The sequence below is a fragment of the Cibotium barometz genome, chromosome 47 (assembly GCF_041138505.1).
Source record: "Cibotium barometz isolate CiBa-2024 chromosome 47, ASM4113850v1, whole genome shotgun sequence".
NCBI classification, from domain to species: domain Eukaryota; kingdom Viridiplantae; phylum Streptophyta; class Polypodiopsida; order Cyatheales; family Cibotiaceae; genus Cibotium; species Cibotium barometz.
The window spans coordinates 10,192,060-10,336,238 of NC_141092.1; the positions used below are offsets into that span (position 1 = coordinate 10,192,060).

Sequence of the window (144,179 nt, forward strand, 5' to 3'; positions counted from 1 at the left end):
TGAAGCTCAAAGACTACGAAGGGAAGAAGCATAATACCCTCTTGAACCATCAACTAGTAAGCCTCCATGGGGATGGCTATGAAGCAAGCACACGTGAGCGAGCATATTTCTATTTTTAAATTATGGTCTCAGTATATGAGCATGATTGAGCGAGCAGATTTGAGTTTTATGATTACAATCTTTCACGAAGTGCCTAGAAAGAGGAGTAGAATGTGACATATGGATGCAATAGGGACACAGGCTCAATAGGCATAAGGAAAATAATAAACTACAATGTCAAATTACTTATATTACATAGGTGAAATTATAATATATACATGGATTGAATTCAACACGATAAAAACCTCACTATTAGTTGTGTGCACGCACTCTTGTAATGTTTCATATGAACCCACCACAAATAACCTTAGGTATAGAATAATAGTTATGCCGGGTAGCAACCATGCCCCTTCATATCTCAATTCCACTGATACATGCATGTAACCACCATCTTCATGTTATCAACATAGTGATAGATAAAAGAGATTTTCATGGCAATCTCTTGGCTCTCTTGTATTTTCATTAATTCTCTCTTAGGAATGCAAGGCTACTTCCCATAACACTTGGCAATCTCTGCTAATTTCTGCCTTGACCTGATGATGAAGATCAACGCAGACGTACACAACATGCGCGAGTTAGGGCTTTGATGAGGCAAACTATGTGTGGCAAGCAGCGTGTGTCACTACTCACCAACATTTAAATTAATTGTGAAATCCTTGAATTGATTCCACAAACCATGTATGAAGTGTGTGGAATAGCATATGATTAAATGAAGTTATAAAAAATAACAATATTGACAATATCTTCATAAAAAAACAAGTTTAAGATTGTAAATCTATACCAGCGCCGATGTATTTAAAGTCATTTTAATAATAACACTAGCATGTAGAGTAGCATACATAGGAAACACCCTTTTAATACTCTACATTAGTAAAATTGAGATAATGTCTATAATGTTTGAAGCTCGACCACTAAGAGTAAGCATAGAAAATGTCTAATAATCATACCAAACATATAATAAAACTCATGAAAGATTATTGACTCTCACTTACCTCATCTGTAATCTCAGAGTTTTCTCTGTAGAATTAATACAGACTTATGTCGTTGTGATAAAGATCCATCTCTTCATCTGGAGCTAATTTTTTTCCATGTCCAACCACAATGGGCAATGATCCTTCTTAATACTAGAAATAGCATGTACATAGACTTAACAAGCATAAGAATAAATAGTAGACTTTGGTATAATAAGAACTCGAAGGTCACACACTTACTCTTCCCAACTCCAAGTCTTTATACATATATGAGGGTGTGTCATTACAAGCCCATATGATTACAAGAGGAGGCACACTCTCAAGTGAACCCATGCTCACAAGCTTTAGAAGCCACCTGCTTATTACATAAGCTAATTTTGAAATGAGTCTATAATGATAAATTTAATAAGTCAAGAAGCAAATGGAAAGAAGGTAACCTATATATAACATGTTGTGTAGACTTGTGAAGACTGAGCTTATGCTTAATGTCATTGTTGAAACTTATGCCCTTTGTCATCCACTTTTTGTTCCATTTCATCCTTTAATAGAAAACAATTAGATAAGAATTAGAATGAAAGCAAATAGATGATAAATTTAATCTCTAATTAAACAATTAGATAAGAATTAGAATGAAAGCAAATAGATAATAAATTTAATCTCTAATTAAAAAATATAAGTTATTGGAGAAATCACCTTAAAAACAAGATATACAAATATTTGAATAAAAATATTTTACTAACCCTTTTTTCCACTTGCATCAACTATCTTGCTCAACTCTGATTCAATGCATTTCTTATCTTCTTCATCAAGCTTAGTAAAGTATAGTAAGGTCTGACTCCCCAAGTTTCCTAATCTAAAAACTCTTATCTCTCCAAATGTGTTGGGAACATACCCAAATTGATCTTATCACACATGATATGATTTCAAGCAATGATCCAAAACATATGTAGTTTAATTTGATAAGACAAATAGAAGTTCAAGCCAATGAGATAAATTTCTTACTTGCTCAATCAAGTGAGAGAAAACATAAGTTCTCTAACATCATTATTCTCAAATGAAACAAAATCCCAAAGCACGCTATATTGCATTGGCAAATCATTTGGGTATTCAACAACATCATATAAACATAATTCTAAATGATTGAAATAAAATATTCAATCCATCGACTTAAAATTTTAAAATATACTAACCTCTTTTGATACAATGCATGAATGAGTTGTGTCAATTATTTTTCATCAAGTATGTGGATCATTTTGCCCTAAGGTATGGGCCCCACTCTACATCATTATCCAAGATCTACTCAAACCTATCATTCATAGTCTTCCATATATCACTCCAAGGCTCCTTTTCTCATACGTAAGAGGTGACTCCTCCCCCTCCAAATCGAGGATGGAACCAATCAAGGCACCCTTACTTTCCAAGTAATCACCCATTTTCATAAAAGACATTGAGAGATATTTTTCTATAGATGGACTTAATTTTCTGATTGCTTTAGGTAGAATGAGCCTACATAGAGGTATTTTTGGTGGAGGTTACAAATTATGCACCCTAATTCTCTCAAGGAATCCTTGAGGTATACTAGTTTTTTAAAGCTTACCAAATATCTCATCTTCCTCCCCTTCTCTTTCTCCATAACATCCTCCCCTTCTCTTTCTCCATAACATCCTTCCCCTTTTTCCCTTTCAACAAGGAGCTTCACTTCAATGTCAATGTTTTCTTATTCAAGTCCAAATAACCAACTAGATAAGAACCTTTTGCACCAACACTGTGACTTGCACAATATTTTTGCGCTTACGGTTAGATCTAGGAGAAGCAACCTACATGTTGTCACATGAACCTACAAGTTCAGAGCAACAGACCGTGTAAAATATCTACTGCCCTTTGACCATGTTTAGCATTAAGCAGGTGAGCCTCTAGATTAATCACAATTAATATCTTCAATCTTAATTGGCTATGGTGATGTAGAGAAGGGTGGCTATGAACTCTACTATGCAAGCTCCTTAGAAGGACCAGAGTTCAAACTCATTAGAGTTTATGAAGGGGGCTGGGGTGGATCACTGTTAATCCTACCCCTCATCTCCTCTTTTAGCTGTGCCCTCTTCTCACTCCTTAATCCTCGATCAATGCATTCCAAGAAGGGAGCTCCTCAACTACATTCCAAGAAGGGAGCTCCTCAACTACATCATGTGCTTTTCCCACATATCCATCACTAAAGCGTCCGAGGTTACTAAAATCGGTATGGCAAGATGCACTTTTTTTATATTGCAAATGAGCTCATGTAGGGTTTTTGTTTTGTGTACCCACAGAGGCATTGTTATACACCCATGAAATTAATCACATGCATGTTACCTACTATGGAATTAATCACATGCATGCTACCTACTACATACCATGACTTTATAAGCCATGAAAACATACATGGTCTTTAAAAAGCGTTTGAGCACTTCTCAAGCAATGCCCTTTTCAATGTGTATTCTAGTGTCTCTAAAGAAGTCTTTGTTCTTATTACAACCATGAGTAAGCCCACAAATACAATGCCATGGCATCACCAAATGATTGAGTGCCGATTCACATGGAGTATGCCTTTGTTCTTATTATTACAAGCCTTGAGCAAGGCCACAGATACAATTCCATGGCTTATAAAGCCATGGCAGTCGATCCCGCTGTGAGCACGATTGAATGCCATGGCTTTATAAGACAAGGCAATCACCAGAGATGATTGACCGTTCACTTAGGGTATGCCTTTGTTCTTATTACAAGCCATGGCAATCACCAAATGATTTGAGTGCCTGTCAAATGATTGAGTGCCCATGCACTTGGAATATGCACCCCACCAGCCAACTATTGAAGGCGGCGAGATGATGGACTCCTAGCTCTTGTCCTTCAATGTGATGGCTACTCTGCACAGCAGGCACGTTTCATCAAAAGGCAATGAATAATTATCTTCACGACGCCAATGCTTGTGTGCTTGCGGAGTTTGACGAAGAGACGGTCAACCGCAACATTGAGCAGGCAGCAGCGTAGAGGAGAAAAAAAAGCAAAACGGAAGATTGATCATTCTTCAGAAACACAACTTTCATAAATCCCTCTCAATTTCTATTTGTTTAATCCTGCCATGTAGGCCTACAAGTGGATTTTATCATTTCCCCATTTGTGGACCTCATCTTAAGGCACTCTTCTCAAAGCACCCCACAAGAAGGTGTGTGTGAGTGTCGAGGACGAGACCTCGCGATCATACTCAAAGCACCCCACAAGAAGATATCTGTCAGTGTCTGTCTATGAGCGTCAAGGATGATACCCCATGATCATCCTCTATGTCAAGGTCTTATTCACATGAAGCCACCATCAGTGAAATCCCCATATTAGAGAGAAATATGGATAGTGGATAGTGATGAGAGGCCTCGTTTTGGGATGCAATGGCTATCTTTCATTGTCTACCTTATTGGGGAGATTTATTAATAAATAATCTACTAGATACCATTCATATATTTAAGAATGTTGAGTTACATTTATTGGTAATAATAAAGGAAAAATCATTGCTTGAGAAGACAAGTGGTAGGATAGATGCCTCATTTATGGCCTCTTAACAAATAGGAAACAATATATGTGGTGTTTCAACATACACCAGTGGTAGGATAGATGCCTCATTTATGGCCTCTCAACAAATAGGCAATAATATATGTGGTGCTTCCACATCACCATTGGTATTTGAGTACGGTTGAGATAGATTTTGTGAAGAAAGAGATAGCTTCATTTATGGCCTCAACAAATAGGCAACAATATATGCAAGGTTGAGGAAGATTTTGTGAAGAAAAAGAGCTTCATTTATGGCCTCAACAAAATAGGCAAAAATATATGTGGTGCTTCTAAATTTACCAAAGGTTGAGGAGCATTTTGAGAAGAAAGAGATAGCTTCATTGATGGCCTCAACAAATACTCAAAAATATATGTGGTGCTTCCAAATGCACCATTGGTATTGAGCAAGGTTAAGGAAGATTTTGTTAAGGAAGAGATAGCTTATGTACTCATATGCATTATAGCAATAAGGTGCTGCTTCCTAATGCACCATAGGCAATAAGGTGGTGCTTCCTTTCACACTCTAACTATTCATATGCATCGTTCAAATGAGGGTAAAGGACAATCGATCAATTGGGTTGAAGTTGCATCGTTCATGGTGTGGACATGTGCAACTTAAAAAGAATGACAAGTAATTAGGTACCACTGGTGATGTTATGGTAGATATGTCAATGGGAGGAGCCAAAGCTAAGAGGTTCTTGTCAAACTATGAGAACAAACAAGTTACAGTAGTATGGGAATGTGCGAAAGCTCTAATGATGCGAGCACATAACTAACCAAACTAGTGATCCAAGGATGACAAAGATTTGCATGAGAGTTTGGATAAAGCTTGATAATTTTATAAAACTCTTATGTAAGCAAATGACTGAAGGTGATTACGCAAGTCACTTTGAAATAGCAACAATCAAGATGCTTGTGAAAACAATTGTAGCTGCATGGGAGAAAAGGATATAACCTTCTACTTAGTAAGATATCTTGATTCATCTTTTTCGTACATTGACTAATTCATATGACATAAATTGATATTAATATGTTCTTTTTTTTATGTGAAGCATATTTTGTTTACACATGGCCCATACTTTGTGAAGAACCAAGCCTCTTGCTACATGGAGTAAAGACATGGAAAAATCGCACTATGCCGCTTGTATTAACTATTTTCATACAACTCGACACGGTGGTGGGGGGAAAAAAAACAAATACATTATAAGAGCTCTTCAACATATTCTACCGAAGGCAAATGTAATGATACAATATAATTCTTAAAAGCCAAGTTAGTTAAATGTAATTCTTAAAGGCTCAATAAAGCATATCTTTATGTAGGATGGAGATTGAGATGGAGAAAAAGTTGTGACATAAATCTTATAAAATTTTAAAGAAAGTTTTCGCTTTGCATTAAGATAAATACTATGTAATGTAATTTTTTTTCAATATAAGTAGGGAAAGTCTTCTTCTTTTCCTCTTCTTCCTCTGTTTCTCTTCCTGAGAGAGATTTCCCTCTTTTTTTGGGGTTTTCTTTGGGCAGTTGTTCACCCTTCTTCATGCTATATATCATTGAAAAGCTCTTAATGAAGAGAATCTTGATGTATAATCTCTTACAACTTATGATTTGTTTTGCAGTCATTTTATCGCATGCCCATTTTTTAAAGCTACTACTGCTTAAAACCACAAAAAGCATAGCACATTAACATGCTTCCACCCAATAGTCTTCTTTTAAATTCAAGAGCTTCTGGATATCTGTGTGAGGAGTACAAAATTTTTATTGTCCTTGAGTGGGAAGGATGGTAGGCATGGGAGAGTGATCTTCTTCTCTGAGACCTCTATAGAAACATCCTTTTCCTCTGGCATAATTAAGCTTGCCTTGAAATCAGCAACATCAAAATCCTTACTGAATATTTCTTCTTGATTTTCAATATCCCCTAAAAATGCTATACAGACTGCACACCAAAAGTGTCAAGACTAATCTTTCAAGCATCCTCAATGCATGCTTATGGGGGATGCACATAGAATAGCGAGGCTACATGATGATGAAGAAGCCTACATTTTCTATTATGTAACCTGCACTGGTCCATAGTGATTTTCACATGCTCAAGAAGTGCATCATACTTCTTGAGCATGGCCCATACTTAAAGATACATTATTTATTCAAGATTCTTAGAACATATTATTAAACTCTATGCCTTACATTTTGTAAATACTCCTTACGATGTATGCAATAGTACATAGTACTGGCATCAATAAAGGGCTCCATGAATGATGCAAGAAGAGAATCTATATACTCCTCATGACATATGTGATAGTACATGCTATTGGGCTACATGAATGATGAGATAAGAGAATCTATATACAAACTTTGACATTTTTTATTCATGGATTGTATATTGATTTCTTTAATGGAGATTAAATAAGCCTCCATCTAGAAAGTAGCTACTATTGATACCATTGAAGCTCGGTTCCCCTCTACTATTAATATTCTGAGCACACAAATACACTTATTATGCACTTGGTTGAAGCCTTGTGCCTTTTTAAAAAGAACTTCCTTGTTGGATATTTTAGAGTTAGTTCTGGAGTTTAGTCTAGTGTCTTTTGTGGTATGAACACCCCTTATGAGTACACTTGAGCTCGCTCTCTCTCTTCAAGTTGTGAAATCTCTCTCTCACACTTGAGCTCGCTCTCTCTCTCTCTCTCTCTCTCTCTCTCTCTCTCTCTCTCTCTCACAATATGAGTACCTTCAAGTTGTGAAATCTCTCTCTCACACTTGAGCTCTCTCTCTCTCTCTCTCTCTCTCTCTCTCTCTCTCTCTCTCTCTCTCTCTCTCTCTCTCTCTCTTACACACTCCACTATGATGATGATATTTCATCCTCCATAGCTTCATGTGTGATCATATGTATGCCAACATGGTATCAGAGCTTGGACTGCCGCTTTCATTATCATCCTATTTTTTCTACCTATGAAGCCTTGTGTTTTCATGCTACAACACCATCTCCATCACCATCTTCTTCTCATCAACTGTGTTTTCCTTCTGTGCGAGCTCTGCCCCACCTCTCAGCTCAGCCACCCCAGAGTTGGCTTTCGATGCTGCGCCTGCCAAGTTGCGAGACGACGCTAGTGTGGAGGGCTTCATTGCGGTAGACCAGCCCCCTTTGGCCACCACACTGGACGATGTTAATGCCCACAACTCCACTCATACCAGCTAAGCCACCCTCTGTCGCCCAAATTGTGCCATGCCTGGCCCCCCAATTGCGCCGCTGTCGCCCACTTGTTAGGCTACGTCTACCCTCATGCACCAACCTCATGCTATCCATGACTTGTATGGCCCTCTCGGTGTTTTGCTGGTGGGCTGAGCTAGTGCTTGCATTTTTTGGGGGTGCTCCTCCTTCCTTCCACATAGGTTGTCTTCTCTACAACATTTCCACATCATCAATAGCCTTGCATTATCAAGGAAGGTACATAACCCTTAAGCTTCTCATATTTTATTCCGTGATTTATCTTGCTTGTCATATTTTGTTACAGTCACAATGGACAAAGGATAAGATGTGCTATTTCTACAATATTGATGTTAGACATACATGGAAGATTCAAACAATGGTTTTGCATCCATCCCCTACTAGCCATGATGTATGTCCCATTGCAAAGGGAACATCGTTGAAAATTGGGGAAGCACAAAATCCTATTTGTGAAGGTTTTAATATTAGTATTCCAGTAGAGGATCTCCCAACATCCACAACTTCACATGGTGACAACGACCTTCTTGTTGGGACAAAAAGCCATAAGTTTCCTTACAAAAGAGGTATATCTAAAGCAGCATTTGAATAGATTCAACAAGCATTGGACATGAAAGCAGAGATTGTTGGTGGAGTTGTATACAAAGTTGGTGTCAAAGAATTTTTTTGTCTACAAACAAAGGATGCTGTAATGAGAAGGGGTTGCCACCATTTGAAGTGGTTATACAGAAGCATCCCTTATGTTCATGTGGTGCACTTATGGAAAGGGTAAACAACATGAAGACATATCTTGCAAGCATATATATTTTGTGTTTTTGATGGTGGCTGGGCAAGATGTGAATAACCATATGCACATCCATAAAGCAAAAATAGCTTAACATGTTTTGAAGGACTTGATCACCATAAAAGATACGATCTACCCTACTACTTCATATTAGGCCAGAGTTCCATTGCCTCTTTTGATGTTGTAGTACTTTTTGGTGACCAAGAATACATGGTATATCACTAGGAGTATAGGCATCTTCATATGGTACTTTTTGACATCATCATAAAATGTAATCTGTTTTAGATTTGCCTAACTAGCATTATAATGTTATTTTTTCTTGCCTCAATTTACCCTTAGTATATTTTAAGTGTTACATGATCTATGAAATTGATTTTATCAAAAAATATAGGTAATTGATTTTAAGTGTTACATGATCTATGAAATTGATTTTAAGTGTTACATGATCTATGAAATTGATTTTATAAAAAAATATAGGCAATTTAGTAAAAAAATATAGGCAATTTAGTAAATATGTGAATCTCATAAGTGCATCTTGCTCGCTCACACACTGGTAAGTTATTGATAACCCAATCTGCTCACTCTATAGACGAACTCGGCATGCATAATTTAGCTCTTTGCATGATCTTGTTCAATTCATTGGGGATGGTAGAGAAGGTTTATATGGATATTGCTCAAGATTGAATAATCAAACTACTATTTCCCATTATCAACACACACACACATGGCTGAAACTATGCTTGTTGTGTACGAGCAATCTGTTAAAGGGATAGAAGACATTGTGCTCTCACAAACTCAGTGTGTAAATGAGTTAAAAGACTACTTCAATCATCTCAGAAAGTGATAATAGAGCTTAGACAAACTAACAAAAAATGGAGGAACATGAACTCCAAAAAAAACCAAGTAAAAAGCACTCCTTTTGGGTTAAGAGCAAGATTTAGATAGCTTAAAAGTGTTACAAACCTAGCAACACATGGTGGTGATAAGAAGAAATGGATGAGGCTTGCTTGAAACTACATGAATAGTTCTTCATGTGTTCGGCTCACCCCGACCACATACCGAGCAATGGCATGACACCAACAAAATTTGGCTATTCCAGGGTTCATAGTTCAATACAAACACATTGATAGTTTAATGACTATAGAGAAGCCTAAAAAAAGAAGAAAAAGAAATCAACCTTCAAGAATGACACGTATAATAACAGACATTAGAAGGGTCCAATCAGCCATGGTGAAGTTCTATCAGTGCACAATAGAGGACTGTGAGGGTAAACTAATTTTTATTGTCAAGCTTGATAAGGAACAAATCCTTAAACATAAAAAAATGAAAATAATCGGTATAGGATTGATGAACAAAGCTTTAAATTATGCCCAAGGTAAGGGAGACCAACCATTACATAGTGCACAATCACACAGATGGAACTATGGTACCTAGGGGCAGCTGCTGCAATGCTAGATGAGAGTCATGATACTCTCAAATGGTTGTTATGGCACAGAGAAATTCCAAGAATCATTGATACTTAGAATAAAAGTGAGAAGCTTGTGGTGGATGGGGTAGGAAAATTTATAGTAGAGTGGCACATGAGTGCTGACTTGGAAGGATTGAAGTGCATGTATGGAGTGTGTGTTGGTCGTAGATCAATAAACCCATGTCTCTATTGCATTATGGTAGGTATGAACATTCTGGAATGGTAAAAACCTACAATGGATTGTATGAAGCCTCCATCCAGAGAGACAAGACAAAGGCAGTAACTAGTGATGAAGACCAAACCAAGGCTAAAGGGAAATCAAAGACTAGGAGCAAGGGAAAGTCAACAAAAAAAGCCAAAGTCAAGGGTGAACCATGTATTATGCCTAAGGATTCTATACTTCCTATAAAGCTAGAGAGAGTTCACATTTGTACTTTACATGTAGAAATTAGAATACTAGATAAGCTATTAAAGCTTCATCTTGACTACGCTTATTCTATTTTGCCATTAGTGCTATTAGATGCATGTTTAGAGCAATGTGAGATATTACTCTCTAACATGGGCTTTCATGGTGTGGACATGTGCAACTTAAAAAGAATGACAAGTAATTAGGTACCACTGGTGATGTTATGGTAGATATGTCAATGGGAGGAGCCAAAGCTAAGAGGTTCTTGTCAAAACTATGAGAACAAACAAGTTACAGTAGTATGGGAATGTGCGAAAGCTCTAATGATGCGAGCACATAACTAACCAAACTAGTGATCCAAGGATGACAAAGATTTGCATGAGAGTTTGGATAAAGCTTGATAATTTTATAACCAATGAATCTTGGGGAGGAGAAAGCTTATGAAGAAGCTAGTGCACATATGTCAGGATTTAGTGGACAATGAGGATGATACTAGTGATGATGAGAGTTATGTTGACCTTGATAGCCAAGATATTGGGATGGATAGGATGAGAATGATGTTGACCTTGATAGCCAGGATATTGGGATGGATATGGTGAGAGTTGAGGATCAAGAAGGCCAACAGTGCCAGAAAGAGTCCTCGGATGTCCCTAGCTCCACATCGGATATTTCCCATGGTTTGGTGGATGGTTAGGATGATAGATATGCCGATGTGTATAGTTTTGACTTAGATGTCAGTGATGATGTCATATCGCCTCATGATTTTGAGAGCATTGGTGATGTGGTAGAGGTTGGATGCCATGATGATATGGAGTACGATGTCCATGATGATGGTGTGATTTTTGGTTTTCTAGAGGTGAACAATTCTATGGTTCTAGATCAGCCATATGTTCTGGATAGACAGTGTTCTCCTGATGACACTGCGGATATGCAGATCTTTGATCCAGTTTCAGATCAGCCATATGTTCTGGATAGACAGTGTTCTCCTGATGACACTGCGGATATGCAGATCTTTGATCCAGTTTCTAATGGTGATATAGTCAAGGATACTAGTATATTGATGATGATCCAGAGGAGCTAGTTCTTTCTAGCCTTGATCCAAATATGATGAGTCTCTTTGCCTCTATTAATGGTGATCTAGCTCTTCATGTGGGTGTGGAAGCTCACATTGAGTCTACTACACATGATGTTTTTGATCCAAATTTGGAGATTCCATTGATTGAGCCTATTTTGGATTCTCTTGATATTACAATGGTTAGTCTCGATATCTATTTAGACGTTGTTCCAGATCCGGAGACGCCAGATGATCCAGACCCAGATCTTGATCTAGATCCAGATCTGGAGCTAGATGTTCTAGATGATTATACTTTCATGGTTTAGCATGATTTTATTCTTAATCGTATTCTGAATATTTCCAAAGTTGATGATCTTGATCTGGAGAGTCTGAATATTTCAATGATAAATCCAAATTTACCAATTTCACATGATGTGCTTATTTGTGATGATTCTTTTCATCATCATCATCATGATGCAGTAATTATGAAATTTTTGCTTTCTCTTGATCATCCTTGTGGTGAAATGATTCTTATTCTTGATGATCATGTGTATGATGTACGTGAGAAAGATGTCCCAAGATATGGTTGGTGATATCCAAATTGATGGATGTTCATGCTTATCCTTATGCTTAAGGTTTTTATATCTAGATTGATGGAAGTTCATGCTTATGCTTATGGATTATATATTATGATGGGATAGCATGCATTTTCCTATGCTATTGGCATGTGGGATATGATATACTTATGGTTCTATGTGTTCATTTTCTTTGATGAGGATGATCTCATGTTTTGAGCACATATGTTTCTTGAGGGTACTCCTTGTGCTATGCAGCACATAGAGAGGAAGAAGCAGATTTATGATATCACTTTGATTGGTGACACACATGTTCTTCATGAGGATATTTATGTAGATCATGGTCATGATGAACATAATGATTATTCTTTTGATGAAGATATCTTTTATGATGCTATGTCCGCATTTGAGTATTATGATGCTCTAGATTATGATCTAAATTTCATGTCCTATATGGCGAATCATGGTAGCACCATGATGATCCATGCTTTCTTGATGCATATGCTTAGATCCTATTTGGCATGGTTTTAGGGTGATGATCTTTCACCATGTGCTTCATCGACTTATTCTTTTGGTGGTATGCCTTTCTTGGCATGTGTCGTAGCTATACTAGAGGATCGACATTGTTATATGTACTAGTTACTCGAGGTTTTTCATCGACATATCTTTATGGTGATAGGCTATTTTTATGATGCAGGCCTTTGATCTAGATGTTGGGGCTTCATACAAACTTTTATGTGGCAATTTTACATGGTCCACTCCATGCTCTTGGAGTGTGGATATCATTATTGATGTATGGTTCTTCATATTCATATTGTATGATATAGCATGGTATTGCATATATCTCATGGGATTCCATTTCTGGCATACATCTATCATCTATATGGGTTTGATCTTTGTTGAGATGTCAAGCTCAACATGAGCTGACACTCACGAGGCGCGTGTGTGATCGGACATTTACATCATATCTTCGCCAGAGATTCTAGAGCTAGACTACACTGACTAGTCCACATCTACCCACTCCACTTTAGCGTGTTCATAGTATGGACCACTTGTATATACTTTAGTATGTGTGTTAGTCGCTTTATCTCTTTGTAGACCTCTTTTGTTGAAGAAGAAGAATATTTTTTCAGCCTTTCATCTTGTGTGTTCTCTTCTAGGGTTTGTGTGACTGTGTGTGTGCTTGCAAGAGCTCAAGCTACCTTCTCCCCTACATCTTTTCATGGTATCAGAGCATGGTTTATGCTAAGAAGATGAGCACCAAGTAAGAGAAGCACAGGAAGCAGTACGAGGGTAAGAGCTTCACCTACTCTTCCCCCTTTGTGTTGGCTACTACACCCTTATCGGGGGCTCTTCGGGAGGCACCGGCAAACGAATTCCGATTGAGGAGCTTTCTTCGTGGGAGCGAAGCTTAAGTGCAACTATGTTGTCCTTTAGATATATTTTTTCAGGCCAAAAATGTATTTTCGGTGCATCTAGACCTCTGTTTTTCAGTTCACGGGGCAGTGTGTGGATAAGTTTCGATTCTTAGCAAAATTTTATTTTTGGTACTACATGAGGGCGATTGGTTGTGCAAACACTATGTGTACTGCAAATAGGTCTTACAGGTGCTATTGGGTGTATGTATGCAAGTTGCGATCACTAGTTGTGACAGTTTGGGTGTAGCATAGTACCGCTACAAAGAATACATCAGTTTATGCAGGTCAAACAAGAGTGCTATTTTTCGTGTTGAGTTTGTATTGCAGACAAGATGTCAAATAATGGAATTAACCATATTGTTGCAAAGAAGCTTGACAAGAACAACTTCCATGCTTGGATGTTTAGATTGACAAATTTTCTGATGGTAAAAACTATTGGGACTACATTGAAGGTGAACATGAGGAGACACCAATGATACCAGAGATTAACCCAACTGCTGCAGATGTAAAAGAATACAAGGATTGGAATCAAGGAGCAAGGAAAGTCATGTATTAGCTTTCTACTATTAGCATTTAGGACACCATGATGGGGCATATACAGGATGCCAAGATACCCAAGGAGGCATGGGACACCTTGGTGAAGCTGTATAAAACTAACACCAAGGCACGAAAGATTTAGTTGAAGAATAAGCTTCATACTGTGGAGAAGAAAAACATGTATGTGAATGATTATGCCTTGAATATCGAGGGCATTGTAGAATCCCTTGCATCTATTGGTGTTTCTGTTGATGATGATGATAAGGTGGAAGTATGTCTACGTGGTCTTGGGCCACAATACAAGGCATTCAAGACATCTATTCAGACTCGAGAGAACATTCCCAACTTTATAGATTTGGTGTCAATGCTGATCATTGAAGAAAAAAGTTTGGGTGAAGACCAGTCTTCACAAAATAAAGGAAGTTCAGAGCAACATGCCTTCTACACAAGTGCAGGTAGAGGATGAGGTAGAGGCCGAGGCCATGGCCAAGGTGGTGACCGAACAGGTAATCCAAAATTATGGTTAGCAACAATAGTCCCATGAATCACAACAACAACACATAGGTGGAAGAAGCCAATTTAGAGGCAAGGGGAGTCAAAGAGGTCGTGGAAATTGGAAAAGGCAGCAAAATGATACACGAGGCTGTTTTTATTCTAGTAAATCTCGGCATGTGTAGGCAGATTGCTATAAAAAGCAAAATGACATGAGATTTGAAAAAGTGCAGCAAAATAATTATGCGTTCTCTAGCTAAAGTAATGAGGATAATGAAAGGTTGTTTGTTATGCGACATATGCTTAATGTTGTGTGTTGGCTTAGAGAGCCAGTTTATGCAGGTTCCGTGCAAACCACATCTTGACAGTGTGCAACGCACACTTTGGTATTTGAGGGCCATTGTTGATTATGCATTGTTTATGCAGCAGCTGTATCATTGGAGCTATATGGGTACACAGATGCAGATTGGGAAGGTAGCATCTCAGACACAGGAGATCTATGAGTGTATTTATGTTTTCATTGGGGAGTGCTGCTATGACATGGAGCAATAAGAAGCGGCCCACATTTTCCTTGTCAAGTACAGAGGCAGAGTACAGAGGAGCTATGGTGGTAGCAACATGTGAGGTAGTTTGGTTACGCAAGCTACCTGTTGATTTGGGATTGCATGTGGAAAGAAAGGTTGTCATATATTGTGACAATCTTAGGAGTATACAGTTGGCCAGGAACCCAGTTTTCCATGCACGGACGAAACACATTGAGGTACATTACCACTTCATCAGAGGGAGAGAGTCTTGGTAAGCGACAACGACTTGGCCTTAGCACACTCACGATCATGCACGGACGAAACACATTGAGGTACATTACCACTTCATCAGAGGGAGAGAGTCTTGGTAAGCGACAACGACTTGGCCTCAGCACACTCACGATCATGTCGCTGATCACAAAGGCCTTGGGAGATGAGAAGCTCCATAGATTTCAAGATATGATTGGAGTTTACAAGCTGGAGTTGAGCTTAAGGGGGGAGAGTGTTGAGATGTCAAGCTCAACATGATTTGACACTCACGAGGCTCCTGTGTGACCGTTTGACATTCACATCACTAGGGGGTTTGGAAGCTTGTACACTGGCATATCTTCGCTAGAGATTCAACAGCTGGACTACACCGACTAGTCCAGATCTACCCACTCCACTTTAGTGTTTTCACATTATGGACCACTTGTATATACTCTAGTATGTGTATTAGTCACTTTATCTCTTTTGTTAGACCTCTTTTGTTGAAGAAGAAGAAGAATAGTTTTTCAGCCTCTCACCTTGTGTGTTCTCTTCTAGGGTTTGTGTGAGTGTGTGTGTGCTTGCAAGAGCTCAAGCTCCCTTCTCCTCTGCATCTTTTCAATCTTCGGATTGGGAATCCAACCCACTGGGTGTGCCAGGTGTTAGTAGTCACATGCACATACATACACATTTATCTACACATAACAATAATGGACATTATGATATTAGTTTATGCACAATAAAGTGTGAACACTAAGGGTCTTTTAGTGACATTTATATGCACTTAGAAGGTATTAGAAGGGATGCACTTTTTCATTTCTCATATAGACACGTAAGAGTTTTCTTGTTCATTCTCTCACATGACGAGCAATGTAACTACTCTCTCATATTATCAAGAAATGAATGAAGAAATAAAGAAATACAATGGCAACATGAAACTTTAATGGTGGCAATCCGTGTGTGTTAATCTTCATTGGTAATTCACTGCCAAAAACCTAGGTATGGGGGGTGCTTTGTTTGTGGACTCCTGTTGCTCCTCATCTATCTACTATCAATGTTTACGTTGCGCCAAGGTAGGATTTATCTTGAAAGAAAGAAATCTTTATTTTAACAGAAGACTATGTGTACCATATAGCGTGGAACTTAGAAGACAGATTTTTGAGGAAGCCCATGATGGACCTATGGCAGCTCATCATCCAAGATCTCACAAAACCTACACCTTTATAAGAAAAAGTTTATTTTAGCTAGGTATGGAAATTTTTCTTTTGGACAAGTATGAAAAAGGATATCCTAAATTATGTTAAGAAGTTTTTAGTTTGTCAAAAAGTCAAAGAAAAGAGAATCAAGTTACTACGCTCGGAGCCCTTCAACCCATAGAAGTGCCCTAGTGTGCCATGCTAGTGAATTGGTATCGTGGGTGACCCCGCATTAAATACTAGTTACCTAGTGTTATTGGTATAGCTTGAGACCATGCTTGTTGTTGACGAGTGTATGTTGTTGAAGTGTAATAAGTACTGCCATGCTTGATGTTGACGAGTGTATGTTGTTGAAGTGTAACAAGTACTGCCATGCTTGATGTCTGTGTGTGGTTGAAGTGAAACAAGTGGACTACACTAGATAACTGCACACGGTCAAAGCGTAATAAGTGGTTTATGCAAATGACATACCATGCTAGATGATGTGTATAGTGATACACTCACATCGAAGTGTAACAAGTAATAAGACACACCATGCTAGATGATGTGTATAATGATACTCTCAGCAAAGTGTAACAAGTGGTGAGTGTATGTTGTGTTTGTTCCTATCAACGTTTTATATTGGGTTTAATTGTGGAGATAGCAATAAATTGAAACAAGTAATGTGTATACTTCATGAGATAGGTGATGAGTAGTGCGCGTGTTGCACATGGAGGATCTTGTCTATTCCATCTCGGATTATTATTTTACTCATATGAGTTATTTTGTTAGCCATGTGTCAAATTATTATACATATTATTTATACACGCTTGTGCGTGGCATTGTAATTTTACTAGCACACATGTTAGAAGAGTTTTGGTTATTTAACACTTAGTGTATAAACAAGCCCTAGTGCGTGAGTTGTTTTTATAAAACTTAAAAAGCAATTCTTATTTTTTGACGCACAACTATTATTAGCTCCTTGGGCTATATTTTGAATACAATTCTCAAAATACTTAGATCGTGAAAGTGAGAGCTGCACACATGAGGGGAGAGATTTCACCCAATAATGTAATGATCATGATGTCTACTCTAACTCATGTTTTATTTTATGCTTTAATCTTGTCAATTTGATTAATTCTTCAAGAAGTACATGAGGTCCCATGATAGTGGTATCAGAGCTATGGGTACTTGCATTTGAAGAATAGGGAAAAGCTCACAAAAATCTAGAGGATAAAGAATACAAAATATTAAGGACTCTTAGACAAAGGTTAGAAGGTTTATAGGAATTTTTTGAGCCACAGGATAAGGAATAACATCCAAGTCTTGTGAAGCCAAAAACCACCCTTCTTAATGAAAAATGGTTTCCTCATCTCTTAACCTCTTGTTGATCCATCTGTATGGATGAAATCGGCATACAAGGGAGGAATTGGCTCCTTTTTTAGATTGTGAAATCCTTGCTCATGAACAGACATCTATAATGGATGGTGGGAGTTTGCTCATAAATCAATTTAAGAGAAATTGCTTATTGGCTTTTTATAGTAGATAAATCATTGGATTAAAGCTTAATCAAGAGAAAATTAAAGGCTATCAAAGCTTTTATTTATTTTTTTCCTCCACCCAATCACAGACTGATGGCGGGCGGTGAATTCACAAAAAACTGGCAAGGCAGATTCTCCTTCGTCTCTCACAAATGCACAGCCCGACAGATGTGGAGAAGAGAATTTTTCATTTTTTAAAAGCTTAAATATTAAGCTTACACTATTATAAACTTATTACTTCTTTTAAAAAAAGCTTGTGCTATTAAGTTCTTCTTTATTTTTGTTGTGCGTTGTGGTCGATTTATATGGCCAAGTTAGAAAGCCTTCCAAAAAAAAAGCTTTAAGTCACATCAATTTTGAACCATCTAAAGTTTCCAAAAGTTCAAAAAAAAAATCCACATCTTCTACAAATTGCATAGAGGCAAATCCTGCGCATATTTCCGCAACTCAAAAATCATATAATCCAACCCCGAAAATTATTATCTTCACCTCGTCAGCAAATTATAGCAAGTGGACAAAACTTGACGATGGTTCTTCTACAAAATTTCACGACTCTTTTGAAGAATTCTTCAATGTGTTATTATTTGGATTACTTGGGTGCCAAGGAGTTACTTTGCTAGTTATCTTCTACGTCGGGCACATTTCTTGGACACTTAAACATCAACAAAATTATTTCTGCTACTTATCTTTCGACATACAAGATCTACTTCGAATATTTTGCCAACTTCTCAAATTCAAGCACATCAGTGACATTTTATTACTCCCGTGCATCAGATGAACTAAGTATTATCATTATTTCAGCAATTTTCATTCCTACATTTAAAATCCGCACCATTTATCTTTCCACATATCTCTTTCATCATGAACCCTCTATCCCCAATCATTCAAGAGAAAATTCAGTCACTTCAAAATCGAATTCTAGTTAAGAAGAAGTTGAGAATGAATATAGAGGATAAGTTATCTCGGAAGAAGAGGCATAGAGGTGCTAGTGATGCATCTTCAAACTCCAATGGTGACCAATCACCAGATTAAGAGAACACCATACAAACTACTCTTAGAGCTCAAGAATGTAAGAAGGAAAGGAAATTAGCCGCAAAGATTTTACCTTTCAAAATTTTGATGGCAAGAAAGATCCTCGCACAATACTTACTTGGCTTAGTCAACTTGATGATTATTTTTCGGGGGAGAAATTATCTGAAAATGATAAAATTAAGTGTGCTACCAATCATTTGGTGGACAATGCAGCATTATGGTGAAAAATAATTAGAACCAGCAAGCACAAACTAAAATCTTGGAAGAGATTTAGAAGCTCATCACTCATGAAGAAAGATTTCTTACCCTCATAATACAGTGTCTATATGCCATAATTAGAGAAGATACTAGAATTTGTATATTGTAATACATTGATCTATTTTGCTCGCAATAATCAAGCGCGCAACTGAGATCAATTACTTATCCAAGTAGGAAAGATGCTACATAATGTCCACTCTTTAGCTTAACGTGGACGCCTAGACGCTAGTATGCCATGCTAGTGAATTGGTACGTGGGAGGTGACATCGCATTAAATACTAGTTACCTAGTGTTATTGGTATATCTTGAGACCATGCTTAACGCGTGTATTTTATTAAAGTGTAACAAGTAGTGCCATGATCGAAGTCAAACAAGTTGAACTATGCTAGATAACTACACACAATCGAAGCGTAACAAGTGGTTTACACAAATGACGTACCATGCTAAATGATGCATATAAAGATATGCTCATTGAAGTGTAACAAATGGTAAGAGACACCATGCTAGATAATGTGTATAATGATACTCTCATCGAAGTGTAATAAGTGGTAAGTGTATGTTGTGTTTGTGCCTATCAACGTTTCATATTGGGATGAATTATAGAGATAGCAATTAATTGGAACAACTAATGTGTTTACGTTTGTGAGATAGGTGATGAGCAGTGCATGTGTTGCACATGGAGAATTTTGTCTATATCATCTCAGATTATTTTAACTCATATGAGTTATTTTGTTGACCATGTACCAAATGATTGCACATATTATTTATGCATGCTTGTGCGTGTCATTACTATATTCTAGCATATATATTAGATGAGTTTTGATTATTTTACATTTAGTGTCTAACACTTGAGTTATTTTTGTAAAAGTGAAAAAGCAAGCTCTATTTTGCACGCACAACTATTATTAACTCTTGAGTTATACTTTGAATACAACTCTCAAAATACTCATGTTGTGAAAGTGGGAGCTACACGCATGAGAGAAGGAGATTCTACCCAATAGTGTGTTGATGGTGATGTCTACTCTAACTCATGTTTTATTTTATTGTTTAATCTTGTCAATTTGATTCAAGTCTATGCTGTATTCCTTGATATATAAGTGAGTTTGATTAATTCTTCAAGAAGTACATGCGATCTTGTGATAAGTATGGGACTCCTGGAAATATGATGAAAACATTGTCTCTCCAATAAGCTAGAAAGGCTAGCCGCCTCACTAGCTAAGTAATGGTAGGTGTGGCCATGCAGAACTTGGGAGCCGTAAAAGTGATTCTAAGGTCTACACAAACTCCACTAAGGTGTTAAGATAAATCCTGAGCTGAGACTACATAAGATTTGTTGAAAACCATAACATTTATTTTGTCCTATTGGACCATAAGGTCTCTCTCAATGAAATTTGTACAATGCATCCAAGTGTTCCTACAAATTCTTGAATGACAATGAGATCAATCCAATGTCGTCAACATACAACAATATGGGAATTAGTGTTTGGACCAATGGTGAGCCTCCTCTTTTGAAATTGTGCACAAATATTGCAACTTCATTGATGTATAGACTGAACAGTGTAGATGAGAGTGGACAACCTTGCTTAATCACAATAGTGCTTCATGTATCTTGTAAGAGTCTACTAGATGCACGTGCTCAACCAAGTATTGCCTCATATATTGCAATCACACATCATATATTGCCTCATATATTGCAATCACACATCATCTCATGTGAGATTGAAGGAGAGTTGGGATATGCTAGTGGAGATAAAGATAAGTCCAAAGGGTACACGTGCACGACCAAGTACTGTCTGCAATCATACCTCATACCATCTCATGTAAGGATGAAGGAGAGTTGTGATATGCCAGTGGGGATAAGTTCGAAGGGTGCACGTGTTCAACAAAGTACTACCTTATATATGGCAATCACCGGAGAGTTGAGATATGATGGTGCACATAACGAGGGCTAAGATGTGACCGAAGAGGTAGTCCTCATGGATGTGGTCAAGATCATGATAGAGATGAATGCGCCTGAAGTGGTGGCAAAGGCTTTGGGTGTGTGGGCTAAGGTGGGGCAAGGGATCCTAAAGGAGAGGGGCATGTGCGATTAGCTAGTATGGGGGACAAGGGGATGGTGAAGACTAGGATATGTGGCATGAGAGTAAGAGATCCCATGAGGTAATCCACCATATTGGATCCTCCGCAATATAGGAAACACGTAAGGCCATCTCAGTGTGGCCATCTAAAAATCTCATTATATATAACTATCTCATGCATACCTTCCATCACCAAGAAGTTTATACAATATGTTGTTGCCTCTCCTATATCTTGGTTAGGGCCCTCTATAGCCCTATCTCGACTAGATCAATCTATCACATCATATGGCATCTCATTGAAGGTCATACATACCTTTTCCCTTGGTATCTCTACATTAAAGTCTCCCAATAAGAGGACTTCTTCTTGTTGGGATTACTCTACATATCTATAGATACTGGCGCATATGCGAACTGTCCTCTCTTTGTCACCCTATATCTTGGTTGGGACCCTCTATAGCCCTATCTCGATTAGATCAATCTCTCACATCATATGGCATCTCATTGAAGGTCATACATACCTTTTCCCTTGGTATCTCTACATTAAAGTCTCCCAATAAGAGGACTTCTTGTTGGGATTACTCTACATTAAAGTCTCCCAATAAGAGGACTTCTTGTTGGGATTACTCTACATATCTATACATAATGGCACATATGGGAACTCTCCTCTCTTTGTCACCCTCCCCTCTCTCTATCACCTTGCAAGAATGTCACATGCACCCTACACTGGAGTGGGAAATAACGAACTTGCAAATGTTGATTTCTCTCGTGGGAAATAACTTACTACAATAAGTGTCACTCTCAAGCCAAGTATGGCTACATAAAGCTAGCCTATTCATCCCATCTAACTACTATGAGCAATTATCTGAAATGAGATTGTAAGAAGCATGCTACTCCTTAACCACACAATCCACCCCCTCTGAAGGCTGATTCCCATATACATATCCCAGCACAATAGATTGCCCTCTCTCACAGCTTTAATCTTTAATGAGTCTCTATATAAAAGATAATATGTTTGTGTGTATACGTCTTAGTGAAGCCTCTTGCATTTGACCGAAGTGTTTGGTTGCAATTTCATACGACTTCAACCTGCTTCTCGTTTTCACATGCAAAACAAGTGGCAATACATCCCAAACAGGAAAGAAATGCCTTCTTAACCTTGCAGTGGGTGGCAAGGAACCTTTCTCACTGTCTGGTTTTCTAGCTGGGTAGACTTGCCTTTATTTGGCTTGTTTCCCTGCTGCTTACCTTGGTGGTTGTTTTGCCGGTCTTTCTGTTGATTGCCTTTTTTAGAAGCTTGGTTGCTTCTAGTTTTCTTCTTGTTGTTGTTTTGGTTTTTCTTTTGTTGATTATCTTTCCGTTTTTTTTTTGTCCCACCTGTGTCATTTGCTAGACTTTTCTTTAGCTTGTTGATCTGTGTTCCGAAGTGTTTGGTTGCAATTTCATACGACTTCAACCTGCTTCTCGTTTTCACATGCAAAACAAGTGGCAATACATCCCAAACAGGAAAGAAATGCCTTCTTAACCTTGCAGTGGGTGGCAAGGAACCTTTCTCACTGTCTGGTTTTCTAGCTGGGTAGACTTGCCTTTATTTGGCTTGTTTCCCTGCTGCTTACCTTGGTGGTTGTTTTGCCGGTCTTTCTGTTGATTGCCTTTTTTAGAAGCTTGGTTGCTTCTAGTTTTCTTCTTGTTGTTGTTTTGGTTTTTCTTTTGTTGATTATCTTTCCGTTTTTTTTTTGTCCCACCTGTGTCATTTGCTAGACTTTTCTTTAGCTTGTTGATCTGTGTTTGAACTTGCTTCTGAACTTGCTCTTTGACTAGCGTTCAGTAGGAAGAGATTCTGCATCTCCCATGGCTTGATCCTGTGCAACTTTCCTCTTGGTGAAAGCTGCTTGCTTGATCTTAGAGTTAAGGAGATGAGAGACCCTGAAATTATTTATGGCAGTTTTGAAATGTTCTGTGATAAAAGTTGGAGAAGGGCAAAAAAGTTATGATCAGATTATTGAAGCTTTTGAGAATGGTATTATTGGTGGTTATGGAAGAGTTTTTGTTGCCAACCCACTATATGATGCCCTTCCATGCTTGGTTCTAGTAGCTCATTGCACATGTAATCGTTTTGATGCATGTTTTGTTCGCAAGCATATGAAGGAACAAACTAAATCTGGTGACGAACTGTTTGTTGATACCTGAGATCATACTCAGGCAGTGTCTACAATTCTAGTTTACCATGCATCTTCTATCACAAAAACCTCATCAATGGACACCCTCTCTTGAAAACAAGCCTAAATCATCAATGCGACAACACCCACCCACCTCAAACACTAAACACACCCCCACACACACTCCCCCCCGTCCAGGCTTGATTCTTTTTATCATGCACTGATTCAAAACCGTCCAAAAAATACACGTTTAACTGTGAAAAACTTGCAGTTTCTCATCCCTTCCCGTCAAATTTGATGGACAAAGGTGCCCATCAAAAGGCAACCCTGACACACTCACCCCCGCCCCGCGAAAGTATCTCCTGCATCTACCACCATGGTAGCTTGGGGGGCATTGACAACTACACCTAGTATATCCCTCCCAAGTCCATCAGAAAAACCTTTGTTTGGAAAAGCAATCTTAATTCCAATTCATACATTTGCAATGCATTTTTTTTAAAAATTATGCTCTCGTCATTCCTGTACTTTAATTTTTCTAGTGACCTACATTCAAACATGCAATTGGTAACATTTCTATATATAAGTGAGGATATTAGTAGAGTAAAAGATCAAAACCCTGCAAATTGGTAGTGCAGTCCTAATGGTGATAGAAAGCAAAATTTTTGGTTAAGCTCTATGGACACAACAGTTTGATTATGCAAAGTGGAAGACCCTGCCAGGAGTAAAGTAGATTGCCATTCCAACTTTTCAAATAACTTGCCATAGAAAAGGCATGCAAATAAGAGAGGTTACTTGCTGTTCTGAAGTATGGAGCATTTAGCTGAGCATTCAAAGGGGTTTACCAACTAGTGAATTTCTTTGGAAATGATGATGATAGCCAAGTGCAGCATTGATGTTCCACAAGAGCTGCAGTTCCACACTCTGCAGAAGCTGTGTTTGATGGTTGTGCTTTTCAGAGAGCCACAAAACTACAACGCGGCCTTAAATGTAGGATACTCGAAAAAATCTTCCAAATAAGCTGACAACGAACTGGTGGTATAGGAAGAAGTAGAGCATTAAAAAGACGAGGGTGCTCTTCTTGCTTACATTCTTACCCATTTTGTGACTCCGAGGCAGTGTTTTGAAAATTTCCCCACAGTTGTTGACTATAATAGTCCACTAACAACCCGGGTGTGAAGGCATAATTTACATGGGACAGCAGTTAGGAGAGCCGTTATGTATTGTAAGAGAAACAGCAGTAAGATTTATGTGCTCTTCATTGCTGACAAAGCCTCTTTTGTTGCTGCTGAGATAACTGCATCAGATGCATTTGGTAGATAGTAGTATTTGCCTGTTTTAAAACAACATTAACCGACAAAAATCAAATCAATCAGCCAGCAGGCCATAAGCAAACCATCAACTCCATCAAACATAACATGAGCTACATTGCCTCTCACACACCAGCTCTTAAAGACATGGGGCAGGTGTATACAACAACACTTTGTCCACATTAGTGCACATATCTTCAAACATAAATCATGCTATTGGGTATTTCACTCATGAAAAGGTCTAGCACTACATAACACAACCACAGTAAATCATACAGGATCCAGAGGGGAATGAGAGAAGTTCCATCAACAGATAACGGGATCTACACACAGCTTCAAATGCTTATGACCGGGAGGGCAAAGGACAAGGTAATTTCGGAGATGTTTGGGGATAACAAAAAGACGTTGCTACATATGAAGAAAGAGTTGTATTGGGAAGAGCTAATAGGGGAGGCAGACTCTATTTTGGAGGGTTTATTGGTATATGATGATGTTATCTACATCCCACCATTTATGCAATGGGTGAAAGAGGAGCGATTGAAACACATACCATGGGTCTTCCATGAGGTGTGGGCAAAGATTGGAAAAGTGAAGGAAGGCCAAAAGCAACCTGAGGTGGAGAATGCCGCAAAGAGGGTTGAAAAAGTGATACCAAATATGTCCGCCATATAGGCCTCTCCAACCTCCTACATTGCCTCCATGGAACGTGTTATCCACACTATGTAGGTAGTAGACATGTGACTACATGAGCCCAAAACCTCAATCTGATTATCACATGCTCCTACCTTGAAATTCAATCCCTTTCATCTTTGTCATGGTCTTTACAGGATGCTATATGCATCTTTGAATTCTGCACGATGTTTTAAAATCTCTCTCTCTCTCTCTCTCTCTCTCTCTCTCTCTCTGTGCTGCCCCGCTGTGTGCTGTTAGGGCTGTTTCTACACTAATTTCTGAAGGTCCCGGTTCTCTTCCTCAGCCCATTTCTGGTGCACACATCCTGTTGCACATCCTGCTGCTAACCTCTCCCCTTGCTGCCTTTCAGCCGAGCTACACCTCTCCCCTTGCTGCCCAGTTTCTTTTCACCTCTTTTTTTTCTTTTTTCTTTTTTCCCGGGAAAAAGATCCTTCAATTAGTTAAAGAAAAAACAGCCGCAAAGGGCTAAGTACAACCACGACGGGCTTAATACAGCCTCACCTCATATAAGGGCGGGAGACAAATGATCAAAGGGAAAGAGATGCTTCTCCTCCGGCTAGCCGCTCTGTGAGGAGAAAAGACTATCTCATACAAGGGGGGGGGGGGGGGGGGGGGGGGGAGAACAACCATACAGGTGGTCTGTAATGCCAAACAGGGTCACCGCCTCTATCCGTGAGGAAAGGGACAGGCCTCCCAAGTCTCAAGAAGGCTTCCCGCCGCTTCCGCATGCGGTCAGAACCTCCTTGCAGCTTTCCCCACTGACCGCGGAGGGTGTGAATGATGTCGAGCCATATGCTCCTGATGGTCTCAGCCGGCGGAGTGTGGGTGCCATCGATGGCCTTGCTACATCTAGCACGCCAGATGTGCCAATGTGCCAGGCGGCTATGCTACTACAAATCTCCCATCGCTGGCATGAGCTTGGTCACCAGACACCTGCTGGTGGGGCTGTGACTGGTACTACTACAATACGATGGTGGGAGACCTGAAGGGCAAGTCCTCCCCCATCCTCCTCGTACCACCTGACCACTCTCGCCTAGGTGGCCCAAGCGACAGTACCCCAAGTGATGATCCGAGTAGATGCCCTGTCCATAGCGAAGATGCGGCGAATCTACTGCCAAATCTGCTAAGCCTTCGGACAATCCCAAAGGCAATGTCGTTGAGACTCCTAGGGGGTGGCCACACCTTGGGCAAGCTGCTAACCAACCTCCAATTGCCAGCCAAGTGCCAACCGCCAGACTCCTGTGTGTCGTCAGTCAAAGAAAGAGTGATCTTCCTCGGCCGAAAGCGGTCCCAAAGCCTCTTCCAAAAATCTGAAAGGAAGCGCTCAATCCCCCCTTTGCTATCTGGTTGAATGATCACTCTCCATGCCACCTTGGCCCTAGCTGGCCTCCCATCACTTCCGGCCCACAAGAAGTTCCGGATCAAACGCTGTACCTGGCCAATGCAAGCCCGAGAAAAGGCCCACCACGAGGTGATGTACCACATGGTGGCAAGCAGTACCTGGTTTGCCACCACCACTATGCCTGCTAGGGATAGCCTCACCGAGCTCCAGTATAAAAGCTTCTTCCAAATACTCAGAAGAAGCGGAGCAAGCTGCTGCTCGGGAGAGATATCAATGTCACCTTGGCAACCGAGGTATCGGACTGGAGTGCCCCTCGGGATCCACTGGAAAGCCTCAACTGGTCGCCAAGTCGGGGTGGGTGCTGAGCCTACCCAAAACCACATGACTTGTGTTAGTTGATCTGTGCTCCCAATGCACGACATAAAATCTCTATCACCTCCGCGAATCTCCGGAGATTCCCAACATCTCTAGCAAGGTAGGATGTTGTGTCATCTGCAAACTCTAAGTCTAGCAGCCCCTCCTGCATGCGGAGGAGAAGGCGTAATCCTTGAAGTCCGGTCTCCTGGGCGGAGAGAAAACTACTCATGGCCTCAACGACAAATAGAAAGAGATACGGTGCCAGAGGACAGCCTGTCGAACCGAGCGGGAAAGGGGAAATTTGTCGCATCGGGCTCCCTGAATGAGAACTTGGCTGTGAGATGCTGAATAAAGTCCTGAGACTCCACGAATCCACTCCATGGGGAATCCCATCCAGCTCATTGTGCCCTCCAGAAAGCTCCAATCCACCCTGCCATAAGCTTTCTCAAAGTCTAGGAGTAGCACAATGAGGTCCTGATGTCGAGTCCTAGCCGAAGCTGTCACCTCCCAGAAGGTAAAGATGTTGTCCAGAATGCTTCGATCCTGAACAAAACCAGTCTCAGTGTCGTGGATCAAGTCTGGGAGAGAAGGCTGAAGTCACCTGCTGATGGCCTTGGCCAAAATCTTATAGGCCATCCCTAGAAGGGTGATGGGTCTCCACTACCGGATCTCCAATCTATCACCACCCTCCTTGGGGATCAAATGTATCAAACCCTCTCTGAGCCTCTCTGGCATGGCACCTGTGAGCATAATCTCATTGAAGGCAACGCGAAGGCCACCTTCCATGAGGTCCCAATGTCGAAGAAAGAAAGAAACAAGAAGCCCATCTGCCCCCGGGCATTTGTCCCTGGGTAATGCCTTCACCACCTCCGCCAACTCCTTTGAAGTGAAAGGGGTCAATAAGAAAGATCGAAGGGAGGGGGGAACCACCTCACTCGTGTGCCTCCAGACTCTCTCGCGCGCATCCATCACCTAGGGGGATAATGGGGCACTAGTGAGAAGAGATCGGAAGAAATCCGTGGCGATGGCTCTCACATGCGGGGGATCAAAAACAATAGTTCCATCTTGGCCACGTAGCCTACGAATACCATCTCTCTTCCTGTGGGGGCCAACTATCTCAAAGAAGTCTCCAGTAGCTCTATATTACTGGCCTGAGTCCAAAATGAAGCCCTGGCATGGTATCTATACTCCACCCTCCTCTCCTCAATGGACTGAATCTCCGTGCGGGCGAAAGCGATTTGACTCTCAATACAAAGGCTATCTGGGGAACTCTCCTGGAGACGCTGTAAAGAGGCTAGGCCCCTCCTCAGACTCCTCTCCTGCTCCCGAAATCCCTCCAATCTACTTTGGGCTGCCTCCTGTAAGAAAATACTGATCTACCAAAGGCCATCATCCAAAGTGCACGCTGAAGAGCCTCAGGAAAAATCCAGCCCCGCCCATATTTGCCCAATCCGGCTACAAATCTCCGAGTCCTGAATGAGGTTGTTTGAAAACCTGGAGCTCGCATGTCTGTCGTGCCTCCATGGGTCCTCTAGGGACATAATAACTGGGGCATGATCTGAAAATGTAGTGCCTGCCAAAATACCAACCATGCCTCCACGGCTGCAAGCCCACTCGTCAACATAAAACCGATCCAACCGAGAGAGGTTGGGGCCAGTGCTCCGCCTATCCAATCGAGAGAAGCTAAGACTCCCAAGGCTATGCCCAAACTCTAGGAGATGCCAAGGGTCTTGTCCCCTAAGAATCAGTATCATCTCCTCCCATGCAGAGTACTGCGCGCTACTGAGACTGTGGTCGTGCCGCCTCCAAGTCTGTCCTCTACTGCCTCTATCATGTTGCCCATGCACCAAAAATCAGCCTAGGGCAGGGACTGTCGGACAGTGCTCCAAAAGATAGCTCTACCTGCAGACACATTCAGGGCGTAAATGTTGAGGAAACCAACGCTATCCTCTCCAATCAGAATGGTAACCCACTGAGCACGACCTCGAACTATGACTCCAGATCCTGTCACAGACGGCAGAAGCTGCTCACTAACAGAGAGACACACTCCTCCCTGCATCCCTGAAGGGCCGAATGATGGAGACCAAAAGGTATGACTCTTGCCTGGTAGAATCTTCCCGCAACAACGGGTACGCCCCTCAGTAAGATGGTGCTCCTCGAGGAAGAGAATGTCAATAGGTCCTCCCACCATAGCTCGTTGGAGCTCTCCTCTAAGGATGCCTCGTCCCTGAAAGCACTGAGGCCCCCCTAAGCCCTGAATGTTCCATGAGACAATCCTCGTATCAATCTCTGTGTGAGGTGGAACTACTGGAACTGCTCTCCACTCCAAGAGTCTTGGGCACGGGCTTAGATGGGGAATAGTCACAATCTGTTCGAGTGCGTAGTCGCACCAAGTGGACGTGGATCTTGCCCTCCATGTATTGTCACTCAGCCCGAGTGCGAGACTATGCACACTCCGTGCTCCATCGATCACAATGGAGATATCCGTATGAAGGGGGGAGAGGTACCGTATGAAGGGGGGAGAGGTACTGCGAGAGAGGTATGCATGAACACAAAAAGCAGCACCTCCAGGCTGGAGGTCACCATCTCCCCTCCCTGGTCTCTATGGGCTGATCCACCAAGCTCCATCTTGGCCAGAGGCCATAAAATGTCGCTGATGCGAAGATCTTGCAGATGATGCGATAGCTCAACCTGCCTAATCCTGAATGGTAGCGGCCACCGACTTTGGATCTCACTCTGTCTCGGGGGCTGCGCTCAAGGGGAAAAAGAAGATCATCACGCAATTCTTTGGCGTAGAGAGTCTCGAGTGGTGGAAGACTACACATACCCGAATAGGGGCTACGGTCTCCTCGAACCTGCCTGTCCCATTCGTCGGAAGACACTGGAAGAAACTATAATCCACAAGTTGCCCCAAGATCTTGGGGGCCCACCCGGAGACTCAAGTGGGAGAGCCATCACTTGGTCATCTCCACCGGCTCAGAGAAACGATGAATCAGGCGACGAACGGAACTCGCCGGTTGTCTCCTCTTTGGATCAAGGGCTGCAGAGGCGGCTAACGGGAATGCTATGGAAGGGGGGGGTAGGCACGGAGGAAGAGGAAGGGGCAAACGGAGCGACTGCGGGTATAGTCGGAGGCGAGGGCGGGGGAGGGGGGGGAGGAGGCAGGGGGGAATGGGAAGGCGGAGAGGCTGGAGAGGGATGCTTCTGAGAGGAAGGCTGATGGGGAAGGCTCGACCATGGTCAGAACATGGTGCTCCGCGGCTTGGAAACCTGCTCCTCCCTCGGCCCCGTGGTGAGGATCTAAGTTGAAAGTAGGAGGAGGAACCACTGGGGGGCAATCTCCTATTCTGACGCTGAGGGCAAGCTCTAGCTAGATGGCCCATCTGTCTGCAAATGAAGCATTGGCCTGGGAGGCCAGAATACTCCACGTGCTGTTGTATGGGATCCCCTCGGAGGCTAGGAAGAGAAATGCAATGCAATACAAACTCCGGTGAGGCCACACAGATACGGAGCAATGAGATCCTAGCTGCCCTCGCTAGAGCCAAGGCAGCGGTTGGGGGGGGGTGGTTGGGGGGGGAGGGGGGGATCGCTCTCCCGATGGCACCACCAATCACCGAAAGAGGAGGAAGGTACTCCTTCCTAAGGTCTGGGAAGCAAACTGTCACTAGGAAGCCTGAAACGCCAGCCAATGGGTCAGACGCAGGATCGAAGCCGTGCTGCCACTGGGCAAAGAAGGCCTGCACCGTTCGTAGTGCAAGGGGGCTCAGCTGCATGACTCGGCCTCATGCCGATGGCGAGTCGAACTCCACCTGGTAGTATCCGCGTCCCAGAGGGTGAATATCGGTGATCTTTACACGTTCGCTAATGAGGCTGGCTTGAAAAAGATCCCTAAGTTGTCCGCGCGCGGGGAGACTACCAACAATTTTGCAGACCAAGGTGGAGGCCTCAAGTGAGGCAACAGTCGTGGCAAGTACCTGAAGATCTGCTTTAGAGAAGGAAATGCAAGCAACGGCGGCTTCGGTCAGGGATGACGGAGCAGTTGCCATGGAGTCCTGCTGAGGGTGAAGACCAGAATGAAATCGAAGCTTGCCAAAAAAACTAAAACCCCCAAAAACCAGAAAGCAACAACTTGCATGGGAGGGGAGGGAGGAGAGGGGCGAGGAAACGAGAAGAAGAAGGAAAAAGGAGGGGGGAGGCTCAAAAAAAAGAAGAGAGAAAAAAATTACAAGAGAAAAGAAAAGAAAAGAAAGAAAAGGGGAAGGTGAGGCGGGCAAAAGGCGGACAGAGGGAGCGAACAGGGGGGGCAGCTAAAGGGGAGGGGTGGGCAGCAGATCGAAGAGAGGGCAGGAGGAGGCAAGCAGCGAAGCACAGAAAGGGGTGAAGCAGCGAAGCTAAGAAAGGGAGGGAGGCGGGCAGCGAAGCAAGGAAAAGGGGGGGAAGGAGAGGCTTACAGTGGGTGGGGGGGAAGAGGGCACAGGCGACGGGAGCGGAAGGGGGGGGATCTAACGGGAGCTTGCCGACTCGCCTCTTCTTTTCCTTTTCGTTTGTCGTCCATTACCTGCAACTCAATATGGCAACAACCCCACCAACAACCCTTTCCAACAAAAGGAATGGACACTTCCGGAAGGGGAAGGATGCAATACAATTAATGGAATCAAATGTAGAAGACAAACAGGAAAGCCCCACTCCATGGGCCTAAGTCTCCGTGATGAGTTCATCACTGCAAGGCTTTGAAAGGAGCTCGACTCTCTGAAGGATGAAGAGAAAAAGAAAGCTGAGGACTCCCCCACCCCACCCCCCCCCCCCGGGCTGGCGCTCCGTCGCCCTAATTGGCCACCACATCGGCCGGCGATAGTGGGGAGGGCTCCACCACCGCCCCACCCAGGAGCGACGCTCGCACAAGAGGAAGTGCCCCCTGGCGGCGCTCAGCCCCACTTGGGGCTTATGTGGCATTTGACGGAAATCTGTGTTTTTTGAGACCTCGCCTCCGTTGATGTGTCTGCTCTGGCTGGTTCTATCATCGTCCCAGTAATGGCCCCGCCATTTCCGTTCGACCCTGTCGTCGTTGCGGTTCCGGCTCGTCATCGCCCAGGCCTGCACACAGTCGCCGCTGCCGAGTCCAACCTCCGTCGCTTGGCCACCTTCAACGCCAGCTATAACTTTACATGTGAGCACTCCCCCTGTTCGCCTGCTCGCCGGTGTTGTCCGCCTACAGCTCCCACCTTCTGCACCTCCTGCTGCATCTTTGCACAGGCGCCCCCAGAGCAGCACGGTCAGATCCAGTTCCATCAAAGAAATTGCAATCTCTGCAAAATCAGTCCATACAAGTAATTGATTTCTTTTTTAGTTCAAATCAAGGGGCTTTTGTACATTTGAGTGCAGGCAACAGGGTAGGGCAACATTTGGCTATAAAATTCAAGGAAAATTTTGAAGATTTTTCAGAATTTGCACAATTGAATTTACAGGACACACGAAAAATTGGGGCTTTCGTGAAATCATTGCTTAATTGCAAAATTGAAGCCCATTGGTACACAGATTTTTGGGGCTTTTGTCAATTATGTGCAATTGATACATAAATTAGCCCATTGGTTCTCAGAAATTAGGGGATTTTCAGCATTGCAGCCTGAAATTTGGGGGCACATGACATTGTGGTTACCTGGCATTGCGTTTGGGATTTTGCCTGCAGGTGCTTTTTTATTGCATATTTGGTGCATCTCTCTTGCAAGAGATTTCAGCACATGGCTGAAAATACGACCAATGTATTCAAGGTTGTCCCAAGAGGACAAATTGGATGGCAGTAATTACTCCCTATGGAGTTTCATGGTCCGAAATCTACTTGTGGCCAAAGGAGTATGGGGTTATGTGTCAGGTGAAGATGTACACCCTGTTGACATAGGACCTAACACGCCTAGCTGTGGTGCTCAACAAGCAGTTGTACCAAATCCTCCCTCGCAGGAGCAGAAGAGATGGGATACTCAAGATGCCCAAGCGATGGCTTTGATTGCTTTGTTAGTAAAGCGATCAATCATACCGCATATTCGGTCTTGCAGGACCTCACGGCGAGCTTGGGATGTACTTGAAACCATGTATTAGGCAAAGAATGAGGCCAGGGTTGCATTTCTCAAGAAAGAGCTTGAGAACTTGGACATGAATGAAGGTGATAGTATGGTTGATCATCTTATGAAGATCCAGGATCTTCGGGAGCAGTTGCTCAACATTGATGAGATCATTTTTGGAAAGGAGTTGATTTCCAAAACACTATCATCTTTGCCAGAAACCTACTTGAATTTCCACACATCGCTCACTCTATCTATGCGTGGTAACCCTGAACCAATCTTGTTTGAAGAGTTAGTTGGTTTGTTGCTTCAGGAGGAGCAGAATCGGAAGAATAAATCTTCCGGCATGTGTGGTGAAGGGGCTTTTGCTGCCTAGGACAAGGACAAGGACAAGGGAAAAGCCAAACACAGTTTTCAGCCAAAGGCTGATTGGGGACAGCCTTCACAAAAGGCTATTAATTGATTATGATGAGACTTTCACACCTACTTCTCGTATGGCCACAGTTAGATATGTTGTTGCATTGGCTGCCCATCATGGATGGAAAGTGCATCAATTGGACATAAAATCAACTTTTCTCAATGGGGATTTGTAAGAAGAAGTGTATGTAAATCAGCCCATTGGTTTTGTGATGAATGGTCATGAAAACAAAGTTTGCAAGCTTCGAAAAACAATTTATGGTCTCAAACAAGCTCCTCAAGCTTGGTATGAGAAGATACATACTTTTTTGACCACGCAGGGATTTTGCAATAGTCCAACGGAGAGCACCCTCTATGTGAAGGAGGATCATGGCACTTTGATTATGCTCATTCTTTATGTGGATGACATGTTGCTAATTGGGAATGATATCGAGAAAATTTCAGCATTCAAAGCTGAATTGCAAACGTCATTTGAGATGACAGATTTGGGATTGTTGCATTATTATTTGGGCATCCAATTTGTGCAAACAGATGTGGGGATTTATATACACCAATCAAAGGACATTCAAAAGTTGTTGCAAAAGTTTGGGTTTCAAGATTGTAAGCCCATCTCTACTCCTATGGAGCCAAGGCTGAAATTGAGCATGTATGATGTTGGAGAGTCTTTTGATATGAGTGTTTACAGCCAAGCAGTGGGTTGCCTCATATATTTATGCAACACATGCCTAGATATTCAGTTTGGGGTTTCCCAATGTAGCAAATTTATGCATAGCCCAGGTACAAAGCATTGGCAAGCAGTGAAGCGGATCTTCCACTATTTTCAGGGCTCCCTAGATCTTGCGTTGGTGTATCCCAAAGGGGGCAGCTTGCAGTTACATGCTTACAATGATTCGGATTGGGCTGGTGACTATGATACACGGCAATCCACCAGTGGAAATTGTTTCTTTTTGGGGCATTCATGCATATCATGGCAGAGCAAAAAGCAACCCACTGTTGCCACATCTACTTGTGAGGCTGAGTACATGGCAACCTTTACAGCCATAGTAGATTGTGTATGGCTGAGGAGATTGATGTCTGATCTTCGTGAGTGTCAGCAGACACCCACCACCATACTCATTGACAGTCAGAGTGCTATAGCCCTGGCACGAAACCCAATGTTTCATACATGCACTAAGCACATAGAGATTCATTATCACTATGTCAAAGAGAGATTCATGCAAGGGAGATCACATTATCTTATTTCTCTACACAGGACAATGTTGCAGATCTATTCACGAAGGCGTTGCCTTGAGAGAAGTTTGAAGCTTTCCGCAAAGCTTTAAGCTTACTCTCCTACTACAGAGTGATCTGATCTTGTACAGGTTCACATTGCCACTACAAGGGGGTTTATTGGCATATATGCTATGAGTTACGTCACATATGCTATAACTAGTGCCACATGTGAACATGGGCTAACCAAGGGCACTTTTCTCCCTTTGGGTTTTTCCCCTTGGATATTAGGTGTGAAAGGACACCACACTTATTGTACTATGATATTGTGGAGTCAACTCCCTTGCTCCACACATTCTATGCATCCTCTTTGTGTGAGCATTAATCACCATCTCTCCTACTCTCTTTGTGTGAGCATCAATCACCATCTCTCCTACTCTCTTTATGCTTGCTGTTGTACTTTGTGTCTCTGTTTCTGTGCAAACCCTAACCCTAATAGTACAAACATCATCCGTATCATCATCTGTGCAGTCCATTCTAGGTCATTGTAAGTACATTCATATCGATGCATAGTAGATCAAGGGAGTCCTGACCTGATGATGGGTAAGCTGGCGACCTAAGCCCCCGTGAACAGTGGCCGTAACTATAACAGTCAAATGTGCATAGATGGCTTGATACAACCGGAGATTCATCTTTTTCCCCTTTCGGGAGAGTCTTTTTAGATGACTTGGATAAATTGATTTGCGGTGTATCAATAATCAGAAACAAATTACTAAACAGTACTGGTACTGAGATTAATAACACCACTCAAAATAACGAGAAGTATCCTCATCGATTTCTCAATGTTTTATTTCTTTACAAAATGATTGTTACCGAGGTTACTTGCCAAGAAGCTCTGATACATACGATTGATTATTGCATCGAGAAATTGAACGATATAGATCTTTTGATGCTTGATCCCTTATTGAGTTTACTCGATATTGACATTGATGAACAGATATCTTTTCTCAAAAGTATTCCCAAGAGAAAAAAGAGTTTATTCATCGAGTCCAGATTGATAATTGATAAGGTCAAATCTCTCTCGTCTATTGTGTCTGTCAAGCATCTTTGCATTAATATGTGATTAATTGTGTTAATCTCATCTGAAGTCTTCCGCTGTTAGTTAGCTTGTTACCCTAGTATTAGAGCAGAAAACTTCATAAAGGAGGATCACCCTGCACCCCCCCAATGGGTTGGGGCTTGTGGGCTAACATCACCGGTGTCACATCAACCCCTCTCCTGTGAAGGTAGCCGATGACCCAACCCATTGGCCTTGCGAGAGCTGCCCCTTGATCTACCTCTAGTGGGATCCAGGAGAGTGGCACTGGGGTTACCCGACCTCGTGTCCAGAGGCCTGAGACATCCTCTTCCTACAGTACTCAGTTTGCCTGGATCGGCCTTCTCTTCCCGACACTAGATGACACCCTGATGGCTACATCACACTCGTGGGCATGGTTTTCCTCCGTGCTCAAGGTTTGGCAAAAGGGTATGTCACAAGCACACCTTGATCTGGTGCCACATAGACATGCGACTTCACACCAAAAGAGTAAATTTTAGAAGACGGTACAGTTTGGGCAGTTTGACAACCCAATAGGCACCCCAATAGTGGCCAGGAGATGCACCAATGGTTGGGACATATTTAGGGCATATAAACATGTTTAATGACATATTTATAATATTTTGGAACATGAAAAGGGCTGGCCGACAAGCATATGACTTGTCATCAAATCCCTATAAATAGGGAGGTCAAGGGTCATAATTCAACATTCAGCAACTGGACAACAATCCTCAGTTTGGGATCAATAGAAGGCAGCAGTTTGCAGCACATGGAGCAGCCAGTTTAGTCATTAGCATGCGTAGAAGTAAATGCATAGTATTCAAGTGTCCAGATCTACTTCAGATCTGAACAATCATTGTATATTCATCATGTTTTGGTGATATATCACAGAAGTGGTAAAGGTAAAGAGTCCCTCTTCTACTTTGCTCTACATCTCTGTGTCACCATTGCACATGTGATTAGTGTCATCTCTATGTCGTCATTGTGCATGTGATTAGTGTTAATCCTTATAGCTTAGCCTTAATCATCATTGCACATGTGATTAGTGTTAATCCTTATAGCTTAGCCTTAATCACCATTGCACATGTGATTAGTGTCATCTCTATGTCGTCATTGTGCATGTGATTAGTGTTAATCCTTATAGCTTAGCCTTAATCATCATTAATCATGTTTCCTCATAGTTAGCATGTCACATTATGTTGGGGATAACCTTACCCATTGAGCATGGAAATGGGCCATTTATCGCGATGATAAAAGTTATCATAGACCACCGCTCTAATTAGGAGTGTGGGGTCTACGAGACCACATCAGAGTTGAAAGTAGGCACCTGGAATTGTAATGGGACTCTGTGCATTAACATACCTTGAGCAATCCTTGCTATCTCTTTGGCAAACCCAGTGGATACAAATTTGTTTTCTGTGTCAATGACTAGCAAAGACATGCCAGCTTTATAAATTTTTCCAGCTACATCAAGAATTTCTTCCTGCATCAATCCATTACAGCACATCAATATCAGCTGTTTAGCCTGATTTCAAGCAACCAAACCTTCAAAAACAAGTTACAAAAGAAAAATGCAATGAAAAGCTACCAGCCTCAGCCAAGATAAGGTACCATGGCAACTCTATTTACCCAAGTGATACAGACCTCACTGTGCCGAGGGCAAGGAGTAGGGCTGACCCAATTAGCCATGAGATCTACAACACAAGAAATTTTGAGGCCAGGCAGAATACCTCTAAGGCCTGAAATTGGTGGAAGAGATCCTCCATTCTTGTTAAACTAGGCCTATATCTGGATCTTCAAGCTCCTCATCATTATTGTTGATAAATCCAGAGGCGGAGTCTTGCAGCTCTGTGCCTTGTGCCACTAGAGTGCCTCCACCACAAGCAGCAAAGAAAAAGACCTAGCCAAGAGATCTGAAACCCCCCCTTTCCCTTTGCCCCGTCTCTTTCCACTTTCGTTATCAGAACCTGAAAGTGAGTCGAGTATAAAGCACCAACCCCTTCTATCCATACTTGGGCAAAGCCCATATGCCATCCACCCAAAGCTCCAATCAACACTGTAATATGCCATCTGAAAGCCCAGTATAAGGACCGCAAGTCCAAACCCATGATTCACACAGCAAAAGTACCCTTCATTCGATAGAGATTTATAGTCCTTGTCACAAAACAAGGACTCAGTGCCAGCACCATTGTCCACACTCCCCCACCCCAACAATTTTGAGGCAAGAATGAATTCATTTGACAGCCTCTGTTTCTCTTTTGCAAGCATGATCACATTGAAGGAAGAGCAGAGGAACTCCTCAAAAGAAGTGATCGAACATGCAATTGGCATTGTGCTGCTTTTTTTTGGGTCCTAAATCCCAATTTAATGGCATGTGAAAGATATAAACACGTACATAGATACAAAACCTTTTTCTGTTTAAGAGGTACCACATCTTACCTTCAGCTCAGCCTGAGAAGGTCTGGGTGCATCAGCAGCCAAAGCCTGTGGATCACCATTTGACCTTTTTATAGAAACATTGGCCCTTCCATCAGTGATAGCCACAATCATTATTCTACCTACATCACCACTTTTTTCTGCATTCAAACCAACTCTGACAGCCTGTATAAAAAAGTGGTGTGTTCTCTCTCTCTCTCTCTCTCTCTCTCTCTCTCTCTCTGAAAGAAGAGAAGTGGACAGTACATTGTGAAGGTAGAGTGCTCATTGATGTAAACCCAAACTAAAACCCAAGCCAAGACCCAAAAAAAAACACCCAAGCCAAGACCCAAAAAAAAAACTAGGACAAGATGATTTTTAGCGAAGGTGATTGTACTTGATGTTTGACATTGCAGATTTACTAGTTGATTAGTAGGATATTTTTTTTTCATGTATGTTTTCTTTTTTCAACCATGGATTTGGCTCAAGCCCAACATGGTATTTCACTTATGTATTGGGTCTCAGGTCATTTTGGCCTTCTCCAAGCGTTAATATTACTCTCACTCTTCTTCTTCTTTTTCGTAATAGAAGATATATTACCAAAAAAATTACTTTACAAATGGCCACATGGTCGCCATGTGATGTACTAGCTTTCCCTCACTAACATGCCTACGTTTTTAGGAATTAGCTACTCGCCATGCCTGCATTTTTAGGGTTTAGCTGCTCACCATGCCTACGTTTTTACAGTTTTGCTGCTCACAGAAGGAAGCAACCTCTCTTTGCTGCTGTTTTTAAGGTTTCGCTGCTGTTTTGGGGTTTCATTGCTGCGTTTTTAGGGTTTCTCTGCTCACCATGCCTACGTTTTTAGGGTTTCTTTGCTATTTTTAGGGTTTCCCTGCTCATACATGCCTGTGTTTTAGGGTTCTCTCTCTCTTTTTTTTTTTTTTTCGTGAAATGGTGTTTTATATTATATGTAAAATGTACATCAGCCACATGGCTCACACAGAACCTATGGCCCCAAACAAAACCCCCACAAAAGATCCTCTAAAGGATCATGACCATGCAAACCTGTACACTAATAAGAAAGCCTCCTAGCCAAATAAGCATCCCAGATAGAAGCATCAAAGATGAGCCAGCCGAGCCGCCGTAGACCATAAGGAAATAACATCTGCATCCAGTAGCTGAGCTGAGAGAAGAGAAGAAAACTGCCAAAGCAGCAAACCGTGGATACGTAGAATGTGCCCATGTATTCCAGACAAGGAATCAAAAATGAACCCATTCCGTGTAGTCCAAATATGCCAAAGTCCTGTCCATCTAAGGAAATGGAATATCACAAGGTGGCTGTCTGAAGTAATGACTTGAGGACAAATCCCAAATATCCACTGATGAGCCGAAACAGTAGACCTCTCTACTGCCTCCCAAACGCGAGAGACAAAAGACCAAATCTGACGGGCCACTGGACAACTCATGAACAGATGCATAACTGTTTCAGTGCATGTCGTGCAGAAGAAGCACAACAACAATTGCCTCTTGTGTTTGGTTCGAAGGGTGAGGTCATCTCGCCATGGGATGGTCATTACCCTTTGACACGTGCTCGGGAACTCCAAGGGCAATCTGAGATCACAAATACCATGTCTAAAAATGCAATGCTTCAAAAGGTTCGTGATTTGGCAGATTGTCCTGGGCCTAGTACACGGCCTTGTTGATTCCTTTTCTGGGAAGGCTTATGAAAATTGTACAATGGAATGTAAAGGGTATTTCTTTGCGCCAAAAGCAGTTCAGGCTTTGGCGTACAACTTTTTGTCATGGTTGGGATGTTTTGTGTGCAGTTGAACATAAGCAGCATAAGTTGGCTGGCAAAGCCTATGTATATAAGGGATTTCATGTTTTCTACAGCGGACATCCTGCTTCGCAGTCAGGTGTTATGTTTGCTGTTCGTTCGCAGTTTCAGCCTTCTCTTGTGATTCAAGATGTTCATGGAAGATTTCTAGTGATACAGATTGTTTGGGATGATACGCCTTTATGGTTGTTAGGGGTGTATGCTCCAAATAATGCTCGTGCACGCCGTTTGCTGTGGAATGACTTGTGTGCTCTTTCAATCTCTCATCCTGGCTTTGTGATGGGGGACTTTAATATGTGTGTCTCCAGGGAGCAAGCCACGTCGCCTCATTCTGTAATGGATGGCCCGGAGAGAAAGGCGTGGGAAGCTTTTGCAGCAAGGTCGCTAAAACAAGACATGTGGTCTTGGTTGCATTCAGATGAAAGGGGTTACACTTATGCCTCACAACAGTTTCGGGGCACTTATGCTAGATTGGATAGGATGTATATTTTACATCAAGATCTCTTTTTGCCAGAGGTTCTTACTATGATGGTTGATCAGCAACAGGTTTTGTCAGATCATTGGCCGCTTGTGTTTGAAATGGTCTATCATCCTGTGGATGTTGATGGAAGAAAACCAGAATTAGGGTTTACAGCTCACATTCATGGGAGACATACACAGAGAAGCAAGGGAGAGAGAGAGAGAGAGTTGTGGGGATAAGTCAACTCATGAAAAGCATGAGTGTGTGACTCCCCTATCACACATGTATATTGCACTAGTACACATAGTGTACTTAGTACATTAAAAGTACTAAGTGTACTATGTACTATAACTTATGGGCTTGTACACACTATAAGGGTGGGCATAACGCCTTTACCCCAACAACCTCCCACTTAAAGGCAAAGTGCCCTTAAGTAAAGGAAAAGAAAAAATCAGCATGTACATGATAATATACAAGGCCATATCAAGGCTGAAAATGGCCTCATCCAATGCCCATCAAGTGTCTGCAATGAGCAAACCGCTCCGGAGGCAAACTCTTCGTCAACAGATCAGCCGGGTTGTCATCCGTATGAATCTTAACAAGCTGAATTTGCTTGTTCTCTATCACCTCTCTGATGAAGTGATACTTCACATCCACATGCTTCGTCTTTGCATGAAAAACAGGGTTCTTTGCCAACTGAATGGCACTCTGACTGTCACAATGCAACAATGGAATATCCCCTGTATAGCCCAAATCAACCACTAACCGAGATAGCCATAATGCCTCCTTGCAAGCCTCTGTGGCTGCAATATACTCGGCCTCTGTAGTAGATAAGGCAGTGCACTTCTGCATCCTGGATATCCATGACACAGCACCTCCTGTGAATGTAAATACATAACCGGTAGTAGACGTCCGGTTATCTGGATGACCGGCATAATCCGAATCCGTGTAACCATGCACTAATGCATCCTGTTTGCCAAAGCAAATGCACAAATCCTGTGTGCCCTTCAGGTATCTCATGACACCTTTCACTGCTTCCCAATGCTTCTTGCCAGGGTTGGCCATGTATCTAGAAACCACTCCCACTGCAAATGCAATGTCCGGCCTAGTAGCAACCATGGCATACATGAGACTGCCACAAGCTGAAGCATACGGAATCTTGGCCATATCAGCCCTGTCTCTATCTGACTGTGGGCTGTCCATAGCACTGAGTTTCACATATGGAGGCAAAGGAGTACTAGCTTTCTTCCCCCCGTCCATATTGAACCTCTGCAAGACTTTGCCAATGTATTCCTTCTGAGACAAATACAACACATGCTGATTTCTGTCCCGAAGTATCCGCATACCCAAGATGTGATTTGCATCACCCAAATCCTTCATATCAAAGGTTTGATGCAGCCTCTGCTTCAAGGCATCCATCTCTTTACGAGATTTCCCGGCAATCAACATATCATCAACATATAAAATGAGAATCAAGAGACTGCCATCCAAAGCTTTCTTGGTGTACAAGCAGTGATCTATGTCACTTCTCCTGAATTTCTGTGATTTCATGAATGTATCAAATTTATGATACCATTCTCTTGGTGCCTGTTTGAGCCCATAAAGACTCTTTTTCAGCTTGCATACAAGCTTCTCCTTTCCACTTACTGCATAACCCTCTGGCTGCTGCATATATATCTCCTCATGGAGATCACCGTGAAGAAAAGCAGTCTTCACATCCATCTGAATCAAGTCCAGATCATCATGCGCAACCAAAGCCAACACAGCTCTAAGTGTGGTCATTTTGACCACTGGAGAGAAGATCTCATCAAAGTCCACACCATATTCCTGCTTAAAGCCCTTAGCCACTAACCTGGCTTTGTATCTTGGCTTCGCATCTGATGCAACTTTGAGCCTGTATACCCACTTGCATGGCAAAACCTTCTTGCCTGCAGGCAAAGGCACCAACTTCCATGTTCCATTTTTATGCAGAGAATCCATCTCTGACTTCATGGCACGTTCCCATAGAGCTTTGTCTGCCCTCTGTAAAGCCTCCTTGTAACATGAGGGCTCCCCACAGTCAGTGAGCATCAAGTAGTCAACCCCTGGAACAAACCTGTCAGGGGTTCTGGAGGGTCTAGTGGACCTCCGTACCCAATGACCATCATTTGCAGGTTGCTGTCCAGCCTGCATATCACCCATTGGTGGCTCCTGTTCCATGCCATAAGGCTGAAATATCATGCCCGGTATCTCCTCCAACTGTGGTATATCCATAGGGATATCTTCTGCCATCTCTGGCTGTCCATTTGGACCATTTTCAGCACCATTTAAGGGCTGGTTTTCCTGCTGTAATGGCTGATTTACAGCCCTTTGTTGTTGTCCATGATGTCCATCATCATCAAAGATGACTCTGCCAGGCTCCTGTTGCCTTGCAGGCTCCTTATACATGCATGTTTCATCAAAAATGACATCATTGCTGCGTATGATCTTTCTATTCATGGGATCCCAAAGTCTATACCCCATTTCACCTCTGTCACCATATCCTAGGAATATGCATTTGTGAGACTTAGGATCAAGTTTGGTGCGCATTTCCCTGCGTATGTGCACGTACGCAACGCAACCAAACACTCTCAAGTGCTTGTATGACGGAGGCTTCCCTGTCCATACTTCTTCTGGCACTTTCCCACCAAGCCTCGTGTTAGGTGACCTGTTTATAAGGTGAACGGCTGTCATAACAGCTTCAGCCCAAAAACCATGAGGTAATGCAGCATGTGACAACATAGAACGGACCTTCTCCTGTATGGTCCTGTTCATCCTCTCTGCTGTCCCGTTTTGTGGAGGATCATAAGGAGTAGAGAGCTCCCTCTTGATGCCTTTAGCATCACAAAAGTCCTGAAACTGTTTGGACGTATACTCTCCACCATTGTCGGAACGCAAAGCCTTCAGTGTTTTGCCAGTTTGATTCTCAACATGAGCAACAAACTTCTGAAACACTGAGAATGTATCACTCTTCAAACGAAGAGGATAGACCCACACCTTGCGTGTGGCATCATCAATAAAAGACACAAAGTACTTTGCCCCTCCCAAAGAAAGCTGAGGCATCTCACATACATCTGTATGCACAAGCTCTAACTGAGCATCTTTCTGTCCAAGAGCTTTCTTGTGGGGGCACTGTAGTTGCCTACCATATATACAATGCTCACAAAACTGAAAACTTGAAAACTTTAGAGAAGGCAAGTAACCCAAACGAGACAATTGCTCCATTCCCTTGACACTCATGTGTCCCAACCGGCTATGCCACATAGAAATTTCCGGCAGCTCGGTTGCATTTACATTAGCATGGTGACAAACACCTGCATGCATAAAGTAAAGAGTGTCCACCTTAGAGCCTCTGGCAACAACCAGTGAGCCCTTACTAATTTTCCACTTTCCACTACCAAATGTGGTAACATAATCAGCATCATCAAGCTGTCCAGTAGAAAGCAGATTCTTCTTGATCTCAGGCACATGCCTGACATCATGGAGCATAAGCTGTGAGCCATCTGAAAATACAAGCCTCACATCACCTCTGCCAAGTATCTTGCATGCATGGTTATCACCCAAATAAACAACTCCTTCATTGCCAGCAGTGTACCTGACAAACAAGTCTCTGCAACCTGTGACATGAAAGGAGGCACCTGAATCAATGATCCATGAGTGCATACCATGACCACCTGTAAGAAGTGAATGGGCATCAAGTGAAGACGTAAAGAGGACCTCATCCTCACTGCCACCTGCATGTGACACATTGATTTCTTCGATCTTGACTCCACTTTTGCCCTTTGGCTTTACATCTTTGGCTTCGTCTTTCTCTTTGTCTTTGCCTTTTCCCTTTTCTTTTTGATCATTTTTCCATTTGTAGCATTGTTTTTTGATGTGTCCCTTCTTGCCACAATAATGGCATTCCAAATCCTTTTTGGAGCGAGACTTGCTCCTTCCCCTTTCTTGGCTTTTCCCCCTTTGTTGGGATCTCCCACGTGCATTCATTGCATTGGACTTGCCAACAGAGTTGTTTTTTCTGTTCATCTCTTCTTGAAGAAGAGCACCCTCAACATCTGCATATGACAGCATAGCATTCGAATTGCTAGTGGCTGTCCTAAATGTGTCCCAACTCTCTGGCAAAGTGCATAACAAAAAGGTGGCTTTGAACTCATCGTCCATTGCCAACTTTTGATTGATGACCTGGCTGACAATACCATTAAACTCATTGAGATGGGCTGTCATAGACGCCCCTTCCTTCATCTGAAGACCTATGAGTTTCTTCAACCAATACACTTTGCTTGAGGCACTTTGTTGGGCATACAAGTCCTGCAATCTCTGCCACATTCCCCAAGCTGTCTTCTCTTCACGAATGCTGAAAAGTAATGAGTCTGACACAGACAACATGATAGTAGATCTTGCCAGCTCATCCATATCTTCCCACTCTTCAGCTGTAAGAGAAGCGGGCATCACACCCCTTTCTTTGATAGGCTTGTGCTGCTTTTTCTGGAGCAACACATTGTAGCACTGGGTTTGCCAAATATCATAATTATGCGAGCCTTCAAGCTTCTTGATGTGAAGCAATGAAGAGCTCTCACCTGTGGTTGCCATAGCAAAATGCAACCTTTAATGCCTGACTCCCTGCAAATGTGCAAACACTGCACCCAAGATGTGCAAACACTGCACCCAAAGCACACAAAGTGCTTACAAATGTTCTCCCAAGCTTTATCTCCCACTGCGGAAGCAAGAATGCAACTTTTCTCCCACTTTTTGTGATGAAAACACCAAAATCTGGTTGCTGCAGATTTTGGACAGCACCTTGAATGTGCTCTTTTGCCCTTCCAAAGTACTGTACAGCAGTACTAAGCGCTCACCAATGATGTACCAAACCTGTATCGGCAATTTCAGCAGCTGAAATTGAATCTTTTGGTCACTCAAAACAATGTACAGCCATACCAAAACATGCACAAAGCTGTGCCAAATCTGTACCAGCAGGTACAGTAGCAATAAATGCTCTCCTGGCTGTCCAAATGAGTAAAAATCAGACTTTTACAGTCCTGTACACTGCATAAAACAGTCCCGAACAGAAATTGGGCAAAAGCCCCTTGACTGCAAGCTGATTTTTTGAGGATTCAAGGCATAAATGTCTTGCCTGCTGCTTTGCCAAGCTCAACAAGTATACAAACTTGAAAAGCCCCTTGATTTGAGATCAATTTCTGATCATGCATGGTACATTGACGCACATGAAGGCATCCAGAGTGTTCACGATGCTTCCCCCTGGCCACATATACATCAAATACATGAAAGCCCCTTGATTTACAGGCACATTGAGTGCTTGTAAGGCATCAGCACATTAACCACAGCATCAAATGCGATTGCCTGCATGCAAATCAACCAAATCGGCACAAAAGCCCCTTGATTTGCACTGCAATTTGCTGCAATTTGCTGCGATTTTGCCCAAATGTGCGATTTTTTACATCATACAGCATGTATGAGTGCTTAATTGCACAATTACATCAAAAGCCCCAAATTTCGACATCCAATTTCCTGCAAATTGATCCTGATTTGACCAATTTCCTGCAAATTTATCCTGATTGTGACCAATGTCACCCAATTTTGCCAATTTTGCTCAAAAAATGAGCAATTGGGCACCTGTACCTGCTCAATTGATTAAATTGATAAGAAATTCGCAAAAAATTAGAGACAAATACCTCTGAAATTTCTGATTTTTTCTGATTTGCAGGTTGATTTTTGTTGATTGCAGATGCTGTTGCAGGAGATTTGATGCTGTTGCAGAAAAGGGAGGGAGGCTTCTTGATTATCCGTGGTGTGATCCATCCCGGAAAGCCCAACTCCAGGCCAGTCCACTATAAAAATGCGCCACCTTGATCCGTCGAGGCTCAACAGATTTTGAACAGCAGAACGCCACACCTCTCCTGCGAGTCTTGTCTTCTGCGTGTCTGTGCGGAAGCTAAACTAGAGACTCTGCAGCCATGCCGCCCAAGTTGGATCCCTCGCAGGTCGTGGAGGTGTTCGTGCGTGTTACAGGGGGCGAGGTGGGAGCGGCCTCTTCTCTGGCCCCATTTCGCCGTCGCTGACTCCCTTACGGCTTCGCCCGTTGCCTTCGCTTCACGCTTACGCAGCCTGTGTTCTTTAACGCTTTCGCTCCACGCTGTTTACTTAGCGCTGGCGCCTTCTACACGTTTGACGTCGACTTGCCTCTATTCGGCTGTACGCCTTGGCTTACGTATCTGACACGCCTCACACACCTTGTGCCACGAGCTCGCCCAGCCTGCGAATGCTGCCTTGTGCCACGAGCTCGCCCAGCATGTCTGCGACCTTCTAAGCCCCGATGGACTTGCTTTGCCTAGCGCTCGCTTCTCAAGCTGAAGGAAGGGCCAGCGCTTGATACCAGTTGATGGAGTAGGCGACCAGCAGACTGTGGACAGAAATCATCAAGGAGAAACAGAGGAAGGGAGGGATCACTAAGGGCTCTGATACCAGTTGTTGATGGAAGAAAACCAGAATTAGGGTTTACAGCTCACATTCATGGGAGACATACACAGAGAAGCAAGGGAGAGAGAGAGAGAGAGTTGTGGGGATAAGTCAACTCATGAAAAGCATGAGTGTGTGACTCCCCTATCACACATGTATATTGCACTAGTACACATAGTGCACTTAGTACATTAAAAGTACTAAGTGTACTATGTACTATAACTTATGGGCTTGTACACACTATAAGGGTGGGCATAACGCCTTTACCCCAACAGTGGATGCATATAAAGGCTTGTTGGGACGCTTGTCTTTGCGCTTAAATCACACTTTTTTGGAGCATGAAGTTTTTGATGTTTATATGCGTCAGTTGATACGACATTTCTCCACAAGAGTGTCCATGGCTGATTATCATGCTTGGCCAGTGTTCCTTAGCAACACTCGGAAATTAGCACGTCATTATGGTCTTGCTAATGCCTCTATACAAAAACAGCATGTGGCCCTCCTTGAGTCGCTTTTAAAGGGCTTGCAGGCGTTCATGTTTACTGACTCTATGGATGCTGAAGTTGCGGATGCCATAGAATGGCTGAAAAAGGAGCTATCTAGGGTGCAGGAAGCACAATATGTTCGCTTTAAACTACTTGCACGTCTTGATGCTTTGCGGGATGCTAACTGTCAATCTCATCGCTTCTATGATAAGTTGCATCAAAAACATATGCGTGAGAATATTGTTAGGCTGATGGATGCCAAAGGCAACCTTGTTACTCAACCTTCTGAGGTTATTCAGCATTGCATCAAGTTTTATGAAGATTTGCTTGCCCCTCGAGAGGATGTCTCACCGGCTGTCCTGGCTGCAAGGGAGTCATTGTTTGCTGAAGTACGATATCAAGTTGACCCTGATGTGGCGGTTCAGCTTGATGCTCCTGTTACTCAAGGGGAAGTGGAAGCTGTTCTCTCCAAACTTCCCATGGGAAAGAGCCCTGGTTGGGATGGTTTGACAAATGAGTTTTTCCGAAAATATGCTGATCAGCTTGCAGAGCCTTTGACGCTTATTTGTCAAAGGGTTTGGGATGAGGGATATATGCCTGCCGATTGGAAGTTGGGCATACTTCGTTTGTTGCCCAAAGTCCCTTCGCCTACTTCTTTGGCTCAATGGCGCCCGATCTCACTTATGGGTATTATGTATAAAATCTTTACAAAGATTTTTGCCAATCGCTTGCAGAAGGTGCTTCCTACTCTTGTTCATCCGTATCAATATGGATTTGTGCATGGCAAGAATATTTTGCATAATATTCTTAATGTTCAAATTGGAGTGGATTATGCCAAGGCAAAGAAGCAAGAGATTGTGATGGTGCAGCTGGATCTTGAAAAAGCTTTTGATCATGTCAGCTGGTCTTTCCTTTCTCAGTTAATGACAGCCATGGGCTTTGGTCCCAAAATGGCTAATTTGGTGCATTTACTTGGCTCTGGCTCTATCACGCGGATTATGCTCAATGGAGGACTTTCGGATGGTATTTCTCTCACCCGTTCTCTCCGGCAGGGCTGTCCTCTTAGCCCTCTTTTCTTTGCCATTGCCACTCATCCTATGTTATCTCGCCTAGATGCTATGGCATCGCATGGTGAAGTGGTTGGTTTGCATCTCCCTCATGGCAAGCAATTGGTTGCTCAAGCCCTTGCGGATGATACTTTTATGTTTCTCAGGGCCGAAAAAGCCAATATAGATCGAGCAATGGAAGCTTGGAATAATTTTGCATTGGCTTCTGGGCTGAAAATAAATTCATCAAAATCAGCCCTCATTGTATGCACGGAATTTGATCTTGAGGCATTAGGGTGGCAAGGCCGTGTGGTGCATACAGGAGACATTGTTCGTCATCTTGGATATCCGGTGGGTGTGGATGTGGACCCCCAAGCGCTTCTTGCTTGGATTTCTGCTCGGATCTCAGATAAATTTGTGTATTGGAAAGCTCAAGGGTGGCCTATGCATGTGAGAGTTAAGGTAGCTCAGGTTATTATGCTTAGCATGATTTCCTATTTTTTACCTTTGCTACCTTGGACGCACAAATCTCTCATCCGTTTGGTTGCTCCCATTCGGTTTATGCTGTGGAAGAGGCAAGGTAATATTATGGGTCAAACATGGATAGCTTGGAATCACATTACGACGCCCAAAAGAATGGGTGGGGCTGCTTTACTGGATGTCCGCTTGCATATGGTGGCGCGTAGGTGGGCGCTTTTTCAGGATATGTGTTTGCAAGAGCAGCCTTGGGTTTTCATGGCTCGTGACTTGATTGAGTTGGAGGGATTGTCACATGGGCGGACACGTGTGCAGGCTTCATGGTGGGACATTGTGAATGCGGCTCATCCTGTCCGTATTCGCTCATCACACATTTTATCGCATATTCTCCTTTCTTGGCATGAAGTTCTACTGTTGGCTCGGTGGGATCCTGGTCATGAAAGACTACTTTTGAACTCTTTGCAGTTCGAAACATTTGTGGAGTCGCGTGTCATTGTTTGGCCAGACAGAGATGCTTCACGCATACGACTCAACCGCATGGTCAGGCTAGGCTTGGTTAGAATCCGAGATGCTGTGATACCTGGTCGTGACAGGCCATATTCATTTCGTCGTATTCGGCAGCACTTTAGGGTTCCTCGGACATTTCAGCCACTATGGGCTGACATCATGCATGCAGTTGAGCCTTTTACTCCATTGCCTCGGCCATCTGCAGATCAGCCTTGGCTTGATTGGGCACTATGTAAATCTGGTGACTTGATATCACTCTCAGCTAACCAGGTCTATCATAAGCTTGTATCAGAGAAAGATTGGGTTTCAGCCAAGGCCAATAAGGTGTGGGGATGTCTCTCTCTCTCTCTCTCTCTCTCTCTCTCTCTCTCTCTCTCTCTCTCTCTCTCTTCGTAAAGGTAAGAATGTAATATTATGCACAGGTAATGCACACAAGCCTCATGGCCAATAGCTAGGCTAGAACACAAACAAACTCAGAAAAAGGGGGGAGGGGGGACAGAAATAGTGGACAGTCCAAACAACTGATACATTGTCCCGGGCAGTGACGATGGCGCCAGGAAAAACCCTCTATCAACTATGCACGCAATGGAACTGTGCGGATGATCCGAATCCAAGAAGCGGCCAACTCTTGGCCTATCACATGCGCGGAAGCCATGGCCGAAAGCTGCCACAACAACAAGCTCCGAATTCGATATGGCCCTGTATACCCGACTGGCCATCGAAGATGAATGCCATATGTGCCACAAGCCAATCTGGCTAAAGAAATGAAACAAATCCACAAGCGCAGCCTACACTATTGCACCCGGAAGATTGCCGAAAACCTAATCCCTAACCGAAACATGTGTGTGTGCAATGGACCACCAAGCTTGGGAAACAAAATCCCGAACACATTTAGCAACCAGGCAATGCAGAGGCATCAAAGAGAACACGGTTGGGTTCATAGGAAGATGCACAGAGCCAAGCAGGATTTGGGGGTGCTGGTAGTTCCACTCCCACGGCGACACGAACCCCTTTGCCCCCGCAACACCCAAAGCCTCTCTAAAGAGAGCCAGCATTCAAGCAAGCATGCAAAAGCAGGCAATTAAAGATGTAACTAGGGAACTCACTACGCTTTTCATCCAATGTGCTTTGTCTTTTCACATTGTGCGCACACCACGATGGAAAAAGGCCATGAGGGCAATCTGCCGCATTGGATGTGAGTGGGAGGGACCCTTGAGACCTTGCGCACTAAAGAGCTCAGAAGAGAGCAACAAGCAGTGGAGGTGGAGATGGAGCCATTAAAAGCCACTTGGAGCAAGTATGGTTGCACATTGTTATGTGATGGGAGGTCAGATATACGCAAGAGGAATGTGTACAATATTTTGGCGTCCTCTTGCAAGGGCACTATGTTTTTGCGTGCCATTGATGCATCTATGCCTGGGACAGTGGTGACAGGAGCATTTATATGGTCACACCTCTGCGAGGCTATCATGGAGATAGGCCCACAAAACATAGTGCAAGTGGTCACAGATAATGGTAGCAACCGTGTCTCTATGGGACGGATGCTACAGGTTGAGTTTCCGTAGATTGTATGGACTCCATATGCATCCCATAGCCTAGACTTGCTCATTGAAGATCTTGCCAAGATTAGGTGGATTGTTGACATCTTTGACACTGCGCGTAGCGTGGTGAAGTTTGTTACCAAGAGGCCCAAGGTCTTGGCAATGCGTGCCAATAGTGACCTTGAGCTTTTGAAGCATATGCAAACCAGGTTTGCATATATGTTCATTGTGGTTGAGAGGGTAGTGAGAGTCCGACAGGGACTCATGCGCACAGTGGTTAGTCGAGAGTGGATGATCTTGGAGAACCATGAGCACCCGAAGGTAGTTGCTTTTGCATGCAGAGTGATGCAAGAAGATTAGTGGAAGGAGGCAAGTTATTGAGAGCTCTTCAACCAATCTATAGTGTTCTTTGCATCACTGACATGGAGGGCAGCACTCTTGGACTCTTGTAGGAGTTCATGGACCGGATTGGAGAGGCTCTTAACCGATGCACTCTCTTGACAGATGAGAGGTACTGAACTTCCAACTAGTTGCCTTCTTGTTGTAACTTGTAAGTTGTTACATAATACATTGATCAATGATGATTGTACTTAGACTTTAGTACCCTGCACTTACAAAGTTTCTGTATTTAATTGGGAGAAACGCCTTGCCATTCGAGTTCTCTCACAGGATTGCAGTTCGGGTCCTGCTGAGAGGAGCTGGAGCACATGGACCCTCTTCCATACAAAGAAGAGGAACAGGTTGTCTACTGCTCAGTTGGAGCGGTTGGTGTATTGCCATTGCAATCTCTGCCTAATTGAGTAGTCGGGCAATCCGATAGAGCCTCGTTAAGTCAATGTCGATAAAATCGACATTGAGAAGATGAAAGATGTCCCAGAGATTCCTCACGAGGAGCGCGACATATATGCCATGTTGTATGAGGAGTTGATGGCACCTGCTCATGGCAGGAGGTGCCAGCTGAGACGAGTGCAGCAACTGAGCCAGCATCATCCTCTTCTGAGAGTGACATTGAGTCTACCGAGGAGATGAGGATATCGGAATGTTGAGGATTGAGTGCTTAGTTGGCAGTGCCCACAAGCTCCTCTAGTTTACTATTTGTCATCATTCATGCATGATTGCATCTTTCAAGCTTCAGCATGCTTTACTTTGTGTATTTCAGACTTCAGTTTACTTTTTTTTGTATCAGCTCAGGATTCAAACTTTTTGTGATCACTTTGAGTGCCATTATTGAGTAGTTGCCATTATTGATGATGAAATCCAGATCTTGATTCTTGATGTTGCCAATTTATTTATGCCAATTGGTCAGTGACTCAGTTGGGTGCCCACTGTAATTGGGTCACCCAGATTCTTTAGTTTTAGCTTGTAAACATGTTTTAATGTGTAAATGATGCATGTTTAATATTGTTTTGCAGTGAAGGCAACATATTTTTAACATATTATAAACCTGTATATAAATTTTGAGGCATGTACCCCCCCCCTTTTCGTATGAAACGTTTTTGAAACTTTTGGAAAATGAATGAAACATTTCTTAAACACGTTTCATGAAACGCCTGGCAACTATGACTACAAAACACATGAAAATCTTTGTACGCATAAGATTGGCCCACCAATCTATGCAGTTTATGCTCCACAGCTCCCAATTCTGTGAAAACACAGTGTGCCACAACATGAAATGCTTATGTTGGGAGCACACTCCCTTCACGTTCCATTGTACAATTTTCATGAAAGCGAGTCAGGCTTTGAGGGGTCCATCTCGAGTCCCCCTTTTGTCAAAACACTGCCACCCAAGGAGAGATCATTCCCCCTTTCGCATCAAAGGCCAACGACAAAGAGGATTGATTCTCTTTATTGACCCGGGAGTGGGTAACGAGGCAGCGAGAAAGCTGCCCCAGACCTTTGTGTATGCCCACTTGAAGGTATCACTCCATGGCCCTGCTGACCCTCTCTACCATAAGAACCTTAAGGCCTACGACTATAAATCTGCAACTCGGGTTATTTCCCTCCGATGACAACACCTGAGGTTCCATAACACCATTTTGATCCGAAGAAACTACCCTTCATCACCACCTTCTGAGGGGCCTGAGAAACCTGTGTATCCTGACCTTGCCCCTACGATGACAGCACCTGAGGTTCCATAACACCATTTTGATCCGAAGAAACTCGGGCGTGTTCCTTACCCTTCATCACCTCTTTTTGAGGGGCCTGAGAAACCTTTGTCTCCTGACCTTGTCCAGCCTCTGGGGGAACCTCTACAACCTTTGGGCACTCAGAAATAAAATGGCCCATTTGCCCGCAGTGAAAACTATGACCTGCAAATGACCACCCATTTAACTCATACATCACGGGCTCCATGCCCTCAACACGCACTTTCAAATGTACAGGCCTCTGTTACCCAGTGTCCCAAAGCATACATACTCGGTTACGATTACGAGACGTAACCCGAAGTTCCATCAACACCTCCCCTATGTTTCTCAGCAACCTCCAATACATCGAAGGAAAATCCATGACCTCCACCCAAATTGAACACATTTGCCGAAGAATCTCTGTAATCAGCCAATGGCCTCCAAGGGACCACATGAACCAACTGACCATCCAAAAACAACGGCAAACGTTACAACACCGCATCCCGGGCCTCATGAGACCGAAATGTGACCTCATAAAATCCTTGTGGCCCATCAAAGATGTCCTCAACCACATCTGCATGCAACATGTCTGGCAACCAAGTCCTAAACCGACCCATGAGAGGCAAGCGGACAGTGAAGAAAAACACCACCGCCCTATCATAAAAATCAGAATGCTGCAAGCAAGAGAGGAGTCACTAAGGTAACCTCGGCCATAGTCTTCGGAGGAACAAATGCAACCCTCCCCTGATTTGCTACCACATAATCCTGCAGCAACTTATTTCCTGCATCGAGTATCAAAGCTAAGTCAACCTGTGGTTCTGCACTCCAAGGTTGTGACGAATCCTTCATCACTCGAGAGTCCTGAATAGGACTCATCCTTTGCCTCTTGGAGTCCTCATCACCAAGAGAGTCATAAATCCATCACCAATAGAGTCATAAATCGATCTCTCGCTGACAGCCATGCCGATTCCATCCGAAGCCTCAGAAAAGACCATCTCGCATCTGCTGAACCTCTTGGGCAGCCTCTCGCTGACAGCCATGCCGATTCCATCCGAAGCCTCAGAAAAGACCATCTCGCACCTGCTGAACCTCTTGGGCAGCCTCCATTCTCTCTCTCTCTCTCTCTCTCTCTCTCTCTCTCTCTCTCTCTTTTTAGTTCAGTACTTTTTCATTTTGTTGGGATGACAGAGGATACCCCATACAGGTACACCGATTTGTCTCATAGGCCGAGTTCGGTCTTTTGGAAGATGTTAATAAAATCTTTCTTTCTTTCTTTCTTTCTTTCTCTCTCTCTCTCTCTCTCGTACATCAAAGCCCACCACCCGTACCCACGCTCTCCACGAACATCCCCGACCCAGAGCATCAGGACCCTCCACCACACAGAGACAGGTTCGTGGGGTTCTCTGCCGACATGTCATGCATCACAAAGGCCTGACATTCACTCCACCATTAGATCAGTTCTGGGTATCGTCATTAGTTGATCACAACGTATCTCACTCTGCCCAGGATCATCTGCTGATCACATGTACTGTCAAATGTTTTCATTTTACTTTTTCTTTCAGTTTTCCATGGCTCAGTATATCCATGGTACCATTGTATTATTTTTGGTCTCATAGGCCCTTTTGGTCTTCCGTAGATGTTAATATAACTTCCTTTCTTTCTTTCTCTCTAGGGGAAACTTAAAAAAAAAAAGCAGAACAAAAGCCTAAAACAGCAAGCCTACAGAAGGCAAAACCCTAAAACAGCAGTAAAGAAGACCTAAAACAGGAGTCCAAAACCCTAAAACATCAGAACAAAGCCCTAAATAAGCAAGAAGAAACCCTAAAACAGCAGTCGAAAACCCTAAAACAGCAGTCGAAAACACTAAGACAGCTGAAAAACAGCAATTAAAAGCCCTAAAACTGCAATTTACAGCAAAAATGAACCCTAAAACAGCAGTGTACAGTAAAACGAAACCCTAAAACAGTAGAAAAACAGCAAAACTAAACCCTAGATCAGCAGAAAACAGCTCTCGCTAATATTCTCTCTCTCTCTCTCTCTCTCTCTCTCTCTCTCTCTCATTTTCTTCATTATCTTGATCTTGGTTCTTGATTTTCTTGACCTTGATTCGAGGTTCTTGGACCTGCAAAGACTCTCCCTCTAAAAATCTCTCCCGCCCTTGGTCACCTCCCACCATGTCCAAATCAGTGGAGACCAAGCTGTCCCATCTGGGAACAATGCTACCAATAAAAGAGAGGAACAGCAGCTAAACAAGAAGTTAGATGACATGTGGAATGAAATGACAAAGGAGCTTCACATCATCAAGGAGTTGCAAGAGCGAGATAGCAAAGTGAAGGCCATGGAACTGGAATTACACGGGTGTAGGAAAGCCGAGCCTTTCTCCCTAGAGATTGCACAGCTGAAGGAGGTGAATGCCAAGCTCCAAGCCAAGATGGCTGACGCAAAGAAGTAGTGGCAGCCGAGAAGGAGGCAAAAGAAAGGCTTGCAGCTACTTTGAGCTGGGTGGCGGTGGTAAAGAAACATAAACCAATGGACACAAGCAAGATCATGGTGAACACTCTTGAAGAAGACCAAAGAAAGCAGCGCAAGGTCCTCAATGTGAGGGTCACGGGTCTCCCAATGGGAGCATCACCTCAAGAAGACATGGGAAAACTATGTGAAATGATGGGGATAGTGCAGTCCCAACATACATAGTGTAACTCGCAGTGCCCGGGGGACTAGGGCCTGTTAGCATTATTCATCTCCTGGTAGTGTGCCCAAGTTGTCTATGAGTTTGTGCAGTTCAGCATAGTTTTGCTGGTGTACAGGTGTTTCCTTTAGGTTCTTAGGGTGTTCACTTTGAGAGGGGGATGTGGTTACTTGGCAAGGTGAGCCACTCCTATTCCCCAGGCAGATGGCCTTTTGGATTACAGGGTACAGGCACAGGAGTCTTCATCCCTAGGATGAGCATTGATTTGGGAGCTTGGTGTACAGGTTGATATCGGCATTCATGCAAAGGCAGGCTAGGTCACCTGGTGACGAGAGCTCTTGTCGAGGTTCACAGGTACTTGCTCAGTTGCAGGATGGGAACAGGATGCATGGCAGGTGTACAGGTTCATTGGGTACAGGTAGGTACCAGTGGAGCGGCAGCAGATGATTGACATCAGATTGTGCTTTGGGATGATGAGTTGTGGATGGTTGGTTCCACATGGACATTTGACTAGTTGGTTGGGAACTTGCCAGCTAGGGGTGTCAGGTTTTGGCAAGAGAGCTTTCTTGAGCTCAATGCCATAGTTAACACCAAAGCGCTCAGGGGGTGTTGCCATGTGATTGGGTGACTCATAGGGGTGTGTGAGTAGTAGTCCCATCACATGACGGCGAGTTATGGATACAAATTTTAAAGGTCAGGGAGCCAGTAGGATTGTCAACTACAGTGGTGGAGGTATGTTTCTTCCACTTGAGTGTTAGCAGGACAAAGAGGCATTCTTGGACCGAGGGATACATGGAGATCCAGAAACCAAGTATCTTGAGATTGGTGCTCAACAAGCTCAGAGTTGGAGGCTCGAGTACCAGGGCTGATGTAGACATTGTGGGCCTCTAGGGTGTCTAGAGGGAGTGCCAACAGGGAGACAGTTTGGCAGTGTTCTCTAAGGAGCAGATTTTTTCTTGGAGGTAGAGAGTCAGACCACATCCTTTCTTGGGCTGAAGAGGGAGCACATTGTGTGGACTGGTGTGATACAGATTGGATTGGAGATATGGACATCTGGTCGTTCATTTTTTGGATTTTGTTGGGCTTCTGGATCGGGAGCAGTTTCTTGGAGTAACTGGCACAGACGGGAGCAAATTGACTTCTCGACTTGCTTTGGAGGTTTCCTTTTCCAGCTCCTTGGACCGGTTTCTCTCCTAGGATCTGAGAGGAGGTGTTAGCATTATTCATCTCTTGGTAGTGTGCCCAAGTTGTGTATCAGGGGTGCCCAGATTTATCCTGGGCAGCACCATATTTTTTCCTTATGTTCAGGGCCCTTGGTTGTAGGGTTGGCCACCCATTTCTCACATGTTTATTTTGTCTAGTCGTGGGTCTTTTTCTAGAGCCAGTCGGCCAACTCCAGTAGGGGCTATATAAGGCCAGGCACTTACTCACTTGTAGATATCTTGACAGGGGATTCCAGGCCCGCGTCCACCCTCAGGGGAGTTGCTCATCATGCCCTCACTTACGGGGACCACCCCTTGCATAGGGCTGTTTGTATCATTGTTTCTTCATCATTATGCAGATTCGTTTTCTCTCTCTCTCTGCCTATGTCTCACACTGTCTGCTACGCACTTTTGATAGGGCCTTCCACACTTGTTGATACCATCAATGTATGCTAAAACATTTAAACATGGCCACAGCCTTAACACATATCCATCATCACTTTGCATAGAACATAAAAGCTAGACAAAACATCAACAAATGCTGAAAATGGAGCTTGCACATATGACACCGCATAGAGGCCGGAATGGGCCGACCCCCCCCCCCCCCCCCGGGAGTTTTTTATTGCCCAAGGAGAATAATATCATGTACAAGCATGTACAAGCTTTGAGGGCCTTACTCTCCCCACAAATGCCATAACACAACCCAACACGAGACAACCAAGCCGGAACACGAGCCGTAGAAATGCCGAGCCAACAATATAAACCATATACCTCCGTGTGGGTACTGATTCTTCCCCAAAAACCATGGGTTTTCATGCAATAGAGTTGGTACACCAAGTACAACTCTCTATTCAGCCGGTACAAAAAGTACAATGGCTGGTACAGCAGGTACAGCAAATACAATGGTTGGTATAGCATGTATAGTGGCTAGTACAACAGGTACATCCAGTACAATGGCTGGTACAGTGGCTGGTATGGCAAGTACAAAGGTTGATACAGCCAGTATAGTGGCTGGTACAGTAGGTAAAGTGGCTGGTACAGCAAGTACAAGGGCTGGTACAACAAGTACAATGACTAGAAATCATAATAAAATGATTAAATACCCTTGCCTTCAGTATTTCTTCGCGATGGAAGCCTCCAAAACAGTCCCCAACAGCCGGTATACTTCCTTCATGGGATGCCTTCAAGAGAGAGAAAGAGAGTAGCCATCATTAGGGCAGCCTACAATGGTGGTAGAGGCTAGTGTGTAGCAAGAGAGCTGAATGGGAGAGAGAATTAGGGTTAGAGATTCATGTGGGAGACATACACAGAGAGACAAGGGAGAGAGAGAGAGAGTTGTGGAGATAAGTCAACTCAAGCACTGAGTGTGTGACTCCCCTTTCACACGTATATATTGCACTAGTACACATAGTGCAATTAGTACATTAAAAGTACTAAGTGTACTATGTACTATAACTTATGGGCTTGTACACACTATAAGGGTGGGCATAATGCCTTTACCCCAACAACCTCCCACTTAAAGGCAAAGTGCCCTTAAATGAAGGAAAAGAAAAATCAGCATGTACATGATAATATACAAGGCCATATCAAGGCTGAAACTGGCCTCATCCAATGCCCATCAAGTGTCTGCAATGAGCAACCGCTCCGGAGGCAAACTCTTCGTCAACAGATCACCCGGGTTGTCATCCGTATGAATCTTAACAAGCTGAATTTGCTTGTTCTCTATCACCTCTCTGATGAAGTGATACTTCACATCCACATGCTTCGTCTTTGCATGAAAGACAGGGTTCTTTGCCAACTGGATGGCACTTTGACTGTCACAATGCAACAATGGTATATCCCCTGTATAACCCAAATCAACCACTAACCGAGATAGCCATAATGCCTCCTTGCAAGCCTCTGTGGCTGCAATATACTCGGCCTCTGTAGTAGATAAGGCAGTGCACTTCTGCATCCTGGATATCCATGACACAGCACCTCCTGTGAATGTAAACACATAACCGGTAGTAGACTTCCGGTTATCTGGATGACCGGCATAATCCGAATCCGTGTAACCATGCACTAATGCATCCTGTTTGCCAAAACAAATGCACATATCCGGTGTGCCCTTCAGGTATCTCATGACACCTTTTACTGCTTCCCAATGCTTCTTGCCAGGGTTGGCCGTGTATCTAGAAACCACTCCCACTGCAAATGCAATGTCCGGCCTAGTAGCAACCATGGCATACATGAGACTGCCACAAGCTGAAGCATACGGAATCTTGGCCATATCAGCCCTGCCACTATCTGACTGTGGGCTGTCCATAGCACTGAGTTTCACATATGGAGGCAAAGGAGTACTAGTCTTCTTCCCCCCGTCCATATTGAACCTCTGCAAAACTTTGCCAATGTATTCCTTCTGAGACAAATACAACACATGCTGATTTCTGTCCCGAAGTATCCGCATACCCAAGATGTGATTTGCATCACCCAAATCCTTCATATCAAAGGTTTAATGCAGCCTCTTCTTCAAGGCATCCATCTCTTTACGAGATTTTCCGGCAATCAACATATCATCAACATACAAGATGAGGATCGATAGACTACCATCCAAAGCTTTCTTGGTGTATAAGCAGTGATCTATGTCACTTCTCCTGAATTTTTGGGATTTCATGAATGTATCAAATTTATGATACCATTCCCTTGGTGCCTGTTTGAGCCCATAAAGACTCTTTTTCAGCTTGCATACAAGCTTCTCCTTTCCACTCACTGCATAACCCTCTGGCTGTTGCATATATATCTCCTCATGGAGATCACCGTGAAGAAAAGCAGTCTTCACATCCATCTGAATCAAGCCCAGATCATCATGCGCAAGTTGCAACCAAAGCTACCACAGCTCTAAGTGTGGTCATTTTGACCACTGGAGAGAAGATCTCCTCAAAGTCCACACCATATTCCTGCTTGAAGCCCTTAGCCACTAACCTGGTTTTGTATCTTGGCTTTGCATCTGGTGCAACTTTGAGTCTGTAAACCCACTTGCATGGCAAAACCTTCTTGCCTGCAGGCAAATGCACCAACTTCCATGTTCCATTTTTGTGCAGAGAATCCATCTCTGACTTCATGGCACGCTCCCAAAGAGCCTTGTCTGCCCTCTGTAAAGCCTCCTTATAACATGAGGGCTCCCCACAGTCAGTAAGCATCAAGTAGTCAACCCCTGGAACAAACCTGTCAGGGGCTCTGGAGGGTCTTGTGGACCTCCGTACCCAATGACCATCATTTGCAGGTTGCTGTCCAGCCTGCATATCACCTATTGGTGGCTCCTGTTCCATGCCATAAGGCTGAAAAATCATGCCCGGTATCTCCTCTAACTGTGGTATATCCATAGGGATATCTTCTGCCATATCTGGCTGTCCATTTGGACCATTTTCAGCACCATTTAAGGGCTGGTTTTGCTGCTGTAATGGCTGATTTACAGCCCTTGGTTGTTGTCCATGATGTCCATCATCATCAAAGATGACTCTGCTAGGCTCCTGTTGCCTTGCAGGCTCCTTATACATGCATGTTTCATCAAAAATGACATCATTGCTGCGTATAATCTTTCTATTCACGGGATCCCAAAGTCTATACCCCATTTCACCTTTGTCACCATATCCTAGGAATATGCATTTGTGAGACTTAGGATCAAGTTTGGTGCGCATTTCCTGCGTATGTGCACGTACGCAACGCAACCAAACACTCTCAAGTGCTTGTATGACGGAGGCTTCCCTGTCCATACTTCCTCCGGCACTTTCCCACCAAGCCTCGTGTTAGGTGACCTGTTTATAAGGTGAACGGCTGTCATAACAGCTTCAGCCCAAAAACCATGAGGTAACGCAGCATGTGACAACATAGAACGGACCTTCTCCTGAATGGTCCTGTTCATCCTCTCTACTGTCCCGTTTTGTGGAGGATCATAAGGAGTAGAGAGCTCCCTCTTGATGCCTTTAGCATCACAAAAGTCCTGAAACTGTTTGGACATATACTCTCCACCATTGTCGGAACGCAAAGCCTTCAGTGTTTTGCCAGTTTGATTCTCAACATGAGCAACAAACTTCTGAAACACTGAGAATGTATCACTCTTCAAACGAAGAGGATAGACCCACACCTTGCGTGTGGCATCATCAATAAAAGACACAAAGTATTTTGCCCCTCCCAAAGAAAGCTGAGGCATCTCACATACATCTGTATGCACAAGCTCTAACTGAGTATCTTTCTGTCCAAGAGCTTTCTTGTGGGGGCACTGTAGTTGCCTACTGTGAGGTGAAAAAAAGAAAGAAAACCCTGCCTCTATAGCCCTTCCACCTCGCAAACTTGGAATAACACACACGAACGGGGCACCACCAGCCACCGGCTGGAACAATTCTCGCACTTCACCACCCAACCCACACCAGACAGACAGCATAAAACAGGGGCACTATAGACAAAGATAAACACCCAGCGATATATTCCAGATCAAAACATCATACAAGCTTCTCCCGACACAGAAGCTTTACTCACACAACCCACAAAACACTCACTCAGGCCTGTCAGCCGAGGATACACCACATCCCTGATCACCACAACACTCGCCTGCCTGCTGTACCAATCACACCAGAATGAACCCGGCCACTCTCACTCCAGAAGGCGCCCACACCAGCTAACCCTCAAGTCCTCTGCGACCCATCACTTCTGCATGTGTCGTCAGCAGCAGCTACACCACCATCTCTCTCTCACAGTCTCTGTCTCTGTGCTGATCCTCTGCCAGCCTCACAACAAACCCAGGCAGCTTATCTGCCTTGCTACCGGCCCACCACCAAGCAGCAACCAACCATTCTCTCTGCCTTACTCGGCACCCTCTCTGTCCACTCTGACTCCTAGGCGGCCCACACCAGCCAACCTATCACTTGCAGCTTATCTGCATCCCTTTTGTCCTCGCTAGCAGCTTCCTTTGATGCCAGCACCCGCCGGTACTTCCACATGGCTTCACCAAGCTTGTCAGCACCTCTCTTCCATGAGGCGGCCAGCTCAACAATTGCCAACCTTCAATCCTCTCCTCGTGCGCTACCTACTTCAGCTGCACAACAAATCCAAGCTTATATCTTCTAGCTGCGCCAGCTCTATCACACAGCTGCGCTAACCTTCCCACATAGGCGGCCTCCTACACGCCTGCAGCCCGTCAGCTTCTTCACCACCAGTCCTCGCTGCTTTTCACAAGGGAGGCCCACCACCAGTCTCTGCTGCCCGTCTGTGCTTGACCAGTTGCGCTCCAAAGCCCACGTTACCTGCACACAGTCGGCTTTCTTACACGCCTTCAACTATCGGCTCTTCACACGGGAGGTCTCCTCTTCTCTGCACGACGGCCACACGCCAGCTGCGCCTTCCTCTTCGCTGCAACAGCTGCGCATCACTTCACAGCCACGCTGCAGATACACCTGAGAGGCCCCCCACTTCAACAACACAGCCACGGCCCTTTTCTGCAGCACACGCCGCCGACTCGCCAGCTTCTACGTTCTTCTCAGAAGATGCGCTGGCAACGTAATATAAGCTCCACGCTTACCTTGCTTTTTTGGCCATTTATCCTTTTTTTATTTTATTCTCCTAATGCCTAAGGATGGCCACCCCCCATACCTTCTATTTCACACCCATACTAAAGGCAACACTTGAATTGTTTGCCCATGCTCCATACTCATTCCAAATGCAACCCACGATCCTCTTACCGAACAGGCCTGCAACCAGCCCAAAACCAAAAGCATCCACCCAGAACATCTGGCAACGCCCTCAAACCCAAAACCTTCACACACGCCATGCATTCGTATGTACACGAGCCCGAAATACCACTCAAAAAAACGCCTGACACCTACCATATATACAATGCTCACAAAACTGAAAACTTGAAAACTTTAGAGAAGGCAAGTAACCCAAACGAGACAATTGCTCCATTCCCTTGACACTCATGTGTCCCAACCGGCTATGCCACATAGAAATTTCCGGTAGCTCGGTTGCATTTACATTAGCATGGTGACAAACACCTGCATGCATGAAATAAAGAGTGTCCACCTTAGAGCCTCTGGCAACAACCAATGAGCCCTTTCTAATCTTCCACTTTCCACGACCAAACTGATAATTTTCTTTTTTTTTTTGTTGCAGGAAAGGGGGGTTTGCTGATGCTGCTGCAGAAAGAGTGCTGCACGATGATGCTGCTGCTGCTCGTCAGGCTTCTACAGTGGGGCACAGGTGAGTTGCTGGAATGCATCGACTGTACAACTGGCGATGGCTTATTTCTCACGAACAGGACTTTAGTCGCTGATGCGTTGGATACGTGGAACAGTACTGCACCATGGCGCTTATGCGCTGCGTAAGACTGGCCAGTGGCGAGAAGTGCTGCTGGTTACCATCAAAGGCTCGCTTGCCTAGTATTCAATGGACGCCCGCCTGTGCGCTGACTCATAGACGTATTCGCTCGCTGAGTATGGACGCCCAGCGTTCAACGCTCACACAGACTTACGCTTGCTACGTGCGAATGGGTACGCCGCTGCACTCCGATTCAATCAGTGGCTTGCGCTACACACGCCTGCTTGCTATCTTCCTAAGCCGATTGCCCCAACATTGCGAAGCATCCAGGAAAAACTCCTCACCCGCTGGCAGAGGCCTCATGGTGGCCCTCAGACGAAATGCCCGACACAGACAGACAAATGCGCAAGAAGATCTAACAGGCATCGATTACCATTGTGCACGTTTCTGCGCTTTGAGTCTGTGCAAACTCCCCTCCTGCTCTTATACCAGTTGAATGGGAGAGTTAATTAGGGTTAGAGATTCATGTGGGAGACATACACAGAGAGACAAGGGAGAGAGAGAGAGAGAGTTGTGGGGATAAGTCAACTCAAGCATTGAGTGTGTGACTCCCCTATCACACATGTATATTGCACTAGTACACATAGTGCACTTAGTACATTAAAAGTACTAAGTGTACTATGTACTATAACTTATGGGCTTGTACACACTATAAGGGTGGGCATAATGCCTTTACCCCAACAAGAGCCTCCTCCAAATGAAGAGAGAGGACTCCAATTTAAAGATTTGAGCCTCCCATGAGCTAAAATGGCCAGAGAAGGCTATAATGACAAGTGAAGAGCCACACAATAGCTGAAGTGACAAGTGTGAGGCCACTTGATCCACTTTCTTAGCACATGTCCCAATCTAAGAGATGGGTTCTCCCATAATCTTTACCTCTAAAAATATCCCAACTAGTAGCCCATTTGTCATAGGTACTTTGGCAACTCTTGGTATCTGCTCAATTCCAGATGTAATGACGCGAACAGAATTTCCATCGGAGTCGAGCCAAACATAGCAACTCTCCTAAATTTTAGGAGTGTGGTCCTATGTATTCCAGGATAATCCCCCATTCCCAAAGCTTATACTTTCCAAATATTTAGACATCCTGGAGTCCACCAGACCCCTTTCACACTGGGAAATGTCCAAGCTAGTGATATCAAGAGTCCACCAAACCCCTTTCATACTGGGAAATGTCCAGGTTGGTGACACATAAATGCTTGGAGGGTGGGCAAGGATACATCCAAAGAAAAGCCTCTTATCGTGAAGTTTGGGGATGCACAAAAAAAGAGGGATTTCATGCAGAAAAGGAGGGAGCTCAAGGAGGTCACGGAACACAAGGTGTATCTTAAGGATGACGTTACACTAATCCAGCATAAGAAGACAGGCATGATAGAGGTAAAGAAAGCCCGGGCTGAAGGAAAATGGGCTGCCTAGAGAGATGGGAGAGTGATCATCCGAGACCCCAAATAAGGGTGCAAGGTCTATGGGACCAAAGGAATCTTGGATATGGCGGTATGGAATTGCAATGGCACCTTGTGGTCTGATCCAAGAAGCTTCTCAGAGTCATTTACAAATAGAGAGGTCATCTTTACACAGACACACCAGAGCCATGAGAGGGTAGATACATGTGGCTAAACTCCATAAGGAGAATGCCAGGGTGGCCTACATAGCAATGTGTTATTTTCCTCAAGACACTTAGAGGTTTGCTCCTACAGATGTCCAATCACCATACTTAGCATTGAACACAGACATCCTAGAGTTTGCAACTCAAGGGCAGGTACTACTTGTGTGGGACTTCAGTGCCACGACAGAGAATGCACAGGTCAATCTCTTTGACTTTGAGGAACCACATCATCTTACAGGAACTGGACACAAGGAGATGGGGTATCGGAGGTGTTCTATGGATGACGTGGCCATTAAAGCTTATGGGATATTCTTTTTGGAGCTGGGGGCAGCACCTAGCTTCATCATTTACAACGGTCTCACTAGATGGCCATCCTCTGGGGGACTGACTTGCTTTCCACACAAAGGCGGATCGAGTACCATTGATTATTTAATGGGCACACTAGGTTTGATATTAGATATCCTCACCTTTCACATCCCACCCAAACCCTTGGGGGCTAATCATGTTTGCCTAACCTTCTCCACAGCCGGCTCCTTCCCAAAGAAGCCCTACCCTAAACCCATCAGTCACTATACCAAAGTCCATTTTGATCATGATGCAGATGTGGCTCCAACCTTTACTATCACCTCTCAAACGTAAACCTCTCAGCCCCGTTATCCCACATCACCTCACAACTTCCAGATCTCCTTCCCAACCACCCGCCACTCCACACCCTAAGCCACCATTACATTCTTTGCCCAACCACAGTTGGTATGCCGAAGAGTGCAAGGCAGCCCATAGGGACCTCCGAGAACAACAAAACATGGGGCAGATTACAGAGACGCAAGACCACCAGATGTCACAATGCCTCATGTGCCGTAAGAAGGAGGTTTCTCATGGAAATGAGGAACACTTTACCGCAGTCTTTTGAGCTCCAATAGCAAGCTGGGATGAGATGTTTTGAGGGAACATAGGCCGCCTACACCCATTGAAGACCCCATGATACGGAAGCAGAGCACACAAGCTTTTACCACCCCACAGCCTGCCCGCCCCATGTCACCTAGCCTCTTCACACGTCAACATGTAGCCAAGGCCCTACATCAGCTCCAAACTGGGAAGTGTAGGGACCATGAGGATCTTGTAGCGGAGCACGTCATAGATGCATGTGATACACTTGCCCCTTTCTTGGCTGAGATCTTTAACTGTGCCCTTTGTGAAGGTTTCCCCCCATCTTAAACAGCCAACATCATCCAAATTCACAAAGCCCGAGACCCCCTAGACCCAAACAACTACCGCACTATCATGATCGGCCACGTGATGTCAAAACTTTATGACACAGTCCTAGCAACTGGGGTGGGTTCTTTTGCCGAGAAGCAAGGCATGAGAGCAAGAGGGCAGGCTGGTTTTCGAAGGCCTTAGTCCTCTCTGGATCACATTTTCACACTGAGAACCATGATCGAGAAGGCCAAGGCAAGAAAGAGCAAGATTTTCTGTTGCTTTGTGGACTTCCACAAAGCTTTGACACAATCCCCCGTGCTCACCTCTTTCACTGATTACAAATATTGGGATTTCTAGAGCAGATCATCTCGGGAGTGATGGCATTATATGAGTCAGTGACAAGGAGGGTGAGGGCACCTGGAGGTATGTCTAATATGATCACGAGCAACATTGGCAAGGATGCCCTTTGTTGCCGACTTTGTTTGACAGATTGGGAGGGGTTGGGGCTATACTTGGAGACATGTTGGTGCCTATACTACTCTATGCAGATGACATGGTGCTAATGTCTAGCTCCAAAGAGGGGCTGCAGAAGCACCTAGAGGCATTGCGAGATTTTTGCGAGCAGAGGGACCTCACCGTTAACCTTGGAAAAACCAAGGTCATATAGTCTTCAATACCTCACCGGCAGGACTACTCAAAGCTACTCAGATCCAGAGATCCAGACGGCTACGACAGAGAAGACCGAGAGTACCATCCCCCCCGCTAGCTCTAGCTTTGGGAGATCCTTCAGCGATATCAGAGTGCATAACCCCGAACTGTGGACATAAAGAGCCAGTACACAGTTACAGATATGGAACCTATTGCCCTGTTAGCGACCACCCCTGACACTTGACTCTGCCACACACTTATTGCCCCCATGGATTGTATCGCTATTTATGAGGATGTATTGCACTTTTACAGTTGAGCCTAGGTGTAGCACATAGGGCTTTCTTTGACAATTTTGACAGTGATAGCACAGTTTAAGTTTAGTTCTAGTTTCATCTTCAGTTTGTTATTCTATGATTCAGTTACCCATGGATTCATTGTAACTTTAGGTCTTATAGATCCTTGCAGTCTCTTGCAAATGTTAGTATATCTTCCTTTCTTTCTCTGATTCCGCACTAGCAAGCATACTGAGTCCCCTAGTACTCTAGGCAGACGACATTGTCCTTTCTTTCTTTCTTTCTCTGAATCCACACTGATTCCACACTTGTAGGCATACTGATCCCCCTACTATTCTAGGCAGATGACATTGTCTTCCTCTCAAATTCAGCCAAGGGGCTTCAAAGACATTTGGATGTCTTCCAGGATTTTGCACTCACAAGACCTCACTGTTAACCAAGGTAATGGTCTTCAATACCTCTCGTCCCTTCACATCCAGATAGAGCTTCACATATTGGGAGATCCTGTGTGGAGATTGTGTAGTCCTATGTCTACCTTAGTGTCACTTTCAGTGGCCCACACTTCACCATGGTTCCCACACCACATATCAGAGTGACACGGGGATATGCAACCTTGAGCTTACTTGAGTGGCAGTGCTTCTATGCACATTTCCAGGGGCCCAAGACAAGGGGTTGGATTTTTGACACACCCTCATCACACCAGGCTACCTTTCTGTGTGACGTAGTTGAGGGAGACCTCTTGTCCATACTCATAAGCCCCATGCTTGATATTGAAGAGTGGTATACCATCTACTGGGGGCTGATGTTCCTCTCGCGTTTCGTGTTCCGTGTTTCGTGTATTCCATGATGAGATTTCCATGGACATTTTTGTATCACTCCAGTGAGAGAGTTTTGTTTTGTTCTATTCTATTTTCTGCTCCATGATGAGATATGACATGGACATTATTGTATCACTTTGGTCTCATGGGCCCATTGGGTCTTTAGTACACTCTCTCCTGGTCGAAAGGAGTGACACTAGACAGAGCCACCGAGCTATGCAAAGCCCAGCGCCCCAACATAGTGACCGCCACCCATGCTCACGTCCCCTCAGGAGGATCAAATCCATCATTTCCCACCACCGCAGGACTTTCTCCCACCCTGTCAGCCTCACTACATTGGGTACCATGTTGCAGCGCCCTATGCGAGATATTCTTGGCTGATGCGAGAGCTTGAGGCTCTTTGTTTTTTTCACAGATATTTTCTTTTAGCTTTACTTTCAGTACCATGATGGTGTATTACATGAACATGATGTAACATTTTGGTCTCGTATGTCATTTTGGCCTTTTGAAGACGTTAATATAACATTTCATTTCATTTCATTTCTCTCTCCAGCTTATCAGCCCCGGATTCAGGAGATCATGTCCCGCCATCTAGCAGCCTCATCCTCACAACAGACTATCGTCATCTCTAGCCTTCTTGTATCCCGTCCTGACCATCGCTGGCCCCAATGGCGCCACTTGGGAGGAGCTTCTCTTCCACATCAGTGGCCACGACACCTAGCATCTTTCTGAGTTAGGCCGCACTCAGGGCAGCCTCACCTTCTCCCGCTCCGACCGGCCAAGAGACCCACTCTTTCTCGTCTTGACCGTTTCTATGTGGACGAATGGGGCTGCAGCAAGGAGGCATGATTGGCATCCTCGCCGGCACGACATTCTCTGACCATGCGCCAGTGATTCTCACCTTCATCGAGCCAAGCCAGGCAGACAGCCAGCACTCAACAAGGATTCCAGACTACCAGTTTCAGGACCCATCCATCTCCGCCCGGATTGAGGAGATCCGACATACCACAGTTTTTCTCTTAGATAGGCATTGACCAACCTGGATGCCGCACTGCTAGAGACTAGCTCCTTCCTCAGACATCTGCCCAGGAGAGGCTCAGGGCATTCGGAGAGCAGGAGAGGAGCCTCCGATGTAGCTTAGGCTCTCTGTAGAGCGGCTTCAGGAGCAGACCCTGGAGAGTCCTTGTGATCACGCCCGGATGGAGGCAGCCCGCATCTCACTGGAGAGCCTGGAGGAGCAGCAGATTGAGTACAGATACCTTCACAGGCTTCTTTCTGGACCCAGGCAGGGGACCCCACTTCAGGACGGGAGGGGACCCCAGGACCCCACTTTCGACTGGAGGGGATTCGAGCTATTCGCTGGCCCGACAGAGATCTATTGCATCAGAGCCTCTGCAAATCTGGGAGGTGTCCTCGACCTTTTACAATTTCCCCAGAGAGAGGCAGCTTGCCAGCGAGTTTGGTGGCATGTTCAGCCTTGTGTCTCGTGGAGCACCTGCGGACACACTTGGATTCTTCATTCTCTGACATGGAGCTTGCAGCCGCACTGGAGAGAGTGCCCAGGAAAGGATGGTCTCGTGGGAGTAGGCTTTCGGGCTGCTTTCAATGAGGTAATGAAGACAGGCTTACTCCCCGAGCACATATCCAAGGGTCTGATATGCCTTATTCCAAAAGAGGGTGGTGACCGCCTGGAGAACTGACAGTGGAGACCCATACCTGACGGGGTAAAAGGGAACCTCCACCGCTTTTTTGTGGCAGCAGTTGAGGAGTTTTGGGGCGAGGATCAACTGGCAAAAGTCATGTGGCTTTCAGGTTAGAAGCACTCCCAGCCCGGCTTGGCACCCAGTTGACGAGTTCAGATGGTTATCTCACGGCAGGGCTGTGCAGTATCTTGAATGCCAAGTGGGCATCGACATCGTCAACTGATTGGCAGGATCTTGAGAAAAGAAAGTGTGAATGTAGATCTTATTTATCGGCCTCACCATGACGGTTCTGTAGTTGCTTGGCTCTAGCCGCTCTTTGGCCTTGTCAATAGAACTATGGAATTTAGAGAGACCAAGTCTAGCGAAAGCCGTGGCAAACAGCCTTACGAGAAAGATATAGAGCTTATCTTCCACCCAAAAGCAATAAAAATCTGTTTATAGCCCGCCATGATCTCTAGCTCGCCTGTCGAAGATTCTCAAAATGGTGTCTCTCACATTACCATGGGTGAACAAAGAAAAACAAAGGGTGTAAGGAGATGCCTTTCAAACTTTAGCAAGTATCCTTCCAACATATACTTGAATCATTACAAAGAAGAGCATTGATCAAGAATTGCACATGATTTATCAAGCAAGATCTCTTCTTTTTGCAGAGAAATATCTTTCATTCCGCTTGGAACAAACACCATTTGCAACCTCCTGATTCAGCTTGTCATATTTAAGCTTGCACCCCTTACCGTAGCCTTTTTTTTGGAGATTTGGACTTCGTAGTTTAAGCGAACGAATTCAGACCAGCTTGATGGGTTGACCATGTAAGGTACAGTGTACTATCCTTGAAAGTAGGAAAGTCATAGATCGTGTGCAACGCATCATACAGACGATACAGTAAACACCCTCCAAGCTATGGTCAAAGAAAAATAATTGTGCTTTTTTGGCACTGTGCATATGAGGGAAAAAAACGATAAGCTGCAATAGATGGATGATGGGTATTAAAATCGAGGATGTTTTTGAGACCAAGGAAGCCAGAGAATAATCAACTGTGTTCAATCCTCCATCATGAGGATGACAGGTAAGGCCCCTTGTGTTAGGCCATCTCAACATCCCATTGTAGATAATCAGCCCACAAGCTTGTCCTGGATCTAGTAGATCTAGTAGAAGCAAGCCGTAGGTGGTATTTATTTCTTGGTCCTGTGAGAGTGATGCTGTCCCAGTTTCCCCAGGGTATAGTTCTGGTAGCTTTATTGCATCCTCGAGGAAATCATTAAGATTCACCTGCTGGTTTCCCACCTCGAGATCTCTAAGTAGAATGGTGCTGCCCCTGCTGTGAGAGAGCCACGAAATCCTAATAAGAAAGAAGTGGTAATTCGCCCTCTATAACCTCCTTGATGATGTGTGGTGAGACCCCACTTAGAGAGAACTAGCATGCAGAAAAAGAGGAGAAAAAACACAAAAAACCAAACAACATATATGTATATCAGCGTAAGATTGGAACAAATCCAAGCTCAGTTTTACCCATGACACACTTTAAAACCAGTTTCTGAATTAACTCTAAGAGAACACAACTGCAGCACAACATAATAGACCAATCCAAGCAAATACAATAATATTGTACAAAAGGGATTTCCGAACTTAAAGAGGGTTCAATGATAATAGGAAATAACGAACCATGCTTAATCCATGTGCCAAGGGTGATCCACCTCCACAAGGCAACCTCTCCAATCGTTTTCTAGCCATGGCAATAGACCTCGAAGGTGGCAGAAGAACTTCTGCCGCATCACCTCGGAAAGGAATTATTGCAACCTGTCATGCAAGAGACGAGGATAAGAAATCAACAAAGCTCTGTGAGAAATCAAAAAGAGCTTGGCAGAGGTCCTTGTAGGCTAAGGAAACAAAACCTGATCTCTACTTGTGTAGCTTTCTGCAAGAAGTTGCATGGCTGCCCCCTTGGCATTCTTCATGCGATTTAATGCCATGCTCCCACTTGCATCTACAACAAATATCACCTGCAAGCCACCTGCATACCATATTAAAAATTCACAAAATAGGCTGGCATCACATTCAACCAACAGGTTTGATTCCGAAAACACCGAAATTACCAGAGCACCAGCTTTCCTTGCCATTCTTTTGGCCCGCATGTCCGACTGCTCCACAAAGACTTTCCTTACTTGTCCCTTTTCTTCAGCCCTTTGCCTCCTCAACTTTTGGTAAGGAGCCGCCGCTCTCATTGTTGCATCAACTGCTAATCTTCTCACAGGTCCCTGATTCCGAAAACAAATCCCATTTCCCACTAATTAACCACTTAAGTAAGCATAATTAAGGATTAATTATGGCTACACTCAGCCCATTTTCACCCCATAAACCCATTTTTAACCATCTTTCACTAGATTAATCATCAAACTGAAAACATTTAGCAACATTATTGCTAAGCTTTTATAACAATTAACCACCCTTACACATAAACAGGAAGCGATTAATCGTTCAATCTAACAGAACCTCTCAGCACTTTCTTCATCTTCTTACACTGAATTCCCCTTTATCATTTCTATGAAAATTATGCCTAGTTCCACTCAAAAAGAATAAGGTCACCGACTTTCGTGGACATGTATATAGGCATAGAATCCAATCAGATTGGATTCTAAGACCTATTTACATGCCCATGAAAAAAAAAGGCAGAGAATCCAATCAGTAGACCATAAGACTGACTAGCAAAACATATGCAAGCAACGTGCAGTAATAAGCTCGTAATGTACACAAATTCTCAAGCATGAAGACATTCCTGTACCCCAAAAACCTCAACGAGGACTGTTTACAAGCCCACGCTGTACCTTTGGTAGCATGGGTTTGATGTATCGGCCTCTATCTTCGGAGAATATCACATTTTTTGCACGCCCAGCTTTTCCTCTTCGTCTTTGAGCTTGCTGAGCGAAAAAAAGTAACTGTGGATCTACCATGCCCCCCTCAGCATCAAAGATAAACTCTTCTGGTATTTGCTGATCTTGTTGTTCATCTTTCTCATCATCTTCTTCCTCCTGGAAGGGTTAGTGATCCCATTGTCTTACAACCTTTAGTTTGAGGAAAGCACAAACTTTGGAAGCCTTTCTTTTCGCGATTGTTAGGTAGCTGGCTTACCTCTTCCTCTTCCTCTTCCTTCTCCTCATCATTCTGATCTTGACTCTGAGGTGGAGGAGGTGGAGGGGGTGGCTGATTTTGTTGCTCTTGCGGTGGCATCTCTTGTAGAACAGATCGTGGCAAAATAACAAGTTCTACCTGCAAAGAAATCTTATTACTGCATATCAAGACATCCCTAGCCATCTCAAGAGACAAGCCTGAGCAAGCACAGATAAGGAAGCTATCAAAGAGCTTACAGAACATTGCCTGCCGTTTGACACACATGAACATGAATTGTCACCATATGAATTCTAGCCAATTATCAATTTGTATTAAGGGCTGAAGACATATTTGATACTCACGGCCTTCTTAAGATCATCAACCCCAACTTTCTCACGACCTTCTAGTGCTGCCAAAGCTTTTGCAACTCGTACAGAATATAGCTCCGCTCTGTGACCCTATTAAAAAGAGCAGAAACGTCAGCATTCTCTCTTTCTCTCTCTTCGCAAAGGTAGGAATGTAATATGGTCATGTACACATCTCTCTCTCTCTCTCTCTCTCTTCGCAAAGGTAAGAACGTAATATTATGCAAAGGTCATGTACACAGGCCTCATGGCCTCTCTCTCTCTCTCTCTCTTCGCAAAGGTGAGAGGCCCATCTCGACACCGGCGGAGACTACAACAGAGGATCAGGACCATACTAGCACGGCATGGGAGACGTCCAGTTAGAGTACTCACCATGGAGGACATTGAGGATATCCGGCATCGACCGATGAGAGACATCTTTGGATAGTGATGTATATGATGCTTACCTATTGTTGCTGGAGTTTTTCTCCCCAGATGTTATGCATTAGGAGCTCCTAGTACCTTACTTTTCCTCATAGTTATTGTTTCAGTTTCAGTTAGTAGTTTAGTTGTTTTAGCTTTTCTTGCACAGACATTGTATCAGATCCACCAATTGTTTTAGCTTTTGGTCTCATAGGTCATTTTGGCCTTTTGAGGACGTTAATATATCATTTCATTTCATTTCTCTCTCTCTCTCTCTCTCTCTCTCTCTCTCTCTCTCTCTCTCTCTCTGTGCCCGCCCCATTATGGTACTGGTTGGAGCTAGACAGATCTGCATTGCATTCTTGTATACCCTGCGCATATAGGTTGCATACCGAGCCTCTAGCAGTAGTGCTCCATCCATCACACCCCCCACTAGCTCAGTACTTTCATAGTTTATTTCATGTTCATTTTGTCCGTTTTTTTTCTGGACATCCAGAAGACATTGACAGTTGTACATTGATTTGTCTCATAGGTCGAGTTCGGCCTCTAATAGACGTTAATACATCTTCCTCTCTCTCTCTCTCTCTCTCTCTCTCTCGCTCGCTGCTCCCCCGTCTAGCTGCTCGCACTGTCCATGGCGTGACCTCTATGCTCTCTCGCTGCTCACGGTGCGTGCTGGTGGTCTCAACACCCTCTGGCTGCTCGCACTGGTGGTCTGCGCACCCTTGCAGTGCTGCACCTGCTGGCGCTGCCCTTCGTACCCACCCCACCCGCTTACACTGCGCACCCCTGCTGTACTGCGCTGTTGTGCTCGTGCTGTGCTGGCCTGCTCGCGCTGTGCTTGCGCTGCCAGAAACTCTCTCTCTCTCTCTCTCTCTCTCTCTCTCTCTCTCTCCATCTCCTCTGTTCGCCTGCATTCGCCCCCTCTGTGTGCAGCCCCTCTCTCTCTCTCTTGCGCACCCTGCCCGTCTCTCTCTTGCACATCCTGCCCGTCTCCCTGCCCGCCCGCCTTTTCACTTTTAGTTGGATCACATGGCTGATATCTTACTGTATTGGGCATCCTTCGTTATCAGTGTGGTTCCGCTTTGGATGTCTTGCTGTATCACCACAATGCAATCGAGGGCGCTTGCCATTTTTCAAGAGGAGGGTTATGTCATGACCCTGTGAGTTTGTGCAGTGTATGTGTGGGCATGGTGGTCGGTGAGCAAGACATTTTTTTTTAATGTTCACACTAGGGGACAAAGCGACAAAAGTTTTTTTTTTAACTAATAAAACCCCATGTGTTTAAAATTAAGGAAAAAAAAGCTTTTGAAGTGAATCGTGGCCTTTTTAGGGTAGCCCATGCTATTTTTGACGGAGGACACTTTTTGGAGAAAATCGGGCTACAACGGCATGCGTGCGGCTTTTTGGCTCCACGTGGGCTATCTCCAAGCAACTGGTGGGCTGGTCAGGCAGCAACAGAGGAGTCGGGCTGCATACAGACGAAAAGGTGCTTTTCGACTCGAAGGGCTGCTCGGCTAGGAAGGCGTGCTGATCCCTTTCTCTCTCTCTCTCTCTCTGCCCGCTTTGCTACACCTCCCCGCTTCGCATGCACCTGCGCACCCTGACTGTGCGCTAGTCCCTTCGCCTCATGCACCTGCGCACACCCTGTCCGCCCGCCTGTGCGTTCGCCTCCCTATTCCCACCCACCCTTGCGCTAGTGCCTAGTGCGTTCAACTCCGTGCTGATCCCTTTCTCTCTCTCTCTCTCTCTCTCCCCGCTTCGCATGCACCTGCGCACTCTGCCTGTGCGCTAGTCCCTTCGCCTCATGCACCTGCGCACACCCTGCCCGCCTGCCTGTGCGCTAGTGCCTAGTGCGTTCGCCTCCCTGATCCCGACCACCCTTGCGCTAGTGCCTAGTGCGTTCGCCTCCGTGCTGATCTCTCTCTCTCTCTCCCCGCTTCGCATGCACCTCCCCACTTCGCATGCACCTGCGCACCCTGCCTGTGCGCTAGTCCCTTCGCCTCATGCACCTACGCACACCCTGCCCACCCGCCCGTGAGCTAGTGCCTAGTGCGTTCGCCTCCCTAATCCCACCCACCCTTGCACTAGAGCCTAGTGCGTTCGCCTCCGTGCCGATCCCTCTCTCTCTCTCTCTCTCTCTCTCTCTCCCCCCCCACCCGCCCGTGAGCTAGTGCCTAGTGCGTTCGCCTCCGTGCCGATCCCCCTCTCTCTCTCTCTCTCTCTCTCTCTCTCCCCCCACTTCGCATGCACCTGCGCACCCTAACTGTGCGCTAGTCCCTTCGCCTCATGCACCTGCGCACACCTTGCCCACCCGCCTGTGCACTAGTGCCTAGTGCCTTCTCCTGCCTGATCCCACCCACCCTTGCGCTAGTGCCTAGTGCATTCGCCTCCGTGCTGATCCCTCTCTCTCTCTCTCTCTCCCTCCCTCCCCGCTTCGCATGCACCTGCGCACCCTGCCTGTGTGCTAGTCCCTTCGCCTCATGCACCTGCGCACACCCTGCCCGCCCGCATGTGCGCTAGTGCCTCGTGCGTTCGCCTCCCTAATCCCACCCACCACTGCCTAGTGCGTTCGCCTCCGTGCGGATCCCTTTCCCGTGTCATCATCGATGGCAAGGCCACCGATTAGCGCCAAGCGGCCTATGGGACATCAGCTATGGAGGATCCAAATTCACAAATACACATAGCAGTTTGGAACTGCAATGGAGCACTTTGGACACATCTTGGGAGGATGGAGGAGGTCATGGAGGGACGGGACATCATACTACTTACAGAGACGCACCAGAGCCCAGAGAGGGGGCTACCCAAAGTAGAGGGCTATCAGTGGGAGTTTACATACAGGGGGACCACATGGCAGAGCACATCGAGAGGATCTGGAGGTATAGCAGTACTCTTCAAGCAAGAGCTACAGGAGCACCTACAGGTGGTAGCACGTGACCAGGAGGCTAGATACATGTGGATTAGACTGCAGCTCTCAGCAGACAGGGTGTTATACATTACTCTATGCTACTTCTCCTAGAGGATCGAGATATGCCATGATAGCAGAGGAGGAGAGTAGAGGGGAGGAGGAGGAGGACACAGGGCCATTGGGAGATTCACCATATGCAACCCTTTCAGATGAGATCATACACTACTCCAACCTGGGGGAAGAACTTATGGGGGACTTCAATGCACGGACACAGAGCCGATAGTGCGACATTTATGATTTCAAACACCCCGAGGTGATGCACACACTAGAGGTTGAGGACACGAGAGCTTGCAAGGTGTCAGAGGACATGGGGCCGGATAACACCAGATATGGTCATCACTTACTTGAGCTGGGAGCGCGACACCATCTCGTTATTTATAACGGGATGAGACAGTGGCAAGATTCAAGAGCACTAACATGCTTTCCACGATCGGGGGGGTAGCACAGTGGACTACATGATGGGGTCCATGGAGACCACACAGGCAGTGACATCTTTCACCATCCCCACCTGTCCTATTGGTGCGAATCACACGTACCTCTTACTGTCACTGGCGAGCTCAACACCAGCATCCACACAGCCCACACAGGCATCGCATACAACTTTCTACTTCACCCATGACTTGGCAGACATATATGAGCATCATGTATATATGACGGGCTATTCCAGATAAATTCCCTGTCACCTCTAGACACCCTCACCACCCAGCTGTCATCTCGACTACATACGGCCGCCACCCGTAGCTTCCCCCATCATACACACATTGCACACAGAGATAGATCTGGGAGCATGCCCCAGAATCGGTGGTATGATGATGAGTGCAGAGAGCTATATAGACACCTCCGTGCCCAGAGAGCATTGGGGACCATTACACAGAGACAGGCGAGCCGACAGATGAGGATCCTCACACGCCGTGAGAGGCGTGCATATGAGGAGGCACAATACTGGGATATATACCACCTACTCATGAGCAAAGATGCAGCAACTGCATGACGCAAGATGAGAGAGCCTCGCCCTCGTACCCCGATTGAGGATCCACACACATGGCACACATATGCAAAGAGCCTCCTCATATGCACGCCGTGAGAGGCGTGCATATGAGGAGGCACAATACTGGGATATATACCACCTACTCATGAGCAAAGATGCAGCAACTGCATGACGCAAGATGAGAGAGCCTCGCCCTCGTACCCCGATTGAGGATCCACACACATGGCACACATATGCAAAGAGCCTCTACCATATCCCTCAGCAGCTGCCCATATCACAACCACAAGAGTCCCGCCCTACCACCTCTACTTTCTTTACCGCCTCGATGGTATAGAGAGCTATCAGCCAGTTACAGCATGGGAGATCGGCTAACCACACAGGTACACAGAGTGAGCATCTTATTTCTGCAGCTGACACACTGGGACCCTTTGTTGCTCACCTCTTTAATAGGGCACTAGTGGAGGGCCTACCAGCTGAGTGGACTATGCACACCATCGTGCCTCTCCACAAAGCGGGAGACATGCTAGACCCCAACAACTACAGGACTATCATGATTTGTCATACATTGGCCAAACTTTATGGCACAGTGCTCGAGGCAGAGTTGAGCTCATATGCACAGAAGGAGGGATTGCGAGCACCAGGGCAAGCTGGATTCCGACGAGCTTTCTCCCCTATTGACCATATATTCACTCTGAGATGTCTGATTGACCAGGCTAGGGTGCAGAAGAAGAGATTATACTGCTGCTTTGTGGATTTCCGCAAAGCATTTGACACGATGCCACGAGAGAGACTCTTCCAACGCCTACAGTCATTGGGGATCCCATCAAAGATGGTTTGGGGCATCTATGCTTTATATGAGCAGGCCCTCGGGCACATACGATGCCCCAAGAGGCTATCTGATGTTATTGCTAGCACCATAGGTGTGAAGCAAGGATGCCCTCTCTCCTACACTATTTGGGCTATACATCGATGAGGTGGCTGACTTCATGGTGGGGACGGGGTAGACATCTCAGGTACCACAGTCCACATTATGCTATATGCAGATGATATTATTCTGGTCTCTGAGTCGCGGACGGGACTATAGCACCATCTCCATGCACTCGATGACTTCTGCACACAGAGGGGGCTTACAGTGAACCTTGGGAAAACCAAGCCCATGATTTTCCACACCTCAGGGCCCATGATTTTCCACACCTCAGACCATCTTCACACTAGCAGGAGGACAGGTAGAGGTGGTAGACTCATATGTGTACCTGGGGATTACATTTACGACTCCGCCAGGAAGATTTACTATGGCACAGGCAGCCAGGGATAGACTCACACGAGGGTATGCAGCTCTGGCCATGCTAGAGAGACAATATCACCAGGCACACTTCCAGGAGCCCGCACAAAGGAGTGGTTGTTTGACACACTAGTCACCCCTGCTTTGATGTATGCTGTAGCAGTATGGGCACCTGGGCTCGCCACCTCCACATGGTCTCAGATAGAGAGGCCTCAAATTCTCATGCTCTCACGGAAGATCAGCAGCAAACCCTCCGTCCCACATGACATTGTCCGGATAGAGTTTGCTGCACCTCCTATGCTAGTAGAGGCCCTCTTCCAGATGATCTGCTTCATACAGAGGATCAGAGATATGCCATCAGATCGACTCTCACATAGAGCTTTTGAGGCGTCCAAGCAGCTCGCAGAGAGTGGAGATAGGAGATCATGGTATTCACAAATGATACAGTGGCTCACTCAGCATGGTCTTGACATAGATCACCTGCCACCTTTCCAGTATGATATACATGCACCACACATCTAGCTCTCTCACGGTGAGAGGAACAGAGTCCTTCGACAAGATTTATGGCAGCGATACACTCAAGATACTTGGATTACACCCGGTCAACCTCTACCGCCGAAGATGCTATACTACAGAGATCAGTCAACGGATGGATTCATAGAGAGACCTGGATACATGGATGTGTACATGCCTCACAGTGCCCGAGTGGCGATTGGCTAGCTTAGAGTGTCATCACACCAACTTGAGATTGAGGCAGGTAGGGCAGCATGGATCCCCAGAGCAAAGAGGATATGCAGACTATGCCAGGAGGAGGTTGAGAGTGAGGAACATTATGTTTGCAGATGCAGAGCATATAGTGTCATTAGAGAGAGATACACCACCATCTTCAGTGGACATCCCTCACCCTGCCAGATCATGGAGTCCGCAGACCAGCACAGATTTGGCCAGTTCTTGTTAGAGACAGCACCACAGAGAGACATTGATACGGACTCATACCACAGGGAGAGGTCGGCGACAGCTCCAGCTCACTGATTTCTTCCAGAGATCTATCCCAGTGCCTACCCTGACACAGGAGGGGGTTACACTTTAGCGCACTGCGGACCTCCGAGCCAGACGGAGACCGAGAGCACCAGGCTACCAGACTCCCAGATTACATCAGAGGGAGATCACAGAGATACGGGCTCGACATCAGCACCATATCCAAGAGCGGCTAGATCACTTACACTCACACCCGGAGATCATGCTCCGAGGTATTTTTGCCTCGCCATCGCCTATGGATCACATATTACACCCCCATTATGGTACTGGTTGGAGCTAGACAGATCTGCATTGCATTCTTGTATACCCTACACATATAGGTTGCATACTGAGCCTCTAGCAGTAGTGCTCCATCCATCACACCCCCCCACTAGCTCAATACTTTCATACTTTATTTCATGTTCATTTTGTCCTTTTTTTTCTGGACATCTAGAAGACATTGACAGTTGTACATTGATTTGTCTCATAGGTCGAGTTCAGCCTCTAGTAGACGTTAATACAGCTTTCTTTCTTTCTCTCTCTCTCTCTCTCTCTACACACACACAAAAAGAAATCGGGTGCACTAGGGACCTTATGTAAGCAAAATGGATTTGGTGCTAAACCTCAAAAACCAAAGGAATCAAGTCTTTTGTAAATGACCTTTTCAATCGGCATGCAAATAAATAAATACCTGACAACCACCACGAAGAGATTCAGTGACAAGATATCTGATTTGATCTCTACTGATTTGAACATCCTTCACCCACTCTCGAGCAAGTAAGACCTGCCAACAGATTATGAGACCTTCACACAACAAGCAATACTCACACCCTGAAATCACAACAAACATGAGCGTATCCAGAACCTTCACCAAAGCTAACGCACAGTGTCACTTTACTGCTAAGAATGTGAATGAACCTGCAGTTTTGCAGCTTCAGTAGCCTCTGCGGCCTCCTTGACCACTTCTTTTGCATTATCCTGGAACTGTGAAGCAATACCAACGGCAGCCACTCGATCCTCGAATTCTAACACAACATCTGCACTGAAGGCCACAGTACAGCGTTGAAATCAACCCTTAGTTTAAACTGCAATGCACTTGCAAAAGCAGCTTCATTACATAAAGAGAAACAAGCATAAACTGCAACTAGTTGCCTCCAGACAGTCTTCAAGTACCTCAAATTTATGGCTATCCGGTCAAGAAGATGTTCGCGTACAGAACCTTCTTCTGGGTTATATGTGGCAACAAGAAGTGGTTTACATGGATGCCTAAAGCTTATGCCCTCCCGCTCAACCACATTTACCCCTTCTGTGAGCACATTTAGGAGTAAATTGCTTATCCCTTCATCCAAAAGGTTTATTTCATCCACGTAAAGTACACCTCTATGAGCATCTGCAAGTAGTCCTGGTTGAAAGACAGTTGTCCCAGTCCTTACTGACTCCTCAACATCAACAGAACCAAGCAGCCTATCCTCCGTAATTCCAAGCGGAATCTAATAAACACAACAATGATAATGTGCTACATAAGTAAATGGATACTGGAAACAACAGTAGCATGCAGCCTAAGCATCACTGCAGCCATCTACCTCTCTCTCTCTCTCACTCTCTCTCTAACAGCTGCTTTGCGTTTAGGGTTTTTGTGTTTTAAGGTTTCCTTTTGCATTCTAGGATTTTACCATGCTTTATGGTTTTTAAGGTTTCTGTCTGCATTATTAAGGTTTTCCTCTGCATTTAGGGTTTCTCTCATAGCTTCCCTGCATTTTTAGGGTTTCTGTCTCTGTTTAGGGTTCTCAGGTATTTGAGGGTTTCTCAATCAATGTCAGCACTACTACCATGACAAGATTATCCAGGTATTTGAGGGTTTCTCAATCAATGTCAGCACTACTACCATGACAAGATTATCCAGGTGGAATGGCCTTTAAGGGAAGCTGAAAGACGCCTTTAATGGTGATGCACATCAAGGATACAACCAGTCCAATAGCCCCCGTCTCCCACAACAGCCTTGCCATCACAAAAGAAATCTTGATCTTGCAGGAAGAACACTAAGAGAGTAAAATAACTTGCCTTAATGCAAAGATTGTCTCTCTGTAGGAGGACCTTCACAAGAGGGGGAATGAGGAGTCTCAAAAGGAGACCATCAAATTAGAGCTACAACAGATTCAGGAGAAGAATGAAAGGCTGTGCAGGGAAATGCATGCCACCAAACTCAAAAAGAGAATGCAGGTCTGCACAGGGCCATACAGACCACCAGGGAGGAAGTGGGTTAAATTAGACAAGAAACATAAACCCCACAGATTCAAAGAGTAATCATGAGTCCCCAAGGCAGTAGCCTAGTGGATAAGACCTTGGACTTTCTACGGGAGGTCTTGGGTTCAAATCCTCTTGGGGACATCTTATACTAAGGGTGTGCTCACGTGCAGGTGGGCACGTAGGCAGCCATCCACACTCCTTAGGTCGTCATCGTTCGATCGTCATGGTGCTTGCTTCCACCTTCCTCTTCAGCGTTCCTGCGGCGACAACAGTATGCAATGCTTGCCCTTCAAGCTCACACTCTAGATCAAGGACAATGGTTGCCATGGACATCAAAGATCGTGACTCGACTTACGACGCCCAATTCTACCAAATTTGTGCAGGGTGTTCACTCCAATCGGCCAGTGGCCAATATTTGGAAAGGGTGGTACCCCCTTGCGGTACTCAGGTAGGTGTGTGTGTGTGTGTGTGTGTGTGTGTGTGTGTGTGTGTGTGTGTGTGTAGCCGGGTGAAATTCCCGTGGGCGACTACGAATGGAATAAGACCTCATGAAAAAAAAAAGAAGTAATCATGACAGCCACACTTGAGGATGAGAAGCATAGGCAAGCTAGAGCTCATTGTGAGTAACTACGATCCCTGCAGAGGGCTTGCCAAAGGGAGGATGGAGAGCACTTATGCAAGAAAATGGGTCTTGAGGAGACCCCTTTCATTGACACCTGGCAAGCATGGTAATACATTGACCATGGAGAGGCCTCTCCTCCTCAAGTTTAACGATGCAGTCATGCTTTGCCATCTACATTGGAGACTCGTGCCACTACAGGTAAAACAAAGGAAGATTGGAACGGTGCAAGTGCTCAAGGCACGCAAGGCAAGGAAGTGGGCTGTCTATTGAGACAGACGGGTGACCACCACCCCAAATAGGGGTGTGGGCTCTATGAGAGCATACCATTGCTACAGATAGCCACCTTTGTAAGCTGTCCCATGAACAGCCCTTGGACACGCTGATGACGCAATGGGCTAGCCCTTTGGCTGGCCCATAGGCATGCAATGCTTTTTTATGCATCCCTACTACTAAGGCTGACTGTTACATGCTCTATTTGATGAATTCTCCAAGTGGGTTAAGAGGACTGACTCCAGATTGACCTCTATGGCTCGGAGACTGACCTATGTAGCTCGTGCCTGATTGTCCTTGGACTGAGGGCTCACAATGGGGTCACGGCGTACGACAAATATTCCTAGAAAAGATATTACTTCTGTACAAATGTTTGCACTAATGATCATGCCAGTGTGTCACCGTGTACCCCAGTGTAAGGTGCACGTGACAACTGACATACATGATGTCGTTTTTGAAGCGGAAGTTTGAGATGAAGGATTTGGGTGAGCTACGGTATTTCTTGGGCATAGAGGTGGTGATATCACCTCATGGCATTTTGTTGTTACGGAGGCAGTATGGCTTGGACATGTTATCCAAGTATAGTATGATAGGCTGTAAGCCTATTTCAATGCCATTGGAGCAAAACATAAAGCTTTCCACAGATATGATGTTGAACTTGTGAGTCAGTTTATGTAGATCCCTAGGAAGCCAGAATTGAATGTGGCTAGATAGATTCTCAAGTATCTAAAGTCCGGAGTTGATTATGGACTTTTCTATGAGGCTGGTACAGAGACATAGCTACATGGGTACACATACTGATTGGGCTCGTAGTGTCACCACAGACAGGAGATCTACACTGGCTTTATGTTTTCTTTTTGGGAGTGTTGCTGTGAGCTAGAGCAGCAAGAAACAGCCGACAGTTGCCTTGTCAACATTGATGAGGTTTTGACAAATAGCTATCTTGTTCAGACAGTTTTGCGCAACTTGCGTGACTCTTATCAGACATTTGGCACCACTTTGCGGTTGTTGGCTGGCAATGCACCTAATGCGGACACTTTTGACAACCTTGTGACTCTCTTGCTCAGTGAAGAGCAATCTCGTTCCAACACGAACAACATGATGTCTGCTAAGTCAGCAATGGCTACTCCTTTTCGTAGGAATAGATCTGGGCCTAAACCTAGCCCATCGAACTCTCTTGTGTTATGCAGCACAAGCTCTTCCACCTTCTCCCTAGGTCTTCTCACATTACTGGAAGAGGCCATGGTGGTAAGAAAAGAGAAGAAGAGAAAAGAAAAGCTTGTTTTACAATAGAAGAGTGGAGAGGAGAGAAAGTTCAGGGTTTTCAGTGCAGCAATGGAAAGCTTAAAAGAGGGATGAGCACGTCTTGGACATTTTTGCACTTACTCATAAAGTCTGGAGAACATTATGTATTTGTTTTAGCTCTTGTTTAAATAATTCACATGAGCATTGCATAACATTAAGAGATAAAATGTAATCTAGACAAGAAATCAGAAAAGCCTCCATAGATTTATAAAAAAATGGAGTAACCTAGTGTAAGTCAATTGACATTTTAACATGTATGTATATCATTTATAAATTTATAAAAAAACTTCTGCTCTCGGATTGGAAATTTGTCACCAAACATGTCGTTTGGCGAGGACGACAAGGGCCGCAGGGCAATTCATTACGAATTGAAAATCTACATTGGAGTGCCATATTCTCTCCTGCTTTGGCTGAAAAAGAACCTCGTAAAGCTTATTTTGTATCTCATAAGAATATAATCACGATAGGAGACGTGATTGATGATCATGGTATGGTTCTTTCTTTTCCAAGTGCTGTAACAAGATTTGGCATTGGTTTGCACTATAGGTCTCTCTGGCATTTAATTCAGAATATGTTATCGTCGATATCCCCAATCCCTCCACTTCTTGAGAAGAAAGGTACTTGGATTGGATGATCATGGGGGTCCCTTTGATGCAGATTACAGCCAAACATGTATATTTTAAAATGCAGCCTTCACCCTGGATTACTGATCACTGTAATGCTTTATGGCATTTACACAAATCTACAGCATGGTGGCGTAAGAGACTGCACAGTATTTGGAAAAGTAATCTTCCTCTCAAAGAAAGAGTTTTTATGTGGAGATGCCTTGTGGGGGTTCTGCCTATTGGAAGCTTTTTAGAAGCTAGGTCTATTGCATCGGCGATTTGCATAAGATGTCATCGTTTGGCTGAGACTCCTTATCATTTGCTGTGCGCTTGTCAACACTCAAACAATTTGATTAGATGGGTTCCTGAATGCTTAAGATTGCGCTATCCTTCCTATAAATTTGGAAGACAGTTCTGGTTGTTTGGAATTGTTCCATATACTCTCAGATCTTATGAAATCTTCTTCATGTGGGTCCGCTTCTGCCTTTTCTGGGAGATTTATAACTACAGAAATCAGATTATGTTTGCGAAGCCATGTTCAGATGTATTTGCAAAGTTCAAATTCGGGTTACGCCAGTCCTTGCAGTTTTCCTTTGACATGAAAGAGATACCTCGGGAAGTCTTACAACTTTCCTACATTTGCTTTTAGAGCCTGATTGTGAGAGTTTGTATTTTGGCTTTCACATGTGCAGTGAATGCCTGTTATTACCTTTGTATATGATCTTTATGGTGGGTTTTCCTCATTCTGAGGTTTCCCGCTTGTAAATTAATATAAGAGATTTACACAAAAAAAAAAAGTGTGCAGGCTAGCTTCCCTCCTACCCAACAATGCCACATGCCTTCTCATTTGCCAGATCATAGTGATGGACCATATTTCATGTTTTTGTATGGTGTTTTACTATACATATACCTAGATGAATCCAAGAGCATGCCCAAATTCACCTTTTAGGAACGTGTATGTTATATACTCATGGTAGTCAACCCACAAGACTATATAACTATCAACTCCATTATGCATAGTATGGACTATATACTACGACATCTCCACTAACGTCATCAATGCCCAATAGCGGGTGTAGAACTCTGTATCAAGATATGCTCTCACACACGCACTCCAAACGCACATACACACACATAAGAGCATATATTCACACAAAGCCCTTCGTACTGAGTTTCTGTCAAACCTCCGAAGATGCATGACAGACTCAGCCATAATGAAGCAGCCTAGCACTAAGGGAAGTAGCAAATAGAAAGAATTAGTACAGGAAATAAGTAGTTGATAGGGCAAATGCACCGCGAAAGATAGAAAGAATAAGCACAATATCAACTGGCCGCAACTCGGACGAAAACTTCACAATGTGAAATTTGCATGTCTGCTAATACGGCTGAATTATATACCTGGATGAATCCAGGAACATGCCCAAATTCACCTTTTAGGAACGTACATGTTATATACTCATGGTAGTCAACCCACAAGACTATATAACTATCAACTCCATTATGCATAGTATGGACTAGATACTACGACATCCCCAATAACGTCATCAGTGCCCAATAGCGGGTGTAGAACTCTGTATCAAGATATGCTCTCACACACGCACTCCACACACACACACACACACACACACACACACACACATACATAAGAGCATATATTTACACAAAGCTCTTCGTACTGAGTTTCTGTCAAACCTCCGGAGATGCAGGGCAGACTCAGCCATAATGAAGCCTAGTACTAAGAGAAGTAGCAAATAGAAAGAATTAGTACAGGAAATAAGTAGTTGATAGTGCAAATGCACCGCTAAAGATAGAAGGAATAAGCACAATATCAACTCACCGCAACTCAGACGAAAACTTCACAATGTGAAATCTGCATGTCCGCTAATACGGCTGAATTATATACCTAGATGAATCTAGGAATATATATTTACCTAGATAGATCCAGGAACATGCCTAAATTCACCTTTTAGGAACGTGCATGTTATATATGTCAGAATGCGCAGCGGAAGACTAACGCACGTAGGAGACACATCACCATCAAGCTCCACGAACACCCCCAATGGGCACTGCAGCATCCCTCCACCGGGCTCCCATCTCCTGGTGAGCTGCCTCCCAAAACACCGACCGGAGGAGATGACTATGACAAGGTGCCACTCTAGCCTATATATGGCTCTTCAACTTCCCATGCTTCCACTTATGGGATAATCCAAGGCACCTTCTAGCCATAGATCACAAGCTCGAAATCGCCAACCTTCCAACACCCTCTCTTGATTTGAGCTCCGCAAGCCACCGAGGCACGAGGGGGTCGCCCAGGACCACACACGCCTGAGCCGCCCAGGACCACACAGCCCGAGCTCTAATACCATATCAGAATGCGCAGCAGAAGACTAACGCACGTAGGAGACGCATCACCATTAAGCTCCACGAACACCCCAAATGGGCACTGCAGCATCCCTCCACCGGGCTCCCGTCTCTCGGTGAGCTGCCTCCCAAAACACCGGCCGGAGGAGATAACTATGACAAGGTGCCACTCTAGCCTATATATGGCTCTTCAACTTCCCATGCTTCCACTTATGGGATAATCCAAGGCACCTTCTAGCCATAGATCACACGCTCGAAATCGCCAACCTTCCAACAATATACTCATGGTAGTCAACCCACAAGACTATATATCTATCAACTCCATTATGCATGGTATGGACTAGATACTACAACATCCCACTAACGTCATCAGTGCCCAATAGTGGGTGTAGAACTCTGTATCAAGATATGCTCTCACACACGCACTCCACACACACACACAGAAGAGCATATATTCACGGAAAGCCCTTCGTACTGAGTTTCTGTCAAACCTCCGAAGATGCACGGCAGACTCAGCCATAATGAAGCCTAGCACTAAGGGAAGTAGCAAATAGAAAGAATTAGTACAAGAAATAAGTAGTTGATAGGGCAAATGCACCACGAAAGATAGAAAGATTAAGCACAATATCAACTGGCCGCAACTCGGACGAAAACTTCACAATGTGAAATTCCACACACACACACACACTTCACACAAAGCCCTTCGTACTGAGTTTCTATCAAACCTCCGGAGCTGCAGGGCAGACTCAGCCATAATGAAGCCTAGCACTAAGGAAAGTAGCAAATATAAAGAATTAGTCCAGAAAATAAGTAGTTGATAGGGCAAATGCACCGCTAAAGATAGAAATAATTAGCACAATATCAACTGGCCGCAACTCAAATGAAAACTTCACAATGTGAAATCTACATGTCCGTGAATATGGCTGAATTATATACCTAGATGAATCCACGAACATGCCCATTCTGTTTGCATCACTTTTGTTCATGTTGGCGTACTCATAATTTGCTTTTTTGTGTACATACCAAAATAAAAGAGACATTTTATGACCCCTTTATTGTTTGAAACATTTAAGTAACGTTTTATAAAGGTACAAATTGTTTTTGAAACTCGTCTCCTGTGTGGCGTTTCTGAAATGCCTGTCAACCCTTCTACAGGCTCTACTCTCTAGAGGTCAAGATGGAGTAGTACCACCTTTTAACATGTCCAATGTACTATGAGATACAACGAAGGTTCCACAACCTTTTGAGAGATGGGTTTGGTCCACTATCCCAAGTCATTGGCTTTCCTAAGGAGCCCTACTTGTGAGACTATCTAATAGAGTTGTGCCAGCATTGAGATATAAAAAGGCCGTGGCTCAAGTTCTAGACACTTCACAACCACCCATCACTAGTTTCTTACACTCAACCTAGGTTAGAGACACCTAGCAACAATCAGAGCACCCCTATATTCCGATTGCCTTACCAACCAGACAATGTAGAGCCCCCAGATTTCGATGGCCTTACCAAATGGACTAGGCGGCACACATGGTGGAACTAGAGACATCCAGACCACTCCACCGCCCAGGTGTTACATTAAACAGAGCAACCTAGTTATAGTGGGCCACTCGTCTAATGCCTACTGGGCGGAAGCGATCCTCCACACAGCAACTCCAGGCCATTAGATCCTCCAGACACATAAAAGCAGTCTGCCACATGCAGTGGATGTAAAATGCCTGTGCAAGGTCACACATGATCATGGATCGGTGGAGCCCATATACAAACAATATAAAGGGGGGTGGGGATGTGGATGGAGTGCTAAGGCAAGATGCATCTCTGTATGTTGAAGGGGTAGTACAAGCATGCTATGCAGATCTATGTCTAACTCCATCCAGTGCCATAAGAGGGATATAAGATATCATACATCGCCGATGCTGAGGTTGTGGATGGCGTGAACATGTACCAATGAAAGCGAGCTAGCCTCTCCTGTGTCTCCATCTTGTGTCTCATTCAGATAGCTGCTATCTCTCGGTGACGGAGTCGGGGTGCTCTATGTCCAGTCTGTCTAGGTCTCCTCCTGGCTCTCAATTCCTCTACTCTCTGTGCGGTCACTCCACGTGGTACATCAGCTGGCACTGGCACTGGCATAGCTCTCTGGAAGAAATCTGTGAGTTGGGACTGTCTCCCACCCCTAGTGGGAGTGGGTGTCTGAAGGAGTCTCTCTCGAGAACTATGAAGCTCTAGTAGTAGTCTGCCAAGCTGTCGCTGGTCCGAGGCCTCCTCAAACAATCCTGCATATCTATCTCTGACCCCCTGGTGGGCTCTACATCTACATACAAAGTGATCCTCAGTCTCCACCTCCTCGCGGCACAATCTGCATATCCGCTCAGCTCTGGGAACCCATGCCGCTCTCCCAACCTCTATCTCTAGCTAATGTGATGAGACTCGTAGATGTCCAATAGCAACGCGAGAGCTGTGTGGCACTTATACATCCATGTACCGCGGTCGATGTATAAACCCATCCCCTGAGAGAGATGGAGAGAAAACACATGTGAGAACCTGCTCTCAATATCATTATCCAAAGGAATACATGCCCCAAGCAAGAGGGGAGAAAACCTCGTATGTGAGGGACTGCAGCAAACAATGCGAAGCAAGCAATGAAGAATGAGGGAGGCAAGCCAGCTATATATATGCCCATATGAAGGCAACCGACTAGGGAATAAATCCTCCACAACTCGGAAAAATACCCAAGACTCCATAAAATGGGGAATAATATGGGAAAACATATGTGAGGGGTGACCAGCCCCTCTAGCTAACATGGTCAGCCCTAGAGGCTAAAATAGCAAGAAGGGGATGATGTCTAACAATTTTGTCTACGTAGCTAGTTTGCTTTATCTTTTTCTCATGATACAGTTACTTCATGGATTCACTGTATCACTTAAGTCTCATAGAACCTTTGGTCTTTTGCAGACACTAATATACTTCTCTAGGCACGTACTTGATTTTTACCTCACAACCTGTGCCAACTTGCACAGACAGATAAATTAATATACTTCATCTTGAACCAAAGTTTACTTAAGCAAAGATAGTTCGAAGCCATTCTTGATATCACAAGTTCATGAGTAAAAACACTTCAAACCTGGACAAACGGGGCCCTTACGACCTCTGTCTTTATTGAACCATCCACGTTGTACTCCACACAATCAGCAAGACCAGCTTCCCATCTGCATCTCCACGAAACAGAAAACCAAGAGTTTGTCACTCCAGAAAACACAAAGTGCATGAATATGCACTTTTATTCGACCATATGTGTACATAAATGCTAACAAGCATGCTCCCCCCCTTCCTTTCCACCCCACACAAAAAAAAACACCCATGCGCACGCACATACCCACACCCAAAAACAAGGGCGAAAGAGTTTAAGAATTCATTCAAATGCTGGGGAACATGTTCGGAAAACTCAAGCTAATAATTGCTGAAAACTTGCAAAGCATAAAAGAATGCATGTACAAACGAATGAGCACAAACTTATAAAGCATGAAGCAGACCGAGAAGACATTGCAGATGCTTGTGGATATACATGACAAAAAATAAAAGCTAGAAAGGCCCAAAAAACCTTGTGTCCTTGTTACCACAAACAACCTAAAACTACTTGCACACCCATTTAAGAGGGAAACACGCAGAGATGCAGAAAATATTCATATGCTTACTTGAAAATCCATCTTCCTGCTGGAACCAGGAAAAGTGAGCCTCAACAGCTCCATATGTACTCTCTCATGTGCGTACAGCAGATGCGGCACATGAAGTTTGGAAGGCCCTTGCATCTTTACGAGATATAAGTCTTCAAGACAGATTTTGGCTTTGAAAAAGCAGCTTATGAACCTTTCGGTGGCCACTTTTCCTTCAATATCTGCTTTCATCACGAAGATGAAGGATCTCCAGGACAAGCTTGTTGTATGTGGCAAGCATATCTCTACTCAAGACATGGCTAGTCGGCTTCTCTCCAAGCTTCAAGAGAGGTTTGATGCTTATTTTCATTCTCTTGTTTCTTCTCCTTGGGTTTTTCAAGTTACTTGGGAGGAAGTGCTTCCCTCCATTATGCACATTGAGTGTTGCTTTGAGGAGTGGACCAGCACCTCTAGTGGTTTTGATCGAGCTTTGACTGCTCAAGATACAGGGAAGATTCAATGGAAGAAAGGGAAAGGGGATTCTGACAAGAGCTCCAAGGACAACGACAAAGACAAAGATAAATCTTCTAAAAACAAGGACGTAGAGTGTCACAACTATGGCAAGAACAACTATGGCAAGAACAAAATACAAACTATTGCATGCAAAATAGAGTCTCTAAAGGATGGTTGCTTCACAAGCAAATATTTGTTGCGTGGTGGATGAAAGAAGAGTGAAAAGAAAGAAAGCCCTTCATGTTGGTCAAAGCAAACACCCAGCTCCCTTCCCCCCCCCCCCCCCCCAAAAAAAAAGCCACTCAGAAAATTAACAAGCTAGTGTGTCAATCAGTCTCTCCTGCTTGGCTGTCATGTGCATGCCCAAGTCGGGTGGCACATGGACATGCGTTTACCACCTATAGGGTAAGTTCCTGTTACATGTTTGGACCAGATGGGAAGTGTATGGGCAACCAGGTGCCCATACCTTCACCAAAGGGCTGGTGTATGCATGGATGATATACTGAAGGCTGGTTACTGATGTAAACTGTTGTAGGACTGAAAATGCATGGAAGAACTGCTGTAGAACTGTCAACGCATGGCTGGGCTGATGCTGGACAGAAAAACACAGACTGATGTGCTGTTTTGGGGACTGTGTAGGACTGAATCTGCAGGCGGCTGGTCACTATGCAGGAAAACGCAGATCTGCCTACTGATTTGGACCTGAATAGATGCTGAAAGCAGGCGCCTAGGGTCTGAAGGGCTGCGTTGTAGAGGCTGATTGGAAGCAAAATGCAAGGTCTCCTGGCTGGAGAAGCAAACGCTGAAGCTCCAATAGGGCTGGATTAGTCTAGGGCTGAAGGCAATGGAACTCCTAGGACTGAGGAGGAAAGCTCTTAGCACACAGAAGACTGAATGAGAAACTAAGCCCTATGCAAGCCTATTTATACTAGCTAGAGGCTGGTCAAGTTGACTGGTCATTTATTTAATAAAGTTTATATTTATAAATGACAATAAATGCTAAATAAATACCAAAAAATATGGAAAAAATACCAGATAAATCCTAGTAAATTCCCTAAGGCTTTTGGGATGTTCTAAATGATGCACAAGCATATGCATGCATATTATGCAGGATGCAGAGTGCTTTCTGATGCAAACCTTAAGGCTTCTACTGACTCTACATGCATGAATGATTCTCTCCGAGTGGGTTAAGGGACTTGACTGACTGATTGACCCACTAAGGCTGAGGAATGACCTACGTAGCTCGTGCTTGACTTATCCTGGACTAAGGATGTACAATGGGGTCACAGCGTACGACAAATATCATCCTACTGGGTTCTAATACTGTACAACTGTTGCACTGCTGATGATGAGCCATCTTGTCACCATGCACTGAGTGCAGAGCTAACAACTGTAGAGCCCATAGACAAAGGCACGACAGTAGAGAGTTCACCAAAGGTAGACACTCTTTCAAAAGGGAGTTTCCAAGGATGACAAAGAGCTTCCAAGACCACAAGTGGCTCGAGAGACAATTTCCCCAAGTAAGGAGTGCAGAGAGTCCAGCAAAAGCCACAGTTTGTGTTTATCTCATCCATTGAAGGTCATTCAATTCCAATTGCCATGTTCATTAACAAAGAGGGTGAGGAGAGTTATGTGATGGCTGTTATTTTTCTTTTGAGCAATCATGTGTGTTCACTCCCGTTTCCAACAAACAACATGCCAGGAGGCCATAATCAAGGAGTGATAAATCTGGGTAGAAGTGGAGCAAGTGGAGCAAAAGTGCATCATGTGCCCCAATGCTCCAAGTTTAATAGAAGGGGATGTCATGTGCATGCCAAGGTAGGGTGAAACATGGACGTGTTTACCTTGCAACCGCCTAGAGGGCACTGTTTGGGCCAAGTGGACATGTATTTGGACAACCGGGCCACGTACCCAAGGACCGGCCATGTGCAAGTTTTGGCCAATTGTGCCAACGAGCTCTACACTTGGGAACTTGGTCTAGGGATGTCCAGACAACTCCAAGTCCTAAATAGCGTCTATCTGGCCTCTAATCTTTCCTTTAAGACAGCTGACCATGTCCACACGCCATCTCTCTATGTGATGCACGCGGCACAATACAAGAGCCACTTGAATTTCAAAATAGACCCAATGTGGAAGAGAGCTCATGTACTCACTAAAAGAAAGTACAATCTTATTAGAGGACTCTCTAACAAACACCTCTTGATATAAGTTTGAAAGAAGAGTCAAGTGAGTACATGCACATGACAAGTGACGGGCTATAAATGTGTGACATGGTAAATGTTACTAGCATAGTAAAAGAAAAGTACCTACTACGCATAGTTGTCAGACGTTTTTAAAACAGGAAGTATTATACGAGTTTTATACTTTTAAAAACGTTTTTTTATTTTTGGTAAAGTTTTTAAATTAAGTTTTTTATTCATCAAATTTTTTTAGCTATAATTATGGCCTGTATATATAGTTTGTAAGCCTACGAACAACAAATTTCATGTATAAAAGTTAAACTTGTGCATAAAAAATCAAGAGTGAACAATTTGAAGCCTATGGCTATCATAATGATAATACATTCACATGGTCCCAGCCCCCAGGCGACAATGCCATTCAACATTAACTTTAATATTGATTTACCAATGACCATTCAACATTAACCATTCATGTACATTGTAAAGTTTAAAAACCGAAAGAATGATAACTGAAGAACAATCAAGACGGTAGAGGCTAGAGCTAAGAGACAATGGGTAACATAATCCACCATCCATGATCAAAGTCAAATCAAAATGATACATCAAATTGAAGTCTGGGCAACTTGCAAGGGCCAAGACCAAGCAAGTGGCAAGTGCTCAAAAACTCAAAAAACTATGCAGTACGAGCATGCTGCATCACATGCAACAGCCATACAAAACACTACACATAACACAAGTGCTAAGTACAAACGAAATAAAAATAATGTCAAGACTCAAGACTGACACTCTAGAGTCTACACATCTATATCAACATCAGATGCCTCAGCATCTGAATCTGTAGTGTAAGTAGATGAATCATCTGAATCATCTGGATCTGCCTCCTCTATCTGTGCTGTAGCACTCCAACTCGTGCCAACTCGTGCCAACTTGTGCACTAGATCTCGCCACCACTGATGAACTGGTGGTGGCTTGAACTCGGGCGCTGACTCTCGAACGGCTCCGTGTGGTGCAAATCGGCTGCATGGCCTCCTCGTAGAGCATAGCATGAATGTCTTGCTCATCTAGTGGGATCTCTAGAATTTCCTTCACCTTCTCGATGTCGATCAAGTTGACACCTGGCGAGACTCAATGGGATTGACTTTATCCTCAAGAAGATGAAGACTGAAGTGGCAATACACCAAACATTCCAGCTGAGCGGTAAATAATATGTTCCTCTTCTTTGTGTGAAAGAGAGCCCTGGTACTCCAATTTCTCCCACAAGGATCCGAGCTGCAGTCCTGTGAGAGAACTCTTATGGCAATGCTTCTTTATCATTCAAAAATGACAAGAACTTAGAGGTTACTATATAAATGAAGATTCAAGAAGTTGAGAAAAATTTACTAAAACTCCATCACTTTAGGACCACAAGCAACAAAGTTCCTACTAGATGGGCAGCACCCATGCCATATTTCTCCCATCATGACACAGGCTCAAGCAAGTACTCTCGTTGGCGAGCAATGGGGAACCCAAAGTGTTTTCATGTGCCATTCCATAAGTGTAGGCGCTCCTGCTCTAGTATCCTCAACTGCTGCATGTTTCCACCAATCAAATCATCCATGTACTCCCTCCAGCCATCCTCCAACTCCTCACATAAGAATTGCTTATCATCTCTCCATAAAGGATGGAGAGATGATAAGAATTGCTTATCATCGATATACTCTCTCTAGCCATCCTCCAACTCCTCACATAAGAATTGCTTATCATCTCTCCATCAGTCAAATCATCGATGTACTCCCTCCAGCCATTCTCCAACTCCTCACATAAGAATTGCTTATCATCTCTCCATAAAGGATGGAGGATGTGTGCAATAGCATGAATTGGTCTATGAAACCAATCCCATCAATTGAGCCACGCATTGCGAAGACCCATCACTCTAATTGATGGTTGAAACATTATACATAAAACATTGAAATTGTAGGCATAAGCTCACTTATGGTAGTGCTATGTGTGAACAGGGCTTAACCAAGGACACTTTTTCCCATGTGGTTTTTTCCCTTGGATATCAAGTGTGAAAGGACACTCTATCCATATAATATTTTGTACTTCTATATTATATGGATGTGACACACATGCAGGGGTTGACTTGCATTTTGTGGCTACCACACTTTTGGCTCTCTCTCTCTCTCTCTCTAGGCCGAGTTCGGTCTTTTGGAAGACGTTAATAAAATCTCTCTCTCTCTCTCTCTCTCTCTCTCTCTCTCTCTCTCTCTCTCTCTCTCTCTCTCTCTCTCTCTCATTTCTGTGTGAGCTTCGTCCTGCACCTAACCCTAATTTGCAGGATTCTGTGTGTATGAGTGTGTGAGTCCAACACAAACAATTGGTATCAGAGCTGGGGCAGCTGCCTGTGGAATTCGTCGCTGAAATCTGCAAGCAGCAGGCAATCCATCGCCCAATCCGTCTGACAATCAGGTCTGTCAACAGCACTCTGTACGTCGGCAACAACCAGGGCCCACCATTCTGTCAGTCAAGCAGGTTTCGGCGCCCAGACCCAGTCTGTCCGACAGCACAAACATTCCGTCTGGCGAAAACCTTGCCCAGACGTCCGTCGCCACTCTGCACTGGAGACGGTAGTGCTGAGGCAACCGCCTCCGCTCAGCCCCTAGGTGAGAACCGCCCACACCCGCCTCCCTTGCCGACGGGGATAGTGTTGCGAGCGCCACCGCCTCCTCGCCCATTGGCTGTGCCGCCTGTACCCGCCGCCACCAGCCCGATTTCCGTCTGACTGCCGTCGCACTTCCCGTCCAACGTGCATCGCACAGTTCCGTCCAGCCGCCCATCCCGTCGCCAGCCTGCACCATGTCTACTCACTTGATACAATGTGTCCTGCTCGTCTAACAGCTGACATCTTCGCCTGACAGCTGGTAATCACACATCGGCCATTGGTACATCCTCCAGTTCACGCCGCCGTCAGTACCTACCTACCTGTACTTGCCATATGCTCCCACCATGTGGCTTGCTTCAGAGTCCCAGCCCCTAGTATTTGCTGAAAATTCAGTATGAAAGGCCCAAGGAGGGTGTACACTCAAGGCAAAATGACTAAGTGCCAAGATACAAGATTGCTAGCAAAAAAGTGGGGCAAGAGTCGAGACTCCAGACTCTAGACTCAAGAGACTAGGCAAGAGGCTGAAAAGAGTGAAGATCAATCGTGACCTCCTCAGTGAAGCCCTCCATAGGCTAGTCCTCAAGTGGAGGGGGAGGGGGAGGTGGGGGGGACAATGCCTCGGGCACAACCTAAAGCTCCTCTAAAATCTCGGCCCTCTGCTGATCAGAGAGATGTGGGTCCTACTGTGCCTGCTCCCATTCGGTGAAGGGATCTGCCTTCTTTGTCAAGCCCTTGCAAAGCATTCGCAAGTTGGCACTGACAAATACCAAATCATTTGCACGCTGTACACCAAGGCGGTTCCTCTTCTTAGAGGCAATGTGGCTATAAACTGACCAGAGTTGCTCTAGGCAACTGCTACTGCAAGCCTGCCAGAGTACGTGCACATCAAATTCCTGCAACTTTGGAGTTTCCGACCATAATCCTCCCACCAAAGTGCAGACCCTATCTTGAAGCGGTCCGCCTGTGCATCTGCCAAACCAAAAGCCCCCCGCTTCTCTCTATAAATCTGCAATTGGTCCTTGATTGTGCGGAGATCCTCCTCACTAGTATAAAGGCGATCCAAGGTTTGTCGAAGGCCTTTGCTCACCTCTTTGTCCTTGTGTTGCCCTTTGCCTTGAAACTCAGGATCAACAATGTAGGCAGCAGCATGGAGGGGAGAGTGGTAGGCTTGCCACCTTTTCAAACATAGGGATTTGACCTGTTTATAGTGAGGCTTGACTTTGAACATTGCTTTTAGCTTCTCTATCATGCGATCCATTGCCTCGTACACTTTGCCAATGCATGGTTGAGTGGAATCCACTACCCTAAGGAGATCAATAATCGGTTGCACCATCTCCACAAGCGCCTTGGCCTCCTCCCACCATGCCACATCGTCCGCCCTTTCCCTGCAAAATTTGCCGACCGTCGTGGAAGCCTCTGAAGTGCGTGCAAACTCATCACTGAGGAAGAGTCCCCTCAATGCCCCGCTACATGTACACAAGCGGCCTAGCATGAGAAAGTTGAATGCAAACCTCGTCTCGGAATACTTAAGAAGAGAGAGGCTTGACTTCTTGGAAAACTCATGCTGCACCCTTTGATGGTTGAGGACAAAGGTCACTATTTTGTTGGCACCCTCAATGACAGGTGCAGCCCAATCCAAGGCCCCTATGTCTTTGATAAGGTTGTTGAGGCAATGGGCCATGCAAAAGCACACGGTGATGCGAGGATAAGTTGCTTGGAGAATTGTCCCCACCGCCCTATTTGCCGGTTCTCCATCCGCACATATGGCAATGACATTCTCCGCCCCCACCGTCTCTAGTGTTGTTGCCCACTCCGCAGCAAGTATCTCGGCACTCTTCCCCGTCCCGGAAGCATCATGGGAGTCCACAAAGTATGTCTCCCCTCGTGAGTAGGCAACAACTCCATGGATGGAGCGCTTTCTAGTGTCACTCCACCCATCAACGACGAGGGTAACACCATTTTCAGCCCATTGCTCTTTCATGTGGTTGGCCGCCACCTCCACTTGCCTTCTCCTTCTCAAGGAGAGAGGTGCGGATGGTCTCCGAAGAGGGGGGAACATAAGAGGGTCCATACTCCGCTATCAATTTGCACATGGCCCGAAAGTATGGAGATCTATCCAAAACACCATATGCAAAACACAAACAAAATTCAGATTTTTACCATCATTTAGTCTTTTAGTCTTTAGAGCATGATATTTGAATAGTACATGAGCAACCCTACGGCCTAAAGTATAAACGCATAATACATAATAGTATAAATATTAAATAATAATACATATGCATAGTGCCAAGGACTTACCGTGCCGCCCGAAATGCTATGTGGTCATGAAAGAAGAATCGTGCCACCGCCATGTCCACCTCCTCTTTCAATTGAGGGTTCCAATTCTCATCAAGAGTACTTTGGCGTCCCCGGGAAGCGGATGCCTCTCTTGATGAACGAGGTACATGCGGCGTTGATGTCCTCACAAAGGATGTGGGGTCGACGGCAGCCACTTGAGGATTGCGTTTTGCCAACTCCGCCGCCTCATAAACCACAAGCTTCCTTCTTCTTCTCGGCCGAAACCTCCTTGCAAAATTGCACTTCGTTGCCGGGCTCATGCAAGAAGTGAGCACGCACTTTGTGGGCACCGCCATTCAGCCGATACAATGTCATGTGCATCACAGATGCCATGGACATTCTCAGGGCTAGATCCAGAAGAGGCAAACAGAAAAAGACCATGAACCAGTAGAAGATGGACATGGAGCAGGACTTGGAGCAAAACATAGAGCACTCTTGGCAGTGTAGACTGAAGCAAGGCTTGGAGAAGAACCAAAGGGATGCTGTCGGCTGCTCCCAGAACCAGTCGGCTGAGTCAGAGGACATGGGCAGCATCAGGCGCATCAAGGACAAGTAGATCCTCCAGTCGGGCAACGTTTGCTAGTATGTGTGGACATGGAACTGGCCGACCAGCACAAAAAGGGGTCCAAGACCCATATAAAAAGGCCCCCTTGCTCCTTGTTTTATTCATTCTCTCCCACTAGGGGATTGGATCACTAGAGGTCCCATAGGGGACAGATTTTAGGGTTAGCCACCTTTTTATGAAGGCAGCCAAGGGCTGCAAAGATATGTACCTTTTTGTACCATAGTATATACTGAATTTCCAGCACTTCTCACTCTCTCTCTCTACTCTCTCTCTACCTGCGTTTTTGCATCAGATGGTGCGTTTTTGCATCAGAAGGTTTCCAAGAGTGTTTAGGGCTGAAAGAAGACTTCTCAGAGCTTCCGCGCGTTACATTGGTATCAGAGCATCAGGCTCAGCAAAGCTAAACACTGATTCAGTCCTAGATGATGGTGTACAGGTCCAAGGTACAGGAAAGTACACGGATTCGAAGCCCAAGGCGGGAACACAGATCGGGAAGAACTCCCAGGAGGTTTGTTGGTGGTGTTCCACAGTGCCAGATGGGGATGGCAGTTCCGTGAGCCAGATAGGTTCTCAGGTAACGGTCCCAAGGGAGGTTGATCCTCCAAGGGTGATGTGAGAGTGCCAGACTCAGTTCCAGGAAAGAAGACCAAGACGGTGTTCAGAGCCAGGGCAGGAATGGATTGTGGACTAGAGGAAGACCAGATGCATAGATCTTCATCAGAGACAGAGTGGTTTGGAGAACAGACCGGATTTTCAGAGAAAAAGGTTTGCCAAGGATGGATAATGACAGGGGGACTTCGGGACAGGATTGGGATGATGACAGTCATCCAAGAGCAGGTTGGATTCCCGTCATCAAGTTTAGCAGAGGGGGATGTCATGTGCATCACAGATGCCATGGACATTCTCAGGGCTAGATCCAGAAGAGGCAAACAGAAAAAGACCATGAACCAGTAGAAGATGGACATGGAGCAGGACTTGGAGCAAAACATAGAGCACTCTTGGCAGTGTAGACTGAAGCAAGGCTTGGAGAAGAACCAAAGGGATGCTGTCGGCTGCTCCCAGAACCAGTCGGCTGAGTCAGAGGACATGGGCAGCATCAGGCGCATCAAGGACAAGTAGATCCTCCAGTCGGGCAGCGTTTGCTAGTATGTGTGGACATGGAACTGGCCGACCAGCACAAAAAGGGGTCCAAGACCCATATAAAAAGGCCCCCTTGCTCCTTGTTTTATTCATTCTCTCCCACTAGGGGATTGGATCACTAGAGGTCCCATAGGGGACAGTTTTTAGGGTTAGCCACCTTTTTATGAAGGCAGCCAAGGGCTGCAAAGATATGTACCTTTTTGTACCATAGTATATACTGAATTTCCAGCACTTCTCACTCTCTCTCTCTACTCTCTCTCTACCTGCGTTTTTGCATCAGATGGTGCGTTTTTGCATCAGAAGGTTTCCAAGAGTGTTTAGGGCTGAAAGAAGACTTCTCAGAGCTTCCGCGCGTTACATACAAGTACAATGGCTGGTACATATGGTACAATGGCTGGTACAATTGGTACAATGGTTGGTAGAGCCGGCACAGTGGCTGGTACAATAGGTATAGCAAGTACAAATGCTAGTACAGCTGGTACAATGGCTGGTATAGCTAATACAATGGCTAGTACAAGCAAGTACAATAAGTACAAAGATTGGTACAGCCAATACAATGGCTGGTACAACAGGTATAAGGGTTGGTACAACAAGTACAATGGCTAGAAATCATAATAAATGATTAAATATCCTTGCCTTCAGTACTTCTTCGCGATGGAAACCTCCAAAATAGTCCCCAATAGCCGGTACTCTTCATGGGCAGCCTTCAAGAGAGAGAGAAAGAGAGCAGCCATCATTAGGGCAGCCTGTAACGGTGGTAGAGGCTAGTGTGTAACAAGAGAGCCTCTATTAATGAAGAGAGAGGGCTCCAATTTATAGATTTGGGACTTCCACGAGTGAAAATGGAAAGAGAAGGCTATGATGACAAGTGGAGAGCCACACAATAGATGGAGTGACAAGTGTGAGTCCACTTGTCTCACTTTCATCCACTTTCTTAGCACAAGTGTGAGTCCACTTGTCTCACTTTCATCCACTTTCATCCACTTTCTGACAAGTGTGAGGCCACATGTCTCACTTTGATCCACTTTCTTAGCACATATCCCAATCTAAGAGATGGGTTCTCTGATAATCTTTACCTCTAAAAATATCCCAACTAGTAGACATTCTGTCATAGGCACTTTGCCAACTCTTGGTATCTGCTCAATTCCAGATATAATGACGCGAACAGAATTTCCATCGAAGTCGGGCCAAAAATAGCAACTCTCGTAAATTTTCTAGGATAATTCCCCATTCCCAAAGCTTGTACTTTCCAAATATTTAGACATCCTAGAGTCCACCAGACCCCTTTCATACTGGGAAATGTCCAGGCTAGTGACACTCTCACTTTAGGTAGCCAAGCTAGCACACAACCAGTAAGATAGTATAACACTCAACAAGGCCTTCTTTATACCTTTGGTTTTAGTGAGTTTGAGCAACACTTAAATCTTTAGACAAGACATAAAGCTATAGAGATAGAGAGTCGACACTAGATTGGATCCCAACTATCCACTTGAGGGGCCCTCCTGCAAGCAAGAGTTTAGGCTTTATTGCTTTAGAGAACTCCTTTACGATGCAGACTTTAATAAGAAACTTACTTGATGACAGGGAATGCCAAACGTAAGGACAAGGTAGACCAAATGTCGGTTGAATCATCAAGCGGTCTTCGGGAGCCAATGTGCACACCCAAATCTGCTGAGTGAATGCTGAAAATGACTTCTTTTGCTGGCCTTGGATTGTAACACAATTAAGTGCTCTTGCTGAAGATGTATCTACAAGTCATAAGACTCAAGCACACATGCTAGCTGCTGTTTTTCATTGCTGAATTGTGAAGGAATGCAAGGGACTGAAGGGCGCCTTATATAGGTCCCTACATGCTAGCTGGTTTTGCTATCATGCTGTCCACCTGTTTTTCCTCTATCCACAATATGCTAAAAATCATATTTTACACAACACTTCACACGTGCGTTATAGGGCTTCATCTGCTGGCCAACAGGCTGTTGCTATGCTGAATGGGCTGCTTATGCTGGCCAACAGGCCCTTCTGCTGGCCGATCAGCATATGGGCTAGCTACCATGCCAAAGGCTCAACTTTTTCCCCTTTTGTAGGCTCTTGGTGGCTCTTATGTGGCTCTTGGTGGCCCTTCTGCTGGCCGATTAGCATATGGGCTAGCTAGCATGCCAAAGGCTCAACTTTTTCCCCTTTTGGTGGCTCTTATGAGAGCCCACCTAAGGCTGGCCAAAAGCCGGCCTAAGCCTTTGTTACCTACATGCTTCTACCCTGGGATAACCTAAATGCTTTGTTCTCCGGGCAGGTGAAGTGACATATACCGACACCTAAGGCTTCAGATGTGACCTACGTAGCTGCCCAACATGTCTCTCGACTAGGGCTCACAATGGGGACATGGCGTACGACAAATAAATGGTTCTATTGATGTAAAAATGTTACAAATGTAGCACTGATGTGATGAGCCAATGTGTCACATAGCACCTCAATGCATGGGTGCATGTGACACTGGTTTTCTTTGAAGACCTTTATTAAGGCTTTGAGATCCCACAACACAAGCAAGGCCTTGTCACCCACAAAAGGTGTCATTGACGAGTCGGGCTGTTTGGGAATGCGGCCCTAAGTGGATGGTTGCTGCAGGCCTCTATATGCTAAAAATCCAAACTATTATTGGCAATGAAACGGATGAAATGTGTAAGCAAGTGTCATGTGCAACACATGTGGATGCTAATTCCAATTACTAATCCCTGAAGGGCAACAAGATAAAGAACAAAAGATTAGAACCAGTTAAGGACTAGACTCAGGAGCTTGTGCTGCTAGTGTGGGCAGGAAGACCTTGTGGAGGACTCAAGAGGTGTCAGCCAGTTTATGAAGGGGCTATGTCTCTATCAGTTGCAGCAAAAGACATAATATTTGTCACGATCTCACTGACACCAGGTCGGCCAGTCCATAAGGAAATTCATGGCCTATAAAAGGGAACACTTGCTCAATGTTTTGATCACTCACTCCTCTAGGGAGTAGGGTCCTTAGACTAGAACTAGATAAGGTGTGTTTACCACCTTTTGATGGCAGCCTATGGCTGACCAAGAGTTGTACACCTTTTGTACTATATGAATATACTGAAACTCAGCTATCTTTCTCTCTTCTCTCCATCTCTCTTGCTTGCGTTTTGCATCAGGTTGTTCCAGGATGGTGTTCAGGGCTGAAAGAAGACTCCCAAAGCTTCCGCATGTGACAACAAGATTGCATGTTCATGATAGCATCAGTATGACACCTTTAGAATGTTGTTTACCGGGAATTCTAGTGTTTTATGCGCGTTCTAAAGACCTTAGTACTATGTGTTTTCCGAATGCCTCTGAGATGAAATTCTGCGAGCCATCTGCTCGTAGCATCTGCGACTTTCTTTTGCTGTATTGCACCTTAACCAAGCACATGTCTAACCTAGCTTGAACCCAGTAGAGTCTCCTCTAGCATCCCAGCATTATGTCAAACCCTGTGCATTTGAGAAGTCTGTGGAGTGAAATGAAACTAGGAATGTAAATAACTAACTCTTCTGGCCGAGTAGGATCCGCATTCGCAATTGTCCCAGTCACAACTTCAATCGGTGGTAGCAATGCATGCATCCCCCTGGCCATCACAGTTTTAGCCGTTCCCCGCTTGCCTGCTATCGCTATGCCACCAACTCCATTGTCCACAGCACCAAGCAAAAGGGCAGTTTTGATTGCATCCTGCAAACCACATTATAAATAAAACCCATGCTTGATCTTTTCAGCTTTAAATTATCCTTTTCCATTAGAAAATCAAGGCACCCAAACATGCTGAAAACCCAGAGCCCAGTACACCATAAAATCAATGGCACACCTGGCCAATTACAGCTGCAAGAGGGAAATACTGTCGCCCATACGCTTTCTCTTCGAGACTGCGAGTGGCAGCGCCATTGGAGGTGGGGGCGGAGATCGTTTGGGCGGCCTGGCATCGCAGGCGAGGGTGGAATGTGGCAGCTGTCTGCGGGCGGACGGGTTTGGAAAGAGAAATGCCCAGAAATGGGGAGAGGAGGGAGGGGCAATGGCAATGCAGAGCTGCAGGTGCTGAAGGGGCCAGATGGGGGAGGCAAGGCGTCGCCATTGCAAGCTCCTTGCAAGGTCCCCTCTGCAGCGTGCTTGGGCGACTTGCGAGGAGAGAACAAAGAGGATAGAGCTCGGGTTTTGGCAACTCGCTTAAGGATAAGAATCTGAGGTTTCGGCTCCAAAGTCTATTCACAAAAGTGGGCGCACATTTTTGGTCTGCCCTCCCGGTAAGGTTCTGTCAACAAATGTGATGTTTTATGGGCAAAGATAAGTGTTATTTTTTCGGTTAAGAGCATGTCCCCATCGGATGTGTCTAAGGGGGTTTTCACAAGGTGGCGCCTAGTAGGGAATGAAATTGAGGGAGTAAAGGTTGTCCAGGCATTGGCAGTTCACACAACTAGATTATAGAGTAAATGCCACCAAGTCCTCACCACAACCATGTGATTGGTCTAGTGGTAAGGCAATTAAACTGGATCCAAGGTTCAATGGCCAATGAGTGTTGTCCGCACTAATTTCTAAGGCGGACAGGTTTGCATCCGACCTTGGTATGCTGCCCGTAATTTTTTGAAAATGCCGTTCGTGACGTGTAAAGGTCCCTAATGCTATTGGTCCATGTAAGAGAACGCCCTGCAACTTGCCTTTTGGACGTTGAGCCCTAGATGGTTGTGAAACCCCCATAAGACTCCTGTAGAACCCTGGCAAGCAATCTTCACTAGTCTACATGATTCTCGAGATTTCACCCATATCTCCATGTCAAAAGGAAGGCCAGAGATTCTAGAGGCCACCAAATCCTATCCCCCACATTTGGTTTCTTTGCTTTGCCTACATGGCCAATAGCAGCCGTTAAGAGCTCCCCGTCGCTACATTGCAGGGTTACAAACTTGTGTGCCGTGGCCCATCTAGCCACACCACTTTTTAACTAAGGGAGGCTACTTTTTTATTGCATGGGCCACGTGGCACCTAATAATGCAACCACCTCCTCTAATACATACTGAGGTGCCCTTCGCGCACCACCCCCCATAGTCTACTTCGTAAAACTTCCCTACCCCCCTCGCCTTCCCCCCCTCCAAGTCCATGTCCCTACAACACCTGTACTTGACCTACCTCCATGCTCTCACACCCATGCTCGCTCGCCTCCTTGCTCGCTTAACAACATCTTCTCCTTGACACTTCTCCTTGACACCTTGGTAGTTGTGCCAAAGACCTCCTACAGCTCCTCTCCACACTCTCACACCCATGCTCAACCTACCTAGTCATTATGCAACAATCCTCATTCCTTTTGCACCCTAGTGATATGTAGGTGATTTCCTTCTGCAACCACATGGATTCCTCTTCCGCTTGTTCCTAGCGGTGTTGCCATGATTTTGAATGAGGAGTGGAACTTTTATGAGGGAGATGACTTTGTCCCTCGCACCACATAGGAAGAGGATGTTGATATGTCTAATAAAGAGGGACCTATGGCCAATCCTCTCACCTCTTCTCATGCAGCTTGCTCAACACAACTCTATGTGCATTGGCACATCATCTTCGTACCAAAAGGTCATGGTCAATTGCTCAACGATGTAATGCAAGTCCAAGTGAGACAAGCTAAGTGGATGCATCCATCGGGTGTATGATATGAGAAGGTTGTCCCCTTAGGTCGATCAAGTTTTTATCCCACTAAGTCAATCAGAGGAGAAGAAAGATGTATGCCTTCCCTTTAAGATTTTTGATTCAAAGTCTAACAAAAGATGGTCAACCTCTTTTTGTGGGGGATTAGAATGTTGACCCCATCCTTGACGACGAGTGATGATAACTCCGGGAGGTAAGGGAGTAGATCATCTTGCTACTCTATGTAATTCATCAATTTGTATGTGCAGCTATAAGTTCGTGCTTACTTACCTTATGTTTGTGCAGCTATAAGTTCGTGCTTACTTACCTTATGTATGTGCAGCTATAAGTTCGTGCTTACTTACCTTATGTTTGTGCAGCTATAAGTTCGTGCTTACTTACCTTATGTATGTGCAGCTATAAGTTCGTGCTTACTTACCTTATGTTTGTTATTATTTTTAGGAGAACATGGTGTATCCCAAAATGATGGGTCTAGGCACATGCCTAGGTCCCCATATGTTGGCTCCGCTAGTAGTAGCAAAAACACAGTCCAATGCATATATTGGTTCCTCTAGTAGTAACCAACAACGACGCAGTTTAATGCATAGCACCACTAGTGTGAAAAGAAAGAAGGCAAAGCGCATAGCAACATAAAGGATCTTGTGATTTTGTTAAGACTTGAAAAAAACTTGGTGTCTATATTCCAAGAGTGTGGAACATCTCATGCCAATCAGTTCATGCTTTTCCTAAGGCCAATAAGGAGCGAAAAGAGTGTTCAAGTCAAGAGCTTACCTTAGCCTTACCAAATCAAGTGTTGTTTGGTGTTGCCTTTGAGCTGTAATGTAACTCCTAGATATGGGTGCGCTAGCTCGTCATCCCCATCACATCCTCACTCCATTGTCACACCGAAATGTGTTGAGAATGCAAGCTCATCAGGATCTGGTGGATAGCGATAGCATGTAGACACCAGTTTAGCAGTGTGTGTGTGGACAATAATGGCCGCATCCAGCTGGCCAAGTGTGTGGACATTAGACTTACGTTATTTCAGTGTGAACTTATCACTAGGAAAATGTGATGTGTTTTTGTGGTGTGCAATGAAGGAAAGCTATAGAGCTTCTCTACCTTGTATGAGTTGATGGTTTGAGATAATGAGAGCTAATTAGGGTTTGCCACTCTATTCTAGTGTCGATCTCCTCTCTTTTCATGGTATCAGAGACACCTGCTCTCTATTAGGGTTTTGTGAGTGAGTGAAGAAGAGGGAAAAGAACCTGTGAAAGAAGAAGAAAGCCATTGGAGCTTAGAGTGGAGCACACACCGTTATCAAATCTAAAAGCTTGGCCTACCAGGTACGAAGAGCTAAACACCCTTGAGTGGATTGCAAGTGATTTGACACAAGCAAAGCAAGATTTGAGTTGCCCAAAGCAAGTGGAAATTCTGTTTTGCAAGCTTTAGTGGAAAGCTTGAGAACTTGGAGGAAAATGTATGCAATCAGCAAAGGACACATGTATGTGGCATTGGTGAATGCAATAGCAACTTGTATGCAAACCCTAGATTGATTTTAGAGCAAATCTATGCATTGTACAAGAGGAAAAATTATTGTTTTGGAAGCTTCACAAAAACAGAGAACATATGCCCAAAATTGATGCCATTGGAGGTGATTCTTGCAAAAATTGGAGACAGTAGTGTATTTGGAACAAGCATAGGGTCTTGGCTAAGCCTTAGATACCCTCATTGATGAGCACAAACTCCCCAAATACCTCAAACAGCAGGCGGCGCTGATTTTACAGGTGTTGGAGCAGTTTTTTGGTGTTTCTCTCATGTTTGATGCCCTCCAAAGCCATATGAATGGTTAGAATACATATGAAGCTTAGCAAATATGTGCATATTAATGTGGAGAAGTATTTGCAACACTTGGTTGAGCACATTAAGCAAGAAGGATCTGATTTAGAGTAGATTAGCAAGGTCATTAACTTGTAATTAGTGAATAGAGCACCACTAAATCACTAATTACTCTCTCCACACTCAACATTTGGCTAATTCCTCGCATACGGAGTTACAGGACATTGATACAAAGCTAATAAATGTATGGGCCTTGAATTTGGATCATATTTGAAGCGATTAGAGCTGGATTAGGGACTATTCATCACTGTTTATAGGTTTACATCAAAGCAGAGAGCAATTTTTGGTAAGTATTTGGCATATAATGAGCTTGGATGATGCCCATATGCAACATGGAGTATGTATGGATGTAAATGTATATGGTTTACACTTGGTTTAATCATTTCTTAGTTATTTGAAGAATTGGAAGGCTCGGCAAAATCTGCCATAACAGGGCATAGTGGATTGTTCATATATAGTCAAGCTCAAATGCTACTTGGGTGAACTTGTATGCATTGGAGTGTTTCGAAAAGTGGAGGACTGTTTTGGATGTGTTTCTCGGATTTTTTGAGTGGCGCCAAGTTATTTTCAGCTTATGCAAATAGTGATTTTAAGTCCTAGATTCTGTCACCATAAAAATTATGGAATGTGTAGATAGCATTGGTGATAAAGTACATGTATGTATGTGTGTTTAAGTTGATTGTTTGCAATACTCAGTGAACATTGTGCATAGAAAAATGAGTGACAATCTAGACACGATTTTTGGAGAAAAGCTTGAAAGACACAACTTCTAGATTTGGAAGTACCGCTGTATGATAAACTTTCTTAAAGGAGCTTAAAGGAAAAGGGCTTTGGAATTTGGTGTGACAGGTGAGGAGATGGAGCCAAGGGTTCCCCCAATGAATGCAGCACCCTCCCAACTTACAGTACATAGGAATTGGATAGAGAGGGATTTCAAAGTGCTACATTATTTCTCAATTTGTGTGACAAATACCATGTTATGCCATATTCAGGACACACATAATCCAAAGGATGCATGGGATACATTGGCGAAGCTTTATGATACAAATACACAAGCAAAGAAGATGCACTTGAAGCAACAGATATATAGTGTGACTCAAAACAATAGGAGCATAAATGATTATATATAGGAGATTGAAGGATGTGTTGATGCACTTGCATCAACACATAGGAGATTGAAGGATGTGTTGATGCACTTGCATCTATTGGTGCCCCCATGGAAGACGATGATTTGGTTCACATTACATTGAATGGTTTGGGCAAGGATTACAAAGCATTTGAAACCTCTATCAGGGTTAGAGGTGGAGACTCCCCAAATTTTGATGAGTTGATCTCTTCGCTTATTGTGGAGGAGATGAAACTTGGTTTTGGTACTTCATCTAGTACCAGTGGACATGCAAGGGACCAAACATTCTACACTCATAGAGGTGCTAAAGGTAGGGGGAGATCTAGGTCAAGAGGACGTATAGGTGGACATTGTGAAGGGAAATCTGAGCCCCTCACAAATACAATGTATGTATGGTAGCATAGTGTGAACCCAAGTTGGTAAAATGTGTGAACCCAAGTTGGTAAAATGTGCATGATGACCAAATGGATAAAATGTAGATGCTCAAAAACGAAATAGAAAAAGCATGGCGAGCCAAAGAAAAGCGCCAACGGTAAAATTTGGAAGAATCGAAGGAGGCGACAACATGCCTAAAGAGGGCGAGAGGGGTTCTTTGGATAAAAAGATGGAAGGGGGGGGCCTTGGGAGACCACTAGTGAAGTAATTGTAGTGAAGCATGTCCTCTCCAGTTTTCTTTATTCTTTGAGGATAGTAGGCTAGTGAACCTGCATATTATAAAGATTGTAGAGAAGTGGAGCAACACAGTATGAGAAAGAGTTATGGATAAGAGCAAAAGGTGCAAAAGAGTAGACAATTGGCCTTGGAGTGTGTCTTCGGGTTCTTTGTGTAGGCTTTCTGTTAGAGACTTGATCCTTTTGATTAATCTCCGACTGTAAACTGTTGTATTGAAAGCTGAGAAGTGTGATTACCAGAATCCACTAGAGGTATTCTTGAGTTTACTATGTCTTCTTCTTTAATCTATGAGCCCCAGGCCTCAGGGATGTTGAGGCATTGTGTTTTTATTTATCTCAAGCAAAAGTGAGCTTGGATTTTAATCCTTTTTCTTGGTGTTTTGATTGTTGATGAAGTTGTTGTTTTCTTTAAATTCATGGAAATGAAGCTTTTGTGTGTGCCAGTTTGATGAATAGGTAGTTTCCTTATGAGTCAGAATAGATTGAAGAGGTACAGGGTTATTTCTATGTTAGATAGACCTCAGAATAGTCGGTTGATGATATATTGGTCTTACTTTACCTTGTTTGGCTTGAGGGGGAAGTGTCCCTTAGTCTCACAGCTAATAGTTTGAAACCTGTCTCAGAGGTTTGCTCTGTCTCAGCGGCGCGGCGGCGGCGGTCAGAAAGGGTATTGGAGTCTGATGAGCTTCTATGATAGCCATCAGCCATTTAGTGTCAGCTGAGTGATTTTATAAAGATAGATCCATGTTTAGTTTGAGTGACAGAAGGGTCTAGAAGTGCCAACTGCCACAAAGGGGAGAGAACCTGCATCATTTGTCAGAATTTTTGAGTGGTTGGGTATTGTATGTTCTAAGGCAGTTGTGGGCTTGAAGTTGTCAGCAGGAAGACATTGATGTGATATCTTGACCAGACAAGCGTTATCTGAGGGCCAGGGAGATTCTGCGGACACGGAGGAGAAGGTTTGCTTTTTGTTAAGGTTTCATAAGCAAAATTTTGCATCATAATTTTGAGGCTGATGTCACTTTGGATCAGTCCAGCAGAGGGATCAGAGGAGAGTCAAGAGGATCCACGAAGTACCTGGGGTTGAGGATATAAGACTAGCTAATAGGTGAAGTACACTCTATGAGGCCTGAAGGACATATTTCTACCTGGGGACAAGAGGTCAGGTTTTGGAGGCAGAATCCAGTCATTATGTGTCAACTGAGTGCTACCTGTGGTCAAGAGAGGCCAAAAGGTGTATGTTGAGAGTTTCTAGAGCTGAGAGCTGACCTGAGAGGACATTTGAAGCAAGCAGTTGAGTTTGATAGGGAGGTTTGGGAGGGTGTAGAAGTTTCCTATTGAGTCAGTTGGAGGTAGGAGGATAGGTGCAGGTCTGGCAACAGGAGCCCTTGGAGCTAGGATTCTAGCATCCCCCAGTTCTGATCCCATTACTTTTCTTCCTTGTGTGCCTGTTGGTAGTGTATAGAGGCCGTCACCCAAAGACCACATATCATTTTGGTGCCCCCACTGAGGATCAAAAAGACTCTGATTTAGGCAGTCCATCTCAAGTTCATCTCAAGTTTGACTCAAGCCTTGGTGATCATGGAGAATGTTTGGTATTTTCATGGTGATGGGCATGAGAATGTCCATGCATTTGTTCAATATGTTGAGAACACTCTTCCTTACACAAGGTTTGAAGGAGTATGCTCTTTTGTGGTGGAGAGACTTGCATGCTGAGATCAAATGCAAGTGGAGGCTTCTCTCATATGTAGGTTTGAAGTTAGTAATGATCAGTATGCAGCATGGTTGGATGTGGAAGACTTGATCTAGAAGAATGGGGAATCTGTCAACGACTTTGTAATCAAATTTGAGGAGCTTTGGTTTGATTATATTTCTTTCTTTGATGAGATAGATCATGTGCATGAGATGCTTCAATTGGTTGGCTTAGTTCAAATCTTGAATGATAAGTTGCAGGACAGGGTGTTGCATCAACAATGTTGTACATATGCGGAGGCAGTACAACAGGCATGTTACCAAGAGCAAACAATCTTGAAGAGGAAGAAGAATGTTAGAAGACCAAGTCTTAATGTGAAACATGAAGAAAGGGTTTTTTTGGAGTAGAAGTAGGTGACCGAGGATAAAGGAGTAGGTATCGTTGGTGATTTTGCTGTGTGTTTATCCACATATCCAATAAAAGTCATGAGGTAGTAGCCATAGATTCTTCAAATGCATGTTTTGAGTATGAAAATATGTTTGATGGTGGATTGCATGGTTTACTTGATGAATATGAAGATGCTGAGGCTGCATGCAAGGAGTTAAGTGAGCTGCAGGTTGCTATTGTGTGTGATGACATACATGGGTGCACAGGTGAATCTGATGCAAGTACACAGATGTGGAAGTTGACCTAAACTTGGATATGATTCTAGATGAGGCATTGTAAGACTTGGTAGTGTATGAAAGTAAAACGAAGACACCTGTTAGATGCTTGTCAATAAGAGTGTGCTAGCTCCGAGGCTTGTGATTATAGAGAAGCTATTCATCTGACCTTGGCTCAGATTTGCATTGTTTCTATGTTAGAATTGCCTTTCTATGTTGACATAGGTGATGAGAATATTAGCATGGTGCAACAGTCTTATGCGCTTGAATATATGGATAGGGGTGGGTATGATGCGTTATGGATACATTTTTAGAAGAGGCCTTTGAAGGTGTCTCTATTTTGTTTGATGAAACTATGGGCCTAAGTGATGATGAGCAAACTAATGCCCAAATGGATATTGGAATTTTTGTTGGGGATGATGAGTTGTTGGATGCCGTGAGCAAGTTGTGGAATGAGGAAGATGTAGATGCTACCCCTAGGAGATGCTGTTTTGGGTGCTTTCAATGTCAGTGCTCAAGTAGTGCCGGGAGATTGGGTTGGTGGTGTGGAGGATAGAGATGTTTGTGAATGCTTGATGCAGATGCAAAGAGTGGCAAAGCGTTCTAAGTCATGTGGAGGGAACAAAACTGACAAGAATGAAGGGAATGGAAAGAGAACTAGTAAGGATGGGGATGGCTAGTAAGTTTACATGGTTTAAGCAGCCCTTTGATAGGGCCAGATCCTTGATATTGTTTGAGGATTCTGTGCAAATTTGTGATCCTGGAGGATGGCTCAATAGTGTGGGTTGGTTGTGGAAAAGGGTGTTGATCCCTTTTGATCCAGGAGGGGCTGAAAAGCTGGATCAAGCCTTTGTTGTATATAGAGCTATATAGTATGGTTTATGGGTGAGAAGAGTGTGGAGTAGAAAGAAGGTAATGAAACAAATGAATGTGTTTCAACCAGGGGGGAGGGCTATATTTGAGGGGAAATATGAGCCCCTCACAAATACAATGTATGTATGTATGGTAGCATAGTGTGAATCCAAGCTGGCAAAAGGCATGTGACAACCAAATGGATAAAATGCAGATGCTTAAAAACGAAATAGAAGGAGCATGGCACACAAAAGAAAAGGGGTGGCGGCAGAATATGGAAGAATCAAAGGAGGCGGCAACGGCAGGCCTAAAGAGGGCGAGGGGTTTCTTTGGATAAAAAGATGGAAGGGGGTAGGCTTGGGAGACCAGCAGTGAAGCAACTACAGTGAAGCATGTCTTCTGCAATTTTCTTTTCTCTTTGAGGGTAGCAGGGTAGTGAACCTGCATATTATAAAGATTGTAGAGAAGTGGAGCAGCACACTATGAGAAAGAGTAATGGATAAGAGCAGAAGGGGTGCAGAAGAGCAGAGAATTGGCCTTGAGGTGTGTCTTCGGGTTCTCTGTGTAGGCTTTCTGTTAGAGACTTGATCCTTTTGATTTATCTCTGACTGTAAACTGTTGTATTGAAAGCTGAGAAGTGTGACTATCATGATCCACCAGCGGAGTGTTCTTGAGTTTACTGTGTCTTCTTCTTTAATCTATGAGCCCCAATCCTCAAGGATGTTGAGGCATTGTGTTTTTATTTCTCTGAAGCAGACAGTGAGCTTGGATTTTAATCCTTTGTCTTGGTGTTTTGATTGTGATGTTGTTGTTTTCTTTGAATTCATGGAAATGAAGCTTCTACATGTGCCATTCTGATGATTAGCTAGTTTCCTTTTGAGTCATAATAAATTGAAGAGGTGTAGGGTCATTTCTGTGTCAGATAGACCTCATAACAGTCAGCTAAGGATATATTGGTCTTGCTTTAGCTTGTCTAGGTGTAGGGTCATTTCTGTGTCAGATAGACCTCATAACAGTCAGCTAAGGATATATTGGTCTTGCTTTAGCTTGTCTAGGTTGAGGAGGAAGTGTCCCTGAGTCACAGCAAGCTGACAGTTTGAAAACTATCAGAGGTCTGCTCTATCAGTGGTCAGAAAGGGTATTGGTCTAATGAGCTTCTATGACAGCCATGAGCCATTTGGTGTCAAATGAGGGATTATAAAGATAGATCCATGTTTGGTTTAAGTGACAGAAGGGTCTAGAAATGCCAGCTAACACATAGGGGAGAGAACCTACATCATCTGTTATAATTGTTGAGTGGTCAGGTATTGCCTATAATGAGGCAGTTGTGGGCTTGCAGTTGTCAGCAGGAAGAAATTGATGTAATATTTTGACCAGACAAGTGTTGTCTAAGGGCCAAGGAGAGTCTGCGGCGGCGGACACAGAGGAGAAGGTTTGTTTTTTGTTAAGGTTTTGGGAGTAGAATTCGGCATCAGAATTTTGAGGAAGATGTCAATTTGGATCAACTAGCAAAGAGATTAGAGGAGAGTCAATAGAGGATCCAGGGAGTACCTGGGGTTGAGGATATATGAGCAACTGATAGTGGAGGACACTCTGTGATGCCTGGAGGATAAATTTCTGCCTGGGGACAAGAGGTCAAATTTTGGAGGCAGAATCCAGTCATTCTATGTCAGCTGAGGGTGAGTTTGGTCAGCTGAGTGTTAGCTGTGGTTAGGAGAGGCCAAAAGGTGTATGTTCAGAGATTTTGGAGCTGAGAGTTGACTTGAGAGGACATCTGAAGTAGACAACTAAGTCTGACACAGAGGTTGGGAGGCTATAGAAGTTTCCTATTGAGTCAGCTCGAAGTAGGAGGGTAGGTGTAGGTCTAGTAGCAGGAGCCCTTGGAGCTGGGATTCTAGCATCCTCCAGTTATGATCCCATTACTTTTCTTCCTTGTGTGCTTGTTGGTGGTGTATAGAGGTTGTCACCTGGAGACCATACAACATGGCATGATAGGCCACCACAACAACAACATGATTCATAGCCATCATTTGGTGCACATGGTGGTAGAGGTTTTTACCCTCGTGCTAGTTTGGATCTCGTGGTAGCGACCGTTGGCAACCACAACAGCAAAATATGCATGGCATTGAGTGTCATTATTATGGCAAACTTGGACAGATGGCTAGACATTGCTACAAAAAGCAAAATGATATTTGTGGTGGTAGAGTACAACATGAAAATTATGCATCATCTAGCAATGAAGGACATATAAATCATTTGTTTGCCATGAAGCATGTGATGGGTACTATGACATCTCGCAAAGAGAGTGATGACACATGGTATATGGATTCAGGTGCATCAAACCACATGACATGTCATGGAGAGTGGTTTGATAACATGATGCTAACACAAAACCAGGGTTATGTTGGTAGTGTGCCATTGAGGACACATGATGGTAGGGTGAAAACTATGTCTGAGGTGTTGTATGTACCATCCATTACAAAGAGTTTAAGTTGGACGAATGGTTGAACAAGGATTGCAAGTGAGATTTAATAAACATGGTTGTTTTGTTGAGTACTTTAAAAGGTCAAAAACAAGGAGGATTGTTCAAGCTAGATGCATTCTAGAATTGAAGCTAGCCATGTTTTCTCATAGTCATGGGATAGTGCTAGACATTGATATTTGGCACAAAAGGATTGGTCATGAAAACATTCAAAAGCTAAAATCTATGCAAATATAAGGCATTGTTGGTGGTTTACCTAGATTTAAATATGATGGGAGTACACATGTTTGTGATGCATGCCAATTTGGGAAACAAGCAAGGTTGCCATTTCCCAAGTATAATCAAATGAGTAGAAGACCACTTGAGGTTGTGCATAGTGATATATGGGTTCCCATGTAAACCCAATCAATAAATGAGAGCAGGTATTACATCACATTATTCAAAGCACTTGTCAAAAAGAAATATGGTCATTGGATTAAATGTTTGAGGACAGATGGTGGTGGTGAGTACATCTCACATGCATTTGATGCATTTTTGAGAGACCATGGTATTAGAAGGTAGCTTACATACACAGACACATGGTTTGGATTATGATGAAACATTAAACCCCATGGCTAAGATGGGAACACTGAGATTTGTGATTGTATTGGTTATGTCAAATGGTTGGAAAATGCATCAAATGGATGTAAAGAATGCATTTCTAAATGATGAATTGCAAGAAGAAGTGTTCATGGAGCAGCCAAAAGGCTATGTGCATCCCAAATATCCTACACATGTATGTAAGTTGAAGAAGGCCTTGTATGTATTGAAGCAAGCACCACGTGCTTGGATAGACAAGATAAGCAGGTATCTCATTAGCATTGGTTGTCATGTGGGAAAATCAGATTCATCACTATATGCAAAGAAGATAGCACATGGTTTTGTGGTGATTTTCATCTATGTAGATGACTTGATTGTGACAGGTGATTCAAGCAAGGATATTGGTGATGTGAAAGCTTCATTATGTGGTGAATTTGACATGAAAGACTTGGTATAATTGAGATATTTTCGTGGCATTAAAGTGGTGAAAACAAAGAAAGGCATTTAGTTGGTTCAAAGGCAATATGCTTTGAATATGCTAGCAAAGTATGGCATGACAGGTTGTAAGCCAATGAGCACACCATTGGAGAAAAATGTGAAACTAAGGGTTGATTGTGGTGAAGAGATTGAGGATGTGACAATGTATAGAAAAGTGGTTTGGTAGTTTGATATACATGACTATCACTAGACCGGATTTATGCTATGTGGTTGGGCTTGTGAGTCAATTTATGCAAAGCCCAAGGAAAACACTTTTGGATGCAGTGAGAAGAATCTTGAGATATGTGAAAACTACATCACATTATGGGCAGGTAGTTCTACTAATTGTCTATGCTTTCACATAGGGAAGTGCAGTGGTAGTTGGAGTAGCAAAAAGCAACTAACAGTTGCTTTATCTAGCACAGAGGAGCAGCTATGGCTGCATGTGAGGTGGTATAGCTGAAAAATCTACTTGAAAATTTGGGATAGCAATGTGATGGGAAAGTTGTCATATATTGTGACAACATGAGCAGCATACAGTTGGCAAGCAATCCAGTCTATCATGTGAGGACCAAACACATAGAGGTCCACTATCATTTCATCAGGGAGAAGGTATTGGATGGACAGATAGAGTTGACATATGTGAAGACTGAAGAGTAGGTTGTAGATATCTTTACTAAACCACTTGGTAAAGAGAAGGCAGAGCTCCATGGCTATAGGCATGAAGGCAGAGCTCTCTATGCCTAAATGGAGGGCAAGAAGAGGTAACCTCTTCGTGGTGGCCCTCTCTCACAAAAAAGGTGGTTGGAAAAGAAGCTAATGGAAGAGAGATGCCTATAATCAAACCTATCTAGAATGCATCCACCATCAAAAAGCAAGCAAGACTCATTCAAAATAGCAAGCAAGAGTAGAGGAGAGAAGAGCTCACAAGTATTCTATAGGGAAATAATTTGTATTGATGTGTGTTGCTCAGTATAAAAAATGGCTTATATATAAGTGACTAGCTTTTGCGCTAGGTAAAAAGTTTAAGACCTTGAGGAGTATGGGTTTAGGACTTGAGTCACACACCTCATACCCTCTGGGTCTAATCCACTAGGTCTAAGGAAACCCCCCCCCATCTCTTCAAAGCTGGATGGCCTCTTACCAGGTGTTATGCTAAGTAAGGCTTCTTTATAAATTCAAGTGTCATCTTACAAAAGATAGGTTCCTATTTGAGCGATTAAGATGGCAAAGCTCCTTATTACGGTAGGTCAAGGCAAGTGAAACAATGTTAATGTACAAAGTAATTAACACACCCCTCTTCCTGATGGTGAGCATCCTCGCATCACCCAGGTCCTTGTGAAGCTATTGAGTCCATGAGCCAGGATACACCGTGAAGTTAACACGTGAGAGGTGGTTAAGTGGTAGATTTGTGATTGATTTGCAGCTGGATGATTGATTTGCAGCTGGTTGATTTGCAGCTGGATGATTGATTTGCAGCTAGATGCAGGGCATGTTGTGATAATCTTTGGTAGTCTAGGTGGTAGGCATCTTGTCTCAAGACGGCATGAAAGGTATGTGTAATGTAGAAGTTCTTCATAGATATGAGGCACCCCTCTTCCTAATGGTGATCGCGCAACCTCGTATCACCCATGCCGGTGTGAAGTTACGTCGGGTATGGAGAGGTGTGGATGATCCATGATATACCATGAAGTTGACATGCAAGGTGGTTAAGTAGTAGATTTGTTTGTGACCAATCCGCAGCTAGATACAAGGCATGTTGTGATAATCTTTGGTATCCTTGGTGGTAGGTAGTTTATCAAGGTAGCATGAAAGGTATATACAATGTAGAAGTTCTTCATATACAAGGCCTCCTTCTATTGTGGAAGTGGTTTGGACCCTTTAATTCTAGTGGTTGGAAGCGGCCCACACCTTTTGATTGGTGAAATTAGCACTAAGACCACCAATGAATGATTTGCATGGGTAGATGGTAGTCTGGACCTTCTTGGCACGTGACATGATATTATTCCTAGATCTCAGAGCTTGATGCTGTTCAGAAGTGTGATGCCATAGAGCACATGTAGAGGTAGGGAGTGAGTAGGTGAGCATGAAACTAGATGGCAAAAGTGGATTATCCCTCATACATGGAACAAGCAAAGATGTACTCTACCCATTTAAAAGGGGGCATTTTCAAGCAATGGAAGTACAAGCAAAGATGTACTCTACCCATTTAAAAGGGGGCATTTTCAAGCAATGGAAGTACAAGCACATCTCAAGCTTCTCTATGAGTGCAAGTTAATTTAGCTTGTAACCTAATTAGCTTTTGATCATCACTTTGTTTCACATACTCTCATCATGATCTTGCTTATGCATCAACCACCTTAGGCTTAAGTTAATCATGTGTAATGAATGTGTGCTTAGTCTAATTAGCTTCTTGTAGGAGGTAACATAAATCTTAACATGGTATCAGAGCCAACCCTTGCTCCATGAGCTTCTCTAATCCTCCATTGCATTAATCTCTACTTATATTAGCACTAATATCCCATTAGCTTACCTCATCCCCTTCTCACCTCTTGTGGCCAGAATTTGGAGAGCTGATTGCTCACTATTCTCTTCACCATTTCCCAAGCCACTTTAGGGGCTTCCTTGTCGTGCCATTGCTAACCCTCAGTTCAAAGGAATTGAGCCATTTCATCGCTAGACGGATTTTTGTGAAACAGGGCCGACTACTATTTTACTTCATTTGTCGTGTGTGCTTCGAACTGGGACAAGCCTCTTTAGGAGTTTATTAGCAATCATAAGAGGAATGATCAGTTCAAATCTTATGCAATTTCATTCACAAACTTGACCACAGTAGCAAGAAAACCAATTGTTGCCGATTTTTGGGCAAATGAGATTGTTTTTTGGAGCTTTGAGCTGATTTTTTCTACATAGGCCTCTTCTAGACTTCAAGGACAACACCCTCATGAAAAAAGCCCCTTCAATGTCTGCTTCCACAAGCTCAATTTGAGCCTCCACCTTCTTGACTGCTTAATCATTGTGATTAAGACTAAAGATAATGATGTAATTAGCAAAAATTGGGTGCAATTGGGGATACAATTTAGCAATTAGGGCTGAATTTAGTGTGTTTACACATCAAAAGCACTAACTTTTGCATTGGGGCTATCCCCAGAAAGCTCTAGAAGCAAAAATTAAAAAATTAGAAGCACACGCACTACTTGCATTTCATCCTATTTAAAGCATCTATATTTGCCAAGTTGTACGAGAATAGACATTGCCAATTGAAGCATCATCAGCTCATTGGTAAGACCTTCTCATTATGGCAACATTAACAAGCATCACTTCGCATCGTAGAGAAGTTCAATGGGGAAGGGTTCCACACTTGGGTTACACAGATAAAGTACCTTCTAATGCATAAGAAATTGTGGAAAATCATTAAGGAAAATGTGCCAGATGAACCAAGTGAAGGGTGCCACTAGATTGAAAAAGATGAGTAATCATCGTCACTTATTGGTTTACACCTCAACATAAGTCTTATTCATCACATTGATTCTAAGGAACACACAAAAGATGCATGGGAGACATTGAATCTCATGTTTGGAGCTAAGGTAAAGAACCAAGAAATTCACTTAAAGATTAAATTCTATGGTCTATAAATAAACTTCAATGAGTTTTTGGCTCATTTTGTGAGTAAAATGAAAAGCATCATGACCTAGTTAGATAGCATAGATGCTAAGATTGGAGATAAATATGCAGATGCAATAATCTTAAAAAGCATGCCAAGGAATATAATGCACTTGTCACATCCTTGAAGAATCTACTAGAGCCAACATTTGATAAATGTGTCTCCTCCCTTTTGGAGAAGGAGAGAGAATTAAAAGGATCACAGCATCGTTGAGCATGCATTGTTCAACAAAAGCAATATGAAATGTCACAATTGTGGCAAGAAAGGACTCTTTCAAAATGAATGCAGGTTCTAAGATAAGCCAAAGTGTAACTACTGCAACAAATTTGGGCACAAAGAAGAAGATTGCATATTGAAGAAAAGTGAAGGCAACTTTATGGAGACTACTTCGACCACCAAGTATGAAGAGATCCCTAGTGATTAGCTCTTCTAAATAGCAAGGAGGAAAACACCACCACGACTTGCTATTTAGAAGAGCTATTTAGATAAGCCAAAGTGTAACTACTTGCAACAAATTTGGGCACAAAGAAGAAGATTGCATATTGAAGAAAAGTGAAGGCAACTTTATGGAGACTACTTCGACCACCAAGTATGAAGAGATCCCTAGTGATTAGCTCTTCTAAATAGCAAGGAGGAAAACACCACCACTACTTGCTATTTAGAAGAGCTATTTAGAGATAAAGAATGAATTCAGAAGGGTGAATTTGAACATAATAATCTTATGAGTAAAGCTAACAAATCAAATAGTGCTATCATGTCTTAGAGATACCTTATCACACTAGAATGCATACACGTATTGGACCCACTAGAATGTACACCAATATAAAAGAGATACCTTATCACACTAGAATGCATACACGTATTGGTCCCACTTCTCCAAGCATGCACTTGCATTAATATCACTCACTTGAATGCATACACATGTATTGGTCCCACTTACTTAAGTATTTACTTATATAAGGATATACATGCATTAGCATCACTTACATAATTAGTACTAATAGCACTATGTCACTCCATAATTAGTACTAATAGCACTATGTCACTCCATAATTAGTTCTAATAGCACTATGTCACTCCATAACTAGTGCTAAAAGAATTATGTCACTTCATAATTAGTACTAATAGCTTTATGTCACTCCATAATTAGTACTAATAGCACTGTTTGATTTGTTAACTTTACTAATTAGATTATTCTGTTCAAATTCACCCTTTTGAATTCATTCATTATCTTTATACTAAAATCCTATTAATTTACAAAATTTTCCTCATTGAAACTTTAATAATTTAATCTCATTTTTATAAGATACATTTATCATCTCCAAGGTTAACTCCAAGATATATTCCTTAAACTATGAAACTTGGAATCTACAAAGGTTTCTACAAAATTTTATAAGTGAAAATAAGGTTTAGGACCCTACTTCAAACCTTAATGAATCCTAATCTATAAATAACTTTAAAATGCTTCCAAAAGCTCAGTTTTTCTCCTTATTACACTTTATTAAAATGTTACTTACTGAAGGGTTCCAAAAAGGTCATTTAGGGGATCAAAATCTATTCCCAAAATTGGTAAAAGTGCAGTTGACCTCAGCATTAGCTTGAGAGAGAAGAAGATGGCACCCTCTAGAGAGTAATTTGCTAGTCTCAGCACTAATACAACCTTACTCTTAGCAGATTTTTGGGGTTTTGTAGACAGCCTCAAGGGCTAGCGGTGGATCCTCTTTTGCACTAGTTTCATTAGCCATAATATAGGTTATCTTGTGGACAAGAGAGGGCTTCAAGGATCCCTTCCATAGAGGCAGAATCTAGTGCAAATTCCCATCATACAAGGAGTAATAAAAAACGTTTTTGTCCCAAATTTGAGTTATCTCCACACTACTTAACCACTAGAAGTTCTAAAGTCAGCAAAGAGAAGGGGAGTTTCCAAGTGGAGGGATGGGAAGCATGGAAGAGCCATCTAATTTCTAATTCTAAATTTCAAGGTAATAGGTCACCAACATCATGGAAGCTAAGTACTTCAAATTTGATATATAAATGTTAATGTATGATTATATTTTTCTCTATGCGCCATACATAAAAAATTGGAGGATATCTTGAGAGATCTTTTCCTCCCCCGACCGTGCTCTCTTATATTGTGTTGCAGACATCTCTCTCTCTCTCTCTCTCTCTCTCTCTCTCTCTCTCTCTCTCTCTCTCTCTCTCTCAAAGAGGGGGATGGATGAGAGGAGGGGTCACTCTCTCAACTGTAGAACTCAAATTCTCTCTCTATCTCTCTCTCTCTCTCCCTCTCTTGGATCGCTACTATAGGGCAGGGATGGAGGACTGTTATGAATGTTAGGAGCTGGAGTAGCTGGCCAAAAGAAGGAGGATTGGGAGGAAGGAGCTTTCTCTTCTAGATCATTGGTGCATGACAGACAAGAGGAATAGGGGATAGAGGGAGCGATTGGAGAGGAGAGAAAGAGAGGAGTGATAGGAGAGGGAGCGTGAGGAGGAGCATAAGGAGGAGAGGAAGGCTTAGCGAGGGCCTCTTGCGTGCATGTATGCAGGGATTGGGTAGGAGACCCTTACTTGACCTTAGCAAAGATTAATAAATGGGGGGCATCAGCCCCTAATTTATTCAAAATCGTAACAAAATTTGGGGATGTTAGCCCCCATTTTATTTAAACCCGTCACAAAATTAGGAGCGTTAGCCCCAATTTATTCCAACCCATAACAAAATTTGGGTTCGTGTGATATCAATAACCTTATGATTATTTTATAAATGTGGTCTATAGCAACCTTTGCTTCTTAGAAGGTGTGGTTATGAGTAATAAAATTCTCATATATTCTATAAAATGGTCATGAGTAATAAAATGCTTATATATTTTATAAAATGGTCATAAGTAATAAAATGCTCATATATTGTCTAAGGTGAATTATATATTCCCTCATCTTTTACTTAATTTTAAGATAAAAACCATGATACTAGAGCTTCTAAGAAATCCCGATTCACTCCTACATTGGACATTTTACACCCACATAGCAAACTTGATCCCACATGTGAACCCTAACCCATGTCAATATAGCCTAGATAGAGTATCACACACCAATGTTTAAACGGAAAGGTTGATGGGGACATAATTACAAGTTTAAATTCAACAAACATTACACTAAACCAAGTTTTTTGCTTTTTACTGAAAGGCTTAGTAGTTCTCAGAACATCGGCTAAGCATGCTAGTTAACTAAGATACCTTAAAAATATCATGAGTAAGAGCTTCAGCCATAACCCCTTGCACACTTGTAAAATTTTTGTTTATTTTTTGCCCTACTTGTGTATTTATGCACTGACCTAACTAACACAAGAAGGAAAATTTTCTAGCAACTAAGGGTTTAAGCCCTCTCTCCAAAGACCCTACATCACACAAGACCGTATCAATTTCTTATTCAAGTCTGGGTTAGAGTTTCTAACAAGATTTGGCATCTAATTCAAGTACATAGATTTTCAAATCACTAAGAGTTCATACTATCAATAGTAATGGTAAAGGTCATCTTACATGCTCTCCCATTAAAAGATATCGAGTTTTCCTTAACTTGCAAAGGAATGAAAGTTTCAACAGATTGAATTGATATTCTATTGGGTAGCTTCCATTATATTAGCACTTTATGAATAAGCCTATTCCTTGAGGGCTTCTCTTGAAGAACTAAAATTTTATAAGGTTTAGTGGGAAATTTGGTCTAGCCTTTAAGTTCTATGAGCTCTTCATCTAAAATATGAGCCTCATCTGGAACATATTTCTTCAGTAAACTGACATGAAACACCTTGTGGATTTGGAGATAAGGAGGCAATAGAAGCTTATATGCTTACTCTCCAGCTTTCTTGATTATGGCATAAGGTCTATAATATCTATTAGCTAGCTTAAGGCTAAAGAACTTCTTTTAGTTTGGACTCTCAGGAATACCATATATCCTTATTCAAAGGCTCTAATAGATCTTTTTATATCAGCATAGCTTTTCTAACGATCTTACGCTGCTTTCAAGTTGACTGCTTCATCTGAATTTCCATCTCATCCATTTGTTTGGTAGTCTCGACTTTGATTAAGGGCTTGGACCAAGACAAGGGTGTAATACATTCTTACCCAAATAAAGCCTTGAATGGAGACATACCCAGACTCCTATGGGAAGGATCATTATAAGTAAATTCAACTAAATAGAGATGAGTTATCCATTTGTAGGGTTATTGGCTATAATAATCTTGAAGCATATCTTCTATCACTTGATTTACCCTCTTGGTTTATCCATCTGACTTAGGGTGATACACTAAGCTCATTATCCAAAAGAGTGCCTATAGACTCGAATAAAGCAATTGAGATCCTAGAGGTGAATTTAAAGTCCCAATCACTAATTATCCTATAAGGGAGTCGATGGAGTCTAACAATTTCCTTGAGAAATATCTAGGCTATGTTGGCAGATGTTTTCTTTACTAGAACAAGGTGACCTATTTTAACCAACTTTTCAACTACTACCATAATAAAGAAATCCATACTAATACACTCGACATTTTAGTAGTATGACGAGCTGTTATGTATGGTGAAGTCTTATAGGGGCCAAGCCCAAAAAAGGATTAGTGGAGGAAAATAAAGAGGCTATACAAGTAATGATGTTGTCATGCATGATTAGGAGTAAGCCATCGGTACCACATGACATGTGTAGAGTTTGGGGTGTCCCATTGATTAAATATTCCCTTTTTTAGACTATCACTTACATTCCTACGTGGAATTGCAGGAAGGGCATTTGGTTGTGGAGACACTGTGTATACTACAAAGAGGTCTTACAAGTGCTATTGGGTGTATGTATGCAAATTATTGAGGTCACTGGTTGTCATTACAGTTTGAGTGCAGTATTGCAGAGAATACAACAGTTTGTGCAGGTCAAACGAGAGTGCTATTTTTGGTGAGTGTGTGTTGCAAACAAGATGTCAAATGATGGAATTAACCAGATTGTTGTAGAGAAGCTTGACAAGAACAACTTAGATGCTTGGACGTCTAGATTAACAAATTTTCTTATGGGAAAAGGCTACTATGGGACTACATTGAAGGTGAACATGAGGAGGCACCGGAGATACCTGAGATTAATCCAACTACTGCAGATGTAAAAGAATACAAGGATTGGAATCAAGAAACAAGGAAAGACATGTTATTGGCTTTCTATATTAGCATACATGATACTATGATTGGGCATATACAAGATGCCAAGTCACCCAAGGAGACATGTGATACCTTGTTGAAGTTGTATGAAACTAACCCCAAGGTATGAAAAATTCAGTTGAAGAATGAGCTTCATATTGTGGAGAAGAAAAACATGTATGTGAATGATTATACCTTGAAGATCAAGGGCATTGAATCCTTTGCATTTATTGGTTTTTCTGTTGATGATGATGATAAGGTGGAAGTATGTCTACGTGGTCTAGGGCCACAATACAAGGAATTCAAGACATCTATTCAGACTCGGGAGAACATTTCCAACTTTACAGACTCGATGTCAATGCTGATCATTGAAGAAAAAAGTTTGGGTGAAGACCAATCTTCATAAAACAAAGGCAATTTGGAGCAACGAGACTTCTACACAAGTGTAGGTAGAGGACGAGGTAGAGGTCGAGGCCGTGGCCAAGATGGTGGCTGAATAGGTAATCAAAATTATGGTCAGCAACAGTCCCATGAATCACAACAACACACAGGTAGAAGAGGCCAGTTCAGAGGCAAGGGGAGTCAAAGAGGTCATGGAAATTGGCAAAGGCAGCAAAACGACACATGAGGCTATTTTTATTGTTGCGAATTTGGGCATGTGCAGGCAGATTGCTATAAAAAGCAAAATGACATGAGAAGTGGAAAAATGCAGCAAAATAATTATGCATCCTCTAGCTAAAGTAACGAGGACAATGAAAGGTTATCTGCTATTGCGGCATGTGCTTGATGTTGTGTTGAAAAATGATGTATCTGCATGTAATGATGATGTATGGTATGTGGATTTAGGTGCTTCAAACAACATGACTAGTCATGGCGAGTGGTTCAAGGATACGAAAAATCATGGAAAGCCAAGTTTTGTTAAAACAGGGGATGATACTACTCATCTAGTTGTGCATGTTAGAAATGTGCCATTGTCTATGCAAGATGGTAAGGTGAAGTATCTTGCAGATGTACTTCACATTCCAAATATTACAAAGAATCTGGTTTCTATTGGCCAGATAATTGAGCAAGATTTGCAGGTGCACTTTAACCTTGATGGTTGTTATGTCGAAGACTTTAGGCAAAGAAGTATTTAAAGAAGGGATTAAATTACAAGTTCATACCATCAATGAAGTTGACTAAGCTACCTTGGAATATGGAATCAGAAGGCTTATCATTAAAGGGGATAGCTTGTTGGTCATTTGGTTGTAAAGGGCAATAGAGTGGGCAAAATGCTTACACTAGATATAAATATGCCTGAAGAGAAAGTTGCAATGTTTCCACACGGTTCAGGAGTTGTTGCCGATACAGACATTTGGCATAAGAGAATTGTGCATGTAAATGTGCAAAGAATGAAGTCTATGCAAACTAAAGAAATTATGACAGGGCTACCTAAGTTTAAGATTGATGGTATACAGAAAGTATGTGAAGCATGTAAAATTGGAAAGAAGACAAAGCATGTGTTTCCACACATGATAGAAATGTGAGAAAGAATGTACTAGATGTTGTGCATTCAGATGTATGGGGTCCTACAAAAACTATGTCTATGTGTGGGTAACATTCATTGATGATCACACAAGGAAAGTGTGGGTGTATTTCATGAAGGAGAAGACTGAAGTTTTCACTCATTTTCAAAATTTCAGAGTGATGGCTAAAAAGAAGAAATGAAAGCATGTGAAGTGTCTAAGGTCAAATGGAGGGGGAGAGTACTTCTCCTATGAGTTCTCTAATTTTTTGCGAAAGAATGGCATTCATAGATATTTTACATCTAGATACACTCCACAACAAAATGGAGTTACTGAGCGAAAAAACAGACACATTGCAAGGATAGCACGAGCATTGATGATAGAGAAGAATATGCCGCATAGCTATTAGGCTGAAGCTATTTCTACAACAGTTTATATTATGAACATGACCCCTATTGCAACCATACATGATGTAACACTGATGGAGAAATTTAGTGGGCAAGAGACCTGATTTGTCTCACTTGAAAGTTTTTGGATACATTGCAATGTGTATGTGCTAGATGAGTTGTGTTACGAAGTTGGATCCCAAGGCAAAAAAATGTGTATGTATTGGATATTCCCTTGAGAAAAAGTGATATAAATGCTATAACCCCACTACACGTGAGTTGAGGGTAAGCATGGATGTTGTGTTTGATGAAATGAGTAGTTGGTATGCTATTGAAAAAGATGTCATTGGGGTTGATGTAACTGGAAATGTGATTGCATAGAATGCAAGTCAGCAATCGCAGTCATTGAGTGGACCTCGAGAGTCCTTGTGTTGGGTCTATTGATAGACCATAGAGTGATAGGCTGCGTCAAAATACAAGTCCTAAAAATGCAATTGGTATGGAAAGGCAAAGAGAAAATTGGTGAACCTCTTGTTATGCCTGACATTTATGTAAGGCATTCTTATAGTGATGGATAGTCTAGTGGCTTGGAGCATAGCTTTGATGATGAGCTTGGGATTCCAGCCATTAGAACACCTAGTGTAAGAAAGGCAAGAGAAGCTGCAAAAATGCTAGGTAATGATCATGGATAACGCAGGTCAGGGAGATTTAGAAAATGTGTTGATTGGTTAATATATGATGGTTATGTGGTTCATCATTATGTATATATGGCTAAAGTTGTGCACGATGTGGAACCCACATGTATTGAAGAAGCTATTGGGAATGTAGATTGGGAGAAAGCCATGGATGAAGAAATGGCTGCATTGGATGCAAATGAGACTTGGGACTTGGTGCCATTGCTTGAGGACAAGAAGGCTATTGGATGCAAGTGGGTGTATAAAATAAAGCACAACTCAGATGGAAGTATTAGCAGGTATAAAGCAAGATTGGTTATGGCATTGATTATGAGGAGACATTTAGCCCCGTTGCCAAGATGGCAACCATGAGAGCTGTTATTACGGTAACTACATCAAAAGAATGTTAAGAATGCATTCTTGCATGGTGATTTATAAGGAGAAGTGTATATGGATCAGCCACCAGGTTATGAAGATGTGGGTCACCCTGATTTTGTATGCAAGTTGCTTAAAGCTTTATATGGCTTAAAACAAGCACCGAGAGCATGGTATGATAAGATAGCAAAATATTTTATCACCATTGGCTTTCATGTGGCAGATGCTGATCATTCACTCTATGTGCGGAAGAGTGATAAGGGCCTTGTGGTCATCATCATCCACAATCTATGTGGATGACTCGATTGTTGGGGGTGATAGTGGAGACTAAGTTGAGAGTGTGAAATGTCTCCTCAAGCAGAAATTTGACATAAAGGATTTGGGTGAGTTGAGATCCTTTCTTGGCATTGAGGTTATTAGGACGACCAAAGGCATATGGCTATCACAGAGGTAGTATGCATTAGACATGCTATCCAAAATGGTATGGCTAGTTATTAGCCAATTTCTATGCCATTAGATTCAAATGGCAAGTTGAGTGTAGTTGTAGGTGAGATTTTGGAGAACCCCACTATGTATACGAAGATAGTGGGTAGCTTTATCTATATGATGATCACCAGGCCAGATTTAAACTATATAGTTGGATTACAGAATCAATTTATGCATGTTCCTCAGAAGCTACATTTGTATGGTGTGAGACATACATTGCACTATGTGAAGTCTATAGTAGACTATGGTCTCTTTTATGAGGCTGCTATAGAGTTGCAGGTGTTTGGATACACATTGCACTATGTGAAGTCTATAGTCCATGGTCTCTTTTATGAGGTTGGTACAGAGTTGCAGGTGTTTGGATACACCGATGTAGATTGGGCTTGTACTATCGCAGATAGGACATCTACATCGGTGTTTGGATACACCGATGTAGATTGGGCTTGTAGTATCGCAGATAGGACATCTACCCTTGGATTTATGTTTTCCTTTGGGAGTGGTGCTATGACATGGAGCAGCAAGAAGCAGCCACCAGTTGCCTTGTCACATACGGAGGTGCTGCAATGGTAGCATGTGAGATAGCTTGGTTGTGCAAGCTACTTGGTGATTTGGGCCTCCAGGTGAGATTTTGGAGAACCCCACTATGTACAAGAAGATAGTGGGTAGCTTTACCTACATGATGATCAGCAGGCCAAATTTGAACCATACAGTTGGATTGCAGAATCAATTTATGCAGGTTCCTCAGAAGCTACATTTGGATGGTGTGAGGCACACATTGCGCTATGTGAAGTCTACAGTAGACTATGGTCTCTTTTATGAGGCTGGTACAGAGTTGCAGGTGTTTGGATACACCGATGCAGATTGGGCTTGTAGTATCGCAGAAAAGACGTCTACTAGTGGATTTATGTTTTCCTTTGGGAGTGGTGCTATGACGGAGCAGCAAGAAGCAACCACCAGTTGCCTTCAAGCGACAAGTACGGAGACGATAGAGTATAGGGGTGCTGCAATGGCAACATGTGAGGTAGCTTGGTTGTGCAAGCTACTTGGTGATTTGGGACTGCAGGTTGACAGACAAGATGTCATCTGTTGTGACGACCTTAGTATTATTATACAGTTGGAACCCAATTTTTTATACGCACACCAAACACATAGAGGTCCACTATCACTTCATCAGAGAGAGGGTCTTAGCAGGAGACATTGATTTCATGTATGTTAGCATAGAAGAGAAGGTAGCTGACATTTTCATGACAGCCTTGGGAGCAAAGAAGCTTTGTGGATTTTGGACTATGCTTGGAGTCCTAGAGATAGAGTTGAGCTTGAGGGGGAGTGTTGAGATGTCAAGCTCAATACGAGCTAACACTTATGATATGCTCGGGTGACCATTTCCACCACTTACATCACTGGCGTGTTTGGTAGGATGCTGACATGATAGATCTTTGCCAGTGATTCTACAGCTGGACTACATCATCTATTAGCCCACCACTAGTTTTGGCATACTTCTCTTGCCAGGTCACTCACTTAGCGTGTTCACATTATGGACTGCATGTACATAGGACTTTAGTACTTATGTTGTATTTCCCTTATCTTTTGGTAGAAACTTTTTATTGAGAAGAAGAAGAACAAATTTTCAGCCTCTCATCTTGTTTGTTCTCTTCTAGGGTTTGTGTGAGTGTGTGTGCTTGCAAGAGCTCAAGCTCTCTTCCTCCTTGCATCTTTTCATGATGGATGAGCTTGTGCACCCATATTGGGGAGTTGTATTACATCTCAAAGCAAGACCAAACTATACATAATTTATCAAGGCTAAGGTAAGAACTTGACTTGAACATATTTGTTACCACTAGAATGGGGATTAGCATAAGACTTAGCTTCATTTTTCCATCCATTCCAAGCTATTAGGATCACTGAATATTGCATGGTGTTAATTAGGAGGTCTCTCTCAAGTTTTGAGACGTGAGTCCATAGTCTCTCAATTTTGGAGATCTGAGCCCACAATCTCGGACAAAAAAAGACGTGAGTCAACACACATAAGCCTAGAGATGTGAGCCGTGAGCCGTAAGTTTGAAGGTGTGAGTCAACATACGTGAGTCTAGATGTAAGTAAACCTAATATTATACTAGCCAATTATAACTACGTTGAAGACTTGTAAGGACATACCTACTCATGTCCTTTAAGGATTTTCTTGTCATAAACTTTGTATAACTATAATTTTAAAGAAAAAATTTGGTCCTTTGTAATTATTAGATCATTAGGTATATTTATTACTATCCAATAATTACTAACCCTCTCATATGCCTATTTCATAAAAATTCGTACCCAAGTAGTCCTATTCTATAAAAATAAAGTCCATGAGCCTAGTTTATACAAAAAACCATGAGTCTATAGACATTAGCCTACATCCATGCGCCTAGAGATGTTATTCTAGATATGTGAACCTAGAGACATGAGTGTAGATATGTGAACCTAGAGATGTGAGCCTAGGTGTGACGTGAGTCTAGATCACTAGTCCTGTATGAGCTTGTTTTATACAAAAAAGGTGTGACGTGAGTCTAGCCTCACCAAACATGCGTGAGCCTATTTCATACAAAAAAGATGTGAGCCTACAGACTGAGTCTAGAGACATTAGTTTAGAGGTGTGAGTCTATGAACACGATCCTAGAGATGTGAGTCTACATGTGTGAGCCTAGAGATATGAGCCTAGCAAAAAAAGTTCAAAAAAACCAAAAAACTCAATTTTAAAAAAATATTTCTTATAGTTTAAGAAAAATAGTCCATTTTGAAATCAATTTCATACCTGCTTGCACTAGAGACCATTTCACTAAAGTGAACCTATGAGGCACACTTGATTGAGAAGAATTATTTGGGAACGACAATACAGTGGAATATAGCTCATCAAACTGCACTTTCTCAAACCCACCTAACCTCGGTCCAAGTAAACAAACATCACCACTCACAACAAAGTGCTAAAGGCAAGACACTTTGAATCTTCCTCAACCAAGGAGCTTTGGGATGAGATGAGCTAATTAATCACAGACATGAGTAGAGGAACACCAAATAACAAGCACAAACAGTGTAAGTGGAAGTCTCACTTCCTAGAAGCTTTCTCACCCATAGAACCAAGTACCAGTTCCTCTTTGCTATTTTGGACTGAGGAATAGGGAACATGGGAAGGGTAAAGAGCCAATGTTTGGGATTACCTCAAATCCAAGGGATCCATAAGGGCATTAACATAATGTGTCCTTATCTCCGAGCCTGTAGCATTGAAGCAAGGCCATTGTAAGACAAGTGCCACATAAAGGATCCACAAGTCCTTATCTGGAGCGAGCCTGCAGCCTCAAAGCTAGGCGACCATAGGACAAGTTCTATCAGGAATTACACCATGGGGTAATGTTAAGGAAACCCCACCCTAACTGTGTCATGGGAAGTTGCCTATCCCACTGAGCTCGAGCATGGCTCAAGAGCTCCACCATAGCCGCTCGTCTCGCTGCCGTCCTCCCGCACTCATTGTCACACCGAGGCGGTTGCTCTAATCCAACGCGTGATGCAAGGTTTCTCGCAACAAATATTGTGTGGGATCTTCATGGAAGAGAATCGCATTGGTTAGCCTACTCACGAGAGAGAGAGAGAGAGAGAGAGAGAGAGAGAGAGAGAGAGAGAGAGAGAGAGGGAACAAATGATTAGCACTAGTCACTCCCAAACCCTAACCCTAAGTACACAACACATGCTATATTAGAGTTGCAAGAGAGAGGGAGAGAGAGAACACTCCCCCTCTATTGCACAAATGGGAGAATGAAATTGGCTTTTATAGTTACAAGCCTTTTCCCACTAGGCTACCCGGGAGTAAGTGACCCGGGGCGCCCAAAACATAGTTAACAAGGGTTTTCTATATGGTTTGGCCAATTGACCAAGATCCTCTTGTCTGTCCTTTCAAGATCAATACTTGTGGGAGTGTCTTTAGAGCATTTCCCTCATCAAATGATGGGATTTATAATATAGCACAGGCGCCCATTACATAAGTGTGCGGATATAGTTGTCATAGGAATGCGTTAACCAACATGTAGTTAACATACTCCTCTTTCTAAAGTCGATTGCGTCCTCATGATCAATGAGAGGTTGGTGAGGCATGCGAGGAAGGTCACACTTGGTTGGTTCTCCTGTCTCTCCGAAAATGAGAGGGGGTGGGGGAGTTAGTATGATGGAAAGAAGTAAGTGGAGTACTGATGATTAAGTATCTAGCTAGTGTCTGATGGGCTCTTATGAGCTTGCATTTTTGTATATGCCTAGTAGTACTCTTTATTTTATTTTTTCTGTTTCTTGTGTGTGTGTGTGTGTGTGTTTTGGCCTTTGCTGTGGGACATCCTCATTAGAGGAGTCAGAGTACTTGAATGAGTAGACTAGCATGGGATACTTAATGACCAGTATCCCAGTGGGATGAGGCATGATTAAAGAGGAGTTAGTAAAACAACTGGGTTAGTAAGCAATTGGTGAGGGGGGAATTTCGGAGGGACAAAGAGGAAACGCACATGAAGACTGTTGCGGTCCGAGATGCTGCATATCGATGGTGGCGATGTTCACGAAGCTCTAGCATCTTTGTCAAGACACTGTGATGGGTATGTTTGCTCCCGTGGATGTTGAGACATCAGGTTGCGGTGTTTTCTCTTTTCTTTTGATGCTTTATCTTCTTCTGTCTCTTTTCATTGGAGCTCTCGGATCTTGTGTGCGATAGGAATGGTAGTTGTTGAGGATCCATAGGTATTGAGACAAAGAAGAAGTTTTGGGTAGGATTGATGAGACATGAAGCGCAGTTATTTAGGTGCAGTAGGGGTGATTAAGAACATCCAGGCGATGGGTCGTACCATGGACCAAGGTTGCACCCGCATGGTCCCCCCCATCTAGAAATGTACATGGATGGTTGTCAATGATGAAGCTTTATGCAGTGTGTGCGCATAGGATAGAGCCGAGTGAGATTTGCAGGTGTTGTGCATGGGTGAGGGCAAAAGGTGTGCCCGTGGTCCTAATCACCTAGATCCTAATTACCTAAAGACTTTTTTTTTTGCATGTGTTTATTGGTCAGCACCCCTAAAGAGGGTTTTGTACTGAGCGGCCCATGTGGCTAGAGTTGTGAGCTTACCTTTGAGTTTATCTTTGAATGGTTGGATAAGCTCAGCCATGTGTAGCAATGCCCCTTGGTTTGGTGACAAAGTTGAGGGGCGGGGTGGAGCTTCGTGGATGAGGCTCCTTGGGTTGAAAGGGTTGGGTGAATTGAGCTTTGGAGTGCCCATGGGTTGGGTGTGGGCAAGTCCTGAGGATTTTGTTGAAGAGGAGGGGACTTGCCTGCCCGTCTCACTAAACCATCTTTGTCGATTGGACATGTACTGGCAGGGTGAGTGTGGTTTGGACAAACTGATGAGGAGGGGACATAAGGTAGAAGGGCAGACAAGGATGAGGGTGTGTGGATGATTTCCTCTTGGGGACATAAGAGGATGGCGGCCTTTTTGCAATTGGGGACATAAGAGGATGGCGGCCTTTTTGGACAAACTGATGAGGAGGGGACATAAGGTAGAAGGGCAGACGAGGATGGCGGCCTTTTTGGACAAACTGATGAGGAGAGGACATAAGGTAGAAGGGCAGACGAGGATGAGGGTGTGTGGATGATTTCCTCTTGGGGACATAAGAGGATATGGCGGCCTTTTTGCAGTTGATTTCCATGGTGGTCGTTTCTTCATGCCAATTGATTTGGCAGTGAGTGGCATCAATCCACTCTTTTCTAATGATAATTTGGCCTTGGAGTACTCCTGCATCTATAACATGAAATCTGCATTCCAACTGGTTATTTCCAATAGAAATTTTAGGAATGAAATAGCCAACACTCATTATATGTAATGTAAGTGTCTTCTTTTGTTAGTGTGGGTTTTCCAAGAGTTTTCCATGCCTCCAAGAATATGAGATTGGTGTGGACCATAGGATATATGTGGACTTGCTACTACCATTGTAAAATATTCGCGGGGTTGGGAGTCCAATCCATATTCTTAGTAGGTTGAGTTCTGGTGGTAGTGGAAGACTTACCAATTGTTGCAGAGGGTGTGCGGATATTCTTTGTGGAATCAGTTTGTGGGGGTAGAGGATCAGAGTCGATACACTTCCTGACCCAGAGGATCATTGTTACCTTGCCATGGGGAAGCATGAGGGTAGCTGTGTTATCGTTGAGTTAATTATACATGTAGCATTCTGGACCACCCACCAGCTTCCTCCAAGGATGACGGCTTCCTTTGTCTCACCTGTGGGAACCACATAAAACTTACAAGCTAGTGGGTTAGATACAGTATGTACAGTTTGTGTAAAGGACCCAAGGCTTTGTATGCATTTTCCACTAGGCAATTGAACTTTGGCATGGACAGTTTTTAGAGATGGTTTGCCCAAAGAGACCCATGTTTCCCATGGCAAAAGATTATGGCTAGCTGTGGGAGACAACAAGGCATATTTTCTTTGCCAAAGGAGAAATCTATCCAGACTCGAAGGGTGGTTGTTTCAGGTTCTAGAGCTACGCTTACACTCAGGGTGTAAAGTGAGGCAATGACTTTGTAGGGTTCATGAAGGGTCTGGCCATTTGGGAACACGAATTGTGTGTGGAGTTTGCGACTTGGGAGGGTGTCAAGTGTAGCAAGGATTTGAATCGTGGTCGCCTTTGTCATTATGGACAGAAACGACTGGGGTTGCACTCGCATGTCCACTCATGCAGCATTAAAGGCCTGGTGACAAGCATTGCAAACAAAGAGATTGTCGCTCCTGGTGGTGGTCAACATAGAATCCTTAGCAAGGGGGGATTTGGCCATGGGATGTGAGTGCCAGGTATATAAGTTGACCTTAAGTGTTTGAGATGCTTTGCGGAGGTAGACATTATGTAGGTCCTAGTCATGGAGGAGTAGTCGGGTTTCTCATGAAGGGCCGCCCGACCCAAGATGGCATCATAGAAGGCGTTACGAAAGTTCATGACCACAAGCTTTTATCTTAAGGTCATGCACTAGGCCTAGGGGTTTTGCAGAGTTTCCATCCACAAGCTTGATCACTAATGTGGTTGGATGGTGACCCCACATTTCCTAGCATGTTTGTGTAAGGATGCTTACTCCAGCACCTCCATCTAGGATACCTTTGACCACATGTCTGTTATAGGAAATGGGCAATGCTACATGTCTAGATGATGGGGCTCAAATTCATCCAAGGAATCTAGAGCTTCCTCGTCCACATAAGCCTGTAGTTTGTGTTCCATCCAATCTCGAAGGTCAGTCCATAAATTTGGACTACCTTTTAACAAGGTTCCAATGGGCATTTGGATTTGGGAGGAAAGGAAGGTAGAGAGGCCGGCCAGGTCACATTGATGAGTAGGGGCTTCTTGTGAGGGGCAGGGCTTTGATCATAGGGTTGACCATCAATAGTACATGGAAGTTTAATTTGGTCCTTATTTGACAGGCATGGAGGTCGAGAGGTGGTTGCAGTAGGAGGATAAAATATCTCATCAGAGCAAATTCGATGTGCGGACCTCGTGAGTCTTTGTCGGACTCTATGTCAGTGTTCACATCGAGTTGCTCGATGTGAATGGGGGACTTGGGATTGGTCGTTTGTGGAATAGGCATAGGAGGATGAGGAGGCGCATGAGGGGTAAAATCGTCATTTGTCAACGTCATGTTGAGACGAACAGATCTTCCTCACATTGGAGCTGTTTGCGAGGGCTTCTGCTTGACCCGGTGCAGAAGTTGAGGTTCAATGGGGGACAACGAACATTCCAGCGAGGTCAAAGGTTATGAAAATGAGTGGCAGTTCAAGTTGAGACTGGTATTGCTCTACCAAAGCTTGAGCCTCCTGAAGACGTTTCTTCTCAAGGATGGCATTGGGATATGTGGCCAGCTGTTTTTCCCGTTGGGTGAGTTTTTGCTGGGTTGCAGGGGGGAGGGACAGATTGGCATGATCATCATAGAGGATGATGATGTGGTCTTTGTTGAGCTTGTATGCGGATTCTAACTTGACCGTCACCATGGCCAACGTGCTTAGGGCGTTGTTTCTTTTGGGATGTGGCCTTCTTTAGCTTGGCCTGCAAACTGTGTGACGACATTCAATGGGACATGGATTGGATAGATAAGAGGATCTTGGTCAGTTAGCCAAACCATAGAGAAAAGCCTTGTTAACTATGTTTTGGGTGCTCAGGTCACTTACTCCCGAGCGGCCTAGTGGGAAAAGGTTTGGAACTATAAAAGCCAATTTCTCTTGTTTGTAACTCATTCTCCCATTTGTGCAATAGAAGTGAAGTGTTCTCTCTCTCTCTCTCTCTCTCTCTCTCTCTCTCTCTCTCTCTCTCTCGTGATTAGGCTAACCAATGCGATCCTCTTTTGCAGAGATCCCACAAGATCTTCGAGCGAGAGCTTACATCACCCGTTGGATTAGAGAAACTGCCTCGGTGTGACAACAAGTGTGGGGGGAGGACGGCGGTGATGGGACGAGTGGCTACGGTGGAGCTCTTGAGCCATGCTTAAGCTCGGTGGATAGGCAACTTCCCACGACACGGTTAGGGTAGGGCTTCCTTAACATTTTTGGCACCGCTGTCGGTGGGGAGCGTCATTCGCTAATTGTCTATGCCATCTTTGATTCAAATCTGACGGAGCCCCCATAGCCCCAGTGCTAATGTAGACTCTTTGGCATGCGGTTTTTTGATTTTTTGTTATATTTTGATGTTTTTGTTAAGATTCATGTATAGCTTTGTGTTTAGAGTAGGATTATCACTTGTTTGAGAAAAAAAGCTTGTGATTTGGGTGATTAGAGAGCCTAATCAAGAGGGATTTTGCTTAAACCTAAAATCTTTTTGTTATTTTTTAGCTTTTTTTTTTGCTTAATTCCTTTGCATAGGTAGGTTAGCATTACTAGATAGAACACTAATCAAATTAAAAAACCATAAACTATCTCTTAATTTTCACTAATTATCCCCACTAACCTACTGGTTAGTATGATTAGTGGACTTAAAGAGAACAAAAAACTAAAAAATTGAGCCTAATTGCTTGTAATTAGACTAATTGGAGTGACATTAGTGTTCTAAACACTTGCATTGACTCAAATCTATGCTTAGTTCACTCCAATTAGATCCTAGTTAGCAAGAATCAACACTAATTTGGTCTTTTTTGTATAATTTTTTCTCTTTTGAGTGGATTAATTAGTGACCTAATTAGTGAAATTATTTTGCGATAATCAAATGTTTAGATTAGCATAAACATTGCTAATCCACCTATCAAATCCCCATGCTTAAACGCCTCACCAATTAGGAATAATTTGAGGGCAAAGAAGAGGGTTAAGGAGTGATTAATAGTGGGATTAAGAGAATTAATCTTTAGTTAAGCTAGAGAGCCTCTAAATTAGTCGAAATTCACTAATTTATAGGTAGCCTCTAAGTTTAACCCTATCCCACCCACCATGTACTTGGACTCAACCTTGAAGGCAAGGCCGTGCAATGGTTCCAATCCTTGGACCCTCGGCACAAGAGCACTTTCAAGGCGGTGAGAGACGTCTTGAATCTTGGATTTTCACCCTACAGGCCTAAATGGAGCCCCGTCATCTCCGACTGTTCCAATTGGAACAAAAACCAGAGGAAACATTATGTGACTACATCGCACACATCAAGTACCTCGATTCGTGTTGCGAAGAGAGGGACAAATTGAGTGATAAGCAATTAATGGACCGTTTCCTTTTGGGCTTGCACAATTCAAGGCTTCATGTGACCACATGTTAGTCAAGGACCCCTCCACGTTTGATCAGGCCTGCAAATGGGCGATCTTTCTTGATGACAACATGCGAGAAAGCTATTCCACGCAATTGGCCACCAAGCCAATGCCACCCCACAACTCCTTTGTAACATTACCTTCCTCTCCTCCCGGTCCCTAAACCTTACTGGTGGCACCACCTCAAGCTAAATACTCATACAAAGCGCCACCACAACCTTCTTATGTGCCTATCTTTCCACTCTAATCGTTGCCTCTCTAAGCAAACCCCATTGCTTATGGAAAGATCCCAGCCAGCGGGCCCATAGCTAAACTAGTGGAGCCCATGCGCTCCGCCATCCTCAAGGCACCCCTACCACCTCATCTCCCTCTGTCGGTGCCTCACATAGACCCTAAACCACTTGTGCACACTATAGGTGCACCCGCAGGGAAACCATCTCTTTTGTGTTTCCTCTGTGTGAACCCCATAGAGTGGTGGACTGCCCTCAAAAGAAACATTTGCCAATGCAACCACAATGTCATGGCTGTGGAATTGACCATTACCATAAAGATTGCCCTTTACAATCACTTTCTCATTCCACAGTCGAAGGCATGTCGTCCCTCAACATATTGAGTGTTCAACATGGGAAGATATCCTTTTAAGATCAATACTTGGGAGTGTCTTTAGGGCGTTTCCCTTATCAAATGATGGGATTTACAATATAGCACGGGCGCCCATTACATTAGTGTGCGGACATAGTTGTCATAGGAATGTGTTAACCAATATGTGGTTTAACAAGTAAGAAATTTGAAACCTTGAAACAAAGGATTTAATGTTTTTTTGAAACCTTGAGGCCTCATGGCCACCCACGTGGCTGCATTATGGCCCATGGGCATAGCCCCATGGCCCATTGACCTACATGCCTGTCGTGCCACCATTCTATGCCCCACAATTGCTCCTAGCGTCGTTTCTAGCCCTTGTCTATGGCCGTCACCTTTGGCGGCCTAGTCCATGCGCGATCGCGCGAGAGAGAGAGAGAGAGAGAGAGAGAGAGAGAGAGAGAGAGAGAGAGAGAGAGAGAGAGAGAGAGAGAGAGAGAGAGAGAGAGTGCCAAATGTCGATCCGAAAAAGCTAACAGCACTTGAACACAAAGGGTAGGAAAACTCAATGATGAACACAAGCAAGAAAGCCAAAAACAACAAGCCGAAGAGGATGACTGATGAAGAGAAGCAATAAGGAAAGAAACAATGCCAGTAAGAAGGCCAGACAAGGAAGTTGGGCACAAAAATTTGATAAACCCAAAAAGGTCTATATAGCCAAAGCAACTGTCGAAAGGGAAAGAGAAAGCACCCAACAAGGCACAACCAACTAGAAAAGGGAAAGAGAAAGCAACTGGCCACTCCAAGCACCCAACAAGGCACCACGGGAAGAAGAGTAGGCAACGCAAATGATGCTAACAAGTATTTTAGCTTTGCAATGAGTATTGTGCTCCCATGGAGAGTAGACTTGGTACAACTAGGTTTGCTTGCACGTACAGCTCTTGGATAGTCAAATGCTAAAATAATCCACAAGTCCAAAAGAAAATCTTGCTAAGTCTAACCCCAAATCAACTTCCACTTACCAATAGGTCTTTGTAAGTTTTTGGTTTGCATTCAACTATCTTCACACATATCATTTCACCACCGGCACTTAGGTCCTTAGAACTAGGTAGTCTATCTGACCATGTGGTCCATCTAGCAACAATCTACAAACCCATGTCTCTTATATCGATCACACCCAATGATCTTAATGGTACCTTGCTTGACACTTTGACAACTAATCCCATTTTGGCAAGCTGCATCATTCAATGCTCCATGCCAACACTTTCCATGCTTATCTTCGATTTTGTTATCTTATCTTCTCTTCTTCATTGAGCCTTGTTCTTCCTAAGTTTAGCTCCCTTTCTAAACATGGATCACATGCCCCATGCTAACACTTTCCATGCTTACCTTTAATTTGGTTGTCTTGTCTTCTCTTCTTCATTGAGTTTTGTTCTTCCTAAGTCTAGCCCTCTTTCCAACCATAGATCACAATTCCTACATGTGTGCACTTACAAGATCTACTAGCCTTCCAACCATGCATAGCACATGCGAACTTCAATTGTAAGATGTCCACAAGAGAATCCTCCATCTTTCCTAATCATTCTAATCGCAGTCTACATAGCCTTTGGATCCATACACCAAAAGAGAGATCTTCACACAAAGTGGTGATTCAATTGATCAAGTAGCTCCACAGCTCCCTCCAAGGTGTTGAGAGTGCGAGTATGGGTGACATGCTCCACACTTATTTTCATTTGCATGCTTGGTGAGATTATGGGTGATATGTTGGAGGTACAAATTTTTCAACATGGTTGTAGAGAAGATAAGAGAATAGAAAAAAATTCAACCATCCATCTCTCTTGTATGCCTGTTTAGTCGTGCATGTGTGTTTGCTTGCAACAACGAGCTAAGCTCACCCTCTCCCTTGCATTCTTCTCATGGTATAAGAGCATTAGTTTGCAGAGATCAAGAGACAAGCATGAGACAAGCAAAGCAAGCAATAAATGAATAAGGGTAACTTCATCTCTTTCCCATTGATTAATAAGGTGCGCTAGAGAAGAATATGCCGCATAGCTATTGGGCTGAGGCTATTTCTACAGCAGTTTACATCATGAACAGGACTCCAACTGCAGCCATACATGATGTAACTCCAAAGGAGAGGTTTACTGGGGTAGAAAACCTGATTTGTCTCATCTAAAAGTCTTTGGATGCACTGCATATGTACATGTGCCAGATGAGCTGAGAACTAAGCTGGATCCAAAAGCTAAAAAATGTGTATTTATTGGATATTTCCTTGAGCAAAAGGGATACACATGTTATAACCCTACTACACGTGAGTTGAGGGTAAGCATGGATGTTGTTTTTGATGAGATGAGCAGCTGGTATGCTACTGAAAAAGAAGCTGTTGGGGCCGATGTGAGTGGAAATGTGGTTGCACAAAGTGCAAGTCAGCAATCACAGTCTTTGAGTGGACCAGGAGAGTCCTCATCTAGTGGTTCAGTTGTTTGATAGGCCATGGAGTGGCAGGCTACGTCATAATACCAGTCCTGCAACAAATGTGATTAGTACATCACATAAAGGCAAAGAGAAAGTGATTGAGCCCCTTAGTATGCCTGACATTTTTGCAGGGCATTCTCATGTTGATGGAGAGTCTAGTGGCTCCAGAGATGAGCCTTGATGAGGATCTTGGGATACCAACTATGAGAACACCTGGTGTAAAGAAGGCTATGGAAGCCATGAATGTAAAGCTGCGAAGATCTGGGAGAGTGAAGAATCCTGTGCAGAGGTTTACCTATGATGGTTATGTGGCACATCACTATGCATACATGGCAAAAGTTGTGCAGGTTGTAGAGCCCACATTCATTGATGAGGCTGTTGGAAATGTGTGTTGGGAGAAAGCTATGGATGAGGAGATGGATGCACTATATGGAAATGAGACTTGGGATTTAGTGCAATTGCCTGAAGGCAGGAAAGCCATTGGATGCAAGTGGGTGTACAAAGTAAAACATAACAGTGATGGAAGCATAAGCAGGTACAAGGCTAGATTGGTAGCCAAAGGATATGCGCAGACATATGGCATTGATTATGAGGAAACTTTCAGCCCAGTTGTTGCCAAGATGGCAACAGTGAGAGTTGTGATAGCAGTGGCTGCATCAAAGCAATGGTCTTTACATCAGATGGATGTAAAGAATGCATTCTTTACATCAGATGGATGTAAAGAATGCATTCTTACATGGGGATTTGCAGGAAGAGGTGTATATGTTGCAGCCACCTGGTTACAAGGATGTGAGTCACCCCGAGCATGTTTGCAGGTTGAAGAAAGCCTTGTATGGCTTAAAACAAGCACCAAGAGCATGGTTTGACAAGATTTCTGAATATCTTGTCACTATTGGCTTTCATGTGGCCAATGCAGATTTCTCGCTGTATGTGAGACACAGTGATAGAGGGGTTGTGCTTGTTGTCATCTATGTAGATGACCTAATCATTACGGGGGACCATGATGCAGAGATCTTTGATGTAAATATCTTGCTTGGAAAAAAGTTTGAGATGAAGGATCTAGGGGAGCTCAGATATTTCTTGGGCATTGAGGTGATTAGGTCACCACATGGTATTGGATTACTACAGAGACAGTATGGCTTGGACATGTTGTCCAAGTATGGTATGATAGACTGTAGCCTATCTCAATGCCATTGGATCAGAATGGCAAGTTGAGTGCAGATTCAGGAGAGATTTTGGAGGATCCTACTATGTATAGGCGCATAGTAGGAAGCTTGATCTACATGACGATCACCAGGCCAGATTTGAGCTATGCTGTTGGGTCGGTGAGTCAGTTTATGCAGGTTCCTCAGAAGCCACATTTGGATGCATTGAGACGCATACTGAGGTATGTGAGGTCTACTTTGCATTGTGGACTATTTTATGAAACTGGGACAGAGATATGTGTACATGGGTACACAGATGCTGATTGGGCTGGTAGTATCTCAGATAGAAGATCTACTAGTGGCTTCATGTTTTCTTTGGGGAGTGCTGCTATGACTTGGAGCAGCAAGAAGCAGCCTACGGTTGCTCTATCTAGTACTACAGAGGCCGAGTAGTACAGAGGTGCTGCTATGGCAGCATGTGAGGTAGCTTGCTTGAGGTAGCTTGCTTGAGAAAGCTACTTGCAGATTTGGGTCTATCAGTGGATAGACAAGTTGTCATTTTCTGTGACAACATTAGCAGTATACAGTTAGCCAGGAACCCAATTTTTCATGCTCGCACGAAGCATATAGAGGTCCACTAACATTTTGTCAGAGAGAAGATTTTGGCAGGAGACGTTGACCTTGTTTATGTTAGCACACAGGATCAGGCCGCTGACATCTTCACCAAAGCATTGGGTACAGAGAAGCTCCACAAATTCAGGGCTTCGCTTGGTGTACATGAGATGGAGTTGAGCTCGAGGGGGAGTGTTGAGATATCGAGCTCATCTAGTGAGGCGATGGACACTTATGACCCGCCTGGGGAATAGGCCTTTCACTTACACCACTGGCATGGTTGGTGAGATCATGTGTGTGATATGCGGCCAGTGGGATGACAGGCTGTGTGACAGCCATTCTAGAGACTGGCATAGTTATAGCGCCAGCTCATTTAGTTGGGTTCACAATATAGAGAACCCTAGTATGTATTTGGTTGAGTACCTTTTCATATGGTGTGTACTCTATGTGTTGAGTGTTGAGTGAAGAAGAAGAAGATTTTTAGCCTCTCACCTTGTGTGTTCTCTTTTAGGGTTTTGTGAGTGTGTGTGTGCTTGTGCAAGAGCTCAAGCTCTCTTCTCCCCTGCATCTTTTCATGTGATTGGTTCACATATACTTACAGTATAGTAAGTTTATAGTATCGTAGAGATTTGCATGTTGTTGGTGGATGTATGTTTATATAAATGGTTTACATAAAGTTACAATATAGCAAGTTTATAGTATCGTAGAGATTATAGGTTTGCTATAAGTGTAGAAGCTATTGCAAG

The 144,179-nt window shown here is 43.8% G+C and overlaps 1 protein-coding gene across 1 annotated transcript; it reads right to left on the bottom strand.

Moving 5' to 3' along the window:
* Nucleotides 1-24,256: 24,256 nt before the first annotated feature.
* ALB1 (ALBINA 1) lies at nucleotides 24,257-104,804 on the bottom strand. Its single transcript, XM_086784425.1, has 15 exons — nucleotides 104,379-104,804; nucleotides 104,067-104,245; nucleotides 90,631-90,715; nucleotides 81,279-81,595; nucleotides 81,024-81,147; nucleotides 80,797-80,889; nucleotides 73,446-73,541; nucleotides 73,105-73,242; nucleotides 72,801-73,004; nucleotides 72,072-72,233; nucleotides 71,871-71,978; nucleotides 71,641-71,775; nucleotides 38,528-38,689; nucleotides 37,451-37,571; nucleotides 24,257-24,941 (listed from the first exon to the last, which is right to left on the bottom strand). Exons 1-15 carry the CDS (start codon nucleotides 104,640-104,642, stop codon nucleotides 24,856-24,858), a joined length of 2,274 nt encoding a protein of 757 aa, XP_086640551.1. The 5' UTR covers nucleotides 104,643-104,804; the 3' UTR covers nucleotides 24,257-24,855.
* Between the last annotated feature and the right edge of the window lie 39,375 nt (nucleotides 104,805-144,179).

Excerpts from the sequence above, each read along its gene's own strand:
- ALB1 (XM_086784425.1), bottom strand. The coding sequence starts at position 104,642 with ATGGCGACGCCTTGCCTCCCCCATCTGGCCCCTTCAGCACCTGCAGCT. Across the intron at positions 73,542-80,796 it reads CTCTTCGTGGTGGTTGTCAG|GGTCACAGAGCGGAGCTATA; the intron begins GTATTTATTTAT and ends TCTTTTTAATAG. Across the intron at positions 73,005-73,104 it reads AGGAAGAGGAAGAGGAAGAG|GAGGAAGAAGATGATGAGAA; the intron begins GTAAGCCAGCTA and ends TAACCCTTCCAG.